At 43.4% G+C, this 112,841-nt stretch overlaps 2 protein-coding genes across 6 annotated transcripts; both read right to left on the bottom strand.

Annotated features, from left to right (window-relative positions):
* Positions 1-8,437: 8,437 nt before the first annotated feature.
* LOC130375366 (zinc finger protein 646-like) lies at positions 8,438-21,369 on the bottom strand. 4 transcript variants are annotated; one of them, XM_056582235.1, is made up of 7 exons: positions 21,116-21,369; positions 19,695-19,936; positions 18,735-18,990; positions 16,254-16,343; positions 14,537-14,803; positions 10,909-11,088; positions 8,438-8,680 (listed from the first exon to the last, which is right to left on the bottom strand). In XM_056582235.1, the coding sequence occupies exons 1-7, from the start codon at positions 21,248-21,250 to the stop codon at positions 8,513-8,515; spliced, it is 1,338 nt and encodes a 445-aa protein (XP_056438210.1). In that variant the 5' UTR covers positions 21,251-21,369; the 3' UTR covers positions 8,438-8,512. The 4 variants fall into 4 exon arrangements, with proteins under 4 accessions (XP_056438210.1, XP_056438220.1, XP_056438229.1 ...); XM_056582245.1 differs by having other exon boundaries at positions 10,960-11,088; XM_056582254.1 differs by lacking the exon at positions 16,254-16,343 and having other exon boundaries at positions 8,439-8,680.
* A 545-nt stretch (positions 21,370-21,914) lies between these two features.
* Positions 21,915-95,083, bottom strand: jupb (junction plakoglobin b). 2 transcript variants are annotated; one of them, XM_056582187.1, is made up of 17 exons: positions 94,884-95,083; positions 63,372-63,427; positions 61,547-61,774; positions 55,076-55,329; positions 54,467-54,705; positions 50,628-50,829; positions 49,758-49,902; positions 48,278-48,381; positions 46,668-46,787; positions 43,437-43,655; positions 35,898-36,050; positions 34,878-34,997; positions 33,897-34,047; positions 31,261-31,382; positions 28,460-28,502; positions 24,797-24,944; positions 21,915-24,444 (listed from the first exon to the last, which is right to left on the bottom strand). In XM_056582187.1, the coding sequence occupies exons 2-16, from the start codon at positions 63,382-63,384 to the stop codon at positions 24,808-24,810; spliced, it is 2,250 nt and encodes a 749-aa protein (XP_056438162.1). In that variant the 5' UTR covers positions 63,385-63,427; positions 94,884-95,083; the 3' UTR covers positions 21,915-24,444; positions 24,797-24,807. The 2 variants fall into 2 exon arrangements, with proteins under 2 accessions (XP_056438162.1, XP_056438173.1); XM_056582198.1 differs by lacking the exons at positions 61,547-61,774; positions 63,372-63,427.
* Positions 95,084-112,841: the final 17,758 nt, after the last annotated feature.

Below are 112,841 nucleotides of genomic sequence, written 5' to 3'. Positions count from 1 at the left end.
GGGGGTAGTCTGGTCTGGAGGTAGGGAGGAGGAGCCTATTGCCTCACAACATGTAGAGTAACTACCATCAATTTAGTTAGGTTTAAGTCTCAACATGTGTGCTAACATCCACATGTGCACACATGTTGTATAACATTATGTTGCAAGTGAACATGTTAACCCCAGTAGCATGGACAAGTCTACATGTGCACACAAAATGTCCATACATTTGCATACAGAAAAATAAACATGTAGTCTATTCTACTGTGGAAATAATAATACAACTAGGAGAAAATCATTTTCATCCACGATTTCTTTAACATCTTTTGTAACATCACTTATATGTGATATCTGACTGGAAGCAGAGGCACCTTGCTTTCTCCTTCAAATATATAATAAATGTAATTTTATGTAAAAATCCTCATATTTAAAATGTGATTCTTTGTCTTGAAGACTTACTTTGAAAGTGAAGGAAATATCTTCTACCAAGGAATCTACCTACACATTTGGAATGAAGCATGCTAGAGATGACATAACTTCAGGTTTAGCTGTGTTATACGATGTTGTACCCTGGCCAAACACGTTTTAAACATCATGTTTTAACATTGCAAAATCTAGTTTTGTTCGTGATTCAAAATTTCATAATCATAAACTCCTGATTAAAAATAACATCATACTTTACTAATAAAAGTAAAGTATTGCTTGCAACTGTGTTATTACAACAAACCCTAACAAACCCTGTTTGAGTCAAAAAAATCACTTCAACCTGGGTGTAAAAGCCGATTCAAAACTTTCACATAGTTCTTTAGTTTGAAAGCTGTGAGATTTAAAGAACATGCATGATGACCTTTAGGTTCTCAGAATGTAAGGCCTTGAAGAAATAAAATTCAAAAGGTAATCTATTACCCTTACTCCTCTCCTCTTGTGCACTTTCATTCTTGAGACAATTATTCCCAAAACAGACTAACATGACAACATACATTAATGTGATTGCTTTGTTTATTGTACTTTCAAAGTTTAATCTATTACACTTGTTGATTTCTTGTTGACAAAATGATTAATGAATATGAACAGCAGAGTCCAAATAAATGAATAATTGATTGGTATTGAAATTTGATGTTACACTTTTCATAACTATCTTGGTTAGAAGGCAGGTTTCTGTTTCTGTTCTGTACTATCAACACAACAATATATTACAAACTGAGTTTTTCTCTTTTGTTTCTTTACATTTTCAGTTAAAGTAAATTTCCAACCAAAAAACAAAGGAACATATATCTAATCACCATCATTCAATTAAAACAAAAACAGATAAGTTCAGTTTCTTACAAGTAGCAGAGATATTAGATCAAACTAGAAGCCTTTTGCTACTGAAAAAAGTATGCTTTCACAATCAATATGGCCCTTTTACATTATTAGATAGATCGAAAACCTTATTTTAATGATTTAGCAAACTATAATAAAAATGAAAAATAGGGGCATGTTACGTTAGATGAATAACACAACATATAAAAAAATATTTCTGATATTTAGGAAGAACATAACAACCTCAAAAGTTATTACTTTTCTCTTGTTATAAAGTATGAATACACAATATCTACTTATAGTTCAGGAATATATTTAGCCCGATTAATGTAAGGTACTCAACACATTGCCTTTTTGGTTTGGGGAAACTTTTCGTTTTACATATCGACCAATGTATACATTGTGGAACAGCCAACAACCATAACTCATTGTACAGCCAAATCTCCAAATTCAGAATCGTTTTTTTCATTTCATTCATCAAACTCTTTAGTGTCTTTCTTCCGTTCTATTATCAGGTGTATCTTGGTCATACATATCCTTGATGCATACATTTCTTGTTGTCATTCAGATGTATAGATTTCTGAAACTCCTTCCCCATGTGGTGCAATTTTATAATAAATGACACGTTTCAGTTCACAACCAGGCCAAAAATAGCCTTTAATGATAAATCATTATCATATCTTAAACTAGCCTAGAGTGGAAGAAGGGATTAACTTAATCCAACAAAAATTAACAAACAATTTTTTATAAGGATTTTAGAAACATCAACATATAGTTATTGGATTATTTTGCACATGGCATCTAAGACTAACATACTGTTTAATTTGACTTTATGACAGATGGCAAACGTTTTAGAGCTCAACGTTGTCTTGAATCAAATGGACATTGATCAATTGAAAACAAGAGTCATTGTTAATTGTTTATGCTTCTTCTAATTTCTGATATTAATTGTTAAGGATTCCAATTATTCCACGTTCCTAAACTTGCCTAAAAGCACCTTTAGTTAGCTAGAATGCAAATTTAGTTAGTATATTCTCTACTGGTGATTGTGTGACATTTTTAAAGCAAACTTTTGTTTCATGTTGTAAACTACTTTTATTACTGACGTACACAATACTTTACATAAAGACTGTGGTAAATTGCAGGTACTGTTCAATTGAGTAGGGGCTAGTTCTAAAATAAATGCATTGTATATGGAAAGGACAGCTGCTCCTGGAGGACTAAACAAAAGCCTATTGATTTGTTTTTAAATTACTGAAGATAATCATCAACTTTAAGCTTTCATGCCTTAAATAAATGTTTGATCATATAGAACAAACAAATGTATCGAAAAAAGCGAGTTATTTTACCAATAATGACGTATGCACCAACAGAAACGAATTTACTCAAAAGAAAGACGAAAGAAATATTATAAATAGATACGTTTTGAAGCCAAAACAGAATTGTTTTATTCATCAACACGATGATAAAAAATAGTTTATATTTGCCCATAGCTACAAAGCCAAAACAGTTCTTTAATAGTTAAACTAGCACGATTTATATTTGGAAAGCCTTAAACCTGATAACATATTTTCGTTATTAATTGCATTGAATCTTAGCAGTAGGCTACTGCTACAAACCCATGGAACAGACGGTTCAAGTCTGTATCTTGGTCTACCTTGGTATCTTGGTCGCTCTCTGGCTGAGCGGATCTTATAATGGAGGGAAGCCAATTGAAAGCGTCGGAAAACCGTTTTATAAGCGGACTATTTTAATGCGCACTCGCCTACTAAATAATATCCCTCGTGTGGCTCCCAGCGAAACCGCAGCTCCTGTTGTTCTCAGAAGGCACAAAATGGAGAGGGCTAGGAGGGGGGTTTCCTTTCAGAAAACCGACAACCGGGGAGGGGGTGGTGATGGGGGGTCGACTGCTAGTATGTTGGGGACGGAAACACCAAAGATATGCATCGATAACAATCTTATAATAATGATTAGCCCACAATTAGTTAATTATTTGGCATGGACTTTGTGGAATGGGGGTAAACTGCCAATAACAGTGAGCCGACCCGTACCCTGGACCAAGGTCTACTTGTGTTTAAACTTTAAAGTTATTCAAGCAACTTTGGGAACAAAAAAGGAAAATACGTGTTGTTGTATAGGCTAGTCCAGGACAAGACGAACAAGTCAAATAGATTAGAACCAGGCTTCATTTGGCCAAGTTGTACGACTTGATTCAAACTAGCTGAATTAACCCTATAGCTAGGCCTTTAATGCTCGTACTGATGTTCAATGAGTGCTTCACGTTTTTCGCAAAACAAGTTTAAATATAGGCCTAGTGTAAATAAAGTGACGTATTTATACGCGGAACCATTTTTCTCTCAGGACCGCTGACGCCACGAAGCGGCGGCGCTGCGATATTGCATGTAGGCCCCCTATGTCCGATGCATAGAGGGCCTATAGGTGTTATGATGTATGCCAGAGTGGTTGATCCTAAACCTCGTTACAGGCTATTTGATGAGTGAATTTTCGTTCCCCAACGATGTTGTTAGTATGGATTTGAAAGTTAAATATTAGATCAAATAGCCGATAACAGAAAACCACTACAAATAAAAAAAACAATAGCCTACATTTATATTGATATCTGTTTTGATCGATAGGCACACTGCGGCTTTTGCGGATATTTCTTTAAACATTTGACATCCACCAGGTATCTTTCCGATGAATATTTAATTCGTTTATCCTCGCCATTAAGGCCACTGTTAAACTATGGCTCTTTCTGGGAAATTAAATTAAGCAGGGGAGGTTTTTTCTCGGGGCTTTCGATTAACTGGTATCGTCACGTGCACGTTTGCGTGTTAAAGTTTATTCTTGCGTTTTATGAATAATTGTGCTCGAAATCCAACGTCTTCAAGTCACGCGATGTAACATTTAAATCCGAGGCCCTGGCATCACTGAAGACAAAGAACTATCGAAAAGGCAAACAATTGTTTTAGACGAATATGCATTGATATACAGGTAATAAGCCCTTCACTGGGTTGTACATTTATATTCTCGTTGATTCGGAACAATGTTTGGTTCGATGTGTATTTCAACAACTAATGATGATCCTTTCTTCCGAGCGGGTTTGCATCCAGATTGTGTTGAGTTTTCATTCGCGATATAGCCTACAGTCGAGACAGAAATTACCTCATAATTTTACTTGAATAATGAGTGCTGATCACCTGTTCGAAATTAATTTGGCCTGTATAAAACTATAATAGGTTATTCGGGGTTGAGGAAGTTATTTTCTGTAAGATCAATAAAGTTGTACACTTCTAAAAATAATCCTGTAGCCCATTAAAAAGTGGCCAACAGTCAGAAATGGAAACACATCTTGTCAAAAAACTGTTTAAAATAATAATTGACTGCAGGCTGCATAATCTGTAGCCTACCCTAAAATAACTTCGCACTTGTTCAGTTTATTGAAGCTTATCAAATAAACACACGCGTGACACCGCATTTAAACAGCACCGTCGCCTAGATCCAAACCGAAGGTTCTACACACTTGTTGACTTTCACGACAGGTGGGTGGTTCCTGTCTCCCGAGTGACGCTCTTCTCTCCGCGCGACGCACCAGAGGGGATTGGTTTGCCGAACCGGTAGGCCTATATTTAATTCCTCCATGGCGTCAGAAGAGTTGCATGATCTGAATGAATTCAAGTAGAAGAAAATTATTATAGACATGGAAAATAAAACCAAATTTAAGGCGTAAAACAATTTAAGACTGAAGGTCATCTTAGTCCGAAAAATATCGGTTTTTAGGGAGTCATTCTAATTATTATGACGTGGCTTAGCCTATGCCTATAATTTATTATTCGCCTGATTTTTAAAACAAAGTAGCCCAGAAACAAAAAAAATCCCATTTAGTCTTTTGCGCTTTGCTTTAGGCAAAGCATCATTATTGAAAGCATCACTTTCGATAATAGCCTACGCCACGAATTGTAAACCCGAATGAACACTGGTGCTTAACGGTTTTAAGGATTATTAACTTCTCTTTTTATTCGTAGAATAAAATATGTTGCATGCCTATCATTTATACCACTCCTCCCCAGCACGAGCAGAGGGGAGAACCCTTAAGGAACAGCAACAGTTTGCATCACAATGATCATTTATAGTTGGCCTATAGGCTATATCATCTTTATTAGCCTCATAAGAGATTTCGTTGAAGCAACCCAACTACTTATACCTTGCGGTAAAGGCGCGCATACTCTGGACACAACACAAGTTCCATCTTTTCATAAGGTTTAGACTCTCTCTAGACTATTGAAGTACACTTCATTTAAGAGTTAACTATGGCAGCAGGATCACCGTGTCATCTCAATAAAAAAATAAAATATTTAGCTGCAATCATTTAACAAGTTTCTGGCCTACATGGGAACAGAATGGTCCTTCACCATAGTGTTCAGTTGTCATGAACTAGTAAAATCAATATCCACTTTTCCATAGCTATTCATCAAAGCCAGGAGACTTTTCAGAAGCCTCTATACATTTGCATGATTTGCGATTTTCAAACGTTTTTTAGATTGACCGAAAGGTAAATCAGAATTTTCTTTGGCAGTTGTACATCTGTAGCTGCTTGACTGAGAACTTACCTCCAGGCAGGCATTGTGGTCCTTGAGGCAGAAGATGGGCTTTTACAGACAAACGCTCTACAAAGAGAATACGAGCTGTGGTAATAATAAAACATTTTATTTGTATAGCACTTTTCTAATACTCAAAGACACTTTACAAGGAGAGAGAAAGCAACAATGAAAATGTGAATAAAAATAACTTTTTAAAAAGAGAAAAATACATTGTCAGTAGACTTGTGGTTATTTCAACAAGCAGGGTCGCCAAGTTAACCTTATCTTTTTTTTGATTTTTTTTTTGAATTGTACATTATAATTAATCAAACGCCGAACATTGGCTGGATATGATAATCAACTCACATTTGGACCGACAACTTAAATATTCCCCTTCCACCCCCAACATTTCTGTTCCAATCTTCAATATTTACCTGGTTTTTGTAACACCCTGTTGGTTTGCTGTAACAAAGACCACTCGGAGAGCGAGGAACTGCTGGCATGGTGTAGTAAAGCAACTAAAAATAATAAAATGAAAAAATGAATGAATGAACCCACTAATGACCGACTCTAGGCTGGGCCTAGACAAGGGGGGACAACGGCTCTGGAGACCCATAGGCCAGGTAGCGCAATGTCATCTCAGAAGGTATGACATCACAGCACAATGCAAGTTCATGTGTCCACTCGATGCAGTAAAGCTGTGCGTGTCACTGTCCACAATTGTGATTTAAAACATTTTCGTTATTAAGGGTCAATATTAAATATCCAAGAAAAAACGCTCATGGATGCGTGTGTGTGGGGGGACATAATTAACGTGCACTATTTATTTATTAAAACAAAGTGCTTCAAGTAACAAAATGAAGAAACTAACACTTAAAGGTTGGGTATGGAATTCTCTTTTTTGGCCATTTTTGCAAAATTACTTGAAATCTTTATCGTAACCCACTTACAGCCACTGAATTAGAAGTACTGACATGAAAATTAAACAAGTCAATCATCTGTGGAACGGGCAGGGCTCGAAAAAATCCAGCCAATGATTTCCAGAACCACCGAGTGGCATTGGACAGTAAGTACGTCAATCAAACGGTCGTACTGCACTACCCCTCCCCCGCGTGTGACCCCTTCGTGCACGTACTCAAATATCTTGACCCAGAGCAAGCTGCTGTTTTTTGTCATCCTGCGGTAGCTACTAGAGCTAGCCAACTAGCTAATGCCTCCCTCTCGCGCATCTGTGTTCGCGCTCGTGCATGATTGCGCGTCCATGTACTTGGAATGGGTGGAGTCAGAGTCAGCGTGGAAGGAGAGGGGGTAGGATCATTTGAGTTGTGTGTTTTCAAAATCTGCTGGCGTTTCACAAATCCCATACCCAACCTTTAATCAGTTGGTCGTCTTGAAGAGTGTGGAGGGGTTAGCACAATCCAACAGGTTTATCAAACAGATTATCAAAATTACAGTAGCATTATGTCTGGATTACACTAACCAGAAAACCCGGTAGGATATTCATTTCCAGTTTGGTTGGGAAATGTGCCAATGTGATCAGTTCACAGTCGCATCTGAACCGGTTTTTAAAAACCGGCGCTTTTGAATTTTTGACTGAGTTTTTCATCGGGAAATAGGCCCAAACGTGAATTCCAATATATTGTTTTTTAGAGTGGATGACAAATGGTCCAGGTTATATCATTGCAGAACTTTCAAACGGTTTCTCGGTTCCGGGATAAGGGGACCTGCAAGTCTGGGAGACAGATTAAGAGTGAGAGAGTGAGAGAGAGAGAGAGATAGAGAAAGAGAGAGAGATCGATCTGACGGTAACATCAACCCACATGTGACCAAGTTAAATATACAAAAACTAATTTCAGGGTGGGCCCTATGACGATAATATTAATAAAAAATAAAAAAGTTAACAAAACCAAAAGAAAAAAACAAAGAACATTTCACATTTCCTCTTCCTCTTTGCTGTAACCTGAAAAGAGAACGACGGGCCGCGCAGCAGAGTTTTGTCAGATTCGTTTCCATGACGATTTGTAAGCCATGTTTCTCTCGTCTTCGTCGGTGGTCCGAATGAACGTAGCAGGAGAAGATCCGCACTCAGTCATCCAAAATTAAAAAATAAAACAATTATTTTCAAAATGTATAAAATAGGGACGATGGTAGAGGTGAGACTATTTATAAAAGGACAGATAATGTTGTTTTTTTTGTCGTTTTTTTTTTTACATAACTAGAGAAGGGGGGAGGGGGGGGAGCTGGGTATAAATTTCCATCAGTCAAAGGTTTAGGGAGAAAGACATTTTTAACTTATATCAAGTACATGGCATAGATCATACATGAGGGGTCAAGGCAGCACAATTTTTAAACCTATAACTACTCAGTAATCATTCGCATCTAGTTCTCAATGGTGCCCCCCGGCCCCGCTTCCACATCGGAGTTTGGGGGGGGGAGGGGGGGCGTTGTTGGGGAGGAGGGGGGGGAGGTCCAAAGTCGGCTGGCAAAGGAAAAATAAAACAAAAGATAAAATAAAATAAAAAAATAATTAAACTCTCCCAGCCTGGACCCTGGGGAGGGGGGTGGTGGGGGGGATGAGGGAGGTGGGAGTCATGAGGAAAGGGCGGGGCGGCAACGCTTGGGGCGGTGCTGGAGGGGCTGGCTCAGGGCTTTCATTGGTTGTAGAGGGAGCGCTGCTCCCACGGCATGCCCTGGATGGTGCGTGCCACAGGGGAGGGCTTGAGCGTGGGGGCCCCGTTCGGATGGAGCCCGTGGCTGATGGGGTTGATGGTGGTGAGGGGCCGCTGTGGGGCCAGAGAGAAGGCGTCCTGGTGCTTGGGCTAGAGAAAGAGAAAGAGAGAGCAAGGGAGATATAAAGAGGAAGAGATACGGATAAAGAGATGGAGAGAAAGACCGTAGACATTTATTGAGGGGAATAAAAAGACAACATCAATAAATGAGGAAGACTTTTGAGCAGGTCATGGAGAAAACGACAACACAGTGACACTTTTAAACCAACGTTCCAGTCGAAGCCTCTGCAAGGAGTTCCGGATGTTTTACAGCTGGGATGGCTGTTACACTATCGAGGCAAAAACAGGAGTTTTAAAGCTAGGGAGGGCGATTTATTTTAACCCTTTTTTTGTTGTCATATTTGTTGAAATTCTCTGACTGTGCCCTCCTGTCACACAACCAGAATCTTAACAAGGCTAGGTAGGCCTATTGCTACACCTAACAAGCTTCTCTTGTTAGTATTTTTGCACAGTGGTTTTGGAGGGAGGCCTGAATGATACTTCCAATATCTAGCTTACTCAAGCTGGTTACAATTGCCTTCCCTAGCTATAATTTCCTGCTTGTGCAAAAGAAAGATCATTTTAATACATGATTAGAAGGGGTTGGAGAATGTCGTGCTATGAAATACTGCAATCTTAAAACGTTTGCCATGATACCACGTCTAGAGATTTTAGCTGCTTTTTTTAAACTGCCCAGGGATCACCTCTCTTTACCACATTCCCTGAATAACTGAAAGGCCATTGTGTTTTTTCAGGTAACCCGGCTAGAGTTGGACTGTGGATTGCCCCCGCTTGTTTTAGAAGTTTTTATTTCCCTGTTGCAGGAAATTCGCCAACCAAGGTTTTTAGATCTCTTATTAGATCAAAATATATGAAAACAATTATGATCGATTATTATTATTATGAATAAAAATGAAGTATTATCGTCATCATTATTATACCAATCAATGCAATAAGGGCTCTTCTGATTGTTTGGAGGCATCCATCTTGCCCGTCAATCACATATAGCTAAGCTCCACCACCACTGCTTCTAGGTCCCCCCTCTCAATGGCCAAGGAGTCCCTTAGCCTCCTTCCCAACTCTGGGAAGGACAGTTCTTTTTGGCATGTTTATTGCCTACAGCAGCCTCTATAAGCAGTTTCATTAAGCATTTCGCTCCACTCAACCAATTTTTTGTTGGAACCCCCGTGTGTGCTCTTCCATCGTGAGCCTAGCGAGTCCTCACACCCCTGATATTCGGTGGATAACTCTATCCACACGTAGTCTAATGGCTGTCAGAAACGGCTTCATCAGTTTGCAGGATTTGCCTTCTGCAGCTGGAACATTGGAGAAAATAAAAAAAGTATATTTTACCTGCAGCAGTTAAGAGCGATGCATAATTAAATAATGGAGTTGGAATATTGGAGAGCAATGGATTCCTTGCAGAGACTTTACAGACGGAAAGAAGTTCAATGGGAACACTCTGAAGTGTTACCCGGCAGACAGAACCATTGAAACAGGGAAACATGCCATAGTACTGCACAACAAATATACTACTCAGGAACGGAAAACCAACAACACAAATACAATATTACCGGGATAAACAAGACAAATGCATTTCCAACAACTTGGTTTGATTTGAAATAGGAAAAATAGAATATCTTTAAAAAGTCTACAGATATTCTATTCTTAGTTGTTGTGCATGCAAATACAAAAACATGCATATAAACGTGCAACACTACTTGAATTTAAAGGTTAGTCTGAAAGCCGGCGCCAGGGTTAGCGATGTTAGTCATCGGTACCAGAGAGATGGCCAAGGAGAACCGCAAACATATTCATCATTCTGCCCTTTTTGTAGCTGTAAACCAATGCATTTTCTATACCTCTCCGTTTTATGAAGAGCCTTTTATGTGTGTTTCAGTGTTATGAACATTCAAAGAAAAATCTTGCCGCTTCTCAAAAGAAAAAGGTTAAATCCATAAAACAACATAATAATAGCCTTGAATGCATTGAAGAACAGTACAGCACAAAGCACAGACCATGGCTCTACTGATGGCATGGCACTATCAATCTAACAACTAGTCGAACAAAGGGCTCTGACAGAGCAGGGTTAGGGCAAAGGTCCCAAAGACTGAAGAAGGTGTAGGCAGACTAGTCTATGTCCGTGTGGAAGGGGGTTAGTATGGCGGACAGCTTAGGGAGGAAGGACGGCAGCCCAGCGGGCCGTTGACGGGAGCGCGGGGGGGGGGGGGGGGGGGGGGGGGGGGGGGAGTGTGGGTGAAGGCGGCTCTCTCTCCTACCATGGGATGGCTGGCGTTCAGTCTAGTGTATGCAGATCCCATGTCCTTTACCTCAGGCACCAGGGGCTGGAGCAGAGAGTAGGAGGAGGTGTTGGACGAGGAAGGGTGTTTGCTTGAGGAGCTGCTCCTCATGTTCTGCTGGCCCCCCTGGCTCTGTGAGGAGGATGAGCTGGAGCGCCCCTGGGGGGGGGGGGGGGGGGGGGAAAGAGAGAGAGAGAGATGATAAAATAAACTTATAAAATTGATAAAAAAGGTAGTACAAGATGTTTTATTAAAAGGAGATTAGGAATAAGCACATTTTATCATTCCAGTTTATTAGTCTAGAGTCAACAGGCATGAAAACGGGTCAGGGGTGAAAAAGGTGAGAAGGATATTATCCCTCTAGTGGGGTCCGGGGTATCCATGCAACTAACGATTATTTTAATAATCGATTAATCGATGAATCGGATAGAAAAAAATAAAAATAAAATTGGAATTGCCGCATCTTTATTCAAAAACTGAATTATTACTTCAAATTCACAGTGCAGACTGAAATGTAAAAACACCAGGTTATTGCTCCAACGTCCCGGAACTATTAAAAGTAATATTAAATAATAAAAAGATTAAAAAAACATAACTGGGATAACACAAAAAAGAAACATACAATGTATGATATACTTTTATATGTATATAAGGGATGTCCATGGTTAACCGGTCAAACCTATTGATACCATTTTCGAGACTCCTTGAAATAGAACTTGTAATATTGCTTTAATTGCTGATAAGATGATGATAGTTCAGGATAGGACATTAAACAGGTCATAATTAATTCTATCTTTACTATATATTTTATATTACTGGGAAAGTAATATAATTTTTTTTTTGGTCTTCACCAACATCTCAATATTTTATTTTTTATTTTCTGCTGCATTTGAACGCATCAATCGTTTTTCTGAGCCGACCTGAACACATCACATTTGACACTGTTTGTGACCATTGGTTAGTTGTTTTTTATAAGCTAACTATCTATATCCTGCCGATTTTAACATGGATTTAAAAACTGCATTACTTTTTTTAACTGACGGGACTTTCTACACCGTCCGGTTGTGTGATTACTACCGCTGCTTTGAATGACTGTTGATGCACGCGGTGCCGACTCCGAGCCCGTCTGCACAACGTCTGCAGCAGCAGCAGCTGACAGAATTTTCGGTTGGACCACTAGACGGATACTGAGTTGAAGGAGTTTTTTTTTAACCTAAAGACAGTGAAGGTACAACACTTTTATGTAGGCCTACAGTCCAGTTTTAAGATATGACAAATACAAGCTGTGGTCGCTCACACTGAAGCTCGCTGTGGGCGTGCATGAACCGTGAACCAACCTGTCGGCGGCTGGCTGTAAACAGTGCTGCGCCTATGAGTAACTTATTAATCGCGCGACACAACGACATTTAGTAATCGATTTTTTTCGATTTTATCGATTCGTTGTTGCAGCCCTAGTTAAAATGGTATTTTCAATCACTCGTATTACTGCAATACCTTACTGCGTCCGTATCTCTGCCTATGTACACAAATATATTGTATTCGTGTGCAGCACTTTGGTCAACTACTGTTGTTTTAAATGTGCTATATAAATAAACTTGACTTGACTATGGCCTATAGCCTACTTATTTTGGAGCGCCTGGTCCTCTACCAATGCTACCGCGACAACAGCTTTCCGGGTCCATGTTTTCCTCCAACGACCGAGCGAAATAATAAAACGCTTGAAGTGTGGGCGTGGCGTCAGATCCGAGATCCGAGTCGGTTCGCAGAGAATACTCGAACGCAGCATAAGTACAGCACTTTACGGAGGACTATAAACTGGCCGGCCTCTGAACCTACCCCCCCCCCCCCCCCATAAATATTTTTTCATCGAATCTACACGATTCACGGAGGTCACCTATTTTGGTTTCAAAACGGCGAATTTCGCCGAAAGGTGAGTGATTTTCATGCCTGAGTCAAGCCCTTAATAAATGATGCATTCAGTTTTTCGATGGAGGCATTTAAAAAGTGTACGAGCAAAGCTATTGCCATAACGTATTCTAAGTTATGCACACTTTTCTTTGTACATTTCAAACTAGGGCTGGGCGATATGGACCAAAACTCATATCTCGATATTTTTTGTTTGAATGGCGATATACGATATTATAACGATATTTTGAACAAAACAGGTAAAGTGTGTAGTTTTAACTCCGCGCCACAAGTATTCACTATCAACCATTTATCTAGTGTTTTGTTTTTTTTTGCTCAATGAAGCACAGCTGTGCTTTGAGAACAGATATGTAAGGGATAATGTAAAGAACGCCGGTCATTATCGGGAAAATAAGCCCCGACAGGGCGAACAGGACACCGACCTGAAGGGGCTTATTTTCAATAATGACAACATCGTTCTATACATTATCCCGCTTACTACACGGCTACTTGCCTAAACGAAAAAATAACTTCATGGTGTGTCTTTTTACAATTTATTTGTAACCAGCATTCGTAGTGTTGATCAGCAGAGAAATAGTCTGCCAAAGACGCTGACGTCGCATAGCAACCGAAGACGCTGGAGTTGACAAGTTACCGGACTATTTGCAGAGTGATACCAAAGACGTCATTAGAGACAAAAAATCCTGTTTTCCTTGACAGCCTCTTCTATAATATGAATGATTTTAGCTTGTGTGTGCCCGTGCCCGCGATAAATCACACACAAGCTAAAATCATTCAAATTAATGTGCTTTATTTTTATCTTGCACTATTGGAGCACGTACTACTCTCTTGTGCTCCGCCTCTGACTACAAGATGGTTAGTGTTACAACTTTCTGCTGTCGGCTCCCAGACACGTTCCCTCCAGGGCCGATGATCTCTCAGGGGCAACACACCCTTCAGTTTGACCGGCAGTGGGTCTGCTTATAGGTCGGAATATGGTCAGAATGAAGCGGCCAACGATTCTTGCCGGGTACTTTATTCTTTTACTCACAACCGGACTCGCTCATTACTTCACTAAACTGACATGCACGCTACCGCTCGCTCTTCCACCGCCCGCTCTTCCACTGTGCACTCTTCCACACACACACACACACACACACACACACACACACACACACACACACACACACACACACACACACACACACACACACACACACACACACACACACACACACACACACACACACACACACACACACACACACACACACCAGATACTTTCTCGTGTGAACGAGATACTTTCTTGTGCGCACCCGATACTTTCTCGTGCTCACGAGAAACGTTAAAAACATTATTTTCAACCCATGTCCCTTTACGGGTTCAGTACTCTCTACCACCGTGCCATGTTTTTGTTCAAAGTTTGTTGTGATGCGAAACGTCCGTGGGTGGGAGAACGCTACGTACATATAAGGGGCGGGATTGAGCAGCTGAACATGGTTTGTAGGCTCAGAGAGCAGCGGTCGGCTTTATAAAATAGCGCTCGCAAGGCAACATCAAAATAATATATAATATACCGGTATGGCGATATTGTCTCAACTACATATCGCTTTCAAAAATATACCGGTATAATTTTAAAACCGGTATATCCCCCAGCCCTATTTCAAACCAAACAAAAAGTTGTCAGTTCTAATCCTTGTACCTGGTGGGGGTCCGAGATGGATTGGCTGACCACGCCCCCTGACTGGGACATGGGGGACACACAATGAGAGGCCATGGGCTCCTGCTGGGAGTGGCCGCCGTGCTGCTGCTGCATCATGGGAGTAGTGTTGCTGTTCTGATGCTGCTGCTGCTGTTGCTGCTGCTGCTGTTGTTGTTGCTGTTGTTGTTGTTGTTGTTGTTGATTTTGTTGCTGCTGCTGCGCTCGCTGGCGCCGCTGGGCGGAGTAGTTAGTTCGACGACCGCCCGGCTGTAGGGGGGAGGGAGGGGGGGTACCGGGGTGTGAGGGATGGGGGAAGGCAGATGGGGGAAGGAGAGGAGAGGCAAGGGAGGGGAGGGATGGATAGGAACAAAGAGTTGAATTGAGGGCGTTATAGTTGGTAGCTTGTGTGGTCGTATTGTAGGTGCGACATAAATGCGAGGTATGCCTTCTGGGGTGTCCCTGAAGAGAGTGACATGGAACGAGCGAGAGAGAGAGAGAGAGAGAGAGAGAGAGGCGTGTAACGTGATGACGACGGCGACGATGGGGGACGCTTGAGTCCCTGAGTTGATGTGTTTTAGGTTTGATTCTGGCAGACAAAACTCAAGACTCCGGACTCAAAGACCCATCTGTCTGAGACAGCTATTCTACTAGCATGGAGAGGTGGAGTGAATACGTTGCACGTGCACACGCACACACATACACACGCGCGCACACAAACGGACCACAGTTACACACGACCGTATACCTTTGTTCTAACCTAACCTCCTACCATGGACTTTATTTGACTGAAATGTACTCTATGCTATCCCTGAACACTACGGGCTAACGAAGAGTGTTTTTATTATTCGCTTTCTCACACACTTAACATGTTTCCACCGTTGTCCTCTGTGTTTGACTCACCGAGGCCCCACGGCTCTACGAACCGGCTTGATGCCGAAGCAATTAGTCCACTGACAGACAAGGATGTTGGGTTTTGGTCAATGCAGCCAATGGAAATAAAAGATTTGTTGCGTTTGGCTTCCGGATATCAACTAATTGGCAAAATCCTTTCGGCCTCTGGTCACATCATACTAGTAAGTTTTCAATTATTCATGCTATTATATATTCAAAGGGAATTAACCAAGACTAGGTATGGATACATTTGGGTGGGATTGTTTTGAAATACAACTGCATAGGTTTTTCCTGCTGTTTTTCCCTATCCCGCCCATACTGCCACACAGTCTAACCACAGAGGGCAGGGCGACAGAGAAAATGCCAATTACTTGAAATGATCATTACAGCAGCATTAGGTCTTTGAATATATATATAAATAGTAAGGCATAATGCTTCTGCAGCCAAGCCTTATGGTTCCAACTTTTATTTATGAAACTTTAAATCGTACAATTGATTATCGCTTCAAAAGTGGAAAGCACATTCACCGTGCCGTAATTTAAGCCAAACGAACCGTATGTGCAAAAAAACGTGTTTATCCCTTGAATCAGGATGGTCCAACCGATGGTCTTAGAGGTGGGGGGGGGCGCTCTTGAAAAGAGACTCCACCTGATTTCAACACCCTGAAAACTAAATAACCCTACAGAACAAACGTCATCATGACCTATTGTTCTCCTGCCTCGGATTTCCCTGTAATCCGTGATAGTTACAACCATGCCAGACACACACACACACACACACACACACACACACCGACCCACGGACAAACAGCCATGCTCACACCAACCTGGTTTTTGGCAGCGGCACTGCAGCGGTGCTGGGCCAGGTCCAGCATGGTTCGGTAGCTCTTAAAGCAGGACGGGCAGTTGAACCGGTTCTTATGAACCCACACAACACGCACACGTGAATAATACACACACAAACACACACACACACAAATTCAGATTACTAGCCCGGTAAGGCATATATATCCGAGGACGTTGCGATTGTTCCCTGCTACCCTGAATCGGGTCTAACCCTCTTCCTGTTCTAGCCCTGACGCCAGTATATCATGTCCTCACACGGGCTTCTAATCAAAACTAAACCTGCGTATCCAACGGTGGGTCGGAGGAGACGATAACCAGCTAATCATATGCCACCATTCATTCACAAAGCGATTGATACCACTATGCCAAACGCACAGACACAGCCACCTGGCACTCACACACACACCACTACACAGCTCCAAAATTGACAAGCTGCTTTCAAGCCTATTGTTTAACAACCAGACTCTGTATTATCCAATTGATGGTGGATTCCACAGATCAATGGCTGATTGAGTGGCGCCTGTTGTAGAGTTACTTAATTCCGAATGATTAAGTACTGCTCCACTCCAAACATTACAAGTCGCTCATTTGTTGTGTGATACAGCCACGGCTAATTACAGATGCAAGAAGAGGAGAATTTGGTTGAAATCAAATTAGGCGTTTCCGTACTGTCTATAGCTTGCTTACCCAACAAGCTGGATCCGGGAGGCCAATTGAAAATTGGTGAAAAAAAAAAAATGAAGGAAAAAAAAAAAAAAAGAGTGTTGATTCTTATTGTCAAAGCAATAAGCGTAGTGAATTAACTCATAAGAGTTCATGGTTCGACCTGTATCGGATGAACACTGATCCTCCGGACCAGATGGTGTCGGATCAGAATCTTGGCATCAGCTCCTTGTTTATTTTGGATCACGTGTGTTTACAGAAGAACACACACACACACACACACACACACACACACACACACACACACACACACACACACACACACACACACACACACACACACACACACACACACACACACACACACACACACACACACACACACACACACACACGCACACACACACGCACACACACACGCACACACACACGCACACGCACGCCCCTTGCTGCGTTAACAGTGGCCAAACTGTTTTCAATGCGACCAGTCAACACAGAAGAAACATCACCCGTGCTTATGACACTTTGACGAGCGTCGTAAGGACAGCGTCCAGTTCGCCCGGTGAGTTGTCAGCAACATTCATAGCAATCATTCTGCCACTCAACTGACAATGGTGGGGTTGGCGCTTGTGAAACAAATCGGCTAGCTCGTTGACGAAACCAAGTTGCTACCCAAGTAAATGTCATGCAAAGTTGGATAGTCAATAAACCAGGGTTGAATTTGAATAGAATGTGCCCCTCCTGTTAAAATAACACAGACAACCATTACATGGCTAGCTGGCTAACACGGTAGCCTCCGGGTGCTAGCAGAGCCAAGGCAGTACACAGCATCTGACCTTGCTCATGTGGTTGAAAAAGGGATTTGGATCTACCAAAACGAGGCATTACCAATTACACACACACGGCCCGGATTATTGGTATCGGCTCTTTGTAAATTGCATATTCTCCAACGCCAATACTAGCCTGGTATTGCTGGAATTGGTTCAGTTGCAGTGCAATTTGAGAAAAACGTAACCTACTTAATTATGGCGAGAATGTTGTCAACTGCATAAACATTGATTGCTGATGGTTCACTTTCTTTTAGGACCAACACAATTCTCCCTACACATGTGATTAATCACCAATAATAGGAATCTATGTATTATCTCTAGAATGAATCATTTCAGAACATTAATCCAAGTATAATTACAGAACATGCAGATAAATAAATATATCCATTTTGAATCACAATTAAACAGTATAACTACTTTAACCACAACACTAAATTGTGTCCTTCATTTGCAAGCGGAGACCGGTATATCGCCTTCACCCCTCCATGTAAAAATCAGTTATGACGGTTTCCCTTCCCCCTAGCATTAGATTATTAGGATTTTTTGATAACACGTCATCTTGATTCAGTTGATTTAGAAAAAGGTTCATTATATGAAATAAAGTAAATCAGCTTTTATTTTCCCTATATTTTACATAGACTAAATTACATTTAGACAATGGGTCCTTAATTTTGCCAGGCTACAGGGGCCCTTCACTGGTATAGTCAAGAACTTAAAACATAGTGGAAATACAAATGGGGCCTTCCCAAATCAAGAAATGGAGATCACAATTTGTGATGGTCAATGACTCCAGAACAGAATAGAAGGGGGAAGATTTGAATCCCAGATCAGCCTTATATTCATAAAGCCAACTCAGCTGAAGAGGAGGCGAAACCCCAGCAGCTGGCTACAACCAAAGCACATCACAGGTTTAGCTTGGCCACAACCATGCACCACACACACACACACACAAACAGAAAAGAAACACACCTTCCCACCCACCTGGCCTGACGCCGCGTTGCAGCGGTGTTGGGCGAGCTCGAGCATAGTGCGGAAGCTCTTGCAGCACGACGGACAGTCGAAGCGGTTGGGCCCGTCGTCATGGATCTTCTGATGGTTGCGCAGGTAGCGCGCCAGGCGGAAGGCCTTGCCGCACAGCTCGCACGCGTACCGCTTCTGGCCGTGGATGCGCATGTGGTTGCGCAGCGACATGTAGTTGTTGTAGGGTTTGCTGCAGAAGTCGCATCTGGGGTGACAAGGAAACGGATTGTTATTCATTTTTTTTGTAATTTAGTTTGTTTCCAAAAAGAAACGGGCCACCGCAAGACAATAACAAATGAATTATAAATTATAATATCGTAGTACCAACATTGTAATGCTAAAACCAAAAAGGTTGTATGCATGGAGACAAACAATATCATATCTTGTAAAATGATGTCATACCATCGATTTTGGGAGGATTAAGACTATAACTTTGGCATACTTAATACCCAAGGAAGACTGGAACGACAAGGGCGCACAATTTCACCGAGATATATTCTAGTCTTCAAGCATTTAGTCTCTACGCCACAGCGATGTTCTGATGACCAAGGCAATAGAGCCGGCCTTTGGACAACAATGGATGCCTACGGCTGCAATGCTGCTAACCAGACAATGCTTTGTTTCATTGGGGGTGGGGGAAAAAATATAAATGGTTGGCCTTCTCCATTAAACAGCTGATCATCTGGAAGGACACTGAATGAGAACACATTGAAATCACTTGCTCCAATGCACACAAATGCACAAAAACAACTTGAAAGTCACCTGTTTTTCAAAGCATGAATTAAATAAAAATATATTGCCTTTTAATTTATATAAATAATCTGGGACAGCTACAGTCACGCCTTCCACAGACCTACTGAGAGCTCAGTAGGTCAAGCCACTGAACCGTGCGATGGACGGGGGTCTCACCGGAAGTCCCCGGTCCTGTGGGTGAGCTTGTGGTTCAGCAGGGAGCTGGCGTGCTTGTAGGCGCAGCTACACAGGTCGCAGGCATAGGGCCTCTCGTCTGATTCAAGCTCAGCCGCCGCGATGTCCGCCGCTGTGATGCCCGTGGACGCCACCGCCGCCCGGGAGTCCAGGGTGATGCTGGAGGCGGAGAGCGAGGCCGAGGACGAAGGCAGCTGGTCGCACCAACTGATGGTCGAACTCGGCTGTCGCAAGAGATAAGAGAATGGAGGTTTGATATTGTGTCGTTTTTTTTTGGGTAGCAATGGATGTGTAAATATGCCCAAATCAAATTAGATTATTATTATATTGGTGTGAAAGTAGTGGAATAATTTTGATACGCCTAGTATTTAAAAAGGGTCATATATTTCCCATTACTGTTAAGACGATTCTGCTAGACAAGCCGTTTATTAAAAAAAAAATATTGAACAAAAACACTCAACACTCACAAATAAACTTAATTATGAAAATATGGGGACACCTTAGATACCTTTTCACACATAAGACATCGTACAAATAAGCACAACGTTCAGCTCACAAAAATAACGACGGGTAAAGCAGAGGAAAATTGCCATGGATGTATTTAACTTCAGATCTGTATTAATTATTGTGCTGCGTGAGTGGCATTTATAATCTTCCTTGAAGAAGCCCAGCCAGGGTCGTCACAAAGGGGTCTTTCAGATGCCCATACGGGGCGTGTTCCGCTTCAGTTTCCGGTGGAACAACTCGTCATGTTTACTTTTCACCAGTCGATAAAATTATGCGGGCCACTCAGTCAACCGCATCTCATATATTCAGTGATAAAACATGTTATTTAAGCGGATGTACAATTACTTTCATCAATGTCCTAACCCACATACATCAATTCATACGCCATCTAAAGAAAACTTATTGTGTGCCTTGTTGTGAAAACGCTGCCTTTGGTGAGGCTGGCAGAGCTATGGCTATCGTTCGACTCGGCTAGTAGATGCTCAGATACATTTCTAGTTCTCAAATAATCTCCACCAATTTAATTTATTTGTGATGACATATTAATATCCGATCGTCGTGATATAAGTATTAATTCAACAACTGCGGGATCAACCGCATAGTAAGCGTAAGTGGTCCAGAATGGGCTAGCTGGTAGCTAGACCAGGCCTCACATAGCATGACAACTGGCAGCAATGTTAGCATGCTGCTAACTTTTTTTTTTTTTATGCAATCCTTTTGTAAACACAGAGTAACCGGTGTTGCCACACTGCGTCGGAAAACAGTAATGGCAGTTTCAGACGGCAAATACCCATAACCCGCATATGCCTATTGGTCAAATGAAGATATCTAGCAGCTTAAAATAGCTATTTAGTTGCTTAGCTCGCTAGCTAATGGTAGCAGAATCAGGCTCTTACTCCGGAGTCATTGGGATCCTTTTTCCAGAACAATTGAGAGCAGTGTCCAAAAGACTCTGCCGATGTCACATAATTTCCTCCGTTTCTGTCCTGAAAGTCTCCATGCGTACTCCCGGCATTTGTCCTGGCGTACATGCTTGCTTTACGGTTTGTTTTACTTTTTTTGATTGTAAAGAAATAGGGCCGCTTTGTGGGGACCTTCTTCCGAAAAGAAAATATTTCTTCTTTGTAGTGATTGTTTTGGCGGCGGCTGTATCTACGGGTCTAGCACATTACCGCCGCCTACCGGCCTGGAATATGAAATATAAACTGATGTATTTGGCATGAAGGCCTATATAGCAAAATAAAAAATGAAATCGAATGACTATGTTTATGACATCACAGAGAATATTTTATTGGTTGTGTTTTGAATGGGAATTTATTTGAAAGGACGTATGGAAACTGCAAAAGTAACACTAATAATAAATTCAAATCCAATACACTTGTTTCGCTGTACATCGTGTTAAAATAACCTCTTTGTTCACTAGTACACTCAGTACTAGGGTAAAATTACTATAGGCTTAGGCCTTGTCATTGGCCTTAGTGAGAAGGGCTTTCAAATAATAAGTGTATTTCATGCACTCTAGCGGTAAAAAGAGATGAATTGGTCTTTAACTGGGGTTTTCTTGTCCCTGGTTGCAGATATATGGATTCTCATTATATTTTCCCATATGATGAACAAAATGTAGAGGCTACATGTAGTAGTACTAAATCTTCAAGTCATGTATCTTGAGGTAAAAAAATACGAAATACATTTTCTTTTTAATAAAAAAGTTTTCCTTGCTTTATTTCGCAACATCCCACACATATTCTACACGTTTATTTGCTCTCTCGGTTAAACAACTTTTTTTCCTCTTCTTTCCAGGTGAGATGGATATGGGCTGACAGATTGTTTGAGGTGATTAATTAACTTCATCTTACTGGGGCGGAAAACAATTACATGGGAACATTGTACATATATAGCCTCTCTATTACATTTCTGGGGGGTTATTTTCCCAATTGTTAGCACACAGTGTCAGGCCTTTGTCAGTCCACAGAGATGTAAACCACAGTTGACACCCATTGGAAAAACATTTGCATTCGTAATCATAACTTGTGCATCATTTTCCTTTGACTTGAAAAATCCACAATACATCATCTCAGTGCTTCCATTTGTTTTAATGTTTAATTTCTGAATCACACCGGAAATCTTGAATTCAGTCCTTCTTTCAATCAAACAGTGGCATGCATGTGTTTTTAACATGTTTCTAACATGTCACATTTAAATGTTTTGGAGATATCCGAATATCTCAAGACGTTCCCTCACTCAAAGGCTCACTGTATAAGTTTGAAGCCTGACGTGTGTGAAACCAGGAAATCCAGTCTCAATTTCAAAGCAAATTAAACTCACTGGATGATAATTATGAATTTGATTTAGTATCAATTCAATATTGTTCTGCTTATGAATGTGTTCATACACTTTTTCTCTCGTCCTCTTTTGTTTGGCTGTGCACTGCAAGCACACAGACCCAATATGATTACTGTCACAAAGTTAATCTCTTTGGCAACCTCATGAAACCCTGCTTACGTCCCCCTTCTCTCTTCCTCCCCTCCCCTGGTTCCATCGGTCTGCTACATTAGGAAGCAAAGCCAGCATGCCCCCCTGGTGGTTGGGTTCATGGTTCATAAAAAAAGGCCTCAGGAATTAATTCAACAGAAATGTTTGATGAGATCCTGAAGTAAATCAGTCAATAACCCTGTATATATATATATATATATATATATAATATTTGTTATTGAAATATAATTTTTAATTTGTCCATTTAACTTTAAACACTTATGTGGTGCTTAAAGTGGAACCTTTTTATTTGTCAATCATATAATGAAGGATTCTGATCAGGAGTGCGTATAACCAGCAGGGGGCACTGTTGGTCTCTTTCTCTCCCCCATGTTCCTTCTAGGAACTTCATTTCTTAAATGTTGCATCTTTTAACAGCACAGCCATTCCCGCTTCTAGACCTAGTACAAGCATGTACATTAGCATACAAAAAATAAAAACAAGACACATCTTTCCATACACTATACACAAAGCGGTGAAGACACCAGTATAAAATTGGTTTTTGATCTCTTTTTTTTTCTCCAAAGCGCATTGTATTAAATGACTGTGTCTAGACAGATAGACACTTGAAACTTGTGCTGTTAGTTTTGAGTGCATATTAGTGGGTCTGCTTGGTGAACCGATTGATATATTTTCGTAATCTGGGAGGCTTTCTTTGTCCCTTAACCTATGGTTTGAGTGCAGGGTGTGTTGGCTATGAGCTAACAGAAAGCGCGCCTGGACGGATCAGCAGAGTCTGACCGTTCTGCATGGCGCTTTTTAACATCAACGGCGTCCTCCCTACTAGAGTTCCTGTTTTGCTTCTATGTGTAGGAGGTGGACATATTAAGAGAATCACATGGTACACTGCCATGCAACAACCACGAGTGGACACACCCCAGGACCTGTCTTAAGAAATGCTAAAGGACTCCTCTAGACCGTTTGAGGCATGCAACATGGGCACTTTTAGAAGCAACAGAGACAGGTTTTATCCTACCGGATGTGTAAGGAAAGATAATTTTTGAATCTCAGAATAAAAAGGTTTAGGGTTCAATGCCAAAAATACCCATTATGTATCCTAATAAATCTCTCGGATTAGAGCCAACAGTATCTTTAAATACATTGTGTTCTAAAAGTGGTTGAATACAATCTGTCCGCCCTGAAGGTATGATAGGGCTACCGAAAAAACGATTGAACAGATGGTAATAAGTGTCTGCCTGCTTGTTAAATCTGGCAGCAGACGGTTTCCCCTAACGTCTCAGAGTGAGATGGGATCTGCAAACATCCTGACGCAATGTTGCTCCGATCCGTTGCTTCACAAAAGACACCCATCTAACATTCCCCCAAGTATGCACACACACACACACGCACACGCATGCACACACACATACACTCTCTCTGACTAGTTCTCTCACACACACACTCTCTCTCTCATGCTCCCTCACACACAAGCACACACACACGATAGAACATTTCATTTACACTTACAATGAACACGTATAATACACATCCCTCCTCCTAAAAGTGGTTCTTGATTGCCAAGTGGTATTTTGTATTTCATCCCGTTCCAGTCCTCTGTGATTAAAAACCTCTCCAAACGTGGTCCCCTTCAGGTCCTCTTCATACGCACAGCAAATCGTCTCTTTCCTTTTCCTTCCCCATCCCATCTTTTCTTGCTCCTAGTTGTCCCATGTCCTGTAACACTGACAGGGAGCTGTCGTAGACATATGGCGTTAGGGTTATTGGACGGCTTACAAGTGGCTTACAAAAGTCATATAGTTGGAATTCATGCCGCATATAAATATTTATTTATTTGATGAATGTAGTTGGTTCAATGACACATTTAATTCAAATACAGACAGGAGGATCTGCTTCATTCTCTATATGCATCAGAGAATGTGTGTGTGTGTGTGTGTATGTGTAGGTGTGTGTGTGTATGTGTGTACATGTGTGTGTGTGTGTGTGTGTGTGTGTGTGTGTGTGTGTGTGTGTGTGTGTGTGTGTGTGTGTGTGTGTGTGTGTGTGTGTGTGTGTGTGTGTGTGTGTGTGTGTGTGTGTTGCTTTACCTGTTAACCTGTTAGAGGGGTTCCGGGTAAGGGTGTCTGGGGTCGTAGGTCATGTCAGGCATGTAGGACTCGTGAAGGTCGGGGTCAAGGGGCAGGGTGTCCAGGGGAAGGTCTGTGTAGCCGTACGTCGGGTAGGAGCCATCGAGCTCTGGGAGAGGGCACACAGAGAACAAGATATATGAGAGAGAAATATGAGAGATATATGAGAGAGAGAGAGAGAGAGAGAGAGAGAGAGAGAGAGAGAGAGAGAGAGAGAGAGAGAGAGAGAGAGAGAGAGAGAGAGAGAGAGAATTAAGATAATTATTTAAAGACTACCCAACGACCCAACAGGGGCTATTGTTAAACGGCACATTCATTTGGACTTAGATTCCTAGTCTTAGACAAACTTTAATTGAATTCTCTCTGCGTTTCATAACCACCGCTACACATAATGAGTTATTAAGTGCAGCATAATTGATGTCTGGGTCATTACCTTTCAGCAATTTCTCTTTAGGAAATGTGTGTGTTGGTGTGTGTGTGTTCTGGCCTGATGGGTGGACAATGTGTGCTTGTCTCTTAGATGGAGCGTATAGATTCTATACGCGATGGTGGCCAGCTCCAGGTTCATGATCAATGTACTATACAGTATAGTATCTATAGAACATTGAATCATGAACTCCATTATGAGGCTGCACACCATGACCTCTCTGCCAGTAATTACAGGCAGCAAGACTGAGAGCAGATAGTATAGAGGCCGACAGACAGGCAGAAGGTAAATGGTAAATGGACTGCATTTATATAGCGCTTTTATACAAAGTGCTTTAGAATATTGCCTGACATTCACCCATTCATGTACACACCGACGGCGGAGTCAACCATGTGAGGCGACAGCCAGCTCGTCGGGAGCAGTTTAGTTTAGGTGCTTGCTCAGACATCTCGACACCCAGATAGGAGGAGCCTAACACTAACTAGCAACCTTGCGGTTACCAGCCAACCCACTCTACCTCCTGAGCTATTGCCGAACGACTGATAGCAGATAGTTAGACAGACAGATGATGACAGCAGATAATGTAGCTAGAGAGATAGACCAACATACCTCCAGACAGACAAACAGACAAATAGTTAGACAGACAGAAAATATATATGCAGCCCGCCTTAACGACCCTCAACGTCCGCTTAGCCATGATGGGAAACTCATACGCACTGACTACCCTGCTTGCTCTCGGTCGTTGACGTTACCATGACAACAGCGACGTTTTGTCTGTAAGTCGCTGAAAGTTTTTTCCTCTTAGTCAATAACATTATGTTAGGCGAAAACCGACACATTTATTAATATCTTTGAAAGCAAGGCTGGAGAATATTGGGCAGACAAACACCATTGTTTTGATATTTGTGTGGATGTAATACCTATGACATGACAGCAGACAATTCCTTCAGCCAATGACTATCCATGGCAGCTATGTTTATTTTCTCGCGTAAAGATAAACAAAATACCTGTCATTCATTGTTCTTCATCCCCTTTGTAGAGTAAGCTTACAAACGCTCCAGAATATTGGTTATTCTGTCTCGTATTTATGTGTTATATATGCATGTATGTGAGTGTTAACTTTTTGTTTATGAAGTAGAACAAAAAAATTACTCGAAATTGACAATTGTCACAGACATGCACATGATTGTTCAAAGTTTGGGAATCACTGGTCTAGACAGATGGACAGACAAACCTACAGACAGACACCCAGAGAGACAAGCCAGGGTGACGGCCATTATATGTAGTGTAGATAGACAGACGGACAGACAGACAGGTTGATGGAGACATCCCAGATATTACCATACATCCATACATTATACAGCACCTTCAACTAACCTCCATTAGAATTCCTGAAAGCTTTGTCTGTGTGTTGGAACATTGGTACGTGCCAGAATGTCTGCATGATTGTGTGTGTGTGTGTGTGTGTGTGTGTGTGTGTGTGTGTGTGTGTGTGTGTGTGTGTGTGTGTGTGTGTGTGTGTGTGTGTGTGTGTGTTTCCATGTGTGTGTGCGTGGGCTATTGCAGAGGATTAGAGGATCTTGGAAAAAATGACAAGGAGATCACAGCTTTTAATGAGTCTTACACACACACACACACAGACGCGCGCACACACACGCACACACACGCACACATGCACACGCTCACGCACACAAACACACAACAGACATATGCCACAGCATATTGGCTTGGCAGCAGGAGTTCTGTTTGCATGATTGCCTCACACACACATATATCTTAGGTGTTGTGTGTGATGGAACATAATGTTTGTTCGTGCTGGTTGTATGTATTGGTGTTTATGGTGTATGTTACATGTGTGAGTGATACGATTTTTGAACAGAACGACAACAGCAACCTTTTTATTCATACAATCCTACGACACATACATAAATGAATATGATCCTATATGCTTTGACTCACCATCAACTAAAGTGAACAAACTTGGGAGAGAAAAAGTTGGAGAGAGAGAGAGAAAAAGAGTGGGAGAGAGAGAGAGAGAGAGAGAGAGAGAGAGAGAGAGAGAGAGAGAGAGAGAGACTCTAATTCATCATATGAACGTGTAACTGAACCCCCATGTTCAGCTCGAATTTGAAAACCATGAGATTTAAAAAAAATTGTTTTAGGGACGAGGGGTGGAGGCGTGTTATCCCCATGGTAACGACCAATGCCAACTTTGCAATCCTTTCTTTAAATAGTACCGTCGTTGTGTAGGAGTGATATAATCAGCGATGTTGAATATGAAGTGTGCCACACACTGTGTGGGGTAATGCTATAAGTGTCCAAGAAGCTTAACCATCTCTCGAACACACACATTTAAAATCAACCACTGCGCAGACAGAGGTCAACACACACACAGCTCACTGCTGGTGTCCCCCCCTCACGGCTTCGAAGGGCTTGGAAAGGCACTTTCGTTGTCTCCAAGAGAACGCAATTTGGCAGTGATTGGCAAAAGTAGAGGATTTTACACCCGTGTTCTCAAAATGATGATGTTTCAGTTGCAGACACAAAATGGCACTGAAAACTATGTGGAAGATATTGAAAACAAAATTACCTTGTTTAAAACAACAAAAAGATCTCCGATGCACTGCCCCTTTAAGAGAAAGCCTGTGGCTCTAGGAGCCAAATGGCCCCTGGGGCACTTGGCAAAATAAATATGTTGGTGTTGTTAGGTATTAGCAAGGGTCCTTATTAATCTGCATTTGAAGCTTGAGTGTTTACTATTGTTCTGACGGTGTTTGTTTTAAAAACGGAGGCAGGCCTGAATGTGATCTTCACTGTGCTGCAGAACACTGCATGGACCGAAACAAACAAGGCTGGGGACAAAACATAAATCACCACGATGGATTTGATTCGTTTTCCTATTCCATTGCGTCAAACGATGTTGAGTTCTTGGGTCCTTATCGTGCCACTACACCAAAGGAAAATGCTGTACAAGGTTAGCGTGCGCCTTAACCATGGGGATAGCACATCCCCCCTCCTCCCCAAAACCCTCAGCCCTAGAGCAATTTCTTTACTTTTCATAAGTGTTACAATTCGAGCTGAAACAGGGGGTTTGCTTCTAGCTAACTCTTACTAGCTCTTAGTATTAGCAGTGTATTGATTAACACTACCTCACGTAACATTCAACAAGCGATGCACTGAACAGTGTCCACACTTACCGTCTGCCAGGTAGGTGGGCTCCATAGGCATCACATGATGAGCCTGGAGAGGGAGAAAGAAAGAAAGTATCAATTTCTTATCTAAAGAGCGGTCCGGTCCAGCTCTGCTGTTTGAGCATGGCAGTGCCAGGGGCTAGAGGGTTTGATTCCTACTGGGGCCAGGGCATGCCAAGAGTATGTGCATACCATCAGGGGATGGTATGATTGCGAAGCCAGCCTAAATCGCGCAAGCCCACCTCCGGGTTCGTCTCAAGATACGGGGCCGGTTGTAAGCCCCTTGTGGATAACAGCGTCCACTAAATGCTAAATGGAATATCTTTCATGTAGTCCAAACCGACAGGATTGTGTGCGAGCGTGTGGGCGTGCGTGAACTAGTCTGGGCAGATGTCTGTAGGGGAGCACCCAAAGAAAGTGGATAGATGGCAAGGACTATTTGTGTGAGATGAACTAGTGTATAACGTGTGTGAGCATGTGTATATGGGAGAGAGAGAGAGAGAGAGAGAGAGAGAGAGAGAGAGAGAGAGAGAGAGAGAGAGAGAGAATGGATGGTGGGGAGGTGGCTGTGTTTGATATAGGGCCAGCTAGCCTAGGGGAAGACATGACACTGTGATGGAGACACAGAGACACAGGCTGAGAGAAAAAGAAAGAGAGAACTTTATTGCACGATTTATTTTAATGTTACTACGAACAAAAGGTTTTAGCTTATCAAGTGAGAGAGCGGGAGGGAGAAAGAGAGAAAAGGAGAGAGAGAGAGAAAAAGATAGGTTGGTAGGTAGGAGAGAGCCTCTTGTCAGGCCCGTAAAGCATGTCAAAAGGTCCTTTCACAACAACGGACAGGTAGCGAATAAAAGCAAGAAAAAAGCAGATGAAAATGTCGGCGGCAAAGCTATTTTGTTTAACAGCGATGCCACCTGGAAGAACTATTCAACATACAGAGCCTTATGATGACGAGATTGTGCTATTCCTTGCAACAAAATATTCAATGTGTTTAGAGGATTCAAATAAACTCAAAATAATTGTTTTCCCTACCAATCCAAGAGTAAATAAGTGCTGAATGTCTGACCACAGATGAAAGGGATTATGATAACTGGGTGTGCATTCATACAGCCATGTTTTGGAGACGTTTGTTTTTGAGGTTGTAACTAAAATGGGCTATCGCTCTTTAGGAGGAAGTTTGTATAACTTTAGGATACATGTTATCGAAAGCAATCTATATTCACCTGCCGCAGTGGACGTAAACATTGGCTTGAGCTACCAACTGCTATCTAGATGATGAACAATCAATAGATATAACAGATAGCGATAATTATCTATAAATGTGGTTTACCACTGTGGATGCAATAAGAGTACTGTGTTGAGAAACATTAATAGGCTGTTATTTCCGCCATGTCATACCACATATACATCGGTGTGATTGGTTAAAGTGATTTATTCGATGATTAGAGCTTTAAAAACTACCTTGATGCAAATGAAAAGAATGTTGCATTATTGCAATATGGAAATAAATTGATGTGAACAACGTCAAAGGACCTTAAGACAGGGAGGGACCTCTCTCTCTCTCTCTCTCTCTCTCTCTCTCTCTCTCTCTCTCTCTCTCTCTCTCTCTCTCTCTCTCTCTCTCTCTCTCTCTCTCTCTCTCTCTCTCTCTCTCTCTCTCTCTCTCCCATCTACCGCTTTTATTTTTATCCAGCAAAGGTTTACAGAGGGAACAAAATGTTTTCCAGCACCCGCCGATGTTCCCCTCATGACTCGTACAAACTTTCAAGATGCTACTTGCTGAACCCAGGACACCTGCTCATCATGTACCTGCTCTCAACTTATTTTTGCACAATTACTTCTAGGGTAATACCGTGCAGGGAGTGGCGACAATCTGGTGATTCGGAATCGTGAATTTTTGTGTTCGCTAGATCGTGGTCAAAATGACAGCCATGCGAAAAACAAATGAAAATATATTCACAATGGCAATTAAAATGCGATGTGCATTACAGCGATCGCTTCTGCGGAGAAACGAGGGGAAAACAAAACAATCGATCAGAACCACAAATTAGATCGTTATCTACTCTGCCCCATGTCGTTTGGAACAGTAATCCAGTCTTTAGCATCCTCCTAATAATCCACATCTAAAAGATGCGTTCAAAACAAATATCCAAGTACTCTCTGACCCGATTCATCCGTCACTAAATGAAGACAGCGAGCAGAATGCCAGCAGCTGCGGTATGCCGCTCAGTGTTTCAAGGCCAAATGCTTAAATTAACAGTTTTGCTACATTACATGGAAATGAAGAGTTCTCCAAACCCTCACAAAAACAGTTGTGTTACAGTACATGGAGCCATAGTCTGATTGCATAATCATGGTCCTGTTGCCATGCAGTGGCCAGCTATTAGACCTGCTTGTTGTTTCTTTCTTAACTTGTCTGCAGCCCGTGTGGACGTTGCGTCCCTGAACCCGCGTTTTGAAATGTTTTTGCAGGACTTTGGGTGGATGCCTAATAATCACCTTGATTAATGATTCAGGAATATGTTTAATGTTGTGATTTGATCATTTTAATATGTTATCAGATTTTCATAATGCTACCTTGATAATGGTGAAGTGCACACACACACACAGACACCTACGTACATGCACGCCAACACTGACAACACACACACACACACACACACACACACACACACACACACAAACACACACACACACACACACACACACACACACACACGCACACACGCACACACGTACACACGTACACACGTACATGCACATCAACACTGACAACACAAACACCCACACAAACAAGCTCTCACCATTTCCCAGGCCGCGGGGTCATGCTTGAAGAGGGAGTGGGTGAGCTCCACGGAGACCCTCTTCCTGTAGTCGGAGCTCTTGTCCTCCGAGATGCGGAAGAGCACGGCGGCCGCGTAGGTTGCTGGATGGGGGGGTACTCAGGTCAGTAATGCTGGCTACACACTCCAGGATGATTAGCCCCGATCTTGGTTCAGTCCGACACAAGTCAACACAGACTAAATGCCCTCCTTGCTCGGTCGTTTTCTCTGGTAGTGCCCACAAACTGAACCGATTCCCAAGTTTTTTATGCTATGTTTTCACTCCACCGTGCCTGCTCATAGACTTAAGAGATTGAAGGCGGACGGTTCCAATTCTGTGCCAAGATAGTGCCTGCGTTATAAGCAGTGTGATAATCCTGGATTCTGGAGTGCAGAGCGATATTTCAATAAGTCGCCTGGGTAAGGGGTAGGAGTGGGTGTTTTTCTAACCGATCGGAACATTGCAGCTCTCAGGTCCCGGTCGTAAGAACGTCAATAGAACGAGGATGTTGACTGAAGACAACTTTAACCCTTTTCCTGCTGGGACAGTCTGTTGCAGCCGGAAGCAATACCAAAAACTTTGGTCGAGGATTTACCACAGTGTTGCAAACCAATGCAGTTAACGTTCCAAACAATTCCAACTTCTTGCCTCTCGGTCTCTGTCTCCAAGTCTGTGAGCATGCACAGTGGCGTGTCTACACAGAATGACTAGGCTGCAGGACAAAGGAGTTTATAAAAACAAGCCCCCTATTGAAATGCTGCTTTGCACTCAGAATGCAGAGTGAATTCATCACACTGCATGCAACGCATTCACACTATCTTCGAACAGAAATGTAACTGAATTCCTCAGTCTCTCTGTTTCTGTGAGCAAACGGAGACACTAGTGGTTAAGAGTAAACACAGAATCGAAACTTTGGGATTGTTTTTTTTGTGTGGCCGCTATTAGAGAAAGCTTCATAGCCAGGACAGATTGAATGCACTTGCCTGGGGTTGGACAAAAGCAAGATGCAGCTACGGGAGCAAGTGAAAACTCATTTGGGATAAAATGGATGTCAATTGACGGCCAACTGCCCAATTCCAGAATGTGAGTAAACTGCGAGAGAGATGGGGAGAGTTGAAAAATAATTCAGAAGAAGAAAAAGAAGTCTGATTCACATAAAATAAACAAATGTCTTTCATGTACAATAATAACCGTCTCCTAATTAAAAGCTTTTGGATTTTGATTGGTTTAAGATTATTTATATTCTATGGCCGTGCACTTTTTCGTGCCTGCTATTTACTGAGTAAATATGTGAGGGAGATGTAATTGGATTGGATTTTTGTGTGTTTTTGCAAGTGCGGGTGTGAATGCATTTTGGTATGCATGAGTATATCTATATGCATGCATATATGTGTGTGTGTATATGTGTGTGTGTGTGTCTATATATACCTGTGTCTGTGTGTGTGTGTCTGTCTGTATGTATATATACGTGTGTGTATGTGTGTGTGTATATATATATTCGTGTGTGTATGTGTCTATACGTGTGTGTGTCTGTGTGTGTGTGTGTGTGTGTGTGTGTGTGTGTGTGTGTGTGTGTGTGTGTGTGTGTGTGTGTGTGTGTGTGTGTGTGTGTGTGTGTGTGTGTGTGTGTGTGTGTGTGTGTGTGTGCGTGTGTGTGCGACACACCATTTGCGGGTGGATTTGCATGGTGGCGGGTAAATTGTGTCACTTCACCCGCCACTGTGTCGGGTAATACTTTCCAGTCTGGTCTGATCAAATTTGCATATTTAATTCATTCGTCATACGGCGCTGCACAGTTCCACAACCTATACGGTCAACATCCGGCTCCCTTCTTCTACGCCTCTTTTGCTGAACTGCGACTGTCAACATCCGGGATAATATACCGGTAACCATAGAGATAATATGCCGGTATCAACATTCGGTATAGTATGCTAGGCTAATTATTGACATATAAAGAAAGAACTACTAGAGAAAGCAATGTTGCGTTTCCTCACCGGAGGAAAGAGAACAGCTGAGGAGAGTGTAGGCCAGGTACAGGTGGCGGATGATAGTACTTATGTAAGTATGATAGCCAGTGCACTGAAAAAATAATGTTCCTATTGACTTATAATGTTGTTTTATTGTTAATATGTCAATTTGTTCTTTATTGAAAATACTTTGTATAGATGAATTATCCCCAAACTTGTCATCGTAACACCTTTGAAATAAACATGACTTGGCAGATCCCTGTGTATTGTTTATCATATGCGGTGACTGCAACATTTTCAACTCAGTTCCTTGGTAGCACCTACTTAGAGTAAAATTATGATGATGTATGAAAAACACTTTGCTTATCTATTGTTGATATTATATTCTTTAAAATGTACGCATATATAAAAAAGGAAAAAAGATGAGTGGCTGGTAGATTTTTAAATCTACCTGCCACAGTGGCTGGTGGGCAAAAAAATTATTAATTTCCATCTCTGGTGTGTGTGTGTGTGTGTGTCTGTATATATACGTGTGTTTGTGTATATATACGTGTGTGTATGTATATATTTGTGTGTATTTGTGTCTATATATGTGTGCGTGTGTGTGTGTGTGTCTGTGTATATATACGTGTGTGTGTGTGTGCGCCCACCGATGCCCTCGTTGTTGGAGTGCAGCAGCTCCATGAGGGGGGCCGAAGCCCCCTCGGCGTCGATGAGCTCGGCCGACTGCTTGTCCAGCGCCAGCTCACACAGCACGCCCGCCGACACGCGCTTCACATTCTCCACGTACGAGTACAGGAGCTGGGGAGACACACGCACGCACGCACGCACACACACGCACATACACACACACACACACGCACGCAAGCACACACACACACACACACACAAACAAACATGCACACACACATGCACACACAAACGCATATACATGCAAAGTCAATCAGTCTGTGCTCAGGGCGATTTGTCTGATGCAACAACACACACAATATCTTATTTTTGTATATTCTTTAATGACTGGTACGCCGAATATAATTATATGAAAGAAGGAATAATAACAAATCTAGCGGTTGAGATCTCTACCCTGTGAACATGGTGATGTGTCTCCAACATGACAACACACACACACTTATTGTATTTAGTTTGTTAATAACAGCTGTAAAGTCGACTGATTCGTTTGAGAGACACATGATACACTTGGTTTGTTGCAGACCGACGGAACACACAAAATAATATCTGTGATGGTGAAAAAAATACCTTCAATAATCAATGAGAGATACGTTCGTTTAGAGACATTTTGTACGTTTTGGTACAGGCCTACTGAATCAATTGGATGGTATACAATATACACAGACAGAACACAGTTATATTCCAACATTAGTTCTATCATGACCGATATCTGGTGAAGCTCGGTGTGTACTGCGGTTCTGTGGACCTCCGCATCCGCTGTCACCTTTCGTGGGCATAACGCCTTTGTGGTCATCATGCGTCTTTTTTACCTCTGGCGGATTGGAACACGCCTCTTTTTATCTGGCGCTCTCTTCCTTTTTGCCTGCGATTTGTGCTGCAAAAGACTGGGATGTATCCATATATATGGGAGTGTGTGTGTGTGTGTGTGTGCAGTATGGTACCTGCACAAACAATGGTATGGTCTGCATGCTGGCGATCTCTCCCCTGTTGAAGGGATCTCTTGCCAGGATGTGGAGCGCCCCAGTACAGCCCTCCACTATCTCCTCCATCCTCACCCCATCCTGACATCCAGAGAGAGAGAGAGAGAGAGAGAGAGAGAGAGAGAGAGAGAGAGAGAGAGAGAGAGAGAGAGAGAGAGAGAGAGAGAGAGAGGGAGAGAAATGCAGAAATGCAGAAAGACAGAGATATTACATAATGCACATCAAACCTTCATACCAACTGTATCCGCATATATTTTATCATTGTATATTTAACCATTTTATAGTATTTCATATATTAGTATCTTCTAAGCTCTGTTTGTTGTATTGCCCGTCTACATTGTCCAGTCAATAATGGCTACAGAGATGGGTTAAGATTCGTTCTTTGGCCCAGATCCGGGGAAAAGTTTGCTTCAATACCTCTACTACATTACCGTATTTTCTGTACTTGGAATGATAATCATTGTTCCCTTTCTCTTTTAACTTTTGTTGTATGTTTGAATAGCTTTATTTCCCATGCCAAAAAAGATCTTTTGAATTTAATTGAATTGAATTAAATTAAGAAAGAGAGAAAGAGAAATAGACAGTAAGACAGAGAGAGACCGGATGGAAGAGTAGGACCCTGGAAACACAGAGGGGGAAATGGAGGAAATGAAGGAAAGATATGTAGAGGAAAAAAAGTTCAGCACCAGTAAACACAGAGGGGGAAAGAAAGGGAAGGACAAAGAGATGCAGGGAGTGACAAAGACATTTGTTGAGAGAGAGAATGAGATTAGGGTTTTGAGAGTTTGCTCAACAGTTTTAAATTCATCTCAGGTAGCGTACAAACTGCCGGAAGACACTGTGTTTGTGTGTCTGTCTGTCCGTCCGTCCGTCTGTCTGTCTGTCTGTGTGTGTGTCTGTCTCTGTGTGTGTGAGAGTGTGAGAGAGTGTCTGTCCATCTGTTTGTGTGTGTCTGTGTGTGTCTGTGTGCGCGCTCCTCACCTGGTAGGTCTGCTGGCCAGAGGAGCTGTGTCTCTGCGTGTCCTGGTGAGCCTTAAGCAGCAGGTTGACCAAGCGTGGGATGGCTCCGGCCTCTCTCAGCGGCGCCTGATTGGTCGGGCACAGCGCCAGGTTCCGGATCAAACCCACCGTCGCCTGACCAATGGAAAGACCACAAGCGGGGGTGAGTGATTCTTCTCAGAAACTAACGCAGCTTGCCCACTGCATCCGTCTGTCAACGGACGACGGAAGGCGTGTCTGACGGATGGGGGAGTGGTATTTGCAGACGGAGCCAGACGCAATCACGATTGGCTGACGGATCCGCTGCGGCCTGAAAATATTTTTTTTTCTTAACTTCTGAACGCAAGAGACGGAGCCGACGGAACGGACAGACCTACAATGCATTTCGGGATCGCCCCATGCAAAGTCAATGAGATTCGTCAACGGACGGATGCGGTGGGCAAGGGGTGTTAAGCCACAGGACAGTTTTGTCTGAATGAAACCAGAAGATGCTGCTTCTGTTGTGTTGAATATTATCCAACCGTGTGTCTCTGTATCCGTGTATGGATGAATGAATACATGGTTTCACAGCAGTAGTGTGTTGTAGAAAATGTAGAAATACACACACACACACACACACACACACACACACACACACACACACACACACACACACACACACACACACACACACACACACACACACACACACACACACACACACGTTTATGTAGGTGTAGAAAATATATGTTTGTGTGTAATACATTGGCGTGTACTGTGTGTGTGTGTGCCTGTGTAAATATTACGTTATATCCCTGGATCCTCATAACAGTGTTTAGGTGGCCCCGAGTTGGTCACCGAGCACTAATTGCTCCCGACGAGCTCCCGGTTTCTGTGTGAATGGGTGAATGGGTGAATGTTAGGCGATATTCTAAAAGTACTTTGGGCGCTTAGAAAAGTATGCCACAAATGCAATCCATTTACCAATTACCATACTTCACAATATGACAGTAGTGTCCCTTCCTGTCAGTATCAACATTCAAATTGAAAAATGTAGGCTTCTATTAGCCTAATAAATTATAATATAGACGAACAATATGCCTGAATGAATGTAAAACATCAATGAATTCAAACAGTGGACAGTCTCAATGGCGACAGAGAGCTTCTGTGACACTGTATCACTGTGTCACACAGTATTAACATCTGATCCCCCTTTAAAATAAATGTGAATGCACCATTCATGCGGCGCCATTCAATTAAGCGGAACAGCACAAATAAACTACCGAGAACCGACAGAGGGAATGATTTTCACCAGTGCCAGTTTGATTATATGACAGCTGCTGTTGACAGATGCATTTTTACTTTTTGGGTTACTCTCTAATGGTTCCAAAATGAAGAATCCCTAATTGAAACCCATTACATAACGTGTACACCTTTTCCTTCTAGAAGCCCAGGAATGCTGTGGTATCACTCATTTAGCACCCCTGTCCTCCCAATGGAACATCCCGCTGTTAAACGCTCACAGTTTTCGCAACAGTTTTTCGACTCGACGATGAAAGACGCCGCCAAATGAATATTTTTCAATCTAACAATTTAATCGTGGAAGAATCCAAGTCACTCCTAGTGTATATATATCGGTGTGTTCGCAGTAAGTGGGATCTAAAGGCTGTCTGGTACCCACAGTAACAACCTGCTAGGACCTTTAATCCTGCTGCTCCAGCTCAGGGGTGAAGCGTCTCTCCGCTCCTCACCCACCCCGAAAAGCCCGGGGTGGGAGACAGAGACGAGGAAGGCCCTCCTTGTTTTGACTGCCTCAGCAAGTGGCACCGCATCGCTAGCGATAGCATTTCGCCCCGTCACCTTGTCTACCAGGGGCAGAGCAAGAAATCTCCCATCACCACCACCTCCACCACCACCACCACCACCTCATCCGCATCCTCTTCAGGCTACAGGTGGTAGCCTTTCTAACTGACAGTTGACCCCCAACCAAAGGGGGTTGAGAAAAACTCTGATGGAAAAAGTTTGGGGATGGCTCAAAGAGCTCTTACATCTGTAAAAAAAATTGCAAAGATTTGATTGACGGTAACCAAACCAGCCGCGGTTGGCTCACTTCCCCCCCGGCCAGGAGTAGATACTAGCCTTCTGATCTTTTTTTAAAGTCCCGGGTTCCCTGCCAAGGCACCAGAGTGACGGAGATTCAACCTCTTTGACACAGGGCCAGACGGCACGGATGGAAAATAACCACACTGATGTGAAGGAATATCAATGTCCACCTTGACAATTTCACCTTGTCGTGTTCCACAGCATGTGATTTCTGTTGTCTGATTTCTTTCTGTTCAGTGACAACCAGAGGGATTGAGAGAGCGGAACAGATTCTTGCAACTCTAAATATATCCAGTGCCTCGGTTGGTTATTGGGTCAACTGGACTAAGCCTGACACACAAGCGCTCTTTTTATCGCCAATGACCCCACGATTGATCAGAAACACTTTGTTCTACCAATGGTTTTGATCAACTAGCTCACATTCTCCTATTCCCCCCAAGATCGATAACATATTAGTAATCCTGGATCAATAAGCCACGTTGTCCAACTCTATATTTGTGAGGTACCTCAAATTTTGATTACTGCAGAAAACTCTGGAATGACTTGATAATTACTTCACAATATCCGATCAAACGATAGCATTAAACCATCTAACTTGGGGGAGGAATCTGGCTTTGGTAAGAAAAGACGAAACCCATGCGTAAAAAAAACTTCTTACAATTGCAGGTTCTGTTTCTCCGTTTTGTACATGATGAGAATAAAACCACTGCACTGTAAGAAGCACATAAATTGAAACAATATCAGTAGCACGGGAATTCAGTTCTAAGACAATCTCGGGTCTTTTCTTTCCCCTTTTTCACAATGAAATACATTTCTCATGACCGAGTTTGCCTGTGACCTGTGATAATGTACAAGCGGCATTAAGATAACTTCTAGCTGCATAAGCAGCTGCATTATATATTCAATATAAGAAGTACTTCTTAACGCAATTATGGAATACATGATGCGTGAGGCCCGTTCTCCCTAATCCCCCCCGCGGCGCTCACTTTGTCCCGCGTGCACTCTCCCTATCTTCCCCTGGCGTCCCTCTATCTCGGCCCACAGCCCTCTGACGATGTGATGCCATCGACATTCTGCAAGCCTCGACTTTCCCCCTCTATCTCCCTCTCTCTAGCTCTCCCACTATCTCTCTCTCCCACTATCTCTTTCTCTCTCTCTCTCTCGCTTTATCCTTTTTTCATTAAGCAAAGCAATTCTTCTTCTTCTTTTCTCGCTTTTTAACCTCCCCCTACCCCACCCCTTCAAAAAAAACAATCTCTGCCAGGCTCTTATAGGCTCGCTCACTCCGTATTTAGTGCTAGCTTACTGGTCCATGTCAGTGCCTCACACTGTTCACCCTCCATTCCATATCATTAAGCACCAGGGCCCAGTTCATTAATGTCATCTGCCTGGATGGACAGCGCTCGGCTACTTTCTGTGTGGTCATGTGTGTGTGTGTGTGTGTGTGTGTGTGTGTGTGTGTGTGTGTGTGTGTGTGTGTGTGTGTGTGTGTGTGTGTGTGTGTGTGTGTGAGAGAACAAGAAATATTAATAGAGAAAAGTAAAGAAAAGTAGATTGAGACAGAAACATTAGAAGACTAAAGAGAGAGAGCGAGAGAGAGAATAAAAATACGTTGATAACAATAATCATACAAATTATCATATTATAATGATTATAATTAATAAGAGAGAAAGAGAAAGAGTGAAAACAATGTGTGTGGTGTGTGTATTTGTATGTGTATCTGTGTGTGTGTGTGTGTGTGTGTGTGTGTGTGTATGTGTTTGTGTGTGTGTGCGTGCGTGTGTGTGCGTGTGATGCATTTATTATTTTTTGTCTGTTTATTGTTTTCATGCAATGTCGTTATTTGCGGATTTACGGGTTGATATTCGCAAATGACATCTGTTAGTAACCTCATTCGCTTTTTTCTTCAATATAAAGTGCAAAGAAAAAATATGGCAATTGAGCTCAGAGAATTTTAACAGTCTGAATTGATTCTCTCAATACAATTACTTATTGTCCAACAGAAAAGGTGACTAAGGCTATTATTGCTTTAGTTTTTGCTAAAGATGAATACACAGGAGACAGAGCAGGGATCCTGTACATAATTGGTCACAGTATGGAGCCATCTCAGAGACCTCTAACACAGGAATGCAAAAGTCATAGAAAGATAGAAAATGTCCCGGAACCCGCCCGACACAGAGATTGACAGACTGCAATTACAGCCAATCACAGCCAGGCATACAGGCCTCTCTCTCTCTCCCGTGTTGTTGTGGTCCAATTGCAGTGACGCAAGGCCTGCTATACCAACACATAAATACATCTGTACAAAAAGGGAAAACGTCTCGCAGCCTGGTTTTCAGACAAATGTCACAATCACAGGCCCAATAAGAAGAAGCACTCTGTCGGGGGTCTATGTTAATTCCCTCTGTTTGTGCTTCTCGTGTTTCGTTTGCCAAATGCTTGGAAGCCAATCAATTGTGTCTTAACAACGGAACGGGGACTCAGCGGTGGCAGGGTTTACATCCACTGTGCAGCACAAGGGGGTGGGGGGGGGGGGAGGGAAAAGACTGCTTCTTAAGAATCCTTCAGAACACAAAACATAAACCAATAGCATATCTGCAGCATTCCCCTTCATATCCGCAGCATGCCTGCACACACACACACACACACACACACACACACACACACACACACACACACACACACACACACACACACACACACACACACACAAAGACACACACTATAAACTCACACGTGCACACATACACACACACACACACACACACACACACACACACACACACACACACACATACACACACACACACACACACACACACACACACACACACAGACACTATAGACACACGTGCACACATAAACACGTTTATACACACACCTGCACACATATATACACACACGTATATACATACACGTGCATACACACATCTGCAAACGTGCATACACACACTCGCACACACGTTTATACACTCACAGCTAAATATTCCCAGCACTGAGCCATTCTTTTCTGCAAGTCTTATCCACTGTTTAAATATTATGTTTACTCGTTCTTTTCCAAACCCCTTGCTCTCACCGTCTCTCTCTTACTCCCGCTCTCTCTCTTTATCTTTTGTGGTTGCCCACTCTCTCTCTCTCTCTCCATCAAACCCTCCATCTGTTATTTAACATTTCTGTCCCTGTCACTCCATTTCTAACCATGAACGTCCCGTTCCACTCTCGTTCTCTATTATTTATGATTATCATATTATTGTTCCATCGCTCTCTCCAACTCTCTCTTGATTATTTATTTTTATGTCATATCTATTACTTCGTTGCCATCTTCCATCTTGACACAAAACAAAATCCATGTCCCCTTTTCTTCGGCATCTTTTTGAACTTCAGTCAATTTTTCCTCTTTCTCTTTCGATAGCTCCTGTTTTTTTCCTCTTTCTCTCTCCATCGCTCCCACTCTGCTCTTTCCTCTAATAGTCTTTGTCCCTGTCATTTTTCTTTCATTTATTTCTCGTCATCTCTCCTCTCCTCCCCCTCTCCTCTCTCTCCCTGTGTAAAGGCCTAGTCTCTTTACCTCTAGGTTCTCAGGGGACACAGCCAGGGGACATGGCCAGGGAACCAGCGGGCGCTGTCACAGCTGAAGCATTTCAGGAGTGAAGGATCATGGGAGTTCTGTAGAATTTCGTGTCTATGGCGCACTCTGCGTGAGTCTCTGTGTGTGTGTGTTTGTCTGTGTGTGTGTGTGTGTGTGTGTGTGTGTGTGTGTGTGTGTGTGTGTGTGTGTGTGTGTGTGTGTGTGTGTGTGTGTGTGTGTGTGTGTGTGTGTGTGTGTGTGTGTGTGTGTGTGCGTGAATGAAGGGAGTATTCTGCTTGAATGCAGCTTTTCTGCCATTGGGTGTGTTTGTGTTTGTGTGTGCGTGCGTGTTCTTGTCTAAGTGTATACGTGTGTGCATAACCGAGGCAAGTATTCTGCCTGACTGCAGCTTTCCTGCCATTGTGTGTTCGTGTTTGTGTGTGTGTGTGTGTGTGCGTGTGTGTATGTGTATGTGTAGTGGGTGTGTGTAGGTAGATCTTTGCCCCAGGGTGAAGCAGCACTAAGTGCAATAACAACAGGCTACAGCACCCACTGTTACCCTCTCTCTCTCTCTCTCTCTCTCTCTCTCTCTCTCTCTCTCTCTCTCTCTCTCTCTCTCTCTCTCTCTCTCTCTCACACACACAAACACACACACACACACAAACACACACACAGTGTTATCGCAATGTATGTGTATGTGCTATCTAACGTGGCATGACAGGGAATTCATATTCTCCTCCTTGTTGTTCTCTCTATCTCGCTGTCTCTCTCTCTACTTTATTATAGTAGACTCCCAGTCACACCTCGCTCCCTCACCCTCCATTCCTTTCTCTCCATCTTTCATTCAGTTGGTTCACTAATTCCACATCTAGCTAGCTAGTTACTAGGGATACGAAATTATAGATGAATAGATTGATAGCTCTACTGTAGATACACTACCGTTGAAAGTTTTTGGGGTCACTTAGAAATCTCCTTAGAAAAGCACAGTTTTTTTCAATAAACATAACATTAAATTAAATCCGAAACAAAGTCTAGACATTGTTAATGTGGTAAATGACTATTCTAGCGGGAAACGGCTGATTTTTAATGGAATATTTACATAGCTGCACAGGGGCCCATTTCCAGCAAACATCACTCCTGTGTTCTAATGGTACATTGTTCAGCTGATCGTGTTAAAAGGCTAATTGATGATTAGAAAACCCTGGGCAATTATGTTAGCACAGCTGAAAACTGTTGAATAAAAGTGAGTTCTCATGGAAAACATGAAATTGTCTGGGTGACGCCAAACTTTTGAACGGTGGTGTATTTATAAAATATAGCTGGATAGAGAGATAAATAGACAGACAGACAGACAGACAGACAGACAGACAGACAGACAGACAGACAGACAGACAGACAGACAGACAGACAGACAGACAGACAGACAGACAGACAGACAGACAGACAGACAGAGAGATAAGACAGACCGACATACAGAGAGATTAAGACAGACAGACATAATCACAGAGACAGAGAGAATCAGACAGACATATAGAGAGAATCAGACAGACAGACGGACAGACAGACAGACGGACAGACGGACGGATGGACGGACGGACGGACGGATGGACAGACAGACAGAAAGAGAGAGATAAGACAGACCGACATACAGAGAGATTAAGACAGACAGACAGAGAAAATCAGAGAGACAGAGAGAATCAGACAGACAGATAGAGAGAATCAGACGGACAGACAGACAGACAGACAGACAGACAGACAGACAGACAGACAGACAGACAGACAGACAGACAGACAGACAGACAGACAGACAGACAGACGGAGAGAATCAGACAGATAGACTGAGAGACGGACGGACAAGAACAGATGGTCACCTTGACGACGGGCCAGTAGTGCGGCTGCCCCAACAGCTTCACCACGGCCGGTATGCCATAATGGAGCCGCACGGCATTCTGGGCCAGCTCGGCGTCCTGGTGGCGAGAGGTCAGGTGACGCAGTGCGCAGACGGCGGGCTCCGCCACGTCCTCCTTCTCCCCCGCGCGGAGCACGGCGTGGATCAGCGCCTCCACTCCTCCGTACTGGGTCACCAGGGTCTGGGAGAGGCGGAGGAGGAGGAGGAAGGGGGAGGAGCAGGGGGATGGGGGGGGGGGGGGTGAGGGAGCGTTGACGGAGGAGGAAGAAGAGGGATGGAGGGATTTAGGGTGAGGAGGAGGAGAATGGGTGGAGGAGGAGGAGAGGGATGGAGGGTGGGGAGGAGGTGGGGGAGGGATTTAGGGTGAGTAGAATGGGGGAGGAGGCGGAGCGGGAGGGATGAAGGGTTTAGGAGGAAGAGGAGGAAGATGGGGGAGGAGGAGGAGCAGCAGGAATGAAGGGCGAGGAGGGGGGTAAGGGAGAGGATGATGAGGAGAGATGAAGGGTGAGGTGGAGGAGGAGCAGAAGGAGTAGGATGAGGGAGGAAGAGGAGGAGGATCAAATAAAACAACTTCATAAAACTGGAAGACACTGAACACAATGGAATTGAGCAAATGCAACATCTCATATTAGAACACGACAGAATAACAGAGTCACAGCAGAGAAAATTTGGCATAAATTCAATGCATGAGATGGCAGAACCTGTCATAGTGTTTCATGATCCAGGGTAGGATAAAGTCCTGTTGCTCTGCAATCAATTATTACCGTCTAGTAAAACTGGAGTCCCATTGTGCTGATGTGGAATGATCAAAACGTCCATATTTAATCAAAGAATTTGTAGCGCACAAACACACACACACACACACACACACACACACACACACACACACACACACACACACACACACACACACACACACACACACACACACACACACACACACACACACACACACGTGTACAAATATGTTATAAACACTACTTATCCGACACAAATAGGGATGTCATGTTCTTTCTTCTCTACAATGAAACCATGGATTGTACTTAGACTTGGGCTGGGCGATTAATCGAATTTTGATCGCTATTTCTTTTATAACGTCAAATGATCACAAAACTAATATAATTTCAAGTTATTTTTTACATTAAATGATTTATAGAAAGTGTACAGCTGGATACATATCTGTACATTACTTTGGATTTGAAAAATCTCTATTAGTTCTCAGTTACAAAGTGTTTTTTGGGAGAGACATGCTGAATGAATCATCTTTTTAAACTCAAAAAAGATTGTTTGAATAATCGTGATTTCAATATTGACAGAATTAATCGTGATTATGATTTTTCCCATAATTCAGCTGCCCTAACTTAGACACACATTTACAGTACATTGAATCCAATCAAGAATATGACCCTGGGAGACAGAAAGCTACAGAGAGAGAGAGTGTGAGGGTGTTTGTGTGTCTTTCGGAAATTGAAAATGATGTGTTGATGGTGGAGAGAAAGAGAAAGTGAGCAAAAGATAGTGAGAGAGAGAGCAAAAGAGATATCTACTCACAACACCAGCTCATTGATTAGAAGCAGGTACTGTATTATAACTGTTTGCAAGTCGCTGTGACTGTAATTCTATATGTGTATGTGTGTGTATGTGTATGTGTGTATAATGTGAGGTACATGCGGATGTGGGCATGGTACATTGAGACAAAAGACAAATCCACAAACAATTAAAAAAAAAGCAAGAACAGACCTTAAAATCACCAAGTAACAAACACAGCAAAGGCAAGACAAAATCCACTTTCATTTGAAAGCTGCCAACAGAGACGGTAGGATTCTAGCAAGGGCGATCCAAAGTTTCAGAGCCACCCAATAAAGAGGCACGTTCACCTTGTGTTTCAAGATGAGCCTGAGATTTAACCAGGAAGCTCTGGTCAGGAGACCACAGTGATCTACCGGTGAAGTAAGGATGGAGCTAGCCAGAGTTGTACACAGGTGCCTGAGGCTTTATGCAAGGCTTTATATGTAAAAACAAGTACCTTAAAATGGATCCTGAAATTGATGGGTAAAACCTTTATAACCATCCAGTCCTTAATGGAAGTTAGACAGTTGTTTGTCAGTCTCATTAGGCTTAAAAGAGACATTCAGCAGGATATCATCAGTGTTACACTGGCACGAGATACATTTAGGTTTGCAAAAAATAGGTTCCAATTGAAGCACAAACCGCGCAAATAATAGAGGACCTAAGACAGAACCTTGAGGCTCACCACAGGAAACTGCGGCAGTTACAGATGAGAGGGAACCAAGTGACAAAGACAAACTCTTCTTATCTTGTCAGAGAGATAAGTTGAGAACCTGTCAAGGGCGCCCCCAGAGACACCCACCCAGCGCCTAGGCCTTTCTGTCAGGAGGCTCTGATCTATAGTAGTAAGAGCTGTGCTAAGATCCAGAAGCACCGAAACAGAGCATTTGGCAGACATCCTTTTTTCATTGGAGATTCTGAGAAGAGCAGTTTCAGCAGAACGCTTCTGACGGAATCCACATTTGAATTGATCTAAAGTGTTGCAAGCATTAAAGACAGCAGGGAGCTGTTTGGCAAAATCTTTCTCTTAAAAAGCTCAAGATTAAAGGCAAGAAATGTCAAGAAATAAGCCTTTCGTTTTTGAGAAGGGATAGATCGAGGTCAGTTGTTCTCGGAAGAGGCTAAACAACTGCATGTTTAAAATAACCAGATGGCAGGGTAGCTTTATATAATAGAGACCAGGCAAGAACCAACAGACCAAAGTGCATTCTTAAGCATGGAAGTTGGTCCAATATCTGCAGGGCTTGATGAAGGTTTTATTCTGGCCACCAGATCAATGAGGTCTTGCAGAGAAATAGTGGCGGCCCGAAATCGAGGCCAAGTTGGATAAGCAGAAATGGGAGCAGAAGAGGGGATGAGGCCAGCCCTGACTTCTTCTCATCTAATCCAAAAAGAGAGAGAGAAAGTTACTGCAAACCTTATTTGAAAGGACAGGTACATCCGGAGGTGCTGGATGGACAATGATGTTAATAGTGTCAAACAGGACTTAAGGGTTGCGTTTAATGGGGGAAACAATGGATAGTGTCATTTAACCGTGGGCAATGAACTGACTGAGGGAACAGGATGTATTTTACTAGGGGCCACATAATCCGAAAACTACGGTGCAATGAAAGAGTGTGGGCACCTTGTTGCGAGAGTTGTTGCAGGTCAGGTTAGAGAGGATGCCCGTGGCGCAGGTCAGCATGTTGACATCGTCGGAGCCCAGCTGGGTGACCAGGATCTGCAGAAGACCGTCCAACCCTTCCTGAAGGGCAGAGGTGCAGAGAGGAGAGATGAAGAGAGGGTAAGAGGGTTAGAGAGGAGAGCGGAGGGTCAGGCAGCCCGGTAAAACTGGAGAACGCTGAGGAAAGGCTGGTGTGATGGATGTCAAAGTGGCTAAAAAACACAGCATGCAATAAAATAATTGGAATAACAAACAACACAATATTCCTACTTCTGCAAACACAAAGAGGAAACAACGGAAGCGAGGGCAGTAGCTGCAGCAATCAGAAAGACCCACTGCAATCGTGTGGAGTAAATAGAAAAAGTTAGACAGACAGACCGACGCATAGATGGGACAGACAGACAGACAGACAGACAGACAGACAGACAGACAGACAGACAGACAGACAGACAGACAGACAGACAGACAGACAGACAGACAGACAGACAGACAGACAGACAGGGTGAGAAACAGATAGATAGATACATAGAGAGGGAGACATGGAGAGATAGATGGAGAGCTAGATGGAGAGGTTGATTGATAGATTGATAGATTGATAGATTGATAGATAGTAGGGGTGTGACGATACACTCAGCTCACGAGACGAGACGAGACACGATATTCGGTTCACGAGATCGAGACGAGACGAGATTTTAAGAAAACTACAATGACAAAAAATATGACTGGACCAACAGACTTTTATTTAACCGAGTTGCACATGCATTTTGAAATGTTTTATTATAACTCTTAACATTCATGAATTTGAAACTAAAACTAAAATTTATAAAAGTTGAAGTAAAATAAATAATTCTCTTTTTTTTCAAGTGCAAACAATATTATGTGCAAAACCAAATCAAAGTTCTACTCCATCAATACAGAGTGCAAATAGTGCAAACAGAGTCTGACCAAGTATGTCACTGACAACTTGGTATTGTCTGTGTCTTATCAGTCACTCTACTGCCATTCATAATTTCCGCCGGGTACCCAAAATGCTGCCAAACAAATCATTTAAAAGTGGCAGGGGCATCTTCGATGGTAATACGGGTATTTTCCGACGTCATTCTGGCTGCCTATGGCTGCTTCCCCTGCTTCCCCTCCTTCTCCTCCTCTTCTTCTTTTCCTTCTCCTTCGTAAGGTTCTGGCAGGCTAGACGTATCAAAGGCGCATTACTGCCCCTACAGGCCACAAATAGAAGTTTGGATAGCTCAGAAATCTCGCGAGACTGATTTTTAACGCGACGGGTAATATCGTCGAGTTTAATCTCGCGAGATCTCGTGGCACGAGATCTCGTCACACCCCTAATAGATAGATAGATAGACTGCTAGATAGATAAGACAGACCGACAGAATGAGAGATGGATAGACAGATAGATAGGTAGACATAGAAATAGATAACAGAGTAGCTACAGCAATCATAGAGTCAAACTGGAGTGTATTTACACTTGAATAGTGCTAGTAGTACCAAATACTAGAGGTAGTAGGGATATTCGGCCATAGCATTGTGGCTGCATGATGCAGTACTGCTGCGTTTACCTGTTTAGTCGCTGCGTCAGAAAGGTTGCGAAGAGTCCAGAGACAGTTCTGGATCAGCCGTTGACTAGAACCGGTTAAGTGCTGGCCTAGAGCCTGCATGCCACCTACAGACACAAACAGTTTGTTACTGTATACCTAGAGACACAAACAATATTTAACTGTACAGATAGAGAAACACAACACAAACCGTATGTTACTTAACACCTCTTGACACACATTTTGTTACTGTTTACATACAGACACACAATATATTACTATACACACACAATTTATTGTTATATACCTGCAGTCACACACAATCTATAAATATATACCTATATACAGACTGTCTGATTCTGATTCTCATAATCTGTTAATTTATAGCTACAGATCCACTCTGACCTGTACCGTGCAGTGCAGGTCAATGGAGAAGTGGCATAGGTAATTTGGTGGGTAATTTTTCTTTGAAATGATCTTCAACATAGTAATCTATGGCGTATCATCACTGTAACTGAATTAAGTCCTTTTAGCAAAACACGCTGTGAACACCCTGAGGCAAACACAGGTGGCGCTATTGTCGTGACAACAAGGTACTCTGACGTCACGACCAAGGGGCAGCGGCGGTGCGCTTTGTGCCGACGTGCGGGGCTCTGTCTGGGCAGCTGTTGTCTGTGGAGTCCGAGAGAAAGTCTCGCATTTCGAAACACTTGTTGCATAATGCCACGGTGTGTGCGTGGAAGGTGAGCTCCGTCTGGGCAGCGAAACGCCCCCTCTTTCCTAAAACTTCCAATCAAAACCACTTCATTCTTTTAATCTCTTTGAATTACAGATGAAACAGTGGGCTTGCTGGTTCTTAAAGTTGACAAGCCAACCTTATCACCTGCATAAGTACCTCTATAAAACATGCTGCTAAAAGTGAGCGTGTTCTCCACGCTGCCTGGAAGGGTTGATAGCAGTTTGCACGAACAAACCAGTAAACGAGCGGCACGAGATAGTTTATCAGCAGAAGCGGGGCTTAGCCGACAGAACAGGCAGATGGCGTGACCCACCCTACTATGCAGGTTGGTGCACATTGAAGACTTTGATGAGACGTACACCCCCCGCCCCCATTTTTTGCAGATCTTCACAATTCACGTGGATGCCCTTTTTTTTTGGTAAAATCTGTGAATTTTGCCGAAAGGTGACGAGTTTGCAACCCTGATCATTATATACAAACAGTCACAGACGATCTGTTATTATACACCTACAGACACACACAATCTATGACTGTATACTAGGGTATATCATGTATATGGTTATTCTACGGGAACGTTGGCCGGCTGACGTAAAGGAGTTGAGGAAATGTTGAACATTAGATTAGAGCAGTGACGAGAATCTATCAGGGCGGTTATCTGAAAAGTCGCTGAACACAAGAAGTGATCCTGGCCGTAATACACAATACAAAACAGTGCGATGCGTTGATGGGACCAGTGCTAATGCCCAGTCATACCCGTACACCTACCGGTCTCCACAATGGCGGGCTTGTTGCTGGGACAGACGGAGAGCACCTTGAGCACTCGGCTGGTGGTCCACAGCAGCTTCTCGTAGTTGTAGTTCCTCATGATGAAGACCAGCCCCTCTGGGCCCCCATTGGCCAGGATGATAAGCTGACCCGCGGTAATTCAAGAAAAAAATAACCACAGGAAGGCGTGTTAGGGTGTTGAAGTTATGAGTGAGAGGAGGGGATCAGGGATCTGTGATGTAATCTCTCTTCAAAGGAGGAGGGAGGGAGAGAGAAAGAGAGAGAATGCTTGAGGGAGAGGGTGGGTGAGAGAGAGAGGGGTTGCTGATAGAGAGAGAACAGTTCAGAGAGAGAGATAGAGAGAGACAGAGAGAGACAGAGAGAGAGAGAGAGAGAGAGAGAGAGAGAGAGAGAGAGAGAGAGAGAGAGAGAGAGAGAGAGAGAGAGCAGATGGGTGAGAGAGATTTGGGAGAGGCAGTGTGGGTGGGTATCTAAAAATAGCATTCATTGATTACTGAACCATGTAGGTGAAGTAGGATCAGCAGAATAAAACAAGAGTCGCTTCTGCCGTCATCCAAACAACTATGATAAACGACAAGTTGCTATTATTACCATTCTTCACTCTTCTTATTTAAGCCTTTTAGCCGAATACGACACTTTTATCCAAAACAACTTAGAGTGACGCAAAGTGAATTCACAGTTTATTTTAGAATGGTGTCGGCTTACCTAACAGACAGACACAGTCATGGCTCCCCCCCCAACACACACACACACACACACACACACACACAGACACACATACACACACACATGCACACTCACGCGCACACACACGCACGCACGCACACACACACACAAACACCCACACACCTTGCTCTCCTGGTTGCCGTAGGACAGCAGCTGCAGACAGTCGGTGGTGATGGCCAGGAACTTGGGGTTGCTCTTCTTGAGCAGGGGCACAATCCTCTGCAGGCCGTCGGCCAGGCGCACCGCCATCTTGGCGCCCTCCTGGTGCAGCAGCAGGTTGTGCAGCGTGGTGATGGCGTAGAACAGCACCGACTCCACCGGAGAGCTGGCGGAGGGGGCGGGAGAGAGGGGGGGGGAGAGGGAGAGAGAGAGAGAGAGAGAGAGAGAGAGAGAGAGAGAGAGAGAGAGAGAGAGAGAGAGAGAGAGAGAGAGAGAGAGAGAGAGAGAGAGAGAGAGAGAGAAATTTAAATTTGATTAATGATTTTTTCTGATATGTTGGCACCTGAGGCAAAGGGCATACAAATTTCAAAAATGAAATGTCCATGGGTATTGATTAGAGAAACAAAGAAATTACATCTACAATATAAAAAGTGAATAATATTTAGTGTAAAGTTCTCGTTGTTGGATGTTACGCATAAAATATATACATATAAAACATGGCAAAACAAGACAGAAGGCTTGATGAAGTCACTGCAAATAAACTGTAGGTTCACAAATTAAACTTTGATATGCATCTCAAAGTGCCATACCACATAGCCCTATACACAGGGCATTCAAAGCAGTGCACGTACTCAACAAGTCTCTCTGGCTTTCTGGACCGTTTGAGAACGGGCTTCTGTTTTATAGGGGGTACCCAAAGCTTAGCTGTAACACCATACTGCCAATATCCTGTCTCAAAGTTACAGCTCAATCTCCTTTAACCCTGGCACCCAAATAGCTGATGTAGCCACCCAAGAACAGAGAGCGCGAGAAGTAGAAAGTGAGAGAGCGGGAGTGAGAGAGATAGAGAGAGAGGGAATTGGAGAGAGTGAGAGAGGGGTCCCTGGGTGAGGGGATAGGAGGAAAGGAAGAATGAACAAAATATTTTTAGTTACAAGAGGGATTCTCTTCGAGGCATCCAGTGTCGAGAACATTGAAACTAGTTGAAAATAAAAGGCAACAGAAAGATATGTTGAAAATGACAGAATGGAAACTATGGGAGCATAAAACGACAGAATTTCTAGATGTTGGAGAATATGGTTATGTATGATCCACTCTTGGAGAAGTAGAGGGGAATATAGTTAGGGAGGTTTAAGATTGTTATCCAACCTGACTTATGCTTTCGATCTCATTCTCCACAAACTAACAAGAACACCTGTTCTTGTTTTGGTACGGTTTAGTTCATACTGTGCAGAAACACTCGCGCACACTCCTTCACGAACACTCACGCACACACATGCAGACACGCGCGTGTGGGCACACACATAGATTGCCATGCAGGCGTACGCAGAGGATGAAATCAGACCGAGGCTGCTTGTAAACAGAAGGTCTGATAGGGAGATTAGTGGAGAGAGAGGAGGAGGTGGAGGAGGAGGTGAATAAGGGCAGGATGGAACGAACAACGACAGTTATGGGAGAGAGGTGGAGGTGGAAAGAAGAGATAGCGAAAGAAAGGTGAGACGACAGGAAACCATGAGGGAGGAGAGAGGTGGACGCGAGTGGGATGATGGCATTAATATATTTCAGAAATACTCACAAACTCTGCCAAGTGTCTTTGAAACTCATGAAGTTTTATTTATTTATCTTTTCTTCCCCGCCTCCTTCCTTTTATTATGTGTATTAAGCCGCAGAATCAATTATAACTGTGAATTATGGATTCAGTCAAAGCTCCCACTCGAGGATTAGCTATTTGTCGTTGCCGTGCCCGGAGTAGGTCTGGGAGACGTGAGTGGAGCTGGCTGGGGTCACACACACACACACACACACACACACACACACACACACACACACACACACACACACACACACACACACACACACACACACACACACACACACACACACACACACACACACATATAGACAGCCACACACACACACGCACGCACGCACGTGCATACACAACCGCTGTTTGTTTGCTTCGTTGGCTAAATGGATAATCTCAGTCCGTGTCTTTGTGCACAGTACACGCGGAAACAAGGTCAATATTGCCAAGAATAACATCTATAATGTACTGGATGATTTTTCTCCTCCAAGCAAATACAGGATGGCTCTGTGTGTGAAGCGAAACATCGATGAACATTTCATGCGACAATCAAAAGGAGATCAAGAGAATCTACTGCTAAATACACAAATGCATTTACATTTGAATGTATTTGAATTTAACAATGCAATTTTTAACTTTGCCTTGGTTTTGTTTTACTTATCTATTTTCTTTTATTATTTCATTTTATTGTTTGTGAAGCATTTTGAGTCGTGTATGAAAATTGCTTTATCAATAATGTTGCCTTGCCTTGTCTAAATAAACACAAATCCTATACAAAAGGAATGATAAAGACCTCAATAAATACAGATATAGATAACTATTCAGTATTGCTATCTTTTCTTTTTGGTCTGTGTGGTATGGTGTCATAGTTGACATGGCACACATTGTCTGTAAGAATTGGAACATTTATCTATCCAAAGCCTCCCATAGTTAGGGATTGCCAGGGGATTTAGCAGGTTCTGTTGTTATGCCATTCAGCTGACTGATGCATTTCCCATGCCAATAGCTGCTAGAGTGAGAAACACAACACAATTCCTGCTGTGAAAGTCTCAATTCTAGGTTCACCTATCCGTCTGTCTGTCTGCTTCCCCCTGTCTTTCTGTTGTTTATCCCTCAGTGATGCCTTCTCACCCGTGCCCGGGTTCCGATCCTCGTTCACCCGGTATCAACCTCTCTCACTCTCTCACTCAGTCACACTGCTTTTGTTTTTTAAACTCCTCACTTGAACTGAATTCTAATTCCTCTCTCTGTCTCTCGCTACAACTCTCTTTCTGTATGTCTCTCTCTCTCTGGCTCTCTCTCTGTCTCTCTTTCTCTCTCTGGCTCGCTCTCTTTCTTCTTTCCTTCCTGACTCTCCTGGGATTCACTAAGTATGCCTAGCCACCGGCCCCACTCCTCCATTAAAACCATCTATCATCTATCCATCTATGCATCTATCCATCCACTGACCCGCTGACCCAACCACGAATCATCCATCTATCATCCATCAATCCATCCCCTCCTGGCACCCACTCCTCCATTCAGCAACCCATTTCCTTCCTATCCGTCTATAGCCTCTTTCACACATAGTTCCCGGCAATGCTCATGATTTTCACTATTCACACAAGGCAGCAGCGTTCTGGAACACTTTCTGTCTTGGGCGCTTTCACACACGCAAGCAAAGTAGACATGCCAAGGAACAGTCCGGCAGACATTCGTAATGCAACACTTATGGACGCCAGTCCCCCCCCCCCCCCCCCCAACTAAACTCGCAGTCTGAGAGGAGCTCCCTTATTTCGGAATCTGTCAAGTTTCAAGTAATTCTTTGAAAAACTAAGCGGCCTGCAGACCAAATAAGCTGTGTAGACATTGTTATCAAAGCACCCTGAGAAGCATTGGCGCGTTAAGATGAACCATTGTGGATTCCAATACGCCCTCATCAGGATTCTTTGGTTCCACAATCGACAGGTTGACAAAATAATAATTTTCGGGTAAAAAACATAAATGTCAATGTAATCTTAGAGTTAAAACATCAATTTGACTTGGTGAGACTCTCTCTCTCTCTCTCTCTCTCTCTATGTTTGGTTCGGTTTTGATGCATCCCCTTTCATAAAATAAACTAAATTGAATACCAGAACAACCCAATTTTTACAGAATTGCCATCCATATCGTACTGGTCAACAGAAAGTGGCAATGTACGTAGGTCACTTTCCGATTCAGACCCCTGGGGCGGCCGTACCTCAGCATCCGGACCAGGGCCGGCACCCCCCCAGACTTGAAGATGGCGACCAGGCCCTCCCTCTGGTGGGAGAGGCTGTGGAGGACGGATGCGGCGCAGCGGGCCGTCTCGATGTCGGCCGCCGACGTCATGGCGCGCACCACCGCCGCGATCATGGCGGGCGACTGCACCAGCACCCGGCGGCTGGCCTCCTTCCGGGTCAGCTGGTTCACGATCATGGCCGCCTTGTTGACCACCACCTTTGGTGGCCGCGCACACACGCACACACGCACACACACACACAAACACAGACACACAGCACATTCACATAGATGCTGATGATAATAATGAGAACTGACTGGGGAGGGCTGACTGTTGTGTAGTTGTGTAATCTGCTGTGATTGGAGACAAAATGGGTGATGGGTCATCTTGTTTGGTGATTAAACCTATAGAGGGAGATAGGGAGCAAGAGTGTGTGCACGTGCGTGTGTGTGTGAGATGGAGAGTGAAAGAGAGTGTGATTCTTTATGTGTGTGTGTATGTCAGAAAGCGAGAGCGTGTCTGTGTATGCGTCCGGAGGGCGACAGCGAGAGAGCGGGCAAGAGAGAGAGCCAGTGCCGGCCGGCTCACCGGGTCGTCATCCGACAGCAGCTTGGTGAGCTCTGGCACTGCCCTGGTGGCCAGCTCCGCGTCGTCCTGGTAGTTGATCAGGTGCACGATGGCCGTCTTCAGCAGCTGGGAGGGCTCGGCCAACCGCTGCACGTTGCTCTGCTGCGCCGGGTCCGATTGGACGGGCATGGCCGCCTCCCCTTCTACCAGCGTCTCTGGGAACATGGCGGCTCGGACGCGCTGGGCCCTGGTCAGGGAGTACTGGAGGTCGAGGTCTGGAGGATCGGAGAGAGAGAGAGAGAGGGGGGAGAGAGAAAGATTAGAGATAAGAGCAATGACAGTGACAGCGCGTGTTCTCTCAGAGTCGCTGCCGTGCAAACACTGACGTCTGGAAGAAGTTGAAGAGGATAAATGGGAGCGGCAGTGTGGATGTGTGAGCTGTTCTTTGGTGTTTGTCAGGGACTTTAAACATACACAGACATACACAAACACACACACACACACACACACACACACACACACACACACACACACACACACACACACACACACACACACACACACACACACACACACACACACACACACACACACACACACATAAAAAGCCTTGGGTCTTTGAATATAAACAACAATAAGTGAGGTGAATTTTCGGTCACGGGGTTGCCGTGTGTGTGGTGAGGATGTCGTTTGTGCGACCATGCGTGGCAGGTCTGGGAATGGCGTAAACTACTTTAGTGGAACATGAGTCTGTGGTGGGATTTATGGAGAACGAATAACCAAATAATAAAGGCAAAACACACCGCCATCAATCAGTCAATCCCTATATTTAATTAGCCATGCGAATCACCAAATTAATGAGCACAGCTTAAACGATTATTTCCTCCCGATTCCTTTAATTGATTTCAGCTCTTTAATGTCTCTTGATGAGGCGTATTAAAGAGAAAAGATAACGTCGTCATTTTTGGCCATTCATCTAACCCAGTTCCCTGTTAATTGCCTAGTTTTTTACTATCCTCGTTACTTTGAAAATGATCACTGTGACATTTTGTAATTTCTCGTCGATGTTGTGCCAGGAGACCACTGTGAATATGTATGTGGTATATGGAGAGTTGATTGCACGTGTCTAAAAGCTACGGGACCCCTTTAAAGCCTCACGCCGACACAAGGTCAGCCTTGAAGCTTGACATACATATGGGGTTCGAGGGGAGATTTAACGACTTAAAAGGAGGTATTTGAAGGTGTGTTTCTATTCTAAAATGTTGAAGGGTACAGTCCATTAGATGTGAACGACGGCCTCATCATTCATCACCATGAGCAGATGACCGCAAACTCCTTCACTGTGACATTGATATTACGGTCATGTGTTGACGGGGTAGGGAAGGAGATGCACATCAATATGAGAAGCTGGGGTCACGGGCCAAACAAAATAATTTCATCTATCATAGGGACATCCTCACGGACCAGACGTAGTCTCCTCTCTGGGTGTCTTAATTATATCTTCAAGCAGTCTGTGATATTTAGTGCGACTAACTTGTCTATGGTCACTATGGTGTTTTACAATGTCCACTTGGACTCATGGGACAGTGGCATTTTAGTTGCATTTCTGATCAGATTAGATGAGATGTTATTGTCCTTCAGAGAAGATATCCATTGCCACCGGTGTACTTATCATATCAAGAGCATTGATATCATCAAGAAGAGAAAAACACATGAAACATCAGTTTGTGATGTCCCTTGAGTTGCAATCAAGCATACCCTCACCTTCCTTCGTTAACCAGAATGCATTGCAATTTTTTGCTTGAGTTAAATAACAAACCACAACATCACCTGAAGCATTCATCCCTTGTCCGCCGACAATTCTTTCTGTAAACAATGCAATGTTGTTTTGGTTTTTGCTCGCTAAAGGTAAATGGAGGCACCTCAAGGCAAAAAAAAATCTTTCATTCGGGTTGCGTTAGTTATGTGTTTTCTGATTACAGTTTTTTCCTATCGTTTTCGGTCATGTACCCATACTATGGTCACTTTTCCCTATCACTTAACACAGTGGGCTTTAGAGACACACACCTCTGCATATCTGTTAACCTTTGGTGCAAAATGCACTACAACAACCACACCACAAACAATGCTGCACATGTTTCCTCTCAGAACACTATGACCTAAAAAACACTAACATCTTGAAGCATTGCCAATTGCATATATAAAATGTTGCTGTGTCCTCCAGTTTGGCATAGATTTCCTGTAGTGTTGCATTGGAAAAAAGAGAAAAAACACAGACAAACACTTCTTTGGACTACAGTAATAAAGTTTGTAATATTACAGTATGACAATCCAAGCCAAGTATCTGCTGACAGTGTTCATATGTCGGTTTACCTCCCACAAAAGATGTCACAATTGAGTGTGGTAAATGTACTGTAATTGTAAATACAGTAAATACTGTAAGTGTTTTATGAGAAACTGAGAATAACAATTTTCAGTTTTTGTAATGCAAATTACATACAGTAAGTACGTAATATATGATCCAGAAACAAATCACAAACACAACAGTTTTTTTCACTGTGCTTTACTTTTTGGAGGTTTTGTCACAGTGCAAGTGTTACACAAAACAGAAAATACATTACAAAGTCAAAAAATGTGTTCTAACAAAAAATGCAATGCACAAAACCTGCACATACTGTATATTACAGTAGCCCAACAGTGGCGCAGAATTGGGCTAATCCCTCCTATCCTCCGCATTTGGCCTCTTCCTCTGCCTCTTCCTCTGCCTCTGCCTCTTGCTCTTGCTCTTGCTGCATCCATTTTCCTATACCAACTACGTAAAGAAGTCCAAAGCAAATGCCAAAGAAGGCCCTTTTTCAACGAGGCACAAATTACATGTAAAACACCTGAGTAGGTCTTTAGCTGAGTAGGTCTTTAGCTGAAATGACCACCAGGTGTTTTGCATTGCAAAACTTATCCTCTGTGTTTTGTACAGATCATTGTATGTAGTGTGGCTTTTACGTAAAAAAAGTAATTCCATGCCAATTCACCAAGAACTATGGTGCACAGGGGGAAAATAAATCTAAATTACCGGTACTGTAAAATAAAATAAATAAACTATAAACTAAATATTTTTTCTTATTCAAACATGTAACTTCATTTGTCTGTCCAAATGCAGCATCTTTCCATCTACAGTGATCTAAATTACTGTTAGGTTTTGAACAGAAAGTTCACTGTTTTGAACAGAGTATCTAAACATTGGTAAAATATGCTGTAGTTCCACAGCGTTTTGCCGGTAGTGAACATTGAAATTTGGAAGAAGGTGTCATTGCCAGCATTTGTATCTAAGCATAGGGGCAAGTAACCACAGTTTGGTTCACATGGTCTACTGGTATGCTCACTGTGTGAAGTGTTTAGGGAATGTGAACATGGTTTAGGTAAATTGCCTAAAACGATAGGAAAAAACTGTAAGTTCAACATAAAGGAAATCTTTAGAAAGCTCGGACGTTGGCTTTTCTTATCAGTGCTGTTCTGCACAAATCATTAGCTAATTAACGCAAAGGCGTTATCTTAAATGACCTAATTAAGTTCCTCTTGATTGATTTAACAACCTATGTTTTGATATCTAGAAATACAGTCATTGCTTCACCACCTCCGAAATAGAATTCTCAGTCAAGTTTTTCTCAACTTAATGAGAGATGAACCAAAAGTTTGGTCAGCAATGGAGGAGCCGTTTACGCTTGGAACCATGCATTGGGCTTGTTTGAATGCGTATTTGTTTGCATAACCCTTTCTATAAAGCATCGATTGTAGTTTCAACACAAAGTCATGTATTTTGTGTTATACAAAATGACCAGAAAGCTACAAGACATCAATGAGTGACATCTCATCTGCTTGCTTCTGGCTTGTTTTTTGGCCCGAGATGGTTCAAGGTTTCACACGGGAGAGGTCTCTGCTCTGAAGAGTCTAAAGGGCAGGCTGATATCTATAACTAACTGTATAATGTAACTCATAGGTCATTCGGGAGCATGTAGTGGGGGAGGGCATCTTGCAAAGGGATGCCTCCATGCTGTAAATATCAGGGAGCAAACCATGGTCACAGTTGGCTGATTCATAGTAAACATCCATAGTTAGGATAGAAAAATATATGCACTGCAACAAAACGATCGGTAGACAAAATCCACGCCTGCTCCCTCTTGGCTCTTAAGATTCATAGTTGTTGGCTTTGGGTCCCGTCACTCCTCCCTATTGTACCAAGACAACAGTTCCCTTTTGTTGTAGTTCAAACTGCAAAAAACATGTGCATGCCCCTCCTAATGGTTAAAAGCAGGAACTCTGTTGTGCCTCGTAACTATTCTCCAAAACAGTGTTTTTGCACTTAGACCATTAAAGATCCGACAGCAGCATGAAACATTCCCGCGGGGGCCGTAAAGTTCTTCCTGTCCCGTAATGGCACATGCTTCTGAGCCAATGAGACGTGTGGCATTGATGTATCCTTTGCTTTGACTCTATATGTGGCAATTCTTAAGCAGAGGGGTGCAATTCTGCCACAAAGAAAGGGAGAAAGGGAGAAAGGGAGAGAGAGAGAGAGATGTATAGAGAGAGAGAAGGGGCCGGAAATCCCTTCTGCTTAATAGGTTCAAAGAGCTAATGTTCACCGCTCTCGTTCCTCATTGAATGGCAGCCTTTTAGTTATGCTCTATAAGGTCGAGAGAGATTAAATATAGGATGAATGACCTGGGGTTCCTGCTTAGCATTCTATCCAGTTAAAGCCAGACCTATTCATGACATAAGAAAGTCGACTGGTGAGAAATCGGTCTTGTAGAAAACAAGATTCTTTGCTATACATTCCACATTCTACAGTGTACACTGTGTAAAAGTCACTAAATTATGTATGTTTCAGGCATGAAACACACCATGTCTGACTCCAGACTAGGTTATATTTCATCAGTTTGTGGTAACGCCTCAATGTTTTCCCTACTGTTGGTGAGGTAGTTTAGCCGAGCCAACATACACAGGGGCCAACAATTAATCCGGTGTGGCGAGAGTGAGGAGAATCCCAGGGTTTAGCTGCACCATCGCTACGTTGCCTCCATGCTCGCTTCATGAATATGGCCTTCCTGGTTCTACCGGTGTGTAATGATGTGCTACTGTAACTTTGTACCGTTCCTCCTGGAGTTTGCTATAAAAGGCAGCTATTTATAGTGATCATTAGCATAGTCGGGTGTTGCATATGATGTTTTCTAAGGGTTGCTTTGAAAGTACAAAATAATAATAATAATAATAACAGCAGGAGATAAATGTGCAGACAGCAACCGGTATATTCTTACACTGGATGAATGCTCCTACTTAATACAATATAATACTAAATATAAATACCCACCTGCCTTTGAAGAGGATGATGACAGAACATTATATCTTTCTTTCACTTGGGGATCCTTTGAGAGGAAAATAAAATTGTTCTTTTATCAACCAGGGTTGTAGATAGTGTGAAACATTCTTTCAGGTAATGTATTGTTCATATGTTTACTTTAAGTATGGTAGTGTGGTATATAAATATACATTGTATCGAAGTATAAATTGAGTGAATATGAGATCAGAGTGTGCGATTGAGTGAGTGCGACAGCAAGTGAATGAAACAGTGAGCAAGTGAGAGGATAAGACACTGATTGAGTCACTGATTCAGTGAGTGAGTGAGTGAGTGAGTGAGTGAGTGAGTGAGGGAATGAGTGACTGATTGGAGAAGACAGTGATTGAGTGATTGAGACAGTGACCGAGTGAGTTGTCTACTAAAATCCCGGAAGATAAAGAGCTGAAGAGAGGGAAGAGAGTGAGAGAGCGAGAGTTGAAGGGAGAGTGAGGGACACAGAGCAAGGGAGAGAGAGAGTTATGGAGGAGAGGTGGTGACAGAGAGACAGAAATAAGAGTGGTGAAGTTCAAGCCAGGGCTTTAGAGTCTGAAGATGGATAGAGGCGACAGGGACAGAGCGGTAGAGAGAGGGAGATGGACGGATACATCTAAACAGGAACATAATGAGAATCTGACAGCTAAACAAGGATAAAAAAGACCAGACACTCACCGACTAATAGTGACAGGACACAGCAGGGACCTTACGATACAATTTTACTGAATTATTTAAGTGGCAATAAGAAATGTATTGTGATTCTTTAAACATAAAAGCAATACTATATCACGTTTTTTATGTATGATTTTGTCTGGTTTAACCCCATTTGGGTCAGCCATTGTTTTTCGAATGAATGTGGCCAAACAGCACGTAACATAATTGATGCAGTCGACTATCGGCGAATACACTATAGCGCCCTCTGGAGGACGGCGCCGTTAGTTTGGGGTTTACATAAAATGTTTTCGGGGTCAACCTGACGGTACAAGTATTGACGCAGCAAATCGATTCTCACACAAATCCACTTTTTCTTCCCCCCATCCCCTACCAACAAAACTTCCACAGTGATGAACAGCAACAAAACAAACACGTGATCCCGGAGGTCTCCTCACCGGTGGGGCTGTCTGCGTCACCCTCGGCGGCGTCCCCGTTCCCGCCTCTCCCAGCGCTAACCCCGGCGGCGGCGGTGCTAGCGCTACCCGCGTACTTCTTGTTCAGGCTGTACTCTGTGCTGCTCTCGTCGTCCCGCAGTGTCGTGGCCCCTGATTGGATGCCGGAGTCATGGGCGTAGTATGTCTGCTGCCACTCAGCCACCTTCACCACGCTGTCTGCCTCGTTCACTGACACACACACACACACACACACACACACACACACACACACACACACACACACACACACACACACACACACACACACACACACACACACACACACACACACACACACCATAACTATCGGCGCCTTGAAAACTGTAATTTAACTGTCATTTAATTTCTCTGTTACCTCCTCACAAAGATGCTTTAATCCAAAGAGACCTCCAGTGAATACAGGTACCGTACAGGTCATTCAAGTGTCTTCAACGTATTATTCCCCTCATACCTCAAACCTTATTCGGTATATAACATCCTTCTCCAAGGCATTACTTGTACTAGCCTACTGCTGTTGTTGCTCATGTTCATAGTTGATCATTTTCTACTCTATAATATCAGAAATGTATTAGTCAACACCGCTATTACGGTTCATACTGCATATGCAATATACTGTATATTAATTATTTATATATTACAATATGCATAGCCTATGTATATACTCATACTCTTACTGCTTTTCTGCACTTCTGGTTGGATGGTCAACTGCATTTCATTGTCTCAGTACACTGCAATGACAATTAAGTTTAATCTAATCGTACCCATCGAATCCAAAGGACAATTCCGGTTCGGGTGATTAAATGTAGGCTACGTCACTGTCCCTCCTTGTTTAATTTAAAACTGAGTTACTAATCCAATTAGGTAAAATTGCTTGGTTTGACCTATTCCGCCTCCTCTATTGGAATCAATGCCTGTGGCGTAAGCAAAGAGTTTATGAAAGTTTGTGGACAGAAAAAACAGTGAATCCTAGTACAATGATAAGAACACAATCTCATCTCTTATCATGAAGAATATTGTTTACTTTAGCTTTAGTTAACTTTAGTTAGGCAAATCCTTGCTACATGCTCTTATGCAGATTAGGCACAACAAAGTACTTCCTACTAATTATAGTAGTGTTTAATTTAGCCCAGACCGGTATCATCCTTTAAGGAGCCACTTGTTCACGGACTTCCTGCAGGTTAGGTTCCAGAAATGGGAAATTGAACCCACTACATTTCAACCGGGAGCCAAACAATGTACTCACTACTATCCTACCACGCCCCGTGGCGACAGTGGAGGCTCTGTTGTCGGTCAGCTTGTTTTGTCAACAACAATAGTGTTTAATGTTAAGGCATTCAGCGACTGACCCAGCCCCCCCCAATCCGCCCCCCATGTTCAGTAGCATCTCTTTCAGATAAATGTATGTATCAAATGTATCATTGTCTCATATTATGTGCCATGAAATAAAAATCAATCATCTTCATCTGGTGGGTTTTTATGTGGATGCAGGAATTATTTATGCCACGCCCGTTATTGCATAAAATCGTTTTTGTTGTCATCCGCACAAGGAACGTGCCTTCCTGGGATTCTTACTGTCACATTGATTTGTCTTGTCTCGGCAAGCATCTGCAGTAAGCAGAAGAGTTTCTGGTGGATAATTGTTTAAATGTACCACTGAGTACAACAGCACTTCACTTTAAGTATCCATATTGCTAATTGGGATCACATCCCTCAGTGCTGTTATTGTTGCTATTGCTGGTATAACTATAATGTTGTGGGGATGCAGTCAGCAGTTAGGCCTACTTACTTTGCATGGACATAATCTCTGCCCAACGTTGACCACTGTGTTCAATGATTTATGACCTGGATAAAGGGAAAGAGGGAGAGAATAAGACAGGGAAAGAGGGAGCCGGTGAGGGAGAAAGGAAGAGTGGGAGAGAAAGGGAGAAAGAGAGAGTTTGAAACGGAGAGAGGGTGGTATGCCAGTTAACAGTAATAATTAACATAATTAACAGTTATACACATAGTTTATTAATAAATATGGTGGTTGATACAATATATCTTCATCATTCACCATAATAACAGAAATATGTGTATTCATTTTAATTGGATCAATAGTTGGTAAATTGTGAGGGTTAAAAGTTAAAGATCTGTTCCATTTTTAAAAGCAAAAGACTGAAAAGCGTTTTTGAAAATGTGTCAACTAATCCCAGAGGGCTCAACATCTTTCATCGCAAGACCCCCCTCCCACCACATTACGCAACCCGAGAAGATAATTATGTGTGTGTGTGTGTGTGTGTGTGTGTGTGTGTGTGTGTGTGTGTGTGTGTGTGTGTGTGTGTGTGTGTGTGTGTGTGTGTGTGTGTGTGTGTGTGTGTGTGACAGATGTGCAAGATCAGTTTGAAAGCGACATATCACGAGGCACCAAAAATACCCTCAGGCGACAGCTATTAAATCATTATTATAATAATGAAATCGTTATGATCAATTGTTAAGACGAGTGAGTTTGATGTTCTGCCCGTGTTTGTGTGCATGTGTGTGTGTGTGTGTGTGTGTGTGTGTGTGTGTGTGTGTGTGTGTGTGTGTGTGTGTGTGTGTGTGTGTGTGTGTGTGTGTGTGTGTGTGTGGTGTGTGTGTGTGTGTGTGTGTGTGTACGTGCGTGTGTTTATGTGAATATGCATGAATGTGTTTTTCGTTAACGAGTGACATTCAAGCCCAAGTCAGCATTGTTACTGATCCCCCAACCCCACCACGAATCCTCCGGGATCAACAATGTTTCATTCATGAGCCGATCTTAAACCTGATGCCTTGTGTCTCAAGTGTCACTGAACGAGTAAATAAACACCCGACGATGACACCAAACACAGCCACACGACACTGCGCCGCGCAAAATAAAACGCTGTAGGTTTCCAAAAGACTCAATAACGTTGTCAGGAAACGTAAATGGAGATGTTCCAACGTCCGCAGAGACCCCCTGTGTGTGTGGGGGGGGGATCCCGGGCTAGGTTGTACCAGGCGGGAAGGTGCACCGGATCGTTTAAGGGCCACAGCCTTGCCCTGGTTCTTAAGGCTAATGGCCTCCATTCATTTCCACAGAGGGGGAAGTGGTACGCTAGGAAGCTACGCGGCAGAAGGAAGTTTTGGATGGCCCTTTGGGTGCGCTGGGACTCAAGAGTGGTAGACAGTGAAGAATAAGAAAGATTTAGCCCGATACCATATAACAATATTTAGTTAATATTATCTCTCCTTCTACTACTATTTCCACTAGATTAAACACTATTTACTCCATTATCGTATTTAATATTTATTTTATATTACCTCTCCTTCTACTACTAATATCACTGTTACTACTACTACTACTACAAGAAATACTTTTAACTTTAGAAATCATATTTTCCCAGATTTATTTGATTTCGCCAGCTCTTATTACTTCTGCAGCAACAAGTAAACGTAGTAAGAACTAATATGCTCATAGGATAAGACCGAGGACAATAATACTGACAAGACTATTTGGAATATCTTTGATGTACGTCATCTGTGAGACAGTAAAACATAACCAGGCTGCCACACCACATCTGTTAAGCAGACGTTTATCTCCAAAAATGTAACCATGTATGTGTTTGCATTCATAGTTTTATTAAGGCAAACGAAAAGACCATAAAAAACTAAACTAAATCCTTCAGTGCCAAGGCCTTAGTAGTTTCTTAGCAATTAACCCTCATCTGTTATTCAAACCAGGAGAGAGGATTTAACAAAGGGAAAGGGATCCTTTTATATGCAAGATAAAACACTGGATAATGAGAACACATGTTGCCTGTCTGACATATCACAAGAGATTGTTTCATGAAAAACATGAATAAACAAGCTCTAACCACCCAACATCTTTAAAAGGTGTGGAGATGGTTGGCAAGCTACAGAGCGGCTTTTGCCAATTTCATAAATTGAGGGATGATATTGTGGTCTTAAAGCTCTATTGACAGCGGGACATCCACGTTGCCTACTGATGAGGTGATGATGCGCCCATGGGGCTAGATGTTTGCTGAAACCCTTAATATCAGGTCTTCGATACCTCATCCAATCAACAAGCAAGTTTAGCATTAGCAAGGGTGACTAGACGTTCCCTGTGTCCAGGGATGGCTCCCATTTTGGAGAGAAATCACTGTTTTTAGGGGCCTGTCCCCGTTTGGACGTGGTCAGAGAAAGGTCACAGAGTACAAAAAAATGGATAAAAAAAATTATGAATAGATTCTGAGATGGCAAAGGTTTGACCATGCTTGAGATGAATATTTGATTTCTTGTTTAGTCCTGTATCATCATAATATCTGATATATTATAATAATAATAATAATAATAATAATACATTTTATTTGAGGGCGCCTTTCATAGCACTCAAGGTCACCTTACAGTGCAGTGTTTAAAAAATAAAATCAACATTATTAACAATTGTTAACAATTAACAATCATGATGCAACCTCACTACTATTGGGTCTATCTGTCCACTTTATACCATAAGCAGGCCCTACCGATCATAAACAATAACCTATACAAAATAGAAAGATTACCTATTCGATTAGCTTGTACTTTTTATGTCTGTTTGGCCAAAGCTATAAACACATCACAAGTGGTGAGTAGGAATAAAGCCCAGAGGACTATTGGGGCAAGGTATTATAGTTTTTATGAATATGTTTGATGTTGTGTCTATTCGAAAGTGCCATTAGTTTACCTCAGGCCATAGGAAGACTAGGGCATAGCCAAACCCAAGGCCAATTCAAAAGATAACATAATTACACGCGGAAAATGTCATATTCGTCTTGGCACGATTATTACCACATCTCCCCTTTAACTGTTCATTCCTCGCTTTAATTTCTTGTGTCTGATGGCGGCCACAGTATTCTTGTGTATCCCACATCTCTCTCGACTTATCTCTCAAAGTCCAGCCTTGCACGGTTCGCCCACCGTGAAACATTTGGTAAATCACCACTCTAGTCATCTCCCCCTTCCTCTAGTCATCTCCCCTACCCTCCTCCTCCCTTCCAACCAGCTCAAAGGTTTGTCTCGTCCCACGCCAAAGCTCCCCCCCACCCCAGACGCCCACTGCCACCCCTTGCCTAATTAAACGTGTGTACCAAGCAGAGAATATACACACACGCAGCGCTAAATGTCACTGCGTCTCTTTCTGTTACATTGGAGGGGCCCCCTCTTATAGAACTTAAAAGGGGCATGAATGAGAGAAAGAGAGAGAGAGAGAGAGAGAGAGAGAGAGAGAGAGAGAGAGAGAGAGAGAGAGAGAGAGAGAGAGAGAGAGAGAGAGAGAGAGAGAGAGAGAGAGAGTGGAGCTAATGAGGCGAGCGTCGAGTCCCTGGTAGAACGAGGTGGGAGGCCAGAGGTTTTTGGGTGGGGAAGGAGAGAGAGTGAAAGAGAGAGTGAGAGAGAGAGAGAGAGAGTGAGAGTGAGAGAGAGAAAAAAGATAGGACAAAGAAAACAAAGTTGGAAGAAAATATTGTAAAATGAGTGAATAAAAGGTTATAAAAGGGGGGCGCTGGGGAGGGAGGAGCGAACAATGAGAGGAGACAAATGTCAGGTGGATGAGAGATCAACTTTATAAAAGTTTCTAAAGAGGAAAATAAAGAGCAGAGAGAGGGAGGGGGAAGGAGAGGAAGTAATGAGATGAGAGATGGAGGGGAGAGTGCTGAAAGCCAAGCAAATGGAAGCTGGGGGTGGGAAATGAAGAGAAACACGCACGCACACGCGCACACCCACACACAGCTGTGGGTGCACTTAGCATGTCACTGCATCTTTAGTGCACATAATTGTGAAGTGTAGGCCGTGTGCATTGTGTGTCATGACAGCTCTATAACGCCACACTGTTTTATAACAAAAAGGACAAGAACTATTATGCAGTAGATGGAATAAAATACATGGGTGTTTTTTGGTGTGTGAACATCATGGTAATTGCCTGTTTTAAGTATCGCCCCTGTCGCTTCATGCATCCAATTTGTTCTGTGATGTTTGGAAGAACAAAGAAGCACAGGAGAAAAAGCGAAAAAATGACAAAAGTCATTTAGCAGGCATCGTTCTGGGTTTCCCACTGCAGTGTTTTCAGACCCATTATGTGGGGCCGTGGGGGTGAGGTCAACACAGCTCACCTCAGAGCTCTTTACGGGCTCAGTGTCTGCACAGACACTCACACTGTTCTGTTCCCTCGCTGCAGTTTGTGTGTCACGTGGGGCTCTACATTCTCTCGCCGCTCGAAAAACACTTGGTCTGATCGTCGGGGATGCTGAAAACGTTTTGCCCCTCGGTGTGTGTACGTGTTTGTGTGTGTCTGTGTTTGTGTGATGCTTGAATGGAAATGGTGTTCTGTTTACCTGAAGAAGAATCATAGCAGAGACAAAAGGAAGATCCATGGACGGTTGGAGAGATGAATAAATGGATGGGCCGACTTAAAGATGGTTGAAGAGAGCGAGAGAGACAGGGAGAGACATGGCATGGGTTTCTTTATGTTGTCATTTTTTTTAATCATTGAATCATCTAATCGTAGAGAGCAACCAACACACAAAAGCCCTGAGCGTGGATTCAGATTGACTTGAAAAGAGAACCACGAAAGGGTTTGTCGGGTGTGGGGGCACGCTCTGAAACACTTCCAGTGTTACCCATGATCCTTTGTGTTGAATAAAATAAATGGCGTGGGAATTTTTTTTTTTTTTAAAGGTAGAAGTGAGAAATTTGTCACTGCTGCTGATGCAATCACTTGTATAAGCATTTTTTTTTTCTTTTCTGGGCTCACCATCCATGGTACCAACTCCAGATGTGTAAGAGCAGAAATGGGACACTTTTTCACTTAATGGTGTGTAATCCTACCTTTATATTCATTTTCCATATAATCTAAGTTCAAATGCTTATGTGAAACCTTGCATAAGAGCAATCAAAAAACAGGACAATGGCATAATATCTTTTCAGTGACTATGACAATCAGCCAGCAGGACTTCCATAATGGCAGCACTTGAAAATTACTGTGTGTGATTATGATGATGCGTGTGTGTGTGTGTGTGTGTGTGTGTGTGTGTGTGTGTGTGTGTGTGTGTGTGTGTGTGTGTGTGTGTGTGTGTGTGTGTGTGTGTGTGTGTGTGTGTGTGCGCGGCGCACACACAAGTGTGCTTCTGCCTGTATTTGTGTGTCTCAGTAAAAGGCCCCATACCTCCTGTCAGAACTACAAAATTGAATGGTAAATGGAAATCTAACTGAAGCTGGCAGACACAGACAATCTTGGAGTGTGTGTGTGTGTGTGTGCGTGTGTGTGACATCTCTCTTTCTCTACCCCTCTTGAAAGCCCACCCCATGATTTATTCTTCCGGCTTCTACCTCTCTGGTCGCCTTCTCTGTCATTCAGCACACAACCACACAAGCAACACGGAAAGAATACATATTTTTCTGTGCACAAATCAAACCTACACCTTCATGATGGCAGTATATGTAGCTTTGACTGGGATGTTTTAAAATGTGTTGTTGTTGTGTGCTGCAGGTACACAGCCAAGTTGAAAATAATGAGCTGATCTGACTGCGGCTGATTAGCCAGTAACGTGATAGGCGTTTGCTAAGCTCAGCCAATAGGTTCAACAAACATTCACTTTTCAGCGTTTTAATCATGTTCTACCATGTTATATTGATCATTTTTGTATATATTTATATATATATATGTATATATATGGACACCAAAACCATACATTCTTACTATTTTCGTAAAGTATATTAAAGTGGAATTTCCACCATGTATTCTATACAAGCTTATCGTACAAAGTTTTTTTGTTTCTTAAAAATAAGTTATAACAATTGAATATAATATAAACTTTTGAGAAGGGCCATTACCGGGGAGAACTGTCAACTTAACCATCCATTATCCTTTACTTTGCGTTTTTGTCATTGTCTGTTTGTCTGGCTCTCTATCCCACTCCCTCTCTCTGTCTGCCTCCCTCTCTGCGATGGACTCTATCGGAGACCCGGGGGAGATTGCTGCCTTAGTAATTGGAACATTTAGAACGAAGTTGTACGGCAGCGATCCAATATCATTCACACAAGCACACACACAAACACACACAGGCGTACACACACAGGACGCGCACACAGGCCCAAACACACACACACACACACACACAGCGAACTGACAGTGTCCAGACTGCTGGATCTACAGTTCATTAGGGAAGCTGCTGTCTGAATGTAAACAGCCTGGAGCTGGCAGAGACCAAGGTTTTAGGTTTTCGATGTGTGTGCGCGTGTGTGATTGTGCACACTGTTTGGGCAAATCTGAGGGTTTGTGTGAGATGTGTATGCGTGTGTCATGTCGAAATATTGCCAAGATTCAGCTCTCTTCTTTGCCCGAGAGATTTATTCATTAGATGTCAATCTATGTATTCGCTGTATGTATACCTGTCTATCTATCCATCTATCTCACTGTCTATCTAACTACCTGTCTCTCCGTCCGTCTAACTTTATATCTGCCCTGTCAAAAATTCGATATTTTTCTTTCCATCTCCCTTTTTATCAATCCATTGCTTAATATCTTTCCCTGTCCCTTTCCCTCTCCCTTTCGTTCGTTCTTGCTGTCTTCCTGAAATGGAGGAGAATATTTTCCCTGAGACGCTAGTCTACATGAACACTAGCCCCAGCCGTCCCTTGTGCTCCGGGGGTAAAATCCAGGCAGACGTCTCACAACTCTAGTGGCTGCCACTGCTGCTGCTGCTGCTGCTGCTGGAGCAATGTGTTGCTAAGTGAAGGCATGCTTGAAAGCGAGACAGACACCTTCCTGCCATAGGCCTTCGGAGGCCAGTACTTAGCTCCATACTTCCTTCACCGCAAGAAAAACTAAAGCATAGCGAGAGAAGCCCCATGCTTTGATTGACAGAGAAACAACCCTGCAATTATTATTGGGTTATAATTTCGCTTTAAATATTCAGAGCAGGCGGATTCCGAGTTGGTTCCATGGCAACAGAAAGGAACGAGCAAATAAGACAGGGTTAGGGCGCTTTCTCAATAGTTTGGTTAATTTGTGTGCTTTCTGCTGCTCGTCTTGCAACGCCTTAAATATATTCCAATGTGCACCATTATCTGGATAGGTATTTGCATGTAGGATGAGGAATGTTTTGGGCTGTTCATGTGGTAAATCTGTCCAGTAAAATGTACTTTCGAGCCCCACTAATCCTGCTTTTAGTTGTAGTTGCTTTTTATTAAACAAGTTAGTACTCATGGTTGCATTATTGTAAAACAATGTAATCTCTTTATTCCCCGAATGTCCCGTTCTCCCTCCTGTGGCCCAAGTATTTATTTTCCAAGGAGGGAAGAGAAACAAAAATATATGTGATTCCAATGGTATTCACTGTGGAGGAAAGCAGAGACTGGCAGCCATACAGCCAGTCAGGCAATACAAATACACAGCGATACAGAGTATGCAACGCAGACTGACATATGTAGGGCAGACAGAGACAAGCAGGCTCGCTTCATAAGGACAGAACGCCAGGAAGCCATTTTTCAAACTGGATGGAAAAGGCAGACGTCGGTCAGACAAACCCGGAGACGGACGGAAAGAGGGGCAAAAGGAATTTTTCCTGGGCTGAATATGTGACACATGGTTTCTCTTATCACCCCCCCCCCACTCTCCTCCATCTCTCAGCTGTATTTCCTTTGATCTTTCTTCTCCCTACAGCTCCTCTCTCTCTCTCTCTCCATCTCTCCCTACAGGTCTTCTTCACATCTTCTTGTGCACTTCCTCTTGCTACAGCAATTTCCCTTCAGTCACTGCTTCCATTTGCTTCTATTTTAGTTTTAATTCAAATATTTGCACACAGGCAAAACTACCGCAAGCACACAGACACACACACACGCACACATTTAGTCGGGAGATGAAAAGACAAACGCACAGCCTTGTCGCGGTTTATACTGCGGAAATTAAAAACGTATGAATTATTTGTTCACAGCCTTAAAAAGGCAATTCAAATTAGCTTGCATTATTTTTAATGAAATGATTTCACTTTCAGTCTCATGAACATCAAATTTCACTCATAACAGTTTCCACATCTACGGCTATTATTGAATTGTGTGTTTTTCCTGGGCTGTCCCTCAGAGCAGGGTGTGTGGTGAGCGGTGTGTGACCTCACGATAGGTGAAAACCTCACCGCTTGAACGGCTCGCTAGTCTCTCCACTCGGGATCGAAACCGAGAAAGAGCCGGAGACACATAAATAAAACTAACCACCTTGCGGTAAATGAGGCGTTTACGGTTCACTTAAAAGGGCCTTAAGCCCCAAAGAACACCAATAAAAAGAAGTACACCCAAAAAACAAGACAAGCAAGTGAATGCAAACCGCAGGACGGAAGATGGCGGCTCCCCATGAGCAACGCCGCTCCTACCGATCTATAAAAGCGAACCGAAAAAACACGAAAACTCACAAAATAGTCCACCGCAGGAGACAAAGATGATGAGGAGAGGAGGACGTAAACAAACATAAGTGCAGAAATGAGGAACATAAGGATGGGTAGGAGAGCAGAAAACACAGGCACCCAAGGGTGTCATACTGGGAGACACCTGCACACACGCGCATGCTGGCAGGCAGGCAGGCACACACATCACATACACAAACACAGACAGCAGCACACCGGGAGCATATCTGCCAGTAGAGAAAGCGTGCAGTCCCCCGTGTGCAGCTGCCAATTAGACACCCATTACAGCCCTCTTTCAGCCTGTTAAAAATAAGGCTAGTGCCAGTGTGCATGACAATGACTCTCTGTGTCGTGTGTGGTGTGTCAGTGTGTGTGTGTGTGTGAGCAGTGTGTACTTTTCTTCATGTGTGTTCAATTTTGTTACTGTTATTGTTTAAATGTGTTTGTAACTGTGTAAATGTAAATGTGTGCATAAATGTGTATGTGTGTGCGTGCGTTTGTGTCTTTGTAAATTTCTGTGTGTGTGTGTGTGTGTGTGTGTGTGTGTGTGTGTGTGTGTGTGTGTGTGTGTGTGTGTGTGTGTGTGTGTGTGTGTTTCCCTTCACCTCATATAATCCGCGGAAAGTCTCTGCGTGCAGTCGTGCATCCACCCTAGCAGCATCATCCTCCTCCACATCAATAAGACATGGTGACAGCCAATCCAAAACGTTCTAATATTCAGCAGAGTGCCCTGCCGGGCCCCTCCAGACAACGCATTCATTACCGGAGACGCCACTGCCACGCCCCGAACCCCCCCCCCCCCCCCCCCCCCCCAACTCAAACGACACGAGTAAACGTCTCATCATTTAGAAATGCTTGCAGAGATGCATATTTTTCCGTCCGTGGAAACAAGCTGATTAACATTTCTGGGCCAGTGAATAATAATCGTCAACAACCTGTCACAGGTTGACTGTGCCGCTACGGCACTGGGAGGCTCTTACAGGGTTTTAAAAGCAAGCTGTGCTGGTTGGACTACAGGCAACTCCCCTCCAACTGTCAATCGAACTGAATGCTGCTCTTACACAACAGTGCAATTATATTTGCTAACGTTTTTTAACACTTTAAGCCTTTTCCAGTTGATTTTATTGATGAGACAACAAAACACATGGTTTATGTTTTGGGTTATTTCATGAACATTAACTTTAATCCGCATGGAGAGATTTGCAAGTTAAAAACTAAAGCAGAGGAATGGATGTGCTGGGGCGATCCGGTCGTTTGGGATACAGATAGACAACAATAGGCTCCTCTCTGACTGAGGCCCCCTGTGGGGATGGTTATTGGATAATGAACTCTGTTACCGCCTGACATTTAAATGTCCTGTTGCGCCGCAACTGCTTCTCTCCTTGGCTCGGCGAGTTTGAGTCACGACAGAATGTACCGGGTTTGATCTCTTATGTCCTCAGTGCACCTGAAGGCATCAGCAAAATGGCCAGCTCTGATTGGCTGCTTAGTGAGATGGCCGCTACAAATTCAGCGTTAAATCGATTTCGAAAAAAACATCTGCTGAGTGACCACATAATTATTATTAGCAATGAAGCAGTCGTTTCTTGACTGCCTCGCAAATCCCCACTTGATTCCATGGACTCATGGCTTCAGACAGACTCAACCAAATGTATTATTCTGAAAGATAAAAAAGATAGTGACTTGCCTTAGCCAACCTACTCAAATTAAGACACGAAGAATCACGTCAACCAATGATAAATGAAGGAATTCACATATAGGTATAACGCAGCCTTTTGACCAATCAGACCCATGCCCAGGAACACTGGTCTGAGGTAAGGCTCACTAAATCAACAAGTGTCCTCATGGAGAGCTTTGACTGCTGCCATGTCGCTGTCAAAAGGGAAGCTGTGCGTCGTCCAATCATCCCCGGCGGACAGCAGACTCCTGACGGCTGCGCTGACTGATCAATAGGAGTCAAGGAGCAGGTGTGTCTTCTATCTGATCATTAGTCAACACAACGCTCCGAAGCGGCTGTTATGATAACTAATGAGCACAACAATGGCGGCGGCGCCCCCCCCCCCCCCCTGGAAAAACAATATATAAGGCAATCTGTCAGCGTCTTCTGGATGGCTGGGCAGCGGCAGACGTCACTAGAGACACTTCTGATGCAGTGTGTCATCTTTGTTTGGTAACCTTGCCGCGATCGATTCCTGCGTACGGTAGGCTAGTGGAACGTGCACAACACAATTCACATTCTAGAGTAGTACGTGTAAGTGTATAGTAAGGTTGCGTCCCATTTCTACCCCTTACCCCTCCGCCTTACCCCTCCCCCTTGGTTTGAAGGGGTAAGGGTGTCCCAATTCTCATTTTGGTTAAGGGGTAGGGCGAAGACAAAAGGCTACGTAGCCCTTGAAACGAAGCGAATACGTAGCTTGAAACGAATCTATCCAATGACCACACTTCAAAGGGAGGGCTTCGAGGAAAATCCGGCCGAAAATGCATTTTTACTAGTTATCATTCGGACTCATGATGTAAAGTTGACTGTATATTCAGCTCGAAGTCATACACGGACAATGCGATCTCTGAGCTCGATATAAAACATTACATAACGGTAAATAACCGTTGAACTATACAAGATTTTAGCGCTCTCTAGTGGCCAACCGAAATCGCCAAATAAACAAACAGCAGCGATGGTTCAAGCGAAGGACACGCACAAATGTAAGTATTTTCAGCACTTTAATTACGGCAGACTGGTGTAATAATACTATTTTCGAGTGGTTTTTAATTGTGAAGTTATTTTTGAATCACTAGTCAAGTTTGTTTTGATTCACTAGTCAAGTTTGTTTTGAATCACTAGAAGCCGATGCTAATGTGTTCCGCTATCGCTATTTGTTGAGATAGATATCCGATAACCCTTGACATGACATGTTAAGGTTTCAAGTAACATTTGTGTGCAGTGGATATGCTTACTACTACTATTCCTTGGTTGATTATACCGGCGCACTGCTTTGATATCGGTAAAGCTGCCACCTTGGCTACGTCGCTCGCCTGTCAAACTGAAGATTTCCTTTCCACCTTTACCTCAGGGACACCACAGGAGACCAGACGGCTCATTAATTTCAGGGGGACCAGGGACAATGAGTTCCTAAAATCGAAAATGATCGCCAGAAAACAGTGGGAGTGAGTCTTACGTTGTTCAATCTTTTCATTCTTGCGTCTGTTTTCTACTTTGGTATTTCTGTGTTGAGCTCAATAGCCCATTGAATGTCTGTGTCATTATACCAATAGCCTAATGAATGTATCAACCAAACGAGACCATTGTTTTTGTTGTAATTTAGTATTTTGGTGTGTGTGTGTGTGTGTGTGTGTGTGTGTGTGTGTGTGTGTGTGTGTGTGTGTAGCCGAGCTAAATTTAATTTGATTTTGTTTTATTTTTTATCATTGTTCATACCTTTTTTTATGTGAACTCCACCAAATATTGGTTCCTAAGTAAGTTGGTTTCGTTGTTCCCTATGGCATGCCTTTTGTTTCCCTGGGGAGTGGTTTGGCGTTGCACCTGTGTGTACCTGTGTGTACCTGTGTGTACCTGTGTGTACCTGTGTGTACCTGTGTGTATGTGCAATGACAACAAATAAAATCCTATCCTATCCTATCCTATGGCAATGTTTTGATATGTTGAGGGGAGTATCTTATGTCTGCATTTATTTGAAAGAGCATATGCACAGAAAAGCAGACGGACAGAGTTACAATGGAGATCCAGCGAGTTTTTAAAGCCATGTGACGCGTTGCATCACATAGGGAAGTTAACGCCAGCATTTCTGACGTTTTTATCCACTAATTCATTATGTTATGTGAGGCAACGCAACGCAACGTATGCTTGATCTGAAACATGCCTACTCGTGGCTTCTGTTGACATAGCAGTCAGCGACGATGAAGCCACGTAATGGAGGGGCGTCCCATTTCTTAGGGGAACGTTTTACCCCTCTGTATTGAGGGGCAAGGGGAAGGGGTAAGGGGGAGGGGTAAGGGGAAGGGGTAAGGGCTAGAAATGGGATTGGGCCTAAGTCTCTTAGTCACACTTGTTTTTCCACCTGGAGTTGTGTTCATCGGATTAAAAAACATGTTGCCTTGAGATGTCTGAGAGGAGAAGAAGAGATTTTATGGACAATCACCCCTCTGCTTCTTATATAAGTGCAGCGGGATAATTACAACTCATTACTGTTAAGTAAAATTGAAGCACACGCTGTTTACCTCATTTAGGCAAGCTCTAACAAGTCATCAGCATTTAGCATACTCTTCTATCCAGAGGGACTTACTGTGAGTTGTGGATATAAGCAGGGCCGGGCGCAATTCTCTAAATGAACGGATGGACTGGAGACATTGGGCTTTGAATCACAAGGAACCTTTCAGCTGGCAGTCAAACACCCTAACCCCTAGACACGCCCACCTCATTAACGTGTGTTGAGTTGTTGGTGGCTGAAGCAGCCTCACCTGGCCAAGAGTCAGACTGATTAGCCTCTGGGGCTAAGGTGGGGAAGCACACCTGTGGTGCATTGGACCGATCAATGCACTGGGCGATCAATGCAAACAGAATAGAACAGCCATCACCACACACACACGCAAGAAGAACTCTGACATGCCAGTATTGAATGACGGTGGACTGTTACATTTCTTCCAACTCCAATATATTTCTGTTCCAGTGTCGGAGGAGCACAGTGAAGCCATCGAGGTGGCGTGCGGCAGGGTCGACCACTAGAAAATGTATTATAGATTACAGTTCAAGCGGAAAGTAATAATCGTTTAGAATTTATCCACTGAAAGTAATGAAATAAAAACTGCCTTTCTTCAGTCCATACGTAACCGCGAACCAAAAAACAACGTCACAATCAAAGGAAAGGTGAAATCACACCAAGGAAAAAGAAAACGACCAACACCGAAAACATTTGACGAACTCCTCCACGGTCTGCAAGCGGCAATAAGCGTAATAAGCATTTAATTGTTTGCGAGAAGCGCGTGTTCGTTAATCCCAGCCGGGTCGGGCAAAGAGAGGATGCTATAGTTAATCGTTATCGTGGATGATGAGGCCCTGACTGCAGCCACTCATGATGACGGATGACGCTATCAGAAGCTCCAGATTAGCAGGAGGAAGTGAGGTGTGGATACGGACACCAGGAAGTGCTGACTGATTGCATGCCGTGACAGCCAGACAGCCCCTATCGCCGGGCCTCTGGTTGGGGAGACGCAAGAGCCACCGTCACTCCGTGTTTCTGTGTTTCTGTGTTTTCTCCCCCCCCCAAACCCCAAAAGAAAGTTAGAGTGAGGAATGTTCATGCAACGCGCGGCGTGCACACTATTTCTGCCTTTCTCTATCTCTCTCTCACACGTACACGTACACGCACACACTCACGCACACACACCATAGCTCAACAAAGTGGAACAATGCGCAAATACCAATGCATAAAAAACATTTTTTGAAGGAAAAAGAAAAGCCGGAAAAGAGACTTGGAATTAATTTGGCTGACGGAGATTGAGATCAACCTTCTGATATCCATATTGTCAGCAGATTTCCGACATATGCAATTTCTCTACGTACAGCACACACACACACACACAAACACACACACGCATAAACACACAAGCACACAAACAGAGGAATTTAGAAGTTAGAACCACCGCAAACCTTCTCCTACATTTCCTTAACTACATGTCAAGCAAAAGTATCTGATGGAATAACAAAGTACAAAGTCATATTGATTAATCTGGGCCCAGAGAGTGAAACTCTCAGAAAATGCAGAAAATATAAGACTGCATTCCTCCTTCTTACATAAATAGAGAATTACTGAGACATCAGTGCATCAACCAATCGGGAACGGGGGCAACGATAATATTAATTTATGGGCACTAGTATTCTCTGAGAATGTGTCGGGTCAATGGAGGAAACCGCCGGCTTGCATCGGGGATGCTCTGTGTCAACCACAGCATCAATATTTCATGTTTCTGCAAACAGATAGCACAGAGCAAATGCAGCGCTGTTACACGTGTTCATCCCTCCATGTCTGGGAGTCTCTCTCTCTGTGTACAGGGAACCTGTCGCTTCTTCAGAGTCTTCATAGTCATAGTTCTCTCTCTTCCTCTCCCTCTTTCTCTCTCGTGATTTTCTGTTTCTGCATTGGTATGTGTTTGTGTTCATTTGTGTGTTTTGTAGGCGTGTGCCAGTGAGTGGGGGTGGGTTGATGTATTTGTGTGTGTGTGTGTGTGTGTGTGTGTGTGTGTGTGTGTGTGTGTGTGTGTGTGTGTGTGTGTGTGTGTGTGTGTGTGTGTGTGTGTGTGTGTGTGTGTGTGTGTGTGTGTGACAGACTCTGTTGCTCGTCCAGTGTGAGTGAGGAATCCTATTAACACCTATCTGCAGTGAAACACATGGCAGCCAAAGCCCAGCTCCAGAACTGGGTGTCACTCAGCCCCTGCTAAATATAGGGAGACATGGCGGTGTGTGTGTATGTGTATGTGTATGTGTGTGTGTATGTGTATGCGTGTGTGTTTGTGTGTATGTATGTGCCAGGCCACATGGGAGCATGTTTGTGTATGCGATGACACATCCAGAAACATATAGTCAAAGTCCGAAGGGAAGGGAGAGTGACAGACAGTGTGGGGGACGATGAGAGGGGAAAAGAGGACGGAGGGAGTAGGCGATTAATGAATTCATTCTTGAATTAATTAATTCGGAATGCCGAGAGAATACCCACCTATTCTACTCCCTTCCCTCTTCCCTCACAGCGCATTATGCTCCTATTTTGGTTAATTTATCGTTCCTCTGAGCTCTGCTATGAGCATTACATTTCTGTTTTTCTTCTGAGAACTGGATGCAGGGGACAGGATGAAACTAAGGAAGGAGGTGACAGAGAAAGAGAGAAGGTGAGGAAAGATTGCAATGTCTTGTTCTCTATTTTCACGTGCCAAATTCACTCTCTGGACTGTGACAATTTTTTTGAAAGGTGGGAAAGCTTGACCAGAACTGGACTTAAAGGATTTAAATGACATGCTTTCAACACCTTGAGTTTCTGATCCGAGCATTAATATTCATCATTCACAGTTCTTGCAATAAGAGACTCTCTACAACCTTGTGAGTCCATCCAGATAGTCACGTTTGCGTTTTACAATGAATATCGGTCTGGCCTTGGTGTGACCATAATATTTATTTCAAATATCTCGAGCGGGTCAAGAATAATGTTCTTGTTCACTTAACTATTGCGGAATCCGGTTCCAAGTTGCGCGAAACATAATCTCCTCTGAGAAAATATAATAATAATAATGATCTAATAATTAATAATTATTCAGATGATTCAGGATAAAAACTATTTTGATTGCTCCGTCTATTTCTACGCCCAGCAACTCCCTCCCCTGGGCTCTGATTGTTCCGGGAATTTATTTGTTTGGGGAAAGGCTTTACAAAGGATCGAGGCCACCAGTGTAACATTTCTACATCGACCAGATGGTGAATAATTACATTTTGGTACAGTGCTGTGACAATATTTCCATGCAAACTAAAACCGTGCCACTGACGCTCTTTCTTATATTTAGCATTTGTTTCTGTCACTTACTGGACCTCATGTAGGGCCCTATGAAATCCGTTTTATTTTTTTCCAATTTCCGTTTTCATTTTTTCCAAATTCCGTTTTTTCCGTTTTAATTTTCATGAATTCCGTTTTTACACTTAAAGCTATTAAAATCATCAGAACGAGTGTCAAATAAGTGCGAACGAATACAATTTAATCAGATAGAAGACTACATTTATTAAAACATCACAACATTGCACTGTTTTTAGTGCTTCAAATAAAAACAACATGACATAAATATTAAAGTGCTTATCAACTCTTTTTTTATAAACTCAAATTGTTGTTTGAAGGGGCGTGCCCTGGCTACGGCGTTCATTGTTTTTTAAATGGATTTTGGACTTCAAGTAGTCATCGCACATATCTTTGCGTTTCCAATCGATAGTATATTGACATATTCTACAAAACAGCTGATCACCTGAGTGATAGAAGTGTTTTGGATATTGTTCGGCTCTGAATTTGGGGTTAGAACCGAATTACGGGCGCTTCAACTTCTTCTTCGGCTTCTTGTTAGGAGCGGGACCTATTGTTTGCGTGGTGGACCGGGGATTTTCTTTAACATTGTTGTGGGAGTGACTGCTAAACATTCAGTTACGTTAATGTCACCTGTGTTGTTTACCTTTTCCCTCAAAACTGAATTTTACCAAAATAATGCCGAATTCCGCTGCATATTGTAAATGTGACGTGTGATGTGCCTTGTCCCTGTTACATGTTATATGTGCTGAAGAACAGGAACCTGCTGGAAATCAGTTATTTTACTAAGACAGGCCCGTTTTAAATTGTAAATTTGTTACTTTTAATACTTTCCTGCTTAAAGGGACTCTGACCTTTGTTGCATTTGAGAATTACAGCACATTCAAATCATCCCGCCTTCCTCCAATGCCCCACCCCCTAAGCGTACAAAACTAAGCGTTATTGTAAAGCGAGTACTGTAACGACCTCGCCGGTGACATAATTATGTCGAGTCATTAGTAGTTGAAGGTAGTTTTAATGAACCAAAACCAGGTCACTGAAACCCGTAACATTGTAACCAACGGCAGAAAACCGACACAAAACAAACCCCGGTTACCCCGGCAACCCCCAACACGGTCTCACTCGCGTGCAGGCCCCCACCCTCCTGTTCTTCCAAGGCCCTCCCCCAGCTGACCTAATGATTCGCCCCCACGCTGATTGACAAGAAGAACATTACAATACATACACATAGAACAACTGGCATAGCGGACAACGAAATATAATGTAACACATAACACACAAACTATATATATATATATATATATATATATAATTTAGCAGGTGGCTCACTGTAATTGTATGGGCTTCGTGCGATACCGTTTTGAGGCCCCATGTTGAAGGACAGTGGTCCCACTGAGTATAAGAAAGGTGTATGAGCATTACAAACTGAGTAGCGGGACAACGTAGCGTCTGAGGCCGAAATGGGTCCCCTAATCGGACTGAGTGGTGCGGTTGGGTGCCAACGTTCTGGAGGTCTTCCTGTAGCTCCAGAGTAGCGGGACAACGTCGCGTCTGAGTCCGAAATGGGTCCCGTAATCGGACTGAGTGGTGCGGTTGGGTGCCAACGTTCTGGAGGTCTTCCTGTAGCTCCAGAGTAGCGGGACAACGTCGCGTCTGAGTCCGAAATGGGTCCCGTAATCGGACTGAGTGGTGCGGTTGGGTGCCAACGTTCTGGAGGTCTTCCTGTAGCTCCAGAGTAGCGGGACAACGTCGCGTCTGAGTCCGAAATGGGTCCCGTAATCGGACCGAGTGGTGCGGTTGGTTGCCAACGGTCTGGAGGTCCTGAGAATCATCCAGGGGAGCGGGACCACTTGGCTTCTGAGGCCGAATCGGGTCCCCTTGTCGGACTGAATGGTGCAGTTGGTGGCCAACAGTCTGGAGGTCTTCCTGAGGCTCCATAGGAGGGTAACTCTGTGAGTCTGAGTCCGAGATGAGTCCCCTAATCGGACTGAATGGTGCAGTTTCAGTACGCCGTGGACCACTTTGGTCTGCCATCGTCATTCGCTACGGTCGCTACTCGCTACTGTCTGCCGTGGAATCAAAACAAACCCTCTAGTTGAGGACGCGCCTTGATGACGCGGGCCCGAATGCGCCACAAGAAGCAGACGGATAACCTTATATATCCATGCAGCAAACAGACAGGTCTGTCGGCCAATAAGGTCATTCGGTCCGAAGAATTTTATTGGTTGAAGTTTTCACTAAATATTATGAGAGTAAAATAATTGTTTGTTTTTACTCCTGGTGGGTCTGTCTTGCATATTAGAGTGTTATTACCTTATTAATACCAATTTAACCTTATCCAAAAAAAGTGTAAAAATGCAACAAAGGTAAGAGTCCCTTTAATAAAAAAAAAATTATAATAATAATTATCAGTAGATTCCGTTTTTATTGTCCGATTCCGTGATTCCGTCCGCGTTTTCGTTATCGCGGAATTCATAGGGCCCTACTCATGATGTCTAACATGTGTTGGAGTATTACTTTACGTGTGTGTGTGTGTGTGTGTGTGTGTGTGTGTGTGTGTGTGTGTGTGTGTGTGTGTGTGTGTGTGTGTGTGTGTGTGTGTGTGTGTGTGTGTGTGTATGTGTGTGTGCGTGTGCCTGTTTGTATGTGTGTTGTTGTGTGAGTGAGTGTGTCAGTGTAGCTTTGTGCGTGCGTGTATGAATGCAGGTCTTATCTGGGATTTATGTAGCCTAGAAAAAAATGGCAGAATGAAACTCTTATCGCTCACTCTCTCTCTCACAGACACAGAAAGACCCCCACACACACAAACACACAAACAAGACCTAACCCTCTTCAAAGCAACATCCTAACAGCCAAATACCTACAAAACACACTCACTCACGAACGCACGCACACACGCACACGCACACACACACACACACACACACACACACACTCACACAAACACACCTCAGAATCCAAACGACCCTCTGGCGATGCTGCCTTTCCTTCCTCATTGGATAATAAACTACCCACCACTCCTTCACCATCATCATCATCATCATCCTCATCATCATCATCATCATCATCATCATCATCGTCCTCCTCATCTTCATCATTGGATTGCCTGGCCCTAAACCCCTTCATCTTCCTCAGAAGTGTCTTCTCCGCACACCCACGTAACCTTCCCAGGGACATCCCATGATATCATCTGGCCCTCCAAGTGGCTCCATAATCCACTTCAACCTCCCCCACGTGCAACTGTCATGCATCATGTGTCTTCTCCAGACCACCACTGTCTCATCTGCTCCGTCGTATCCGTGACGACCCTGCCGGCCGACCGAAAGACAGTGAAGAAAGAAAGAATTTACAGAATGAAGTAACAGGGAAAAGAAGGAAGAACTACGAACTGACGGACAGAACGAACAAAGAAGAAGATGTAAGAATATCAAGAGGAAGAAAAATTAAGCAAGGATTGAGAATAAAGAGCAACTGAAAGAAAGAAGGAAGGAATTAAGGACAGAAGGACAGAAGGACAGAAAGAAAGGAAGGAAGAAAGAAAGAAAGAAAGAAAGAAAGGAAGAAAGGAAGAAAGAAAGAAAGAAAGAAAGGAAGAAAGGAAGAAAGGAAGAAAGGAAGGAAGTAAGGAAAAGAAGCCAGGTTTTGTTTAGACTCAATGACTGCAGACAAATTAGCCGGGTACGCATTTACCGAAAACCCTTGAAAGTGTCTTCAAAAGACCGTCCTACGCACTCTTGAGATCACAGGACGCTCGGCAAACAAGGTTCTTAGCGAGACGCAGAGACGCCGCGATCTGAGGAGGAGATCTGGCGGGTGGGAATAAGACACAAAGTGGCGTGAAGAAAGAGCCAGGAGAAAGATGGGAAGATGGAGAGATCAAAAGAGAGGGCCGAGAGCCAGCGGGACGAGGGAGACGAATCGAGAGAGGATTATACTCATTGTGCTCGGCAAGCAAACCAAGCATTAAACCTGCCCCATGAACACACACACACACACACACACACACACACACGAATGCACACACACACACATACACACTCACGAATACACACACACACACACACACCACAGAGATAACGATTGATATAGAGAAAAAGCTAAATGTGAAGGGGGAGGATAAGACAGTTGGCAAAGATGGATAGATGGAAAGGGAGATATGAGAGTTTGAGGCATAGAAAACGAGTAAGATAAGGGAAAAAAAGGGATCAGAGAGAGATGAGGGGGAAGGATAGCAATTTGGAGTAATGAGTAAAAAGATAGATGGATAGATTGATCGATAGATAAAGAGAAAAGAAACTCAGGCTGTGGGAGAGAGAGAGAGAGTGAACGAAAGTAGGTGGCGGTTGATCTTTAAACTGACTTTGACATCCCATTCTCTCAATGTTATTAACCCCCGTCCCTCCCACCTCAAAAGCCTTCGTATGAATCATCACCCAACCATACCATGCTTCCGACTCGCCGCGGGAAGACGAGATGTGTTACAATCGCTCCTAATGTGTAAATGATGACCAATCACTCCCTAATTCCCCTCAGCATCTCCGACGGGTAGAGTTCACCGAACGTGGATCGCGTCACACAACTCTAATTAAGTCTTCAGAAAAGTCAACATTAGAGCCGCATTGCATGCATAAAATTAACCTAAAATCCCACACGATAATATCCGTAAACCCCTCGGTTCACCGGGTTCCTAGTCCCTGTTACCTTGGCAACCGTTCAACCACGCTCTCCTTGGTTCTCGCTCCCTCGGTCGGTCATCCTGATGCGTCTGTGCATTCAGCTGGACCTGGCAAGTTAGCCCATACCTCACCCCCCCCCAAAAAATACTATTATTTACAGAAAGACAGCAGGGGGGCTGGTCGGTAAGATAGAGGGAGGGATGGGGAGAGGCAGGGGGAGAAGATAGGGAAGGGGAGACGAGGAGAAGATCGGAGGAGAAAAGAAGAGAGAGAAGGAGAAGATACAGGAGGACAGAGGAGCAACAGTGAAGAAGAGAAGGAGTAAGGATGGAGGTGGGGTTGAGGAGGCGAAAGGAGAAGAGGGATGAGAGGGGAGGAGAAGGTAGGATTTGGGAGGAGACGATAAAGCAGAGGAGAGGAGGACACGGTAGAGACAGGCTTCTCAATCCCCCATGACTTTTCACTTGGCTACAGCCCTGTTCATACTCCCAGTGACAGACGTCTCTTCATAATGACTGTCAATGGTAGTTTCTGCAGTCTTTTCCCACCATCTATTCTTGTAGTCCTTGTAGGTATTTCCCGCCAGGGAACTCAACTTAAATGTGCCTCAGGCAGACAGAGTCTAATATTATGCTGCTTTGATATGCTTCCAGCTAAAAAGGTCCTCTAAAAACAATGTCACTGTAATATTTGTTTTAACGAGGAAAGAGGGGGCCGGGTCCTGTAGTGGTAGACACCAGTGTTAAGACCAATGCCAAGCAACCTCGCCACACTCGATGCAATGTACTCATGTGCCATGGGAATAAGACATTTGATACTGACAGGTACAAATGATGAGGGGGGGGGGGCAGCATTGCATATATTTGACCTATTGTAAAACAAGAGGATGGAAGCAACCTTGTGTCTATACCTTGTGTGTCAATAAAAGCAAATGTTTCGTATTTAACTACTGGGAATGTGATTTATTGATTCAGAGTTTGCGATAAGTGCACAGCCACACACACAGCCAACCACGTGTTGCCCAATTAGTTTCCTGTTTCACAAATGTGCTTCATAGACCTCGTAAGTCCGCACGTTCCGGTCGAGCCCATGGGACCTATGAGATTGTAAAATCTGAATGGGTTTCAATGGAGAAAGTAATTATTTTCTGGTCCCAGGTTTTATATGCCCTGGATTACACATATGTTGTTTGTGGATTTAAATCATAATTTTTCATGCCAAGAGTTAGACCGTTTATTGTGCAATTTCTCAGTTAAAGGATGTAGAGGAAACACAATGGGAAAGACTACACGTCTCGTATGTGCCGTCACGCTCCCTGCGACTGACGTGGACAAGACCTCCCAATCGGCATGAAAATCTACACATGCCCCGACCTATGATGGTTTTCACCTCTTTCGATGCTGTAATCTTCCCCTTGGAAAAAAGCGGTGAAGTGGAGCATAGAGATCGCCATGTCTGTACAAGAGTGGTGGTGACGTATATCATTCGCGGGAGCAGCGAGGGGCTGTAGTTCACAAAGTGGCCTCACACAAAACCTAACATTTTGCGTGAGGTTTTTGTCTTAGTTTCCTCGCATTTGTCTTAGTTTTCTTTGCATGAAAAAATATAATATAAATCTACAAACAACATAGTGTAATCCATGCCATGTAAAGGGTGGGACCAGAAAATAATTACTTTCTCTCCATTGAAACCCATTTATATTTTACGATCTCAGAGGTCCCATGGGGATCTACCGGAAGGGGCGGACTTACGAGCTCTATTGCTAGCTCCGCCAGCTTGTTGGCTAGCCACACTCGATGCAATGTACTCATGTGCCATGGGAATAAGACATTTGATACTGACAGGTACACATGATGAGGGGGGGGGGCAGCATTGCATATATTTGACCTATTGTAAAACAAGAATAGCTGAAAATATCGATGGCAGTCTAAAACCATTACCCTACCCAGAAAGCAGCAGAGGACAAATCCAAAAACCTTGCGGTTCTGTGATAATAGCACAGCCATGGGAAAATCACTGTGTATCGCTGTGTGCCTTTGGCACGACCTACCTGCTGACAATAAACAGGAACATCCTACACGCAGAGAAAACCTGGCTGGGTGGCTGGTGTTATCGTTAGCACTACATGATGTGGCCAGTTGGACAAAGTCGGAGGATTATTGGAAATGAAGGGTGAATGCCAGGTCAGGTGCTCCGTTCTCTTCAGCCAATGGAACAGTTCTGGCCACGAACACTGACGTAGTGTGCACTTCTCTCTTACCGCATTCCTCATAGACCCGATGGGCAAAGACCATTCATCAAAGGCACGAGCAAAACCCATTCTGACATGCATGCGCGCACTTCCAGAAATGAACGCACTGACTCACTCACACACACACCAGAGAAATGTTAAACAGCTGCGTTTTCTGCAAAAGCCATTCTAGTGATCATCTCATCCACCCTCATCTCCCATAACATCAATCTCCCCCTCTCACTTGTATCTCTCTCTCTCTTTCTCTCTCTCTCTCTCTCTCTCTGCTCACGCTCTCTCTATCTTCGGCATCATCTTGTCAGTCCGTCCTCTTCATTCCTCATGTCTTACAGTTTTGCTTTCCGCCTTATACTTCCTGGAGGCCTTTTATCTTCTTCTCCCCACCTCAACCCTCTTAACTTAGTGCTGTCTCCCCCTCTCCCTCCCACCTCTGTTTCCGGAACGTCATTGTTCCTCCTCATTCAATTTATCATTGTCCTCCTCTTTTCTCTCTCTCTGTCTCACTCTCTCTCTCTCTCTCTCATCGGCACCCAAGACAGTTTTCATTAAAACTTCAGTGTCAGGCATAACTGCTCCACCCAGGCTTGCTCCTGTCATTGTGGTGACATCCTGGTAATGAAAGTCATCTTCACCTCTCAAAAGCAGCCCTACATTAGTGTCATGACCCTATAGTCATCTCCCCAACCAATCATATGCGAGTTGTCTTTCGTGTCCCAAAGCTTGCTATCAGCTTCACCAATCAGAAGCGCAGCGGACATCCAGTGCATAGCTTCAAGTGGCCTCTTTGCTGCTGGCATCGCGGAAAATTAAAATGTGTCATGTATTGTTACATTAGAGGATTTAAATGTTACAATGACCCCATAAGTCGCATAATGCCAATGAAACCCAATAAGTCTTAAATGGGCTGAAATCCTCTACACTGTGGCTTCCATTTCAAAAGTTACAGCCCAAACGATTAGCACGCTAATCAGTGCTTTTGTTCGATGTTTCATGTTTGAGAAACATATTATGGATTGCGTTTGGTCACGACAACATGCACTCAGGTCTATAAAGACCAGAAAAATATTCCAGGCTTGACTTGTGCAACTCCCTCCCTCAGTGACTGACAGCTACCTGGCTACGCCGTCTCTCTCTCCCTTTCAACCTCTCTCCAGCTCCCACTATCTCTCTCCCTTCCGCTCTGTCATGCCCGCTCTCTCACTTTCTCTTCTTGTCTTTCACGAATGTCTTGGCTTTCTTTCTGTGTTTTTGATCGAAGAAATAGTAGAAGAATATAAATAGTGTCTGTTAACTATTATCAAGGCAACACGCCTGTCTTGTTGCCTGTGTGTGCGTGTGTGTGTGCGTGTGTTTGTGGAGGTCTGGTGGGTTGTGTGAATGTGTGTCTATTGGGTGCTGTGCGTGAGTATGTATGTATATGTATGTATGCATGCGTGTGCGCGCGTGCATGCGTGTGTGTGTGTGTGTTTGTGTGTGTGTGTGTGTGTGCACTAAGGCTGACCGAGAATGAGAGAGAATGGCTAAGCTAAGCTGCGAGACCAAAACGATAACATTAACACCAGAAGGGGCAAGTTGGGAAGAAAACAACAGACACTCAAATAGATGAGAGGAGAAGTGAGTCGAGTGAAGGAGGGTGAGAAACAAGAGGAAGAGAGGAGAAGGAAGAAAAGAGAGGAATAGAGAAGAGATTAGAAAGATGAGGGAAGAGGTGAGAGGAACGATGAGAAGAGAAGAGAAGAAATACAAGTGAGGATGATCCAAAATCCTCATTGACATGCAGCTGAATGTAGAATGCTTGGCTGCTACACTTGCACTAACACACTCACACACACACAAACACACAATTAGTTGAGAAGAACAAAGGTGAGAGGCAGTCAGGGAATTAGTTATGACCCTCTTTTTCAGAATCTTTTCACTCCCTCCTTCTATGTGTTGTTCGGCCATATTTTGTTGAACGAATCACACACACATAAATACATGTACACGCACATAGACACACAAACACAAGCACAGGGACTTGCTTTTTGGGAGTTGGTAGGTTCACCATGGCAACGAGCGGAGCTACTACACCTGTGTGTGTATTTGTGTGCATGCATTTTCTCATTTGGGGGTTCCGGAACATACAGAACTCGGCCAACATTTGCCAGCAGGGTAGCCTGGTGATCAGGCAGCATAGATTTGCCTGTAACCTTGAAGTCGTGCACATGTACACACACACACACACACACACACACACACACACACACACACACACACACACACACACACACACACACACACACACACACACACACACACACACACACACACACACACACACAAGCATGAATGTAAACACACACACATACACATACATACACACAAACGGCATCCCCACACAGCCACATACAATACTGCACAAAATATATTTCAAGACAGCAAATGTATTGAAATGGAAGATAGGAATCCCTGTAATACTTCAAGGTCATCATAGGATAGTGGGATCATGCAGTATCTTGGCACAATAGGGAAGAATTACTGACATCAACAGCATCAAAGGATAAATGGTTTATTAACTCTCATCATTGGACATTTGGAAGATCAAATCCGCTCTCGGTTCATCATTGATTCACCATTTAACATCTTGTAAGGTGTAATTATCAGAATTATAACGGGATTCCAGGACAAGCATAACCGACATCCAAATCCGATGCTCCTCTCGGCGCTCCTGAATTAAAGGTTTGGTTGGCTCTTTGCAGTTCCCTAGAACCGGTCGGACACTCCGGCACACCTTACACTGTCGACAAAACGACGTTAGGCCTATTATTGGCTGTGTTCTGTGGCCAGAACATGGCAGTCACAGTGTGGTGCAGCTGTAGGGGAACCGATAGCGGGTTGCTGAACCGCGACGAAACAGTATGCCGCGAGGACATTTCTCAGAAGCAGCTGCAAAATGTTTCTGCAATACTCGGGAATGAAGTGCGATGGGGAAGGGGGGGGGCGGTGGCTTGTCATTTGCATACCTCTGATGTTGCCTCGTTTTCGTTTCAGCCCCATGGTCTTAACTCTGCAGCCTCTCAGTAATGTGCTGGGCCCAGAGGTATAATCAGTCACACACACGCGCACACGCACACACACACACGCGCGCACACACACAAACATGCACGCACACAAGAACACATAAAGACATACACACACATACAGTACGCAAGCACACACACACACACCCACACACACACACACACATACATGCAAGAACACACATACACACATAAAAACATATGTAGACGCACATACAAACACACACACACTTCCAGAAATGGAGGCAAACAGACTAACAAATATTTGCACACACTATCATATTTATGGCAAAGAAGGATCTTTTATCTTCTGTACACACGCACACACATACATATGCACGCACACATACACACACATCCACACACACGTGCAAACACACACGCATGCTTATGCCCCATGGATCTGCGTATGCTAAGCTGATGTGGCTTGCCAGTTAATTAAAGGACATGTGTGTGAATCATGTCTTCATCCAATCACAACTCGGCGAGGCCCCGGAGACAACATTTCCCTTATTTAACTTCATGACTACTTCATCACCAGATACGCTCGGACTAACTCTACATACCAAATTCATTTATCATTGCTCCCAAAACTATCTTATGAATCGTGAGGTTGTTGATGAAATGACTGAGGAAGAATTAATTACACATCATGATTCCTTCGGTTGTGTCGTTATTTAGGAAAACATTTGCAGCTGAAAAAGCCCACAGATATTTGTATTCTAAAACATGGTAGAATGAATTAAACTCGGACCCAAAGAAACCTTGAAGTAAATTATCATTATAGTTGTTTTACTAGTAGTTACATGATGAGTCAGCAGATGTAATATAATGGGTAATATTTGGAGTACTTGGAGTAGGACACAAAGGGCCAGACACTGAATGTACTCCCTGATCTTCGATATAACTCACACTGACCTGTCCATTCTTTGACCAACCACACATAACCTCCTCATAAACCACCTCATAACGTATTCTGCTCCTGCCTGTCTTACTCAGAGACCTGGCAAATGTCAGTTTAATGCCTTGGGGTTTAAAAATAGAAAAATACATATGCAGCTCCAAGTGCCTTAGCTGTCTAAATAGTGTGAAAAAAGACTGGCACACATTTGCTCAATGGATGGATGGATGGATGCCTGAGTGGGGGTGGGTGTAGAGATTATGAATTCCATTTCTGATTACACTGCATTCTCTGAGGAAAGCGGAACACACTCACCAGTAAAAAGTTGAACTGAAGGAACGATTAAAAGAGAGAGAGAGAGAGAGAGAGAGAGAGAGAGAGAGAGAGAGAGAGAGAGAGAGAGAGAGAGAGAGAGAGAGAGAGAGAGAGAGAGAGAGAGAGAGAGAGAGAGAGAGACTGATAGAGAATGTATAATTATACGTAGAGAATTATTTCTCAGAAGCAAAGAGATGCAGTCGCAGGGTGAAACAGTGAGACCAAGAGAGGACTATATCTTGAACACAAAGGTCACGCCACTCAACCCGCTCTCTCTCTCCCCCTCCATTTCTCCGTCTTAACCCCCTCTTTTTTCTATGCTAATGTTACCAGCACTATTTCACCTTCTGTTTTTCCACTGCCTGCATGGCAGTGTATTCACCTGTCTCTCTCTTTGCTAGCTTATCTTTGGGTACATTGCCCTCCTCAGCCTCCACTCTTTTATCATGCTGCCTCTCTCTCTCTCTCTCTCTCTCTCTATCTCTCTCTCTGTCTGGCTCGCTCGCCCGCTTGCGCAGTTGCACACAAATAAGACTTGATGCGACTGGCAACATATATGCACCTAGAAATACACGCACCCCGATAAGCGTGCTGCCTGTTGACAAACACGCACACGCACATGCTGACACAAACAATCACTCAAAGCCAAGGAAAACAATGGCTACACAATACAGTCATCATTAACCTCCCACACATGAAATGTCCTTTTCCAAAAATGAGGTTCAAAAATAACCATCTATTTTTACACAATAAAAAGGTCTTTCATAGTATTTTCTTTCACGTCCTTGCCTCGCTTTGTTGTCTTGCAGGCTGAACTCAGCTGTAATTGGTAGAGGATGATGACAAAAGAGAGCTTTTCCCTCAATTTTTCTGTAGATTTTGGCGACATTTTCATCTAAAATATGGAAGGGAGCATTTTTAAAGAAGACGAAAGAGAGCATCACACCTTTTTTCTTGATGCATTATGACTTGTGTGTGTGTGCCTGTGCGCCTGTATGCATGCATATGTTTGTGAATAGTGTGTTTATGAGTATGCATACTATGTGTTTGCGTGGGTGAGCATGTGTGAGTTTGTGTATGCATATTTTTCCATCTTGTTTGCGAGCAGGGGGCCCATGATGCAGTCTGTCTAAACATAGGGGGGGGGGAACTGTTCCGTCCGATTTCTTCCTGTTACTCCGGCTGTCCTTCGTCCGGACCGTACCACAATCCTTCCCTTTCATCAGGCCACCACAGAGAGGAATACTAATTCCTGAGACAATACCTACTATAATCAAACACAACAACTATGCAGGCACAGGCCTTTGTATTGATCAAGAGTGGGGGAAAGGGAGAGTGACAGATTGAGAGAGAAAAAGAGAGGAAGAGAAAGAGAGTTTTAGACACAGAGTGAGATCTAGAGAGATAGTTAGAGAGAGACATTTAGAGACACAGTAAAGGGGTAGAGATAGAAAGAGAGAGAATGAGATGAGGAATAGAGACAGACAGCCAGGCAGACAGAAAAGAGAGAGAGAAAGAGTGAGACAGAGTAAAAGAGACGGACAAAGAGAGAGAGAGAGACAGACCGAGAGTTAGACAGACAGAGAGCAAGCGAGAGAGACACACTGAGAGTTGGACAGACAGAGAGCAAGCGAGAGAGACACACAGAGAGAGTTAAACAGAGAGAGAGAGAAATGCAGAGAGAGAGTTCAGAGAGACCGCAAGGGACAGTGTTGGGGAGACAGCGAGAGAAAGAAGATGAGACAGATTCCTTACACAGATGAGTGGGAGGCCCAGTGATGAAGAGGGGAAGACGTGGGAATGAGGGATGGCGACAGACGCAGACAAGTCGGATGAACGGTGCATTGGGATATAGGTGTGGCACTCTGGTACAACTACCGCATCGATTTTCATTTTAGCCTGTGAAAAATCTGCCAGGCACATTGGCTAATCTACTGCCGTCTACTGTACACAGCGACCCGCCTCTCCTTAACAGAATGCTGTAAGGCTGATAACAGCCCGAATGAAGGCTCTCACAAACACAAATACATTCAGTATTATAGAATAGACAGTAGGCCCATGTACATCACTCAGGATACGAAATTTTATTCAATAGTAATAAAAAATATAATAACATTAGTCATCACATTTAAGCCAATTGCTTTTCGGGGTCAGAAAAACTGCTGACAAGGACTGTACGATTCAACAAGAGAAGTAAAGAAAGCAAATTGGAAATATTTACAGGATTCCAGAATTTAAGAATGCATCATGAACGATGATGTGTCTTAACAACAGTACTAATGGGACCTCCAATAGTAAGACATCGCTTATTTGAAGAAAAACAAGATATACATATTTATTACATCTATTACATATTTCCAATTCAGGATTACTAATTCAGCCTTATTAGGACTACTACATCATAACTAATGACTATGACAAAACAACAACAATCTGCTGTGCGAACTGGGCGTGTCAGAAGACAGCATCAGGTGAACGTGTGTTTTTTTTTCCAGACGCTGGGAGGAGAGTAACCAGCATGGCTATCATTTCCTACAGCAGGCGTGGCTAATGAGCGATCTCAGCTGATGGGTTTTTAAATGCTACCTCGTTCTAGTCTGCATTGGCAAAGCAAGCCTGCTTCTTAACTACTCTGGGTAATGTATTTATGGTAAAGGGGCTATGTTGAAAACAAAAGGGGCTACGGGTTTGTAAATTGCTTCACAAAGAATCCCACAAATTCACTTATACAGAGCCTTTGGGCTGGGCACATTCGCTGTTTCACCCTATTTTGCACCAGTGGCCAATTGCATAAGAGTATTTGCAGGCAGGCAGTTATCTCCCCGGGGGGTCGATGTGAGGAGTTTATAAATAAAATGGACCAGTGCACTCGGAAAACCATTCCCCTGTTTTCAGGTACAACATTGGGCTGGTAAAGTATTCCTTCTCATATTTCACCGCTAAACTGTAGAGCCCCGCTAACAACATATCCCAACCAGCAAGAATAGAATGGACTGGAGAAGAACAGAGTAGAAGACAGTTGAATTTTATGGAGTAGAATCTCCCATTGGCTGTTGTTTCACATGAAGCTACTTTGAAGAAGAAGATGGAAAGGCACGGCATGGGAAGACACTTGCATAGCCTATGTGGGAAACAAAATACAAATTGTTGAACAAATTGTTTGAACTGTTACTGTTAAAAATATGATCAAGTTACCATGAATGGACAAAGTTGCCCTCTCTCTCTCTTTCTCTCTCTCTCTCTCTGGCTCTCTCTCATACACACACACACCCTGCATACGCCTTCCAACGCCACGGCTGGCTCGCTAACACCCGCCTGTCACAGCCAAGGAATGTGTTGTCAACAGCAGCGACCAAGATACAGATAGAGAGAGAGAGAGAGAGAGAGAGAGAGAGAGAGAGAGAGAGAGAGAGAGAGAGAGAGAGAGAGAGAGAGAGAGAGAGAGAGAGAGAGAGAGAATGAGTAAGACAGATACGTAAAATAGAATATGGGGGATAAATGGAAAGATAGGGAAAGGCAGAAAGAAAGAGAGGGATTCATACACGCGCACGCACTAACACCTAGACACACACACACACACACACACACACACACACACACACACACACACACACACACACACACACACACACACACACACACACACACAGTTAAATACCGCTGGATCACAACTGGATCGTTTAAAATCACTCGCACTAGCGATGCATCACTAGTGTCCTCTTTGGCATCTGTTGACTCCGTGGGGAGAGGGCAAGCACGCAAGAGAATGAGGAGGGCTAGGGGTGGAATCAAATGCATAACGGACTGACAGGCCGGTAGGGAGGATACATATTTAAGGCGACAGCGAAACCCAATGTGGTTAGTTGAACCCACAAACCAACATAGCAATATTTATACGCAGAGTGGACTGTCTGCGTGCGGTCCCTTGAGTTTTGGGTCCAACTGTCTCATTCCGAAGGTTAACGCAAGCCGCCTGCAATCCGTTTGCACGGTCCGTTTTGCAAAGCGGGTTTTCTTGCCCAACAACCTAAAATACAATTATTTTTCATCCTCAACCAATCGCGTGTTTCGCCACAGCGGGATTGTTCAGTGAGATAGCATGTTAAGACGTTGTGGACTTACCCTACGTGACAGAATTGAATGAAAAAAACGATCCCTTTCTAACGGTTGAGACCAGCTGAACTTTCTCCTCCTAAAATCCACAGCTAGTTTCGTGTGTCCTTGCGTTTTTCCGCTTCGGCGGACCCTTTGGCTCTCTCTCGTAGTCACACAGCCACCTAGGCGGATTGAACGGTTGCGTGGGGCTCGAGAGAGCAAACCGGGCTCGTGGTGACAGCGTCAGTCCCGCGCGCAGTCTCCGCCCTACGGTAAACCGCGCGCCCAATAGGCGGCGCGTTGAACGTCCATTGGCTCGAGCTGAAAAAAAGGACGCCGTTATTATTGCTAAGTAATTGAAAACGATGTGCGAAGCAGATGTGACAATCTGTTATTAATTTACTGTTTGCACGCCATGGAGAGGGCGTCGGCTAGCCATTTTCTCTTTCGAAAATTGGAAAGATGGCCTCTACGGTGTTGTTTGCAGTTTGACAAGTTTGTTGAAATCTTATGAAATGATTCGGGGGGGGGGGGGGAGAAATATGAGAAAAAAAGTATGATTGAGAAGAGTTATCTGCCGCGCCTTTATGTGTGTGTGTGTGTGTGTGTGTGTGTGTGTGTGTGTGTGTGTGTGTGTGTGTGTGTGTGTGTGTGTGTGTGTGTGTGTGTGTGTGTGTGTGTGTGTGTGTGCGTGTGTGCGTGCGTCTCACTGTCTCTCACATATAAAGAGTTATCTGCCTCGCCTTTATGGGTAGGCCTATGCTTGTGTGTGTGTGTCTGTGTGTGTGTGTGTGTGTGTGTGAGAGAGAGAGAGAGAGAGAGAGAGAGAGAGAGAGAGAGAGAGAGAGAGAGAGAGAGAGAGAGAGAGAGAGAGAGAGAGAGAGTGTGTGTGCATTTGTGTGTCTCACTGTCTCTTGCATATAAATATATATGTGAGCATTATGACTTCGACAAAACTGTTACTCACGACTTTCACACACATACACACCGCATACACAAACACACATACACACAGATCAATATTTCAGCATGAATAAAGAAAGACTCGTAATAGCCTATCAATGCTTGCTTGCACTCGTATTCATGTGTGGTGTGTGTGTCACTGCTGCTCATATACAGTATATATGTGAGCATTATGACTTTGACAAAACTATAACTTATTTATACATCACCCACACAAACACGCACACACACAGTTCCATATTTCAGCATGACTAAGGAAAGCTTATCGTATCAATAGCCTAACATTGCTTGCATGCTCTCGTATTCATGAGAGAGTCGAGGTATAACTCTACAAGTTGTTGCATCAGAACCACCGGAAGGTGTGCGTGTCTGTCTCTGATGAGGGCATATGAGTATTATTCTCCTTAAGGACACACACATCCTAAATATGTTAATTCAATCACTTAAGTCCCCAGGGAACCAGTGTAGCGTTTTAACTCTGGAGGGGGGGGCTGCTGTAATTGGTTTTGAAAAATGGAAAAAGAAGATAAGCTCTTGCTTTCTTTTTGTCAAATTCCCTTCCTGCCGTATTTTAGATTGAAATTCCATCCAAATCAAAAGTTCCAAGGCCGCAGAGAACTAGCTTTTGACAGGAATTTACCAGCGACTTAAATAATAAATTGGTAATACATAAACTACTATGAGTTCTGCTAAAGCTATTACTTCTACTACTACTTCTTCCAACACAGATACAAGAAGTTGTTTTAGTTCAACTTTATTTCCTAACACTGAAGCTACATTTATTTTCCCACTAGATGCTATGGTAAAGAAAAAGCAGCAAAATGATACCACACTTTAGCTGGACCTTTTCCCAAATAGCGGTATACAGCAGGAAGAACAAAATACAGACACAGATAGAGGTGGGCTGTTGACATTGGGGATCGAACCCAGTGCCTCAACGTTAGGAGTCAAATACCCTATGATTAATCCTGCCCCAGGAGTCGGGTACAGACATGAACAAATAACTCAGGTCCTCGTGATAAATGGAAAACTATCTGCGGAGATCGACTCTGTCTCGCCTATCACCCCAAACCTTTAATAAAATGTCGGGTTCCTCCACTGTGATGGCTGTGTGGTTTCCACTTGGCGGGCCAGTCGGAGACGCTCTGGTTCCTCACTCAGACATGGTGGGCCGCTCGCTTGCTTTGCCGAGGGTTTGTTGTTACGCGTCTGCATATTGTCTTTAAATGAAAGTGAATCATAATCATAGGTTAGCGTCAGAAAATAACTAAAACGTTTGGAATAGGAAAGGCATTTAGGCAAACGACTCACCCGTCTTATTATGTCTCTGTGTGTCTTTTCCTTGGAGTTCCACAGTCCTTGTAAATGCCTCTTCATCCCGGGCCTTCTCGACACAGATGGAATTTCAGATCACTTTCAGATCGGACTTTAAGATGCTACTGCTAACCTATAAAGCATGGATTATCTCCATCCTACCTGAAGGACCTGATCATTCCTTATAGGCCTTCTCAGTCCTACGGTCTTCGGGAGCTGGCCTTCTTTCACTGCCGAAGGTTAAGAAGAAATCGGCTGGACAGAGAGCGTTTGCCTATCGAGCCCCCTTCCTATGGAATAGGCTGCCATCAGTGATCAGGCAAGCTGACTCTGTGGAGCTATTCAAAGGAAAGCTCAAAAAACACCTCTACAATCTTGCATTTGGAACATAGTAGTGAGAAAACGACAGATGCGAAGTGATGACCACTTTGTTTGCTTGTGCTTTTGTTATTACAGTATACATTCCCACTATGCACTTCTCCGTTCTAATTCACTATTCTGTCTGTTCTAGCGTGTTGCGGGTGCTGGACTGGATGCCGGGACTCTCCTCATGGATAACCGGCCAGAACCCAATCACCTTTTTATTATGACGTCCATGTATTTACCTGTATGTCAATTGTGGCACCCATTGCACTCCTGACCGTCCCTGGAAGAAGGGATCCCCTACTATGTGTTTCTTCTCAAGATTTCTTCCTTGCTAATTTCAAGGGAGTTTTTTCTTGCCCGTGTGGGGGCTTGGGTAAAGGGGGGTGTCATGAATATTTGGCCTGTTAAGCCCTTTGAGACTGTAATGGTGATTAAGGGCTATACAAATAAAATTGAATTTAATTGAATTTAATTTAATTTCATTATTTGGTCATTGCTTCACTCAGTTCCATTTTTGACAGCTGCTTGAGGTCGGTCAAACACTGTGATTGATAGGGGTGATGGAGAAAAGTGTAATACTTGGTGTTTTTAGTTTGTTTGTGTGTGTGTGTGTGTGTGTGTGTGTATGTTTGTAGATATGTTTATTTGTGTTAGTAGGTGGTTGTGTGTGTATATTTGTGTGCGGATATGTGTTTTTTTTGCGTGTATATTTATGGAGTAGGTGGCTGTGTGTGTAATTGCATTTGTTTGACTGGGTCGGGTGTGTGTGCGGAAGTGTAGATATGTGTCTGTGTGTGTACCGTATGGGTGTGTGTTTGTGTGTGTTGATTTGTGTGATGTGTGTGTCTGTGTCAGTAGATGTGTGTGTTTATATGTGAGTAGATGTATGCGTACGTATGTGTGTAGTTTGTGTGCGCAAGTGTATGTCTGTGTTTATTTATGATCTATCGGCATTCCTTTTCATGATGGCTGGATCCAATAAGTGTTTGATCCTCTGCTGTATTTGTAGGGGATATATAAATCTGGCTTTTCCCCAATCCCAAAATACATGGCTTTTCCAGGCTCCTGGGTTCACTTCAATTCAAAGTCACAATCAATCCCCCATACAGTTCACGTCTGATCCCAGCCGTAGCGACGCACCGAGGCATTTATGATCAAGGTTGTACATATTTCATACTTTCACGCTCGATGTGTCTCCGCTGGTAGGCATTCCTCCATCTCCCCAGACACCTTACAAGTTTTCTCACCATTCATCCCCTGCTTAAGTGAGTTTTCGTGGGTGTGGGTGTTTGTATGTGTGTTTGTGTTGTGCAGACAGTAATTGCATTTCTGCCCTCTCTTCCTAGTCTGTGTCTGTGTCCGAGTGTCTGGCTGTGTTAGTGTGTGTGTAAGTGTGCTTATGAAAGTGTGCATCTGCGTGTGTGTGTGTGCGTGTGTGTGTGTGCGTGTGTGTGCGTTGGTTTTAGTGTGGTGATTACCTCTACTTTACCTTCATCACAATCTGTTTGGTTTCCATGGTGAGAAAGCTATTCTTGCCCCCGTTGGGCTCTTCACTGCTGCACACATCATCACTCCCAGAGCAACTTAACCTCCCTGCCTCTACCTCCTCCACCTCCTTTCATCTCCCTGCTTCTACCTGCACCGACCACCGCCACCTCCGTCATCCACTTTCCTCTCCTCCCCTTCCCTATACGTCCTCCACCTCGCTATACATCCACCTGCCTCTACCTCCTCCACCTCCCTCTACTTCTTCCTGCCTCTGTCTCCTCATGCTCCTTCTGCCTCCACCTCCCTCTACCTCCTCCACCTCCCTCTACTTCTTCCACCTCCCTCTACCTCCTCCTCCTTCCTCTGACTTCTCCCTCCACCAGCTCCCTCAACCAAGTCCCCTAACCATCTACCTCCTCCGCCTTTCTCCAACCCCCTCTACTCCTCCTCCTTCCTCTGACTTCTCCCTTCTCCTCCGACCTCCACCTGCTCCTCCACCACCACCACCACCACCACCACCACCACCACCTCCTCCCACCAACTCCCTCTTCCTCCTCGACAAACCTCCTCTCCCCTGCAACTCCATCCGCCCTCGCAACCCTGTCTCGTCAAAATTACGTTCCCAGAGAACTATTCGGCATTCTCAATTACGTTTGTCATAAAACGTATTTTGTCCGCGATTACGTTTTATTGAACGTATTGCAAATACGTTCGTCCTCAGCCTATTTTTTGCCATTCATTAACCTCTAGGATTATGTTTGGTTGAAACGTATCCCAGATAGGTTAAATGTCAACGTATAGCACATTATTGTCATTAAGGCATATCTTCCTTTCAGGGAACGTTTCATTTAACGTATTTTGTCTGAAAAATGTATCTTGACCGTGAATACGTTTTATTGAACATATCGCAAATACGTTCGTTGTCAGCCTATTGTTTTGCCATTTATTAACCTCTAGGATTAGTATCCCAGATAGGTTAAATGTCAACGTATAGCACATTATTGTCATTAAGGCATATCTTCCTTTCAGGGAACGTTTCATTTAACGTATTTTGTCTGAAAAACGTATCTTGGCTGTGGATACGTGTTATTGAACATATCGCAAATACGTTCGTTGTCAACCTATTTTTTGCCATTCATTTACCTCTAGGATTATGTTTGGTTGAAACGTATTCCAAATATGTTAAATGTCAACGTATAGCACATTATTGTCATTAAGGATATTTCCCTTTCGGGAAACGTTTCATTTAACGTTATTTTGTCCGTGATTACGTCTTATTGAACATATTGCAAATAGGTTCGTTCTCAACATTTTTGTTGTTATTTATTTAAGCTACCTCTTGGATTACAGGCTACATTTAATTGAAACGTATCCTTAATAGGCTACGTTAAATTTCGATAACACATTATTGTCAGCATATAGGCATAGGTCTACCTCTCGGGGAAGCGTACGTTTGATTGTAATGTTAATAGTCCAACGTTATATCAACATGTCACAAGAGGAGAAATTAGCTGCTGACGGGGTAACTGTAGGAGCGGGGGTTGCTTTGTTGATTTCTTTATCTAGGGCTATAGCTGTGGTCAAAGCGGGAAGTGTGCGTTGTCTGGGCGGCTGCCTGAACTGAGCTGCAGGAAATTATGTTCACACGTTTCTTCATTCATTCATGAAGGCTATACCGGTGAACGGTGACGTCAGACTCACGCCCACCTACAAACCAATCAATGTCCACTATCAGCCTGTCCTCTCGGAAAATACGACCACGTAGGTGGTTTGTTCCGCCACAGATTACGACCTATTGGAATTTATCCAAAACGAGCGAACGAGGCCCTCTACATGTGCGGGGAACCCTTTCTCATCAAAATTACGTTCCCAGAGAACTATTCGGAATTCTCAATTACATTTGTCTAAAAAACGTTTTTTGTCCGTGATTACGTTTTATTGAACATATTGTAATGACCTCGCCGGTGACATAACGATGTCGAGTCATTAGTAATTGAAGGAACTTTTAATGGACCAAAACCAGGTCACTGAAACCCGTAACCAACGGCAGAAATCCCACCCAAAACAAACCCCGGTTACCCCGGCAACCCCCAACACGGTCTCACTCACGTGCAGGCCCCCACCCTTGTGTTCTTCCAAGGCCCTCCCCCAGCTGACCTAATGATTCGCCCTCACACTGATTGACAAGAAGAACATTACAATACATGTACACAGAACAACTGGCATAACGGACAACGAAATACAATGCAGCACATAACACACAAACAATTTAATTGTCCCAGGGTCGCTACAATATCGTAAATACGAATTCGTTCTCAGCCTATTTTTGCCATTTATTTACCGTGTTACTATGGCAGAATAAAGAATAAATTCATGCATTATCATTCAACTTGAACATGTGTTTTACAGTATAGAGTGGTGGAGAGGGATGACGTATGTTGGCAAACCCGGAAGTGAGCGTCGCCCTCGGTTCCCTTGACAAAAAGCCAACGGGTTTTCCATTGGATTTTGGATTATTGCAGAAAAATCCTCAACTCCTCAAAAACGGAAAATAAATAAATCAATAAAAATAACCGTGCTCCAAAGAACGAAGTGTAAACCAATGCATTCTGAATGGGAGTGTTTCTCAGATTTTTCCATGCTACACAACGAAATGTAAACCCATGCAAATAAAGACTTCATGGTCATAATAATAATTTAAATATCATTAATCTACTACTGAGTGTGTAGGGAGGTATTCTATTTTTTTCAACGGGGCTGAATCCAGTCACTTGACCGTCATGGTTGCTATGGTGGTTGCTATCGACCGCCCCCTCTAATAACTCTAAAAACCGCGGCAAAGGAGCTGCCGTCAATTGGGTTGTTTTTGTCGTAAACTAGGGTCCGATGGTTGAAAAATAGACAGTTATTCCAAGGTATCCTTAAAAGGCAGCTTGGATGTGTTTATTTTCTGCAGTTTAGACTTCTTCTATAACTTTTTTTTTAAAGCAAAACACCAAGCTCATTGATTTAACGAGGGAGGGTTATTTGAAACAATTTATTCAATAAATATTTGTGAGAGGTCATTCCTTCTCCTGATTTTACTTCCTATTTATGTCTAGGGTAAACCCCTACTGTCCACAAGCATCCCCCCCCTCCCCATATGGATTTGGAGAATTGTTGCCACGTCCCAGTGGTGGAGGTATATATATGAAAGAGGGCATTCAATTCTAGCCTACTACAATGATCAATTAGGAGGCCGAAGCCCCAAAGGAAGTGATGCAATAGGTGACTGAGTCTACAACATTTAAGTAAGCTGTATAGCGTCTCTTATATATCAAAGGGGGTCTCAAAGGACGCATACGCTTCAACCTGTGGCTCCAGCACTACAGGAAATGACTCAGCAAGTGCTCCATCTCGTTGCAACTCACCCAGCGAGGGAAGAACTTCAGGCCAAAATCTTGCAAGCGAGCGCTTGCAAGATTTTGGCCTGAAGTTCTTCCCAGACCTACACCCTAGCCATCCAACATGCATATCTGAGAATCAGGCCTCTCTTTAATAATGACAAAAAGTTATGAGAGAAACACACATTAACTTTTTGTTATCTCATAAGCGGCGTGGTGCCGGCTCCTTTTGACCATTTGACCCCCGACTTCAAAAACGTGGCCACAGGCCAGCTGTGTCTACACACCTTTAGCCACGAATGTACACCTCCATCCCACAAAAAATGGGGACTAGAAACTAACCTCTGTCTTATGTACATTTACTGTACTGTTGGAGGTCACGCCCCTTTGCCGACCTTTTCGAGATAGCTAGGGATGCTAAAATGTTTACACACATTTCCCGGGGGCCCGTGAACGACATATCCGAGATTTGGAGTTCTAGCCCTTAGAGAAAAAAAGTTTTCCCAAATGGAGTGTCATTTGGACAAAGCCCCTCAGAAGTGTAGCCTGCAAGACCTAATGGTTCAGAATGTGGTGGAAAAACAGTTTTTGAGATAGGAAGGTCCTACCGCCCTGAAATTGTAATACCTTATTCTAGGGCCTGACTGGGACCTCCACACCGAAACTTGGCCCGGTCGGACCCGGAGGGCAGGAAGGGGGGGCCTGCCCTCGGGGTCTGACCGGGCCAAGTTTCGGGCAGGAAGGGCCCCCCCTTCCTGCCCTCGGGGTCCGACCGGGCCAAGTTTCGGTGCGGAAGTCCCAGTTAGGCCCTAGAATAAGGTATTAAAATTTCAGGGCGGTAGGACCTTCCTATCTCAAAAACTGTTTTTCCACCACATTCTGAACCATTAGGTCTTGCAGGCTACACTTCTGAGGGGCTTTGTCCAAATAACACTCCATTTGGGAAAACTTTTTTTCTCTAAGGGCTAGAACTCCAAATCTCGGATATGTCGTTCACGGGGCCCCGGGAAATGTGTGTAAACATTTTAGCATCCCTAGCTATCTCGAAAAGGCTGGAAAAGGGGCGTGACCTCCAACAGTACAGTCAATGTACATAAGACAGAGGTTAGTTTCTAGGCCCCATTTTTTGCGGGATGGAGGTGTACATTTGTGGCTTAATGTGTGTAGACAGCGCTGGCCTGTGGCCACCTCTTTGAAGTCTGGGGTCAAAAGGTCAAAAGAGCCGGCACCACGCCGCGTAGGAGATAACAAAAAGTGAAGCTTGTATTTCTCCTCATTACTTTTGTCATTATGGAAGAAGAGGCCCGTGAGTCGCAGATAATGACAATATTGGACGGTTAGGGTATAGGGTCTGTGGAAGAACTTCAGGCCAAAATCTTGCAAAGCGAGCCCGCTGGATGCAGGTGCCAACGAGATGGAGCACTTGCTGAGCCTGGACTTTCATAATCTTCGCTCTGTGAATGTAAAGGATGTTTGGTCGGATGTTACGACGAAGAATCATAATGTGAATGGGAATATTCTATAAATCTCTTGATATCATCTTTCGTCTCAACACTTCTGCTGCAGCCACTTAAAGTCTCACTCCGAGAACCTTAAAATATGAATCAATCCATTAGAAGTATAAAAATATCTTCCCGGCGGTGCAACAGAGCAAACAAGGTGTCCTTTGACATCTACGTTTCGAGACGATTGCAACAGTGCCACACATGATCATATTTGAATATGTTTCGGGGTAGTAATTAGCTGTCGATTTTGGAGGCCTTTATCAATAATGACCAGCTATAGATTTGCTTCCCGATGGAGATTTTTGACAAATTACATGTTAATTAGCATCTACACGTTAAGCTGAGTCCAATGAGATCAAGCTCGGCCTCTTGCTACACCGAGATCATGTCCTAGACCTAGGTGTACCATGTAAAATACATGTTACCATTAGCTAGAGTGTCGTTCTTGGTGTCATTGGACTCAGCTCAACGTGTAGATGCTAAATAACATGTCATTTGTGACTAATCTTTATCGGGAAGCAAATCAATAGCTGCTCAGTATTGATTAAGGCCTCCAATTTCGACAGCTAATTACTACCATTAAACATGTTCGAATATGCTCATGTGTGGCACCGTTGCAATCGCCTGGAAGCGTAGATGTTGAAGGACACCTTGTTCGTCCTCTTACGCCACCGTGAAGATATTTACATGCTTCTGATTGACTAATGAATTGATTCAGCTATTCCCCAGAAGTCGGGGTCAAAAGGTCAATAGGAGACGGCAACAGCGCAGGGTTGCCAGGTCCTGCAAAAAACGTGCCCCCCACATACCGTTCAAAATCCACCCAAAATGTCCTAGAAGCATCCCAAATAAAAAATGATATTATTGGCCATTTTGGCCAACGTTTTGAAAGTAATACTATTTGAGGGAATATTTTTTTGTTGTTGTTTTAGCAGCGAAATGCACCGTGTGCGTGTGTGCGTGTGTGTGTGTGTGTCTGTGTCTGTGTGTCTGTGCGTGCGTGTGTGTGCTTGTGTGTGTGTGTGTGGGGCGAATCATTAGGTCAGCTGGGGGAGGGCCTTGGAAGAACACGAGGGTGGGGGCCTGCACGTGAGTGAGACCGTGTTGGGGGTTGCCGGGGTAACCGGGGTTTGTTTTGGGTGGGATTTCTGCCGTTGGTTACGGGTTTCAGTGACCTGGTTTTGGTCCATTAAAAGTTCCTTCAATTACTAATGACTCGACATCGTTATGTCACCGGCGAGGTCATTACAATATGTTCAATAAAACGTAATCACGGACAAAAAACGTTTTTTAGACAAATGTAATTGAGAATGCCGAATAGTTCTCTGGGAACGTAATTTTGATGAGAAAGGGTTCCCCGCACATGTGGAGGGCCTCGTTCGCTCGTTTTGGATAAATTCCAATGGGTCGTAATCTGTGGCGGAACAAACCACCTACGTGGTCGTATTTTCCGAGAGGACAGGCTGATAGTGGACATTGATTGGTTTGTAGGTGGGCGTGAGTCTGACGTCACCGTTCACCGGTATAGCCTTCATGAATGAATGAAGAAACGTGTTAACATAATTTCCTGCAGCTCAGTTCAGGCAGCCGCCCAGACAACGCACACTTCCCGCTTTGACCACAGCTATAGCCCTAGATAAAGAAATCAACAAAGCAACCCCCGCTCCTACAGTTACCCCGTCAGCAGCTAATTTCTCCTCTTGTGACATGTTGATATAACGTTGGACTATTAACATTACAATCAAACGTACGCTTCCCCGAGAGGTAAACCTATGCCTATATGCTGACAATAATGTGTTATCGAAATTTAACGTAGCCTATTAAGGATACGTTTCAATTAAATGTAGCCTGTAATCCAAGAGGTAGCTTAAATAAATAACAACAAAAATGTTGAGAACGAACCTATTTGCAATATGTTCAATAAGACGTAATCAGGGACAAATACGTTAAATGACTAACGTTTCCCGAAAGGGAATATGCCTTAATGACAATAATGTTGCTCTACGTTGACATTTAACATATTTGGAATACGTTTCAAACAACACCATAATCCATAGAGGTAAATGAATTGAGCAAAAAAATAGGTGACAACGACCGTATTTGCGATATGTTCAATACACGTATCCACAGCCAAGATACTTTTTCAGACAAATACGTTTAAATGAAACGTTCCCTGAAACTGGAATGATATGCCTTTAATGACCATAATGATGCTATACGTTTGACATCTACCTATCTGGGATACGTTTCAACCAAACATAATCCTAGAGGTTAATGAATGCAAAAAATAGGCTGAGGGACGAACAGGATATTGCAATACCGTTCAATAAAACGTAATCCGCGGACAAAATACGTTTTATGACAAACGTAATTGAGAATGCCGAATAGTTCTATGGGAACGTAATTTTGACGAGACAGGGTTGGCCCTCGTCCACGTCCCTCCACCTTCCTAAAACTGCCTGCACCTCCCTCAATCACCCCCCATCCCCGTCTACCTCTCTCCATTCCCTCCATTTCTCCCCACCTCCAGCTCCGTCCATCTCCACTCCTCAATCAGAAATGTGATTGAACCGCTTGCTAAATCTCTGTTAATGTGTCTCTGTTTATCATTTTCAAAACCACATGCCCGTCCCTGCAGTGTTTCAGTTGAGGCGCCCTTGTTTTCACTCACACCCGTCCCCATCTGTGCCTTCTGTTTGGAATGATCAGGTCGACAGGCTCCACATCATGTGTGTCTCAACTCTCAGCAAGGCTTGGAATATGAATAAGAAAAGTTAGACACCCATACAAAATGCCAACAATGGTCTGCATAATACAGCAGACAAGCCAGGAAACAATATTTAAATGTGTTTTTGTGTTTGGGTACCTGTGTGTAGTGTGCGTACGTGTGTGTCTGTGGGTGTATGTGTGTGTGCATGTTTATGTAAATGGTTGTGAATCTGTGCAAGGGTGTATGTACATGAGTTTACGTGTTTGTATACATATATGTATGTAATTGTGTGCGTGTGAGTGTGTGTGTTTCTGTGTGTGCATCACTTCTCCAGAGCGGTGCCACCCTCTCCTGTTTCCTCGGCATCCCGTGGATCATAACAGCAGTAATGAGTTTTGGTCCTGCTGCGACTGGGCTGATTTGGGGCCACATGCAAGTGAACCCCAAACCGTTGGGTTCACTTCCATCGTTTTTGTTTTGCTTTAAAGGAGGCATATTATACCACCAGGTGTGAGTGTGATTAGCCTTACAAGCCGTTTCGAAAATCTGCCCTGTATGACATCACTAGTGGGCGTGTCCACCTAGATCTGTGCTGGATAGATGAGCAACGTTAACTTCAGTCCACTGGGTAGGCTGGTAGATCGATCTATCCAGCACAGATCTAGGTGGACACGCCCACTAGTGATGTCAAATGGGGTAGATTTTCTAAACGGCTTGTAAGGCTAATCACACTCACACCTTTTGGTATAATATGTCTCCTTTAAACAGCTCAGTATGTCTTTAACATAGTATGCCATTTTGTCACTGTTGCTAAAGCAATACATTCATCATCCAACGTAATTTTGAGGAAACAGGTGTTTACTAATCTTTGCCAGAAAACAGGGGGTTTTGCTCACATTTTAATCACCGGAACCTGGAGACACAGAATTAACACAAATATATATATCTACACCTGTGAAAACATGTGGCAAAAAAAACCCCACAATCATATAGCCGGTATACCAACACAGTAACAAAGTAGACACACACCCACGTGTGCACACAAACACACACACGCATGCACGCACGCACGCACGCACGCACGCACAAACGCACGCACGCACGTACACACGCACGCACGCACGCACGCACGCACGCACGCACGCACGCACGCACGCACGCACGCACGCACGCACGCACGCACGCACACACACAAACACACACACACACACACGCCGGGAGGAGAGAAGGCTATGGTCTGAAGTTGGTGGATAATTAAGAGAAAGCCTTTGATGAAAGGAATAAACGGTAGCAACAGGCGAGGAAGAGGAAATGAACAGCTGGTACAGAAAAAGTATTGGAGTTTGACAGAGGAATTAGTTATTACCCATAATTAACGTCATTGTTCAAGAAATGTTAACCAGTATATTATTCCATACAGTGCTGTACAATACTGCTGAACAAAACACACACATATATATATATATATAGTTAATTTGTTGTTATTGTAATTCACCCATTATACATTGAGATAATGAATAGTTCATTACCAGTGAGTAAGTGCCAACGGGAGACTGGTGCCGGTGGCTGGGGATCTCTTATCTCCGCTGGCCTAGTGGTCTGTTGTTCTCCGTGTGGTGAGCTTGCAGCACCAGGAGAGGGTAGAGAGCCGGCCAGCGCCAGCAGAGAGACCCTGGAGGGAGCAGGCGATGGAGCCGTGCTGCATTCATCTCCTGCTTCATAGCGACAGCAAGAGGCTCCTGTCAGGGAGAATAATGAGTATATGGCATTATATTATTTATATATATAAGGTACCTAAGTACATGATCCATAAGTATGCGTGAAGCGACAGATGATGTACACTAACAACCGCTATAAAAACGATGATACTACGTATGGGATATCTGTTCTATTAACACTGCATCTGTCCGAGTAATTAAACCACAAATAAATAATAAGTAGAAGTAATATAGTAGTAATAGTTAATATTATTAGAGTTATTATTGTTATTATTGTAAGTGTCATTTATTAGAATGTTTTGGCCATTGGGACACATTAGGAAGTTTAGCCGGGTGTAGGGAGAGCATGTTTAAGGCATAGACAGTGAACTTTTTATGTGTCATTAAAAGACAATTTTCCAACTCAGATACACACTCAATTAATCCTGGAGGGTATATTACTGTCACACAAATTATTCATTTATATATATACATTGATATATTGATTGATCAAATATCATAAATAGCAACAGATGCCTTGATATACTTTGTTGTTATATTTAGTACCTGCACGAAATGTTAGCATTAACATCAAGGATCTTATGTTCTCAGGGAAGGTCAATACTAATAGGGTTTGCTATATGAATGTTGTCTACCCACCATAGAAAAGGCGCTAAATGATGATTAACAGTTTATTGTGATGTGAAAGGTCTTGATTCTCATGCTTTCCTGCGATGGACAAAGGATTGACCAATTGACCTTAATGAATACTTTCCAGGGCCTGTAACAGTAGCCCTGTTTGTTTTTGGTTATTTATATATTGGGTCATCAACTTAGTAATGATTTAGAATGGTTTGCATTCAATTTTGATTTGGTGCAATCCAGTGTGTTAAACCTGCAGAATGATACGGGGACCTAAAAGGCACACACACACACACACACACACACACACACACACACACACACACACACACACACACACACACACACACACACACACACACACACACACACACACACACACACACACACACACACACACACACACCAACACAGTCTCACTCCGAGAATGTCAAATACCGACTGTTGGCAAAGGCACTTTAGCGTCGGTGACTGGCGGGAAAGGTACCCTTTTCCGTCGGTCGGTGACGGGAAAGGTACCCTGCGGCTTCTGCTGACGGCATGGGGGGTGCCTCACTACGTCTCTAATATACGCTGTGAGCATCTTTCCTATTGGATAGTTTTTAGGATATCTTTCTGTGAAAATGGCGGACATACTTTTTATTCTGGGTAGAAAATATTATATTTTAGCATAGCTACACCATTAAAAGTGTTTATGTAAACATTTTTAGGGAGAAATGTGCATTTTACTTTCATAATCGTGGTTCGGTGAATGTGTAGGATGTTTGGTTTGATAGTTATGACGAACAATATTTCATTCGTCTCCACATATTTATAATAACATGGTTGATATGATGTTACTGAAACCAGCAGCTCGCATGCCGTTTAAATCATGGGTAAAACCATTGTCATTGCTGGTTATGTAAGGGATAATGTATAGAACGCCGTAATGGCCGGCGTACAGGCATCCCGGGCTCACGAAAATAGGTGACAGTCACGTTATTTAATCTATTGAAACGTGATCAGTTACACGTATTTTCTAAATGTTCGTGTCCCTATTGTCCCTTGTTCGTCCCTTAAGGAGCTCCGTACAGAACATTTATTGTTAAAAATTGTCTGTGATAACTAAGAATATGACAGCTTTTGGCCACCTGTTTCTACTTAAAATTGTCTGTGATAATCAACCCAGTCTCACCAATATGCGTATGACCATTTCGCGTGCATATGATACGCAAAACCCAGCATTAACAACTGTGGAGGGCGGATACGTCCATTTCGCGTGCATATGATACGCAAAACCCAGCATTAACTGAATGGGAAATGCAATATTTTAGGACAGATTCACCATTAAACGTGTTTCTAATGACATTTCTAGCGAGAAATTTACTTTTTCCTTGAATAATCTTCAGTCAGTGAATGTGTATGATCTTTATTAATCTTTATTATCTGAATGGGAAATGCAATATTTTAGGACCGATTCACCGTTAAACGTGTTTCTAATAACATTTCTAGCGAGAAATATACTTTTTACTTGCATAATCTTCAGTCAGTGATTGTGTCTGATCTTTAGTTTTATAGTTATTAGGAAGATTTTATCGGCTAGCTCGCATGTTTCAACAACGTCAGGTTGTTAGGGACGCTGCTTTCGCTAAACTAGCAACTCACGTGTTTCCTGCGTTTGTGTTATTAAACCGTTACTTTATGTAACTTTTAATGATATCATCTTGTTAGAAACAAGTATATCTGAGAGCCAACCCAGTCGCCAAAAGCATACGTTGACAGTGTACGTTTTCGTGAACACTGGATTACGTCGCATTTCAACATAAAATAGCGTGTTACACACACACACACACACACACACACACACACACACACACCACACACACACACACACACACACACACACACACACACACACACACACACTGCATTTCGCTACTAAATAAATACTAAGGCAGAATAAAGAATAAGTTAATTCATTATCATTCAACTTCAACATGTGTTATTACAGTATAGTGGTGGAGGGATGATGTATGTTGGCCAACCCGGAAGTGAGCGTCGCCCTGGGTTCCCTTGACAAAAAGCCAACGGGTTTTTCCATTTGATTTTGGATTATTGCAGAAAAATTAGCATCTTTGAAGCACCTCCTCAAAAACTGAAAATAAATAAAAATAACTGTGCTCCAAAGAAAGAAATGTAAACCAATGCATTCCGAATGGGAGTGTTTCTCCGATTTTTCCATGCTACAGCTACACAGAACGAAATGTAAACCCATGCAAATAAAGACTTCATGGTCATAATCATTTAAATATCATTAATCTCCTGAGGGTGGTATTCTATTTATTTCAACGGGGCTGCATCCAGTCACTTGACCGTCATGGTTGCTATGGTGGTTGCTATCGACCAGCCCCTCTAATCCTTACATGGCTCTAAAAACCACGCGGCAAAGGAGCTGCCGTAAACTGTGTTGTTTTTGTCGTAAACTAGGGTCTGATGGTTAAAAAATAGACAGATATTCCAAGGTATCTTTAAAAGGCAGCTTGGATGTTTTTATTTTCTGCAGTTTAGACTTCTTCTGTAACCTATTTTTGAAAGCAAAACACCAAGCTCAATGATTTAACGAGGCAGGGTTATTTGAAACAATTTATTAAATAAGTATTTGTGAGAGGTCATTCCTTCTCCTGAGTTTGCTTCCTATTTATGGGGTAGTACACTAGATGTACAACCCTACTGTCCACAAGCATCACCCCCCCCTCCCCATATGGATTTGGAGAATTGTTGCCACGTCCCAGTGGGGGAGGTATCATATATATGAAAGAGGGCATTCAATTACTACAATGATCAATTAGGAGGCCGAAGCCCTAAAGGAAGTGATGCAATAGGTGACTGGGTCGACAACATTTAAGTAAGCTTTACTTTGAGGTCTCTTATATATATCAAAGGGGGTCTCAAAGGACGCATACGCTTCAACCTGTGGCTCCAGCCCTACGGGAAATGACTCAGCAAGTGCTCCATCTCGTTGCACCTGCACCCAGCGGCTCGCTTGCAAGATTTTGGCCTGAAGTTCTTCCCAGACCTACACCCTAGCCATCCAACACGCATATCTGAGAATCAGGCTTCTCTTTAATAATGACAAAAAGTTATTCGAGAAATACACATTAACTTTTTGCTATCTCATAAGCGGCGTGGTGCCGGCTCCTTTTGACCCTTTGACCCCAGACTTCAAAAACGTGGCCACAGGCCAGCTGTGTCTACACACCTTAAGCCACAAATGTACACCTCCATCCCACAAAAAATGGGGACTAGAAACTAACCTCTGTCTTATGTACATTTACTGTACTGTTGGAGGTCACGCCCCTTTTCCGGCCTTTTCGAGATAGCTAGGGATGCTAAAATGTTTACACACATTTCCCGGGGCCCCGAGAACGACATATCCGAGATATGTCGTAAAAGTTTTCCCAAATGGACTGTCATTTGGACAAAGCCCCTCAGAAGTGTTACCTGCAAGACCTAATGGTTCAGAATGTGGTGGAAAAATAGTTTTTGAGATAGGAAGGTCCTACCGCCCTGAAATTTGAATACCTTATTCTAAGGCCTAACTGGGACCTCCGCACCGAAACTTGGCCCGGTCGGACCCCGAGGGCAGGAAGGGGTGGCCCTTCCTGCCCGAAACTTGGCCCAGTCGGACCCGAGTGCAGGAAGGGGGGGCCTGGACTTTCATAATCCTCGCTCGGTGACTGTAAAGGATGTTTGGTCGGATGTTATGACGAAGAATCATAATGTGAATGGGAATATTCTATAAATGTCTTGATATCATCTTTCGTCTCAACACTTCTGCTGCAGCCGCTTAAAGTCTCACTCCGAGAACCTTAAAATATGAATCAATCCATTAGAAGTATGAAAATATCTTCCCTGTGGCGTAACAGGGCAAACAAGGT

Source organism: Gadus chalcogrammus, chromosome 2 (assembly GCF_026213295.1).
Source record: "Gadus chalcogrammus isolate NIFS_2021 chromosome 2, NIFS_Gcha_1.0, whole genome shotgun sequence".
NCBI lineage: Eukaryota > Metazoa > Chordata > Actinopteri > Gadiformes > Gadidae > Gadus > Gadus chalcogrammus.
Note: the sequence above shows the minus strand (reverse complement) of the source record. Positions and strands in the feature narration are given on the sequence as shown.

Coding starts and splice junctions, on each gene's coding strand:
- LOC130375366 (XM_056582235.1), bottom strand. CDS start 21,250: ATGTACGCCAGGACAAATGCCGGGAGTACGCATGGAGACTTTCAGGAC. Junction 18,991..19,694: donor CACAGGACCGGGGACTTCCG/GTGAGACCCCCG, acceptor TTGTCACCCCAG/ATGCGACTTCTGCAGCAAAC. Junction 16,344..18,734: donor CAGGCCAGGTGGGTGGGAAG/GTGTGTTTCTTT, acceptor TGGGTTCATAAG/AACCGGTTCAACTGCCCGTC.
- jupb (XM_056582187.1), bottom strand. Junction 49,903..50,627: donor ACGGCAACCAGGAGAGCAAG/GTGTGTGGGTGT, acceptor ACCGCGGGTCAG/CTTATCATCCTGGCCAATGG. Junction 36,051..43,436: donor ACTACTGGCCCGTCGTCAAG/GTGACCATCTGT, acceptor TCCATTGGTCAG/GCGACGGTGGGTTTGATCCG.